Source organism: Aquila chrysaetos, chromosome 6 (genome assembly GCF_900496995.4).
Source record: "Aquila chrysaetos chrysaetos chromosome 6, bAquChr1.4, whole genome shotgun sequence".
NCBI classification, from domain to species: domain Eukaryota; kingdom Metazoa; phylum Chordata; class Aves; order Accipitriformes; family Accipitridae; genus Aquila; species Aquila chrysaetos.
The window spans coordinates 5,195,330-5,317,225 of record NC_044009.1 but is presented as its reverse complement, the minus strand read 5'-3'; the positions used below and the strand labels follow the sequence as shown (position 1 = coordinate 5,317,225).

The window sequence follows — 121,896 nt, the reverse complement described above, 5'->3', positions numbered from 1 at the left end:
CTTCCTCCCACCCTTGGGAAAAACACACACACACTGTGGAGCGGGGCAGGGGGAACACCAACAAAAACAAACTAAACTAAAAAAAAAAACAACCAAAAAAACCCCGAAAAACCCACAAAAAACCCAAACCCACTACATCTTCACATTTTAATTTAGAATTACTTGACTATCTCAAAGGTCAGCACTGGATTATATATAACCCAACCAAAAGTTCCCCTGGAGGCTGTCACCAACTGTCATGTAGCTATGAATAGGTATGAGAGTCACCCACTTGGGAACATTCCTTAGTTTGAAGTGTTACTGGTATCTGTGTGCACAGAAATTTTTCACATATTTTACTAAGTTATCTCCAGATCCTAAATCACTATTAGCAAACCTGAACAAAGCCACCCAATCATGTGTATTTTTTATACTTCTACTGACACACTTAAAAGGAAAGACAAAGGAAACATTTCGTGCGAGTGTGTATCATTTATTGTAGTTCAAGAGAGTCAGGAATTGAACAGAAGACACAGCGAAAAACAAATAAAAGAAAAACAACCTTTTTTCAGACTTAATTTTAAAACACTGTGGTTTCAAATCCTTTTTAAAAAGGAAATTCAAGTATCATATGCAGGGGGCAGTAATACAAAAATGTTTGTGAGTATTTTTTTTTTATTTTTTTTTTAAAAATGTAATTCTATATTTCCTGCACCCTTTCTGCTTTGGTAAGGCCAAGCCATGGATACAAATTGGTACGCAACATAAAAAAAATGACCCCTGCCCCAAACTGCAGCCTCCAAGAATAAAAGGATCTGCTCTCTGCAGACAAGCTCTACTGGCTCAGAACTGTCATTTAGCATATATCATATCTGCAGCATTAAAAGAACGGATTTTATTTTTTAAAAAGTCACTGAAATCCTGGTATTCCCAAGCATCTCATTCATGGCAGCTGTTTTAACATACTTCTATCTCAAGGCTTTTCAAAAATACCAGAGCATCTAAATCAACATAAAGAAAAGGGACATTTCAAAGAACAGAAATTAAAATCCATGTGTGAAATCTTTGCTTTTTTGAAATTATCCTTGTGTCTAACACCAATTAAAAACCAAATATGCAAATATGTGCAATATAAAAATACGATCCCAAGATTAACACTTTGTTGCAGGCACAGTTATCGCACAGAATATGTTCTTTTGAGGGCAGGGGAATGATTTTGATTTTCACAGGGATTTTTTTTTTTTTTGCATTACAAAAAAAAAAAAAAAAAAAAAAAAAGACAGCAGTGCAGGTTTGATGGGTGGAAGAGGAAAAAGGGAGGGAAAGAGGAAAAAGTTACTTTAGCAGCAAAATGTCCAAGGTTCTAACCACAATCAAATTAACGGATATCTGGCTGTAAAAAATAAGGTTGAAGGGATGCTGCCCTGATCCATTCATCTTTGCTAAAATAATTCAGCTGTAAAAACTCCAAAATGTGACATACTGAAGGACAGTTTTGTAACATAAGCAACTTCCTAGCTTGTCCTCCATGTTATTGACCATCGTTATCACTTAAATATATGTACAAGAATTAAGCCGCTTTTCTCCTCGTCGACATGCTTCTGGTCACTACTGCAAGTCAGTGCCAGTGGGCGTGCTAATCCCATCAATAGCTTTCAAAGTGTATCTGCTCCACTATTACCAGAACAGCCCACGCCCTGTTCTTCCCATTGGTGTTGGCGTGCACTGCAAGGGAATTTTTAATGGTCAGCGTTCTGCTTGTCTCTCATCCAGGCTTGGATTTGCTCTTTAAGTTCTGGCACTAACAGTGTAAAGAAGAGAAAAAAGAATGGTTAACTTGCAGTTAAATTACTTGGTAATACTACTATAAAAAAGCTCCTCATGACCAATAGTGTTTTCTTTTCTAGAAACTTGATCAGGAATACCTACTACTATTTTCTTCTCTATCAATGTATTTTCTTCACAGCTTTGAGTAAATGACTCATTTACCTACCATAATAATATCCTTTAGCCTGGTAGTTAATGAAGGCAAGGGTGTGGGGTTTATTTGCCAGAAAAAGGGAAAGCAGAAGGAATGAACTTTTCTATGCAAGTTGAGATGAAAGAACCGTTACATCTCAGTAACAGGCCACTACGCTACCTTCTGAAAGTACGCGGAACAAACTGCACACAAATTGCGTCCCCCAGTCAACAGTTCCATTACTAACTGCTAAAGAGATACCTGGTTCCAGCATATTTTCTGTCAGCGTCTGACGATTGAAAGGATCAGTGGAAGAGTTCAACAGATGCCTCAGGATGATTGACCTGTCCATAATAGTTCCGGATGGCAACCTCACAGGATCAGTCATCAGAGTATCCATAAGTGGATCTGCAGGCACAAGTGTCTCATCATTAAAATGGAAGACAATAGCCACAAATTTTATCTGTACACAAAACCACAGTGGAGAACTGATATTCAGGGTCCCCAGTCAGGTGTATTGCTGAAGTTACAGAAAATGGTTAAAATGAGTGGTGGACTTCAGCCTTTATAGTGCTTTTCCCTTTCTGAATTGGGTCTAAGGATTAGCTATTTTCACCCTATTTTCAGGTTTTGGGTTTTGGTTTTTTTGTTGGTTTGGGTTTTTTTTGGTTTGGTTTTTTTTTTTTTTTTTTTTTTTTTACTGTACATGTAAGCAAAACATGGATAGGACTGGACAGTACAATCCCAGGGAAAAAAACAAAGAAAGAAACTCTTACCTCTCTATTTACTCTTACCTCTCTATTTACTTAACTGTTTAACTGAAATAGAGCAGGATATAAGGCTTCATAAACAATACACAGTTTCTATTAATATATACTCGTATTTAGAATCAAAGTAACAAAACAAATCCCTCTTCTCCTAAAAAGTCAGTATTTAGAAAACTCGCCTCTGAATTCATCCGGAGCATCACTGTAATCGATTTCTGCACGGGCATTCTTGGCAACAATTTCCTCCACTTTCTCTGCCAGCAGTTTGAATTTCTCTATTGCTATGGTTGACTTGATTCCAGCCTTTTTCATCTTTGAGATAACCTCCTCAAAGAGCTCTTTACTGTAGGACCTCTATAAGCAAAGCATAAAGGATAACTTTGCTGAGTTGTAGTATCCCTAACATGCCATAAAAATTCTAAAGATCTTTTAATGCATTTTTAAAACTTCAGAAGGAAGGATCAATGAAACCTCAACATTATGCCAAACATAAAAGTAGTATGTAGATTACATTTCATCTAGCACCAAAAGGTCGACTTTGGGGTAGACTTATGCTTTTTTTAGCAGTCATCACTACTGTAGAACTGTTCAGAACAAAACAAAACAAAAGGCAACATCACCTAATCAAAATGAATAAGACACTCAGAGAGGCTGACTATAATTATTAGGATTGTTCCTTAGACAGAACATCTGTCTTGCTGCTCCTGTCTGTATTCTTGTTCTCACAAGTCTTGGCTGAAAAAACAGCACAAAATGAAGTTTTTTTGATTTCTTAACTTGTCTGATAATGTGCAAGGCAGTACTGGCAAAGAAGTGATTCCTTCTTCTAACCAAAACAAAAACAAACAAAAAACCCATCCCATGATGTTGCAAAAATAGTAAGGCAACTCAGAGGGAGCTAACACTTGCTGGAAACTTGCCAACCAGTGCAGTAAGAACTATACAGCTACAGAGTACAACATTCGGAGAGACCAAATGTATATCGTATAGTTTCAACTGAAACAAGCATTGCTTTCATGTAAAAAAAGAAAGTTAGGCAAAGACTTTTGAAAGCTGCTTATGTTCTGAAGACACCATTTTCTTTTAAGTTCACAAAGCCATGTTTTGATATAAGCCTTTTAATAAAAATTGTTATTTACACTGCAGCGCAAGGTTGAATTAAATGACAAAACAAAACACACTAAGTCTCACAGATTTCTGTTTTCCTCGGGGATTTTAAAATGTTCAACACAGCCCTACTTCTTTCATCTACACTACATCGCACCAAGAAATACCATTCACTACTCAGGACACACAGTGCCCACCCAAACTCCTTTCTAGTCCACAGAAGAGAACAGAACTATGGCAATACGCCCAGGGCTTTATAAACGTTTTCAGATTCCTTCAAATACGTGCCAGGATTAGCAAATGGGAGATGTATCAAAATGCTTTAGAGAGACCCTGCCATGATCAAGCAACTTTTTGTTTGTTTTGTTTTGTTTTTTTTTTTTCTTCTAATACCAGTAGCCATTAACCAACTGTGCATTTCCTTGGTGTTTCTTTCCTGTCATTGACAGTTTCCAAGATACTAGTCACCCCCCCCACACTTTTTTATGAAGGGCCACTTTGTTAATTAAGCTTCATTCCAGTTCCCACACCAGCAGGCTTCTTTCTTTTTAATCCCTATGTCATTGCTGTGCATTTTGCTGTGGCTAGCATCGATGAATGAATGATGCATAACATTCTCACTTTAATATATACTGAACTGCATAAAAAAACCCACTGCATGCTCGGTATACACATGCAAGTGCATAAGGTCTGTTTCAGAAGTGTTACTGATACTATCTGCAATTATCAGAACTTAAATAATTACAGAAAAAAGATCATGAGTTACTCTGATACCTCTGCTTCGCTAGACATGCAAATACAGCTTCATGCATTGTAAACCAGCTTCCACTAGAATTTCAAGCAGCCATTGAGAACATTTTTGAAAACATTTTGAAAACTGTATTACAAGAGACAGGCATGGAGAGATGTGATTCAATAGTCTGAGAACTTTACAGGAACACAGAGATGAGGGATAGCTTATCTGCCTTAAGAATTAACATTCTGCTCTGAAGACTACCATGAGGAATTCAAAGGTGTCTTTAATTGTCTCACATATGCTGTGTTTTGTCAGTTTATTACACAGCCATTTAATAAAGTGATACAAAAGGGAAAAAAATTTGGAAACTGTTAGTCTAGAGAATGAATTTTGGATTGTTAAATGAGGTTCTTATTCTCAGTCCCAGCTCTGCCTGTTTCATGTGTTCTTGATGAGGAAGGGGGGAGGGAGTCAAAACTCTTCAGCTTTCCCACTTAGAAAATTAGGACAAAGTACTTAACGCTAATTTACAGTGAGGCTGTAAGCTAATAAGCAACTAATGCTCAGGAAAATTTCTATGTGTGTGAAGTGCTATAGATACTTATGGGTGTCCACAGGTTTGCAAAACACTTTGAAAATATACCCATCTATAAAGGCCAGACAGAATATGAACAGAGATGATCTGCTGAAAGAAAACAAATCGCAAGCATATATGACGGAAACTGGGTGGCAGCATACAAGCAAGATGAAACTCTTCCAGAGTATTCTGCAAAGTCCTGTTTGTCCACAGTGCTTTTGTGCTTCCCTCTCTCATCTTTTTGGAGCTCACCTGATCATCAGCAATTGCTTTAGCAAAGCGAGCACAATCTAGCTGTAGATAGATGTCAGTCAGTTGGTCCAACAGCTTCTTTGGTTCAAACCCATATTTCTCAGGGTTTTCAACTTTCAGGTCACGGCACTTGGGGCCACACAGTTGCTGTAAGTTAAAGTTCAACATAGCAGCCAATCGTGGTCCAAGTTCCTAAAAGACGAAAGTAAAACACAGATTACAGCATGAAGGCAGTGATGAAGAATATTACCACTAGATTTGCATACAACAAGATCAGGAACTAATAAAATTATCATTTTGTAGGCTCGCAGGAAGTGTCTTTTCTTCATGCATGCTTTCCATTTAAAAAAAAAAATAATGCAAACAGCTTCTGTCTCGAAGGATCACACCATCTCAGTGACTCAGGTAATGCACTTAACATCAAATAACTTCAACAGCAATTAGATTTCAATGAGTTGGAGAAAGGGGAGGAGAATGGAGACAACGGGCTACCAAACATTTCCAGGTTATTATCCAACAGCAAAGATGTTGAAGAAGCTAGAAACCAAGTTAAATCTGAGCAGGACTTACAGGTCTGAGAAAAGGCTTTTGAACCTGCTTGGTAAGGATATGGAACATATCAACAGTTTCTGTTGCCAGGGCAAGATATGAACGAGACACACGCTCATCCTGAGCTAGCTGTGATTGCCGAGCCTGTTGTTGATCCTAGAAAATAAACATTCAGTGGTTAGAAGTCCAGAGAATTTCCTACATCATCACCCATCAAAACCTTAACAGCCATAATGCTAACATGATCTAGACAGACAACAGACTGCAGTTCAAATCCAGATGTGATACATTTTTTAATTTAAGGTACAGCTCACTTTTACTACCCAATACTAAAGTCTGCACCAATTTTCCAGAATTCTGCAACACTAAAAAAGGAATGCAAATGGGATCACAAGACTCCATGGTTATTGAGCCTGTTTACATCCTGTAACTGCTCCTCACAGCTGCAGAACTGGGTTATGCTTCCTTTCCATCCAAATGCCAATACTTCAAAACCAGCTTGGGATCCAAGAGTCAAGTGAGGTTCTCTCTAATTTATGTGTCAACATAAGTACTAAACACTCCACACTGGAACAATCTGTGGATGATGTACCAGCTCATTTTGTCACTACAGTAATGGGTTTACCTTGCTAGTAGGTACAAACAGGAAGAAAGGCTTCAGAAGAACAAACCAGAATAAGTTCAACAAACAAGATTTTTATAGCTTTCAAACTTTTTTTTTTTCTTTAAATCAATAACCTTAAAATAGAAATACCTGACATTGGTGGGTCAACACAGACAATTATTGTTTAATCAGGCTAACGTCTGAGATATAGGACTCTAATTGCCTGCATTGAATCTACCCAGGATCAATGCATTAACAAAATAAAAGCTTCTATCCCTTGAAGTAAATTCAACTGGCAAGCATCTTCCAAAACCTCCTTCAAGAAGGTTAAAGTTGCAGTTTCTCCACTTAGAATTAAGTGCACAGTAATTTAAAACTTCATACTATTTCCACTTCACACACCACTCCTTGCCAGCCACAACATAACTACACAGAATGATGGATTTTGCAGAACGTCATCCAGAGTGACCACGGCCATACTGGCAGCAAGAAAAAGCATTGAGACCTGCTTCTCACAAGCAGCTCTTTGGTGCTGCCCCTTATTAAAAAGTTTTTTTTTAATGGTCTTGTATTAAAAACTTAAAAATAAGTAAAGGGCACTTTGAAAAACAGCTCTGTTCACCCTGGGCAGCAGGTCCCACTGTTCTTTATTCTTCATCTCCTCTTGCACTTCATGGATACGTTTTAGGGACTCCAGACTCTCATCCAGCAAGAAAGTTGTGTCATTTATCAGCATGTTGATGTAGCGAACAAACTGCTTCCCAGAGCTGAAAACATTGAAACACAGTTATCACGGCAGAGTAGATGGGTGTGCAGACCAGACTGCAACCCCAGCAACACTCCTTCTGCACTGTATATTTCAAATAATGATCCCATTCCCCAAGCCAAGCTGATTGTGGTGTCCAGAGCTCAGTTTAGAAACACCCCAGTTCTACTGGAAGGGGTTGCCATTTAAAATACAATGGAAAGCAGCATCGCCCGTTCCCAATGGTAATGACTTCCTCAGGTCACTGCCTGAGCAGCTTGCATGACAGTAAGCAGCATTACACACAATTTCTTACTCACTTGAACTCTTCCATAAATGTACCATGGTGAGCTATATTCTGCCAGAGGCTTTTGAAAATGGTGCTGATGTGGTAGCGGATCGTAAACTTGTCATAGAATTCACTAGTGGCTCCAGTATGTTCAACATCTGAAAAAGAAAACAGATCCCAGAACTGAAATCAAAACTCCTTCCCCTCCAGAATTCACCTGCAACACACTACTCTCTCCCCTACTGTCCCCAATGTGATGAGCTTCAAGCACCAAGCTTTAAGAGATGAAATTCAATTCCCATTCAGAAGTCTCCATATTAATCCCCATTAAAAGACAAAGCACTGTCCATTTTCTAATCCAGAACCAACCTAATTTCTGAAGAAAAACCCGCAGAAAACAAAACTTTATTCTATTCAACTCCACTCTGCTTGGTCCCAGTCTAAAATTTCACTAAGAAAACTCTGGGAACCCTGCAAAAATAGTTGTTTCTATGGCTGCAAAACTCTTCTGAAGCATCCAGATCTACAGGACTAGCAAAACTACAGTCAGAACTTTTAAAACCCCAATACTCCCTTACAAAGCAAACAAAAAACTTCCAGTTTGTAATCTAAACACCACAAAAACAATTGTCACATCAATCTACAGTGGTAGAGTTGTCAGTGCACAGCAGCTTGTGGAAGGACTAGAACTCTCAAGGTTCCATCTAATGCTGTTTCCCATGATTCCTGAGCAACAAAGCCTCATCTTTACAACAGACCCAAGATCTACCTGTTTTTTTGGGTTTTGTTTTAAAAGGTTACAACTAACACAGCTTTTTGCCTTATAATACTCATTGCTTACTGTACACTCAGTGAACTATAGATGAAGCACTTACCTGTGTAAAACTTCATCAAGGAGGGCACTAACAATTTAGTGGAGAGAGGATGATTCTCAATCATTTCAAAGAACTTTTGTGTCCGGGGCTGAACAGCTGGATTTGTCATGAACATCACTTCCACCAGCTTGGCTACTAAATAAGGATTTCGGATGTAGTTCTGGTTGCACAGCATCACAACAAGGAACATCACTATGTCCTGAGTACAGGGCTCATAAAGCACCTGAGGAGCATATCTGAAAAGAGGGGGATAAGGAAAACAACATGAAAAACCCCAGCCCTGTATTGTCTACAGAAGATTTATCATATACATCAAGTAAGTTCAGATCACTCATTAGGAACTGCAAAAGTTTAGTCATTTTATCATAATTTCTCATCTTTCTCTACAGCAACTGATTCTTACTCTTCCAAAAGATCTTCCCAGCTGTTCACTGGAAGCTGAATTTTAGCCTGAAACACTATCATATTCTTTTGTTGTGCATAATAGCAAATTTGCTATGAAGTACAACAGCACCTCAGGAAGGCAAAAGCAAACATTGCCTCATCATACAACCAGCAAAGCCTGAATTGGAAGGCACATTTCAGGAAAAAAGTGACCAGCTTCAGAACTCCAGGATTACATCTAAGCTATTTATTCATGCCTGTCTAAACTGCTAAAACTACACAAATGCATTTTTGTCCCAGCAAATTTATAAATGGGGGAATTTTCTACTTATTAAGCTATGACTTTTTAAAAATATTATTATAGTAATGATTTAACATATCATGAGATCAAAAGGTCTCACTCCAAACCATAAAAAAAAATTACTGGGGGGAGAGAACCAAAAAACCTTCAGGTTTCTTACGAGAAAAAATTAGGTTAGAAGGGACTCTGGAGCTCATCTAGGCATTGTATCTGCAGCAATGCCTGCCAATGCCATAATCTTATGGATGTTGTTAAAAAAACAGAACTACAGAATAGCTAGGAAACTACTTTCACACCCTAAATGTATGTGCGCACCACCTGTTACAGGGGTAAATGGTAGTACAAATTTCCTTTAGATATAACTTTACTTACTGTACAATAAAAAATAAAAATTCAGCAACATCTTCCACGTAAAACTCTGGCAATGCTGCAAATACCTTCGGAACTTCAGGAGTTAAAGGCAATTTTATGCTGTAGAATAAGAGAGACAACAAGCGGGACAGTAAAATAGCAGGGTTAAGTAGAAAGTGTCACCAGCTCTCTTATGGAATTCCCCTATGGGAACACTTTACAAGAGTGCTGAAACGGACTTTTTAAAAATCCATGTCAATACTTCAAGTGTACTAAACACACCCAAGGGTTGCTTCCCCCCCAACTGAACCTTAAACTATAAACAAGGCATATATTCCAGGCAAGAATATATATCACTGACAAAGTAACAAGCACAAAAGAATGCAAACACTGTAAAAAAAAAAATTCTAGAACTGCTATATTCAGTAAACAATCTAACATGATCTGAAATATCTTTGATACAATTTACGCAGATAATCCTGACACTCACTTGGGATAGGCAGGGTCAAGAATGCGAAGCATCAGCTGAATCACCATGCCATAGAAATTCAGACACCTCCTGAGAAAGTTTTCGTCCAGCAAACCAGCATCTGCGCAAGCCTTGCACCTCACCAGTTTCTGCAGAATATGCATACAAAAACTAATCCAGGGCAAGACAACGTAAAAGGAAGGCCAAGCCTATCCAAGCTAATCAATATATCTGTGAATTATGACAATTATACAATGGTCTCTTCTTAAAATATGCTCTTATTTGAAGAAAACAGGGCACTTAAGCCCCAACGTATCAAGAAAAACACATATATAATTCAGAGTTGCAGGGACAGAGAAGCCTTTTACAAGCTTTACGGGAACAATGGAAGAAATAACAGAGGTATCAGAGTGGGAAAATGTGCAATTAAAGTCATTTTGGTGATACAGCTTAGAACATTTATGTCAATTTATACTAGGAAGACCTTACCAGGGCTGACCTTCCAAAGAGAGGACCCCAGCATACTCATCTTTGCAAGAACTCTACATGAGATTAGGGACCAGAGAGTTCCAATTCCATCTTGGGCACGGACTGTGCACGCACAACTACCCCTGAACAAATCACAATCCCCTTGCTTGTTCTCTCTCCAATAAAAATAGTATTTTCTTCTTTCTGCGGAATACTGCTTAAGTTACTCTTGGTGTTACTTTGGATTTTAAATTCACTGTTAATGGTATATTGTATCATGACGACCACCTAGTGCAATAGTCACATGGTTCATAGATTCAAAACCACGGTTTTCAAGAAGCATCAGTGGGAAGTTGCATTAAACATTAGGACACAAAGTAAACAGACATACAGGTTGACAAAGGCATTTAGTTGATAACTGAATCACTTACAAACCTTAAGCTGTGTCTTGCAACGTTTCAGCATTTCTCGATGCCTGGTAGCCAGAGGAGAATCCTTCCATTGACTTTCATTGTTTTTCAAATCTTCAACAGTCCTAAAAACCATATGCAATAATTGGTTAACATGGCAGAGGGGATAGGTACTGCCATCTATAAGGCATTTAACCTACTTATCTGCAAAATACTGAGGAAATAGAGAAAAAAAGTGGGGAAAAGTCTAATAATTTTCCGAGAAGTTACTCATCATCATAACAAGAAAAAAAAATTGCTTTTGTAAATGCAGACTGAACATCTATCTGCACAGTGTGCATTCAAACTACATACACTAGCTCCAACATACACGCCTGTCAGACAAATCTGAACAGTACCAAAAAAAAAAGGGGGGGGGGGGGGGGGGGGGGGGATGGATGAAACGCAGAAGGGATCTATCCTGCCTGACAAACTAATTTTATCCACTGTATTAAAAAAAAAAAAAGTATTTGCCTTTTTTCTTTTTCACACTGAAGTCTACAGTCACTCTAAAGAAAGCTTAAAAGGGTGTCATGAAAATTAGCCCCAAAATTAACCCCAACACAAAGGAGGGCTGGTCCTGGTCCACTTAACAACGAGATATTTAGACATCTCATCTGCTAATATGAGAAAGGAAAATGGAAAACAAAATCAGCTAAGGAAAAAAACCATGGCTAACAGCAGAATTTGTTATGAACAACTCCCCTTTCCCAAGAAAGGTACAAGTCTGCATCCTGTGTACCTTCCCACTTTCCACTATTGTAAATGATTTTTTGCAGTTTTGTTCTACCCTTCTCATGCTCCACTCCCCCTAAAATTCAGCTTTGCAGAGGAGTACAATACATGAATAGTCTATAGTCTCCCTGTCAGCATAAGGACCAGTAAATCAAGATGATTGACATTACCTCCCCTCCCTTAATCATCTTCTTACTCTACCCCACAGAAGAGAGAACTTAAGTGTACATTACACACACCATTTACGTTAAAAAAAATCCTACGCATTCCCATATCTTAATTTTTTTTAGGAAGGGCAGCTAATTAGAACAAAACTCAATACACTGAACTATATGAATACGGTCCCTTTTCATCCCTCCTCTAAACACAAATTCTTTTCCACATCAATCTCTGCCTACAGCTGAAAAATATCCAGTGTAATTTCTTTATTAACAACATCTAATTACGTTGCCCAGTGCTGCAAGCAACTAAGCAATTCATGGAAAATGCTGAACACTAAGCTGCTATTGATGTCAGTAGAAGCCAAGAGCTCTTCACTCTGCACCATTAGATGGAGATTGCTGCATAAGCAACTCCTTCACAGCAATTCTAAATAAGGGAAAAGCAGCAATTCCTTTTTCAAGCCAAATGTATGGCTTATTTACAAGTAATCCACAGGCTGTTTATATGAAAATACTTTTTTCTTTAAGATATACTGACTTCTCCTACTCCATGCTCTGCAGCTTCCCAGGTTCTTGGCCTGCACATCCTTTAAAAACTAAAAATGAAATCACTACAAATGCAGTCCAAAAATCCTGTAATGAACTCATGGTATTACTGCCAAGGAACATTTACCAAAACGCAATGAGTGCAATTATAAACAATGGAAAATACTGATGATACAAAAATCTGTTCTAATTTTAACAGAGTATTCTTAGAGGTTTAGCAACTATAAAAGTCTATTTGAATTTATGCCAAGAGAAATGGAAAACAGCAGTATCTTCAAGTCAACAACATAACTTTTATTTATAATTTTTAGAATAGTAAACCACATGCTGAATTACATGTACATCAACAATATTAAGAGTTTACTGCTGAAGGCTTTCGTCCCCCTGCCCCGAGAGTAAGACAAGTTATCCCACCTCAGAAGTCAAGGCAAAAAAGGTAAGTTTCTTCTGGGACATACAAAACAGCTCAGGCACAACTAACAAGATCCTGTTTCTGAAATCGCAAGTCATCTACAATGACTTGATTATCAGACACGTAACTTTATATGCACTCCTGCAGCTATGTCAAAGAGCCCGGGGCACTGATGCCCACACACCATCAACCACACCACAGATTAAGTTATAATTACAGTGTTAAGTAATGTCATGAATCTTAAAATGCTCTGAAGATAATTCAATCATCTTTTAAATAGAATGGTCTTCTCACCAATTTGAGCTGCCTTGTGTAACCAATATCCTCCATCCCACCATTATCTCAAATCCTCATTCAAGCCACAGTCCCTCACCATCAAAAATCCAGAAGGGCCAAAAGCAGCAGATTAACAAACAGTTAAGACAATCTTTACTCAGTAACAGTTTTACCCAAATTGTCACTCTAATCTCCATTAAGTTTATTGGACTTGCCATCATGGTGAGAAGAGGACATTGCTAGGATCCTAGGACTCTCAGATGCACTAGATAATTAGCAACTTCTAACCTGTTGAGTTCCCTGATGGCACGCAGTCTACGTATGTACCGACGGCAGCTTGGCAGGATTGAGAGATGATGGGCATGCAGGGTTAGGAAGAAACATTCTGTTGGGAATTTCGGCTCAGAAAATGGAGACGGATCCCTGTCTAGAAAACAAACAAACAAAAAAGCAGTATAGGTGATTAAATTAAAAAATGAACTGCCTTACCTAGGGGTGAGACCTTGAACTCAACTTTCTTTAAAAGAATAAGAGCAGACAGCAACAAAAGAAAGCATATAGGAATAGGGAAATTATTTGCTGGAATCAAGTACTTCCATGTACCTCCAGTATCAAAAGCACAAGGCATAGTAAATGCTTAACGTATCTCAGTAAGAATACTCACAAAGTTCAGCAATCCAGGCTGTAACATCCTCCATTGTTGCTTTCACTCTTGTCTCATCTGTTGGAAGGTCAATACGACACCTGGGATGAAATATGTACATGGGATCAACCGTTTCCAGCTTTATCTTCGTACTAAGTTGCTGTAGTACCCATAAGAAGTTGAGCATAAAGCCATCTGTAGATACCAAACGATCATCTGTCTGTGGGGTAAGAAAGTAAGTAGTTGAAGACATCAGCTTAGAATAACAAGAGTATTTTCTGCTGCTTTAACAGTATTCAAGATAAATGAATTACACAAGTTCAAAAAGAGGGAGAAATGATGAAGAACGCAGATCTGTAAGGAGACCTTTGTGATAACAGGAAGGTCACTAGCTTACATATTATCTTTCTTTATGGTTCAAGTAGCCATTCTCAAGAACGTTAAACAAACATATAAAAAGAAGTAGAAGACAACTTAAGAAATTAAAAGGGCTTAAAAGGACCTATTTCAAGAATGGCTTGCCACAGATATAGACAGCAACAGAAGAGTCTCAAATAGTCGCTGAGCTTCAATTCATAAGTTTTATCTTAAGCATAAAGTTTCTATTACTTCTTCACTGGAATTTCACAGAAATAGTCCTAGTAATGGTTCCAAATGTATGCTTTTGGAAAGGGGACTTGAAGACAACAATGATGCAAACTTCAGTTGTTCAGGATTCATGCACAGATTTTATCACAGGAAATGAGTGCAACGCATTAATTAAACAATAGCAAAATAACATCCCCGTTGTTTCACTGGAACCGTGCCAGTTCATATCTGCATTACTCCTTCTACAGAAACCACACAAACAAAGCCTAGCAACCTACCAGCTGGGAAATAAGTTTTTAAAATATAGCCAATTAGAATGAAGCCCCCATAGATAGGGCATGGGGCAGGGGGAGGGCAGTACAAAGCTTTAAACATCTAATATAGAATCCCTGTTAATGAAGTGACATGGGAGTCCTAAGAGAGGAAGTAACATAAACTGATTAAACAGGTAAAACAGAATAATTTCAGAAATGGGAAATGTATTGAAAGAGATAAAGACTTATGACAGGGCTTCTTGCCTGTTGTAGTAGGCATTCAAAATTCTTTTGTCCTCCATTCAAGACCCACCATTGCATGAGCCATCTAGTGCTATTTGTGCATTGACTAGGTCCACGAATCACAGGAAGAGCTTTCCCCTTTATTTACCTGCATTTGTGCCTTTTTCATGTTGGCATTGACAATAGCTGCCATGTAATTGAGAGCTGCTTCTCGAGTTTCACCATTCAGTAATATACTATGTAGAATCTTGAACAGCTCTTGCTGGAATTTCAAGTAAACATTCTGTCAGGTTACACATACTTCTCAACATCACATTCCTGCTTTCTGTTCGTCCATATTTTTGTTCTACAAATTCCACAAAGCTAACTACAACTTCTATTATGGTCTTATTGTCAACTTTATATGCATATATTAGTTATGACATTAGTTACAGAAAAGATGTATGTACAAGACTAGTTCAACACACACACTACTAATACACTATGTATTTTTTACTCATCCTTTAACATGAATTATAATCCATGACTAACTGTTCTGATACTTTCTGAACTGGCTTACAGCCTTAGAGAAATATTTGTAGCACTCGAATTTTTTTTTTCCTAATTCCCTTCACCCATATCCTAACAGATTTGTTGTTTAACACAGAAGCTAGATTTTTTTAGATTATATTCTTCAACTATGTCAAGACCAAAAAACCCACAATGTTTTGCTTTTTTTTTTTTTTTTTTTTTAAATATGAGAACACTTACCCTTGCTAATTCCAGGTAATGTTGCAAAGACTGGCTAACAACCCGGGTGTTTTCAAGAGTAATGGCAGGCCCTGAGAAGTACTTTTCAACTACTTTGCTCTGAAAGTAGAACGAATATTGGCAAATGCATCAAACATATTGGGGAGGGGAAAAAAACAACACAAAAACAAAACAAACAAAAACCGCCACTATGCTACTATCAACATCCTTCTGTAACACTTACATCATCTTCAGCAAAGACAGAGAGACTGAAGAAGGCTCCAAGATAGGAAAGTCTTTGCAGCTCTCTTCCTGCACCTGTGCTTAAAGATTTAGGCAACCACAAGGGCAAAGAGACAACCTAGAAAATAGGAGAAATTGCAAGTTAATCAAAGCTGCCATGTCAGCCATACTACTTTAGCTGCCCCATCACCTTTCAGTGTTTGCCACATGCCCTTGATTCTTCAACATTCAGTCATGCTGACAGCTAGATGGAAACATCTCAGTATTTCAGCAATCAAAGCAAGTCCTGTTTGTCCTTGTTCTTCTAAATTCTCAGGGAAAAAGCCTCGCTTTACCACTTTACTTTAAACTATCGTTTAGCATGAGATACTACAGTAGCCCCTGTTTAGAGTTCTGAAGAACATTACCAATGAGAATCATATGATACCACCAACAAAATAAGTTACATGGTTCTTCTAACTTGAAAAAAAAAAAAAATCAGACTGGATATACTTACCAAACTGCACATAGGGTGTGTTTTCCCAAACTTGATTTCACAAAGTTCACATAGTGCCTATAAAGAAATCCCAAGAAAAATTACTTCTGTGTGTAATTCTTAACCTAACTGCAAATAACAAGCTTAACATGGTAAACTGCTGAAAGAGCCAAACCTTCTTCCCTTCATCAGTGGAAAAACATCCATCTTCTACAATGGTGAAGAGGTCCAAAAAGAGCTAGATCACACCCTGCTTCCATTTTAGCTTTTACGTCAGTTCCAAGTTGTCTCAAAAAAGCTAACATGTCTCACAGGATAATAAATTATTGCACTTATTTAAAAAATTAGCTGTGCAAATTGTTTATTTGTTCAGAACATAACAATGCCTTTGCTGGACTCCTGAACTGCCACATAAAAGTCAGAAACAATAATAAATAGAGCAATTGTTCTATACATACACCAAGGCCTTTGTCTTTTGAATCAGAGTGGAAAAATGTCAGATGAACACAGAAGCCAGAAACAAAGAATCCTATCCAAGATCTCTAACTCACTGTCAACTGCAGCACAGAAAAAAGAAAGCAGTTATAACAGATGATTCTGAAAACACAAAAATACTGTAGGCTTTCACATATCCCGCTTCTCCTGTATTATACGTTCTCATTCTTCAATTACACTATAGCTAGTAACTACTATTCCATCCTTTTGCTGCACACTGTGCCAACTAGGGGCGGTCAAAGTGGAATATCATTTTCAAGTAGTCCTTACTTGTAGCCCACAGCCAAATTTGCAACAGTTTGTAATTTAAATTGGGGAGAATATCAGACGAGCAGGAAAACACAAAACCAGCAAAAATTGTTATTTTTGCAAAAGTACCAGAGTTGCTTAGTCAATTTGATTTGCAGCATCCCAGTCCAGCTAATTTCCTGAAGTACAAATTAAACCTGAGACATTACAGCCTTTTTTGGCATCATATGCAGAAGATCCTAAAATCTGAAGGTGTTGGCTGACAATGCTCAATGTAGCCAAGAATTTAGCTTGCTCTTTTGTGACCAAGAATGCTTTTCAAAAGACTTCTTTGGTTTTGTCAATAAAAGCAGTAGGAGGGAAGCAGATCTGGGAGTAAACTGTGCACTTAAGAAAACCTAAAAATAAACTCCCAAACTTCTCAGCCAGGGAATATTACAATGTTTTCCTACAGTAAAGAGTCACCATTTCAAATAATTTTGGGTTTAATGCAATAGATTTTAGTGTCCCACATATAAAAGTGAGCCCAACAAACATTGGTATGGATATTGGGCCTTATTTCCCAGACAAACTGGGAGGAGCTTAGCAGGATTTTCTAACTATCCACAGTATTATAACTAGTATGCATCATGAAATCCATATATTTGAGTAAGCTTATATAAAGCAATACATATAAACATTTGAATAGCCCACTATACAAACACTGTACATTAAGCTTAAGATATTACTGGTCTCAAACTCAACTAGATTTTTAATGGTCTTTTACACATCTCATACCACATTAGGCTTCCAACATAGAGTTAAATAGTAATCCACTAACCAAAGAAATCCCAAAAAAGTTGAAGTACATTATCTTGTATAGAATCTGCATAAGTTATCAGTAATCACAAAGAAACTGCTTCTAGAAATTAACAGTGCTTACCATAAGGGGGTATTTAAAATTGTCACTATCAAGGGAGCACTCTTTGGAAGCTACAGCCAGGCCTTGTAAGATGGGAATAAAGATCTGTAAAAACAGAAGTAGATCACTTTATTCAAGAATAGGAAGCAATCAAATGACACTATTGCTGTGCACAGCATGAAATGCCTGTTCATTCTTCAAATACTGCAACTTACACAAACAGAAAAACTAAGATTTTTTCTTTAAATTTGTATCAGTTAAGCCTGAATGCTTAAGAGATTATTCAAAGCTAAAAAACAACTTGCTTGATACAGTGTAACTGATGCATTGATTCGATGCCTGGGCATAACGACTTATCCATAAAAGCTTCTTTCCAAGCACTTGTATGTATTTTTCCTGGTCACATTCTAACTTGTTTCCAAACATTTACTTTGCAAACCAAAAAAACCCCAAAGACAGGTACACCTAGATTTGCACCCAAAGCTAACAGTTACAAGTTGAAGCTGACAAAGGGTAATGTCATCACACTGACAAAAATCAGGTGTCGTTCCATCAAGTTCCCTGCATGTGGAAACCACGTGGGGAAGCATACACGCATTTCATACAGGATCACTGTAAATACTGTATGCACGTGTGCAAGCACGTATATTATGTACACACACTAGACTACAAGGTCTCCAACAACTTGATTGCCCAAATGGGTAAAAATTTATTTGCCTACACACTTGGGGTAATAAGCTAGCTTTAATTTTGCATGTCATGTAAGCAAGTTGGTTTTGTGCTGCTAAGTTGTAACTGTGGTAGGAGTAAAGATAATAAGCAGCAGTCAAGGATTGTTATGAGAAAGGAAGTGACATGACAGGAACTTATTAATCAAAAGTAATTATACCCAATTAGTAAGTCCCAATCACACAGCTCTAACAACTATACCCTCACAAAATAAACTCTTATAGTAATTTTGCAACAATAACAAGAGGTCCCACTGAATTTTAAATTGAAGTACACTGTGTTGCTTCTATGAAGAAACAAAAAGTATTATTAAACCGTATTACAGAAAAGGACTATAAAGAGGTTGTTGTCCGCTTCAGCTAGAGGAATGGTTCTCCTGTCCAGGTTAGGTGAGCTTTAACACTTTCCCTAACCACTTTTTGACAGTCTTCAATGTACTTTCAGCTGCATGAACCTCTACTAAAAGGTGTCCAGACAGAGATATAAATTACTAAAAGGTACTTGCACTACACACAAAAAATAGCTAATGTAATTTTCTTCAAAATTGGAAGTATCAAATGCCATTCTGAAGGCCCCTTTACAGCTAAGTCACATAATACTAAAGGAGCGCTAATCAGAGACAATTACAACCTTACTGACCTGCTTTAACATTATACGGGCTAAAAGAAGTTTGCTAGTTTTGTGTCTTAATTATTAGGCCCACCAGTTCCAGTTTTTTTATCATCAGTGAACTACTCTGACACACAGAATAAACCATCTAATGTTTCTCAGTCATCTCCTCTGTGAAGTATGAAGACTTAACGGACTAGGATTTGTAAAATGCTCTTAGCACCTTAGATGCAAACTATTACAATTGCACAGCAGGGTAAAGATTGCAAGACAGAATGCGTACAATTACAGAAGACTGCTGTCTTACACATACATTTTTCAGATATTTGTACAGAAGCATAGAAGGATGAAAACCCAAGATCAATCCCGTAATATATGCCTTCATATTCTGTGTAGTTTACTTGAACATTACATAAATGGGAGCTGCTTATTAACAAATGCACTTTTAATAATTAGAACAAGCAAATAATGAAAGCCAGTATTTTTCACAAAATGCTTGATGAGTTAAAAACGAACAAAAACAAACTCCAATTGCTTAACAGGTTGCTAGGCCCTGAAGCAATACGTATAGAACCAAGATGAAGAATAAACCTCTGGAAATCCACTGTCTTGGATATTGAAAATAGTAAAATCATATGAAATAATTATTTAACTTTTACCTATGCCTTACCTGCTTGAACACCTCTTCATCCTGATAAGTTGTTCTCACCAATTCTTGGATGAAGCCAAATGGGAGATTCCTACACAGCATATATGGTACCAGCAGAGACTGCTGCTGCAATGACCTTTATTTGTATTAAAAAAAAAATATATATCCAAAACTACTGATTATTTGCAGTAGTATTTGCAGTAGAACTTGCAAAAAAGTCAGAGTAATCACATCTAAGGATGTGCCAGAAAGCAGCTTATCAACATGTAGACACACCTACTCCTTTCAGAAGTAACTAACCTTGTCTTCTCAAGTTACTAGTGGAAAGGCTATTCTGAAACAGATGCTGCTGCCAACATCACACTTTAGTTTAACAAGGCTGGAAGAAAATAACGGCTTCTGTGTAGTAATTGATTCTCCCTTCTACTCCTCTCTAATGAAAAAAAACTTTAAGCTCAACTAGTGAAGGAACAATACTTTTTGATGTTTGTTTTTCCATATTAAGAAAAGAACAGAACATTAGTCTTCACTGAATTAATATAGTCATTACTATTGCTCCTTAGGATTTTTGAAAAAGTATCTTTTTTTCCTTATTACATACATAAAACTTATTTTAATGTCAACATTGGTTCACGTAAAGACAAAACTATTCTCAAAGCACAGTGGATAACTGGTGCGCTTTTAAAGATTATTTAAAGTAGTATTGTTTGGAAACACAAATACAGAATTAGATTTTAGTAAAAGTCACACATCCTATTTTAAAAACCTTTTTACTGTCCCAGCTAAACACGCTGCTAGTTAAACAAATGCCGTTGAAACAACTGCACTTGCAATCTCAGAGTTGTGATTTAGTGTAGAATGTCTACACACAGATTTACATTACCAAATCTGTTGTGGTAAACTCTGAAATAAACAGGTGCTATGCCAGTTCAGCAGTTTTTGCTACACATTTTAATAAGACTGTTTCTTAGATGCAGCTCTACTGGTTACTGAATTTCACAGGACTAGTGCCCCAACAGTCTGCAAGTAAAACAGTTTATGCGTGAGGTAAGGGAAAAAACAGCTTGGTTAACTCAGATCCCCCATTTAAACTGTCTGAATCAACCTGGATGATTTTACCCATACACAATTAGAAAACACTTAAACTGCTCTCCACCAACATATCAGCAGGAACAATAGCCTCCAATGGTAAAACAATACACTATTCCTCTGGCACATAAATGTATCCTGCTCCAAAAACTGATCTTAGTTTTCTTACCTAACCCTCAGAAGAAAAAAACAAGAATCCCAGAACAGTCGAACTTCCATGATTAACATCAGCTGTATTTACCTTGGTTGTGTTAAGGATCCCTGTAGCACCAAAGCAGCATGTGAAATGCACTGTGATCGGATGTTGCTCAGTAACTGGCTAACTGTTGGCTGGCTACACATCTGATAAAAATAAAGTTATTTTAATACAAACTAGAAGTATTCAGAGACAGAAGAGACAAGAAATATGATAAATTTCTTTATTAATGCAGTTTGAACGTAATATGCAAACTAAGATTAGCACTACTGCAGCTAAAAACCTTTCAGATTATATATAAAAAGTGTTGTTTGGTTCTTCCCCAAAAGCAAAAGCTTAAAGCAGAATACAGAGCACTGATAGGGAACGGGTCTCACAAATGTATGTTTTGCATGGAACAAACATGGATAAAATGCAGTAGATCAAAAGGGGAAGGACAGTTTCTAACACAGTGCTTATTTTAGAGATGTAAAACATATACGTGATTCAAATATTATGAATTAGTAAGAGTCAGAGGGACCTTATAAATTCTATAAATTTATTTCTACAACAAAGCCATCAAGAAACAACTATCAATTTTCACCAACTTTCTGCACTAAACAATAAGACGAGCGTCTGACAGCACTGATAAAACTTCACTCATCTGAAACATACCTTTGGTGCTTTTCTCTCCTCTATTCCAACTCTGTCAAAACACTCAATGAGGTAGTTCAGCATCTCTGTCTCCTTACAATTTTCAATGGTGAAGTGGTCACTGCAGGAATCAGAAACACTTGAGCTGCCAGAGCCTCCCACACTTTAAAACACACAAAAAGAAGAAACAAAGCATTAGGTACAGATATTCACTTGTGCACAATCAAGTAATTCATGAACTCTTGACTTCCTCTGTCAATTTTCTGAAGACTCCATCCCATCACGCACATGGCTTAATAATTAAGATCATCTCCGTAATCTATGAAGAGCTCTCCATTTAACAGCTTGTCCAACTCGAAGTTCAGCTGTACTGTAACATGACTAAAGAATCAATTATCTTATTATATGAACAAGTATCTGAAAGACAGCAAGGAGGTGCATGACTAATGGGAATCAGTAAATCTTGTTCTCACATTGCAACACTGAAAACGAACAGCCTTTAAGCTGCACCCGACATCAAAACTGTTCAGACGCTCAGGACATCACAACACTTCCATGCCATGATGCAACCTCTGCACAGTTTCTGCAGTCTCTGTATCCAGCATTCAAAACAGTAGAAATTTCACCAACTCTGTTAACACTAGCCAACCCATGGAAGCTAAGATCCTCCTACTGCAGAGATGAGACCTTGGCTGATAGATAGGGCTACAGACAATCACTTTATATATTCTAAGGAAGGAGAACAAACAAAACAGGAGGCAATATATTAAATCAACTTTTCCTTTTAAAATTTCCACATTAAAGATCATTTAATTTCAACTCAGATCGTTTCAATTCCCTTACAGTAAATATGCCATTTCATTAAGTAGCACAGCCTCGGGGGGGGGGGATAAAATACTGATATTGTAAACATGAAAACTAAATCCACAAAAACAAAACCATGCTTGAGGCGAGAGAGAATTAAATACAAAAAGTGAGAACAGACCGCCTGACTCTCAATCTCAGACTTGTTATCTCAACAGAATTCTTCTCTACATAACAGCTTGGCAAAGCTAATTAAAAGCAAAATCCTCGTTTTACAGAAGGGAATTAAGACAAGATATATTCACTTTATGTAAATGAAATAAAAAAAAAAAACAGCAATTACGTGGATGGTCTACTGCTGCTATTCCTCAAAGAAAAGTCTGTGCACAGTCAGGGTGGATTTAAATGCAGACCAATTTATAGGCCCCAGATCTTAAACTGGAAAGTAAGAGTATTTGTTTCCTTAAATGCAGCTTTTTAAAAACATGTATAGAACTACAAACTGTGCCAAAACTGGAATTTCCTTTAAACTGTAAAATAATCTACGTTTTAATAATCAGGCTGTACAAACCTACTGTGCAAGCTTTACAGTCCATCCAATAAATCAGCAAAAGGTTATCACTGCTAAGCATCTGGTAGCTCAGCACGTTAAGAAACATAACTTCTAATAGCAGCAATCCCTTTAGTAGACAGAATTTGTTTTCAGTTATTCAGTTAAAACTAATCCATGTAAAACATAGCTCTATTAAAATAGTACTTGGTAACCATGAAATCATACACATTTTCTTTCCTATAGTCTCTCTTTTAAACCTCTTGACTTCTCATATTCAGCTTAAAAATTGCCCAATTTATATTAAAAAAAACCCTACTACCACTACAGTTAGTCATTCTGTTAATGATTTCACTGCAGCAATAACTGAAATTATTCTAATGCAGAGCTCATACATCCTTCATACACATATTGAATGCCTTGGTATTTTCAGAATGCAAGTTGTGGTGTAATTGTACAGTCACTGTGTTTATAATTTAACTAACATCTTACTGCTGTCTGCCGAATGCCAGGACATAATATACAAGCTAAGGCTCCAGAAGCGTAGCGGCCTGAGAAATCCTTACCAAAGGCTTTGCAACTCAATCCAACATTTGGATTAAATTGCCAACAGGATAAAAATTAAACAAAACAGTGGGGAAAAATAATCCTAAATTCCATGTACACAAAAAACCCTAAACCTGTGTTACCAAGTTCACTCTCCTGAAATTAGACTGGAATGGAAAAGAGGAGATCCTACTGGAAGGTCTTCCTTCTAGTTAACAACCTGATTTCAGCAGTAGTGTCCCAACATACCACAGAAACAATCACAGACAGAAAAGCGGGGCGGGGGGGGAATCACCTCGTAGCAAGTCTTTTTGGGTATTCCCTGACATCACAAGATACTTTTTAAAGTCTTGACCTTAAAGTCTTGAGCTTAGTTTCAGAAGGCTCAAGCAATTAGATTTCCCCCGACTTTTGCTGTAACTAAAATTCTTCAAAGTAGACTCAAAGTCTTGAAGGAACTCTTTTCTTCCCAGTTGTTCTATATGCATGTAGTCTTTAAAACTCTAATCTTGTTTCGCTTAGACATTTGTAAATTCTAACTGGCTCTATTAGGCTATATGGCCAGCCGTAGGCCACCTCAGAATTACTATCAGTCATAATCAGGGGTCTGAATACTCATAGAAAATGTTCAGGATACTAGCAAGACTAGAGTAGTATCATTTTTCAGAAAAGTCTTCCCAAAATACAGGCTTTTTAAGTAAGACATTTATTCCTTTCTCCAATTTGGGTCGATACAAAAGAATGGGGCATTTTGGGGGGAAAATGTTTTTGTATCGGCCAAGACATTGCAGCATTACCCTGCAATGGAATGTAAAACTAGAGAAGAACCTACCCCGCATTTACATTTCCAAAAGTTTTGTTTCCTTGGCATATCCAGTGTTCCGCAGGTTTTCTTTGCACAGCTATCTGGCTAGCTTCCAAACAGGAGTCACTAATACCAATGCTCATTTTGTTTTCCCATATCTTATATGATTTGTTAAGTCTCTGTTTTACAGTAAAATATTCTGCTCTTCCCCCTCCATTCTTGGCTGTTCCAACTGTATCAGCCTCTACTACTTACGATGTCAAAGGACCAATTTAAACTTTCAGGTGTATTTTCTTTACAGGCTAGAGGAGCAATCCTCAGCTGTCAAGCAGCAATGAATCTTCAACAAAGTCATACTGTTCGTATCAGCTGGCTATTTGCCACTCTTTCTCTACACGTTAACCTTTGTCCTCTTTTTCCAGTTTTTGATAGGAAAACATGCACATGATGTACCACTGGTTTTAAAATTACAACCATGGGTGAGTAATATTCCTTCTATGCATATAGTCAATGAGGAGTTCCACTGAAACATCATTTCAGAAACCATGCTCATTAAACCTAAAAGGCAGTATGATTAACATTTACTTTATCTTAGTCATCTCTTAAAAAGAGCTGACTAACTAGCATTCGTTATACATGTTTATATGCCATCTTAAAAACCCATCCAAGTCATCTCCTTGGCTTTAGTAATTTCCCAAGTTACTTTGAAGAATGCTTGGCACTACACAGACTGTTAGTTCCTAAGCAACCAAACATGCAGGTTACATTCTCTTTCTCCAATACCTGGACCCAAACTGGACACAAGAAAAATCATCATCTTCATTTTCTTCATCACTACTGTCCTCAGACACATCAGAAACGGCAAGAAGGAGGAGGGAGAAAGGGTTGTCGTATATACTACCACAACAAAAATGAAAAAGGCCATCAGATTTTTTAAGCCAAAAGAAAAAGTAAATGGTAGCTTTTCTTTATAAGTCTCTAAAAAATCATATTCTCTAAACATGCAAACAATGGATAACTCCATGTTAGTAAAACCAAGGCTATACTAACATGCTCTGTTACACTACTACAAGTTATTCACATATCAGAACACCACATGTTCACAAACCAAAAATTTAAAAAGAATTTTTGAGACCTAATAAAAATTATGGCTGAAGTAGGAATGTTTAGACATAACCTAATAGTAAGTATTAAAATTCTAAGCTACTGAAGTTTAAAGCAGTCATCTCAAAGCCTTGCATGCTCCTTTCTCCCTCCTGCAGGGACTGGGGATTCCAGGAGCAGCCAACAGAGAAAATGCAGTAGTACTTGGCCTGGCATACTGAAATAGGCTAATCTGTAATTTACATCTATGCACTAGGGAATCAAATCTAACACAGTCCAGCAAGTAACAGCTTTCAACAAATCAACTATAGCCCTAATGAGAAAATTGATTTCAAAGCAGGAGGTCTGTTTGGTTTACTATCCAGCAGTAGCAACCAAACAGAAAGCTAACAGTTTTAACTGGAATGGTTGTAAGAAGAGAAGGAAATTAAAACAATATTGCTACCTTTAAAGTAATTACATTACACTCCAAATGCTCGCAGAAGCAGGTTTAACAATTTGGCAAAGATGGCTTGTTAGGAAGTCAGCATATTAGAACAAACCAAAATGCAGAAATCAACTCAGGATAAGTAGGGTGAGCTCAGCACAAACATAAGTTCTTCCAAATTGCACGATTATGCCACACCCTGCACAGCACACATTAAACACACTCTTTTGTTCTCATGAAATACCTAGAAGGAATCCTGTTCAGTAAAGAAGAACGCCTGCGCAAGGTACTGGGTGAAGCAGTAAACAAAGGCGGACCCATTGTTGTGGGTCTCTGTCTGGATGTGATGACTGGCATGGCTGGAGGGCTAGCAGCCATGGCTGGAGGACTTGGTGAACTAGATGGGATGGAAACATTCAAGGAACGTGGGCTGGAAGAAGCTGAAAAGCCTCCAGAGTGGGCAACAGTGTATGGCCGGTACCTCGGAGAGGAAGGCTGCATCCCAGAAAGGCTTGTTGCTGTGAGGTGAGAGCTGACAGTAATGGAAGGCACAGATGTAATGGCAACTGAACTGGCTGGTGGGGTAAGAGATGAACCAGTCATTGGTACATAGCTTGTGAAATTGGTAGTAGGAGCTGGACTAGTCCCATAGAGACTAAACCAGTTACAGGGGAAAAAGAAAAAAAAAAAAGCAATGATTTAGGATATGCAGAAAAAGGGTAAAAAAGATAAAATGAGCAAGAGAAGCCCTTGCCCTTCTGATGACTCTGCAGCAATAATTCTGCAGCTCACACTCATTATTAATTTTTACTAATGTTGAACAAAACTATGTCACAATCTACACACTGTTAAGTTAAAGAGTCATAGCCTTCACTGATGCAAGTTAGGGATATTTCTCCGAAAGAATGAGCTACATGGCTTTAACTTATCAAATACACTTCTAGCCATGGCAATGTAATAAAAATGGTGAAATGGAGAGATATTCACATGAAAAAGAGTGAAGAATTTAAAAAATCTAGTCTACTTATTGGTCTTGGGACATTTCTATGCCACTCTCTCTTCCAGTCTATCAATCAATATTCAAGTGAAATCAGTATTCAGTTATAATCAGAAGTCACCTGGATAATGAACTGGAACCAAAGGAGCCCACATTACAGAACATTGGGCTGCTTCCTGGGTTAGAGCCCATGTTTAAAATCAGGCTTCTGTCAGGAGACCGGGCAGCTGCAGCAATTGGTTGTGATGTAGCTGTCAGGCTAGCAAATGGGTTTTCATCCCTTGACTGGGTGGACATCATCAGCACTTCCATCAAAATCTGCCCAATCAAGTCCTTAAAATCTGAAAACACTGTTAAGAATAAAAGAAGAGAGTTAGTACCCTCACCTACTGCCTTCATCTACACATTAGTCAAAGATGTAAACATTAGCAAAGCTTTCAACTAAGAAGGACAGTAGTTCAATTCTGTGAATTAAGTGCTGCTTTTGGCAAAAACAATAGACTGATACTCACATTTATAACTATCACTCTGTCTATATTAACTAGGTTCTGAAATTACAGCTACACAAAAATATAACTTTTATGGAAAGTACAAAATATCATAGATGACCTAATGTTGTTATTGTTGATTATTAAAGTTGTCTTGTCTGTTCCTCTCATTTTCCCACACTGCTGTTGAGTTGGGCAAGCTGTGTCATAAAGAAAGGAAAAACATGTGCGCACACCCCCCCCACTCCACATATGCCCACACAAAATAACAATTTTTATTTGGTCATATCTTACAGCTGATGTATAAAATATGATTTGTTATATAAAATAATCAGGAATTCTTAGCTTATCAAATTAACTGCTAAGTATCTATTATGATGCAAGACAACCCATTAAGCCAGTAAAAGGTTCCTAAAAAAACATAAAAATAACATCCAGCAACACTGCAATATCAGCATACTAGTTTGACAACAGAAAACATAACCAACAAGAGCACAGCAATTGACTAAAACAGGAGCTCGATCCCATGTTGCTTTTTGGGGATTCCATTTCCTGCTACATCTGCTGATATCAGATGTTGAAATCAAGCAAAGACCACAAGTAGGTAGCTCTGGCATTGTAGCAAAAAAGCTAAAATTAAGAGTAGGGAACACACCACTCAACTGAAACAATCTGTAACAACAGTAATGGTTCAGATACCTACCTTCCTTTGGGTTCTGCTTAAACTGGGCAGAGAGTGAATTCAGGAAGATAACATCTCTGTCTCGGTCCTTCCAAGAGACTCTGAAGATCTTACAGACCAGCTGTAAAGCTTGCTCCTCAGATACTTCAGACCCAGACAGAGGTTCCTTGGTTGGGAAGGGTTAAAAAAAAAAACAACAACAACAAAAAAAACAAAACAAAACAAAACAAACAAAAAAAAAAAACAAAAACCAAAAAAAAAAAACACACACACAAAAAAAACCCAAACAAAAATTCAACTTATTTGCAATTGTATTAGTCAAGTCACAATTCACAATCAGATGCAGGTCTTCTTTAAATGGCTTCAAACTAACTCTTAATGGTAGATTTTGTACACTTATGAAGGAATACAGATGTATTTGTCAAAATGTATTTGGAAAAAAACCCTAAAGAAACGCAAGAGATGCAGAATAGATTAGTAGTAGCAGAAATACATCCAGTAGGAAGCAAACTCCCAAAACACATTTGAAAACAGTACACTGAGAAGGGAAATTTAACCAACATACCTATGATGTCTGCTTTAAGGAATTAATTTGGGATTCCAAGGTATTTTAAAAGTTTCTTGTAAAAAAGCATGGGAAGGAGCGAGCTTCCCCAAGTCTTTCCTGCTTTCAAATCTTTGCCCAAGATAAAGACATCTTTCACTTGAACGAAGTCAGGACAGGACAAAAGACTCAAGAATTTGCTTCGTTCCCTTTTCTTCCAAAAAAGGAACATTATGTAAACTGTGCTCAAAATGAAAAACTAGTTTCTCTAAAAAGAATGTTACTGTATATAGTGGCTAGCAAAGGTTAAATGGGAGGGCTCTTACAATCCTAAGGCAGCTTTGAGCGTACACCTGAAAAAATGGTGGAATACAAACAAATAAAACTCAAGTAATTAGCCCTGCAATATGAGGAGAGGTAGCATTTAAAAACATTTCCAAAACATACATGACAAGCCAGCAACATAACTGTCCTCCCCTACACTCTTCTACCAACACTGTAAAAGCAACATAATACACAAACAATTCAGCTGCATAGAATTTCAAAGATGGGAAAGTTTTAGCTTCGAGGCTATTTTCCTGCAAGAGCTCTCCTGCAAGAGTTGTAGATATTTACTAGAGAAAAAAAAAAATTCTGATATTTGACTAATACAAGTGCACATTGTACTGCTATGTATCATACTTCTTGAGATAGTTAATACTTTTTTCTTTTAGAAAAATAAGTCAATGAGGAAGAACAAAATGCAGGTTGCCACTAAAAAGCTCCCTTTTTCCCTTCAAATTTGAGACCTCATAAAGGCCACCAGGTAACAACACTGTACCCTCTACAAAAGCTTTCCCTCAAACCTTTTAATAAACCATAAATTTTGGCACATTAATACATTTTCATTGCATTAATCACTCTAGTAGTATTCTACTGTTTTCAAGCACTTCTACTTCTCCTGCCTATTTCTGCAAAGAAGGCTTTATTACAGACACCCATTTCCAGTGCAGAAAACCAAGAAAGAAAATCTTTTGCTCATAAATGAGGACTATGCTGTCTCCTATCCACTTAACTTTCTGGTATCTCCAGACGAGTAAGAGGAATTGAACCAACTTTGCAAAGCTTTATTTTACTTTGCACTGCTCTCCCCCCACCCACTTCAAGATTGTCCTTGATTTCAAGCTATTTATTTCATAGTAGCACAATGCAAGCTGTCCGACTGACTGATTTCCAGCTACGAATTGACTGGAAAGGATTCTGCGGCAGGTTTATTGCTACATGGCTTTAAGCCAGGCTTTTACCAAGTGACCTTATTACTGACAGTGCAGGAATAAACAAAGACATCTAATGAGCACTGCAAGAACTGTTGTAGAAACTTCACTACACTGATGTCCCATTTCTTTATGGCTTTGTTTCACATGGGCCTTAAAATCAAATGACAAAGAGGACAATTTTAGGAGTGAATGAGAGCTTTGTTTCTTTCTTTTTCTACTTTAAAGGATTCTACCACCTGTCTAAACCTTGATGGCTAAATATTCTTATTTATTTTCTTGTAATATTAAGAAAACCTTACTCCATAGCATTACTTCAGCATACATAACATTTGAAGCAGTACTTTGTTAGCAGACCTCTAAATGCTATACAAATAAGCTGCAACAATCTTCAGAAGTGTCTTCAGAAATATTTCTTCAGGCCTACTCCATATTAAAAAAACAGATCTGGGCATTAATAGGTCACTTCATTGTAGGATATATAACAAAAACATTTTCTTCAGAGTTCACAAACCAATGCGAGACAACTGAATTGCAGCTTTGATGTTGGAAGTTTTGTCTTTTTTTCCTTCGCACAAATTTTAATGAGGAAATGCAGTGAAGAAATTGTTCACAAATGACATCTGAGGGCTAGTTCCATCCTCTCAAGAGCATGTATTCAAAATACGGAGATAACTGAACTCACTGCAAGCTGAAACTTTGCATCACTCCTCCATCCAGCCAACATAAAACAGACTAACCTTATCCGTCAGACTCCTTTTCTCTCTGCGATCATTCTCATCAACCTCCATGTTTTCAATTCCTGAATCCACATCTACTTGGGACATGCTGTAAGTGTAAATAAGAGAAGGCAGCCATTAACTTGTAGAAAGTCACAGACAGTGCTCTGTAAGATGCTGACTGAAGGAGCGTCACCTTAAGTAGAAGCAGCAGAGAAAAACCAATGCAACAGGAACAGCCATATGCACAAAGAGCAATTAAAACCACTAGTTGATAAATGCTTCTCATATCACATTTATTTTGAATTCAAGAAACGCAATTCTTAATTTTTTCAGCAGGCAATACAAACTACTCAGCTATCACATCCCATAACCTTTTCTTTTTTAAACAGAGTAGCTGAATTATCCCCACCAGACACGTTCATCACTTAATGTGTAAGATAATGCTTTGTCTTTTATCATTTTAGGTCATGAATTCCCATTAAAACCAGACTAGAAAAAGCATTACTGTGGTCTAAACAGTGTGTCATATTTAAGCATTAAACCCTATTGCATTAACACAGCTGTAAGTGAGAAATGGCAGAATATTTTCCCACGTAAGTGGTTTTGATGATTAGCATGGCACAGTATTTGCCAGCTCATACAAGCTGCATTTTTTACCTTTTCTCACAGGAGACACTATCAATATCCATGCTCTGAGACCGAGAGAGAGACTGAGATTGTGTTTCAAGGCTGTTGGATGGAGAACTGCTGAGTGAACTCACTCCTTCGCTGCTCTGGCTTCGGTGGGCTACTCCTAGAGAAAAGGCACCACCAAGATTACTACTACAGAGATGAGAAGGCACTACACAATTATTTGGATGGAAAAGGAAAGGTTTTTCAATACAGCTCTTAACCATTCTTAGTAATGCATTAGGAAATAAATGTTAATAATATTCACATTTGACTACAAATAATCACATTTTCTACCTCCCCTCGTAGCAGCAATATAGGAATGCTTACCTGCATTACAACACAGAGAACAAAACTAAATTTGCACCCATGAAGTGCTCAGAGATTCACTCCCAAAAAAAAAAAAAAAAAGGCACCAGCAAACTGATCTCTGGTAAGATTGCTCTGTATACTACCTTAAAACTTTGTCAAAGCCCCTCTAAAGTCTGTCCTACCAGAATAAGACTTCACACTGGGTCATTACAATGGAGTTAACCTGGGTTAGGATACAGGACAAATCTGAGTTCTGATAGTCTTCCCACAAAACCTCCCACAATTTACTAGGAAATGATCAGTACTTTTCCTCCTCCACAAGAATAAAATAAGCATCCAAGAAGTCCTAACAACATGCACTGAGTGCAACACCAGCAAATGGAGAGCAATATAATGGCTTTGGAGCACAGCTGATGAGCATCAGGATATGAACAGATGCAATGAAGACTTTCACTTTGCAGCAAAGACTTCTTCAGAGAAGTGTTAGATACTAGCATGGTAGGAGGAGAGTTATATGCATATAATTCCAAATAATCCAGAAGCAGCCTTGCATTCAATAACAACAGAAGCTGAACGAGTTCTACAAACATCTAAATGAAGACGGCTCTTAAGTGTAGTCTATTCTTAAAATCTGTGCCTAGTGACACTGTTTGAAGTCATGATTTATAATAAAGTAGCATTAATCGCAAGCTGCAACTGTAGTTTTAGCAATATCAGGTATTTGCATGCCAGTAAACAGACTCCTAGAAGAAGAAGGAAAAAAGGTATTATTCATCTGTTCAAAAAGAAAGCAGCAGTGAATTTTACTCCTTTGGGTTCTTTTGACTGCCATTTACAAGACATTGCCCAAACAGTATTAGGTTTCAGGTGAGAAGCGTAAAACCAGATCGACAACCTATTTTTAAATTCCAGCACTGGCTGTGTTTCAGTGTTACTACTGAAAAGTGCAAGGTTGTCCTGCATTTATGGCAGCAACACATTCTGAAGTTAGCAGTGGCAGCAGCAAAACAGAACAAATCAGGATTATGCTCTTTGACACAAGCTGTTTGTTTCCAAGCACCTTTCCCAAAGCTTTTCCAGGTCTTGAAACAATTCATTTCACAGGAACAAAACTACAGAACGCAGAAAAAATCACATTTAGAAGACAGTTTGCTGAAGAACAACTAGATATTCAGCACAGGAGGGAGGAAAAGTTGCTTCATTCTACTGCTTTGAAACTCCTGTTTTACTTCCCTGAGTATAAAAAGTTTATATTTAACTCCTTATATTAGGCTGGAAATTGGTCGTTATCCAGAAAACACTCAGATCTTCAAATAAAAAGTGGAAAAGATGTGTGAGGTAAAATTAATCTGCACTGATATTCAGAAAAAAATTTAACAAGCATATTGTCCAAACACCTATATTCTATAACTGAAGATATGTAAAAGCACTCTAAGATATAGGAGGAGAACATAGAATGCATATGTAACTTGCACATATCACAAAATACTTGCTAATGTAAATTTTACTCAGTTTTGTTCGAAGCTTCTACGCTTCAGTTAGTAACTTCAGGGCTATAGCTAGGTATTATCATTCATTCATAAACATCATTCAAACAACGTTCTTGAACCCATTAGGTTTTCAGTATGAAAAGACGAATAGAGATAGGAACCAAGATCGTCCAAGAAAAGCTAGATTTTACCTAACCACCTATGTGCCAACATTAATGTCTGCAAAAGATCTCACCCAGGAAGCAGGAAAATGTCAAGAAAAACTCCATTTCAGTTCTAAATGGCTATTTCCTCCAGTCCTGCAATTTTAGTGATGCATTTAGCTTTGACACTGAAAGTCCTTACGCAAGGCACAGGCCCAAAGCCTAGTACAGTTTCTCCACAAAACCAAGGATATAGAAATATCAAGTATAGTATCTGAACTGAGCAGAGTTGCTTAGGTCAATCAGGTTAAATAAAAGCAACTTTGAAAAGCCGAACTTCAATGATGTAGTTTCCCTAGAGATAACACCCAGCAGAAATATGCTGTCCATGGCAGGGGAAGGGTGACTTCAGCAGGGTATTCCACCATGTCACTGATTTAATATATCCCAGTTACAGCCTTGTTTTCCTTCAGTACATCACCAATTATAGAGAGGCAGTCCTCCTTGAGTCCTTCCTCTTTCCTCCTCCCTCTTCCTAAAGAAAAAGCTAGCTAAGTCAGCGGATAAAGAGACTAGAGCAAACATGGCTTACCACGGCGAACTGCTTTGTTCTACATTCCCTTGGGGTCTTACTCCCACTGCCAAGAAAACGTACTTTAACAGTTACGCTGCAGCACTCATTATCAGGCCTCTTCAAACAAAGCGGCCTACCTACCACCTTTTCACAACAAATCTTCCAGAATTTACTTCCATCATCTATACTTTGCTGGATCAGGTATACAATAAAATACCCAACACACTAAGTTCCAGTTTTCCTTTTAAAAAAAAAAAAAAAAAAAAAAAAAAGGAAACACAATAGCATACAGAGACATGCAAAAATTATGAAGACCGCACACTCAGTATGTGTGTCTGTCATTGATACACTGGTTTTAGGCTCTCCAAAATATTTTCAAAACACATACAAAATAATGATCATATTTTCCATGAAATCGATGTGTAAGTCTGATCTCACCATGATATGCAACTTCTTATAAAAATGGATGCTTTACAAGGACACTATTCTGCTGGGGCTCTCTGTTATGTCCAAATGAATTAAAATCCTCTGCAGTCATTTTAGCCTACTGCTCAAAAGAACTCCTTCCTGCAAACCACACCACATTAGCCGACTCTTCATTTATGCTAAATAAATACAGCAGATAATTAGTTGTGAACATTTTTTCCTGATCTATTCCCCAATTTAACCATATCTCTTACCCTGGTGAGAAAAAGACACACATTATTAAATTGCTGCAATCAGTCTAGTCTGTGTAATTAGGTACTGTCCAGTGCAGATAGATGAATTCTTAAAACAGAAGTTCTAAGGTCTTAGCTATCTGACCACTTCAAACCATGATAAACATGTCTGCCAATACATGAACATTTCTACCTTCAAGTACACATTTCCACACCTCCTCCTCTGTTGGCATTACCGTTTATACAGTTGTACAGTAAGATGGATCAGGACCTCATCTATTTGAAAACTAACCATTTACTTTTCCTGTGTTAGTTTTCACCTGGATTAAGTCCATGATCTACCTCACCATACAGTTGCTAAGGACAACAGAGGGAGAGACAGTGGGAAATACTCCTTTCAGCAAGGATCAGACCTAAGATGGGTTAAAAGCAGTCATGTAACCACAAGCCAAGTGAAAACACTAAGTGACCTCTGCACTGTTCTGAAAAAAGTCACCTTTGCTTCTGGGTTGGTGTCTATAATCATGAGGACAATACACAGTGTTAAATTCCATCTGCAATGAGCTTTTCTCAGGAAATGCTTTTGATAGCTTTTTCTCTGTCCTGCTTTGGATACAAGGCAACAAAATAAGCAGGAAGGAGTCACTTCTAGGTATTTCAGAACAGCACTGTCATTAAATTACAAGATTTAAGCCTGTAAATTATGGTACTTGCCAAAGGGAAAAACATAAAGTTTCAGAAAGCAAATGGGTAAACAGATAAAGTATTCTGCATGCTTATCAAGAGCATTGGAAAAAATATTATTTCTATCAAATTATTAGAAATCCCCTCGAGCACTGTGTGCTGTTTTGGGTGCCTCAATATAAGGACATCAAACAGTTGGACTCAATGATCTTAAGGGCCTTTTCCAACCTAAGTGATTCTATGATATTGAAAACCTGTTTAAAACAATATTGACATCTGTTTTGAGATGGGTTTTGTCAACCTCTTAACTTAGTAACACAACATGCAAAACAATTTAAGTTTTCAGATAAAGATCACAATACTGGAAAATATGCCAATTTGTTTTGATTTCCAAGATATCCAACTTGAAATCAAATTTATTAATTTTTCAGGTCAAAAGTGGTATTATATATAAGAATATTGTCTTCACCTCTCTACAAAGCAAGCAGATGAGGCATTGTTTGTATCTTCTGAAATAAATACCATCTGTAAATATTCTACTTGTATTCACTCCAGTAAATAGTGAAATTGGCAAAGTAATACAAAGGAGAAAGCAAATACTTTATTCTTATGTTGGCAACACACAGTCACAACCTACTATTTTTAGTTGTGCCAAATGCTAGTAATTAAAGATCAAAAATGAACTTGGGACTGATTGCTAAATTGTACCTAGAAATCAATCAATAAAAACTGTGTTGCAAGACTGAAAAGGCTTTTTTTCCTGTCTCCTTGACAGATCGGCTTTCTTTTCTGTAATATTTTGTAATATTAAACTGCATTACAAACTTCAAGCTTTGGTAACCCGTATTTTAAACGCCATTAGTTTACTGATACCTGGAAAACAACTGTATCTAACCATTTATTACTTGGAAAAACAAAACAAAAAGTACTTTCATTCATCATTTCAGGCTGTTTCTTTCTGAAAATTATTTTTAGTACCAGCAGAAATAACACCAGTAATAGTGTTTATGTTCTAAAGATAAGGAGTTGCATAATAACTTTCAGTAGACATACAATAATAATTTTTTTTCCTAACATGCCAGCCTACCTGATGCACCAATTGGAGAGGTAGCTGGGGTCATGCTATGGACATTTAGGCCTAGACTATGGGATGGCCCCGGGGCTGGTGCTACTACAGGTGGTCCAGGTGGGGTCTCTCTCTGCGGTGATGTAAGCGGTGTAGTAGGCTGGGAAGATGGTCCACCTGCCAACCGAGCAAGGCGCCTTCGACGAATCTGCACAAAGGAAATAAAATAATAGCAAATAAACAAGTTCGTTTGCACATACATATGCACACGCATCCCACTGTTGCCCTTTGGCACTCCTACACAGCAGGGGTATTCACTCCTGTGAAACCACAAATACAGAAACTTTGCTTGATAACCTGCTACATGGAGCTGTCTCACTGCCGTTTCTCTGTTCTGCATGACAATACTAAAACACCCTTGATGTTTAGATTTTAAGTATGTATTTGCTGCCTTGGAAAACCATTTGCGCTGGAGAACAACGTGTTTGTCCCTCAAACGGTTGCATAAGACAAGTTAAACTTCTACTGCTCAGCGATTTCAAACCCTATAACACTCCTCCCCATTTATTTTGGCATTTGATGAAACAAACGGCATTAATCTGATAAAAGGGACAATATGAACATGACCTTTGCCTTAATTTCACACCACATGATACTAAATAAAAACACCCGTGCTAAAGAAGATCCAGTTGAAAGTTATTAAAGACTGCTGTCCAAGTTAATCTGAAATAAACCTGCAACACTAAAAAGATGCAACTCAACTGCTGGACAGAAGCATCTTGAGAAGTAAAGACAGACAGTAAACAACATCCTCTCATCACCTAGAGACATTCCACCACACAGAATTTAAAAAACAGTTTTTGCACATTACTAGTAAGACAGAGAAGCACCTGCCTTCAAAATCCAACTTCAGAAAACTTATGAACCTAGTTATTAGAATTAGTATGTGACCGCATAACGCTAATATTATACTTGAGAATTAAATAGACAAAATAGAACTTAGAAAATTCATAATTTGTAATTGCTTCAAGTTTCACTTGAAGCATAAATGAAAAATAGAAAAGAAATTATTTATTATCACAAGCTGCCTCAGAGGATCTGTTCCTAAAGCTTACACCTTTAGCTCAAAATAGGCCTGGCACAAAATAAAAGTATGATATTTGATGGTGTCCACTCCCTGCAAAAATAAGCAATTGATGTTATTCTCTTTGTATTAAGATACTGAAGCATTGCATGGAATGTATCAGTTTTCATTTCTGCTCATAATCCTAAAGAACTGCCAAGCAAGTGAAAGAGCGAACAAAAGATTTGTGTCAAGTCAATGTCTATGCTACATTACTGTAGTCATTTAATGGCCTGTGAAACCTACTCCAACAGGAAGAACAGAGCAAATTAAATCAGACTTCAAAAACTGTGGGAAAACAGTGTCTGAAACTACATCTCTCTCCATGACATGTGTCACCACATGAACATGGAAGGCAGCTAGAAATTTTTTTTTTTTTTTTAAGACAAAAAAAAGGCTATGATTAGAACATCTTAATCCCTCCTCCTTGTCAAGCAAAATAGGGGAGCTTATTGCATAAATTAATTGTTTAGCTTTGCCATAAGTAGAAGCTGTACATATTAGGGTCTCCAAAAAGTTTTTATTTAAGTATCTTCAATTTTTCTCCACTTCTATCTTACATCTTAATTTTTCAGCTGCTTCCCTGAAAAAAACTACAGAACTACCTCACTCCTCAGAGGCATACCTGAGAAAGTGTCAGGTACACGTCCCCATACCCATTTACCCTGTTGCGGAAGTCAAATGAAGTGTTCGTAGCTCACAAAGCTGTACCAAAAATATGATCAGTAAAACAACCTAGCTGAATTGAAATCTCTTTGAATTAGGGGGTTGAATTAAAGTTTTAAAAGCTGTTTCCTTACCATTCAACTGATCTATAACCATGTTTTTCAGATAAAGGAATGGCAGGGAGGAATGGAGAAAAAAAAAAAATACAAACACACACACAAACAGCCCATATATGCAGAAGTGGCTGAGGGAGAAAGATGAAGATTAATTATGTAAAATGCAAGAAAAATAAATTGATATGAAACTTTTCCACAACTGTTCATATTAATTCTTGTTAGCTAGTTCCAAATCTGATGTTAGGAAGGAAATATGTGAGGAGAAAAAGGCAAAGGTAATAATAAATATATTTATCAATTTATTCTCAAATACAGTCAAACATTAGTTACTCAATCAAGGTCATATCCCTCACAAGGTATGATCTCCACAAAACTTCTCTTCATCATCTCCCAGTTTCAAGCAGATAATTGAGGCCACTTGTGCCACTCAGCATTCCTTCACCTACAGTGCTAGGCTAGATCAATGCCAAAGCTACATCAACACCAGCTGCAATCATCGCTGTTGAAATAGAAGGACACTAAGACAAACTTTCTGCCTTGTATTTGTCACTCTTAGTCCATCAACCACCCATGTTTCTTACGGACCAATCCCCCAGACTGTAACCTGCCCTGAAAAAAATTCTGGAAAGGGCATGGAACAACAAAATCTGCACAGACACCAAGCTGCTTTTACATAAGACATTGCAATTAAAACTAATACAAGATTTATCCCTACCCCTTTAAGGATGATAGGCAAATTATACTTATCTTCCTTACTGCTGAACAAATTAACATTAAAATATAAATAAACTCTGAATATTTTTTCCACTAAAAGAGACAGCTTTCACAACTGAGGATACATTTAGCAATTAACGGACCAGATTTTGTTCTTAGATACCCTGAGTTGCCATGTTCCTCTAAGTTAACTTAAATTATCACAGAAATCTCAGATTTGATCTGAAGATTAGAAAGTTTTAAATGAGAGAAAAAAGGGGAGAAACAAAGATATTATGCTAGAAAGGCAAAGCTGCAGGCTGAAAGAGAAGTTTGAGAATACAGCATAAAACTGGTGCACACACTCTATCCAGTTAAATCCCTTAAGACTAAAGGGAAGACTTAGACTAAGCGTGCCTTAAGACTAAACAGCATCAAGACAAGGGAAGATAGGCTTTATGCTCAGGGCACAACATGGGGACTCAGAAGACAGTAGCTTGTTTGCACAATACTAGGCACAAATGAGGCCCCAACCTGTTGCCTTCACATAGCACAAATAACATATGTTAGAATTGTGGGAGTTCAAAGTGACCTATTCTCATTTCAGACTGAATGACTCTCCAAATTACCGTGAAGAAACACATGGCTGAGTTTTTTAAAATACTTTCTTAGGAAAGTTTAGGGTACCTCAATAATACCCAATCCTTGATTTCAGCAATAAGTACTCGCAATCGTGACAAATGACAAAGCTGTTAGGTATCATTATATTACCTAACAGTGACAAGTTATTTGGTACTAATTACTACATAGGCTATGGAACAAACAATGCCCATCTTCCCTATAGAGCACAACTCCATAATATACAGTTTAAAATGTTAATAAAAAAAGAAAATCTAATCAGTTGAATGGAAAAAGCACATTGTTTTTTAATTAGAACAGTTTTTGCTGGACACATCTGGACTATGTCTTTGAATAGTAGTTTTCAGAAATACATTTTTGATCTTACTGGACTTAAAAGCTGTTAGCTGGAGACACTACAACAAACAATGTAAAAATAGCACCATGTTAAAGCCCGTTAACTGATTATTTAATTTTGCAGCAGACCAGTAAAGATATAACCAGGAAGACTGGTCCCTCAGGCTCATGCACTCTCAGTTAAAAAAAAAATTTTGTATCCACATCTGCTTTAGTGGCAACTGCTTAGTGAGGCTCTAAGGAAATTTTTTTATTCTACCATAACTGTAGAAGGGTTCCAAATCTGTACTATAAAGGGTAATTTGAATGGATAGCTTTATTTTTCTTGTATTCATTAGAATGTGTTAAATTGATTTAAGAAATGCTTCATTTTGTGGTGACACTGGTCATGTTCTATGCTCAGAAAACACTACTCTCAACTACTCAAAAATCATGTAGATGTTAAAAGATGCTAAGTTCACATCATTCTTTCTGACTTTATGCCACCTTTGGCTTGATTCTGTTTTTTTCTATGCAGTCCCTATTCCTATCTTGTGCTACCTATCACTTGTGCTAAAATTCACATGCTAAAAGGGAATTTTCTTTTCTCCCCTCCTGAAGATTTTAGTATGGTCTGGAGTGAATGACAACTTCTAGTGCTTCAACAAAGTAAACACTGAGAAAATTTCAGTGAGAGACATTGTTGATACCAGTGGAAAATATCTTCCTGAAACTAAAATATATCCTATACTCCCAAAGCCATTATCAATTGTATCTTCAAGTCACAATCTGTCAATGTTATACTTAATTATGGTTTGATACAAGAAGATAATCTAATCTACAAGAGGCTTGCAATTAATTTCAGCTTTATTTAAGTGGTTTTTTGCCTTCAGTCACTGCCAGAGAAAGTTTGAATCAGACAGAAGTCACATATAACATGTTTTAGAAGGCTATTTGACCATACAATCCACCTCTGATCTAGGGTCCACTGCGCCAAGTAACAGTAAAGTGGAGATGTGAAGGAATATTACAACAGACTTGGCTCCAACTTTACAACGAGGGATCCATTAACAATAAAAAGTGACAGCGTGACTCTCTTAAAATGATATAAGATTAAGTTTGTCTCAAGCAATCACCTAAAAGACCAGTCCACTTTAGTCCTGGCTGAACTGTACTGGAAAGACATCGAAAACCTTGAGTCACTTGAGACAAACATTTTGCCAGAAAAGGTAGATGAGTCCCTACTGGAGAACTCATTTTCTGCAGCCTCAGTTCCATGATGCAGTGGTTTTGATGATGTCAGTAATTTGCTGAAGCAGTGACACAAACAAGCTTACATAGGTTGAATAATTCTGAAATTAATCACAAAACACCTCATAATCGGATGCAGTTTAACAATCAGAAGAATTGCATGTAAACAAAGTACTCATGAAATACACCTATAAAATTTGAGATCCCTTTTCACAGTAGAAATTAACACTAGCATCCTATCCCACTCTCCCCAACATGGAAATTGTACTCTTTTTAATGCTTCCATAGAGTATGAGGACCTTCATCAAGTAAATAGCATGAAGTATTTCCTCCTAGTTCCTGCTGCAACACAGTAGGACTGCTCAATCATTATATACAACATAATCAAAAACATCTTAACTTTTTGGAATACAAATCTGAGTGACAACAGCAGCCACCTTGCTCTACAATCCTGCCGTAAGATATGGCACAGAACAAAAATAACTTCTTTTGATCCTCCCTGCAGTATAAATACAGCAATGAGCCTATGCTGCAGCTGGCCCAACACAATACACTTTGTATGTATACAATACACTTTAATGTGAAAATATTAAAGAGATGAGGGAAGATTTAAAGTTGTACATGATTTGAGCATTACATTGGGACAGTGGAAAACTCCCTATATCCTGATCAATACCGCGACAGGATTCATTTGAGAGTCCTCCAGTATATAAGCAAAACATAAGGCCTTACTGTATATTTAAAAAAAAAAATAAAAAGGAAAACACCACCCTTTAAAAGGAAGAAACAGTTCACATTATTCCACGTCAGATGCGTGTCAATCACAACATAACACGTATAACTCTTAAGTGAAAGAACAAGAGGTTGAATAAATTAAAAAAAAGTAAATCAAAGGAAGCATTGGAAAACTGGCAAGCCTGTTTCAAACTGTTTCAAGAAGAAATGATATTAAATACAAGATAACACACACACCTCCCTTGCTTCTCAGCAAAGAGTCTGTGAAAGCAAGATTTTAAGTGTTTTATGATGTTAAAAAGTAAGGGTTTTTTTAAAGTCACACACAGAGAACATAGAAAACGCCTAGTGTTGAACACAGAAAGGAGACATCCTCCAGACAAAGACTACCTGGCAGATGGGAGCAGAGAACAAACAATTAACCAGGAGAGAAGCAATTCAACCCCGTCGGCCAGCCAGGGGGTCGCAGGTCAGGGACAGCACGGAGAAACGGAGGAACACGAAAACCACTGAGCGCAGGCACCGGGCGAAGGCAGAGCGCCTCAGTAACGCTCCTTCCCACATCCAGGTTTCTCCTCGGGGTCAGGAAAAGGGCCCACGAACAGCCCCGGCGCCCTCTCCCCGCTGTGGGGCCCGCGCGCCCCCTCAGGCCCCGCGGCCCACAGACTCACCTCATCCGCGCTCAGCTCCTCCATCGCCTTCCTCTTAATGGTGAACGGAGGGAGGGCGCTTTCCTCCGCCCCGCCGAGGGGCAGTTCCGAGGAAGCGCTCTCCTGTCGCCTCTACCCCCCGGGGGCGCCTCACAAGGGCATCTCCGGGGCGGCCGCGCCGCGCCTCGCCCGCCGGCTGCCGGCCCCGCCGCCGCCGCCCCCGGCCCACCCGCTCCCTGCCGCCCGCCCGCCCGCGCCTCAGCTGCCGCCCCGCCCCGCCGCGGCCGAGGAGAAGCCGCCTCCCCCGGCTGCCCCAGCCCACCCGCGCCCCTCGGCCTCGGCCCCCGCCCGCGCCGCGGCCCCTGCCCCGCGCAGAGATTATTCATCAAAACAAGAGGGCGGCGGCGGCCATCTTGGGGCGGGATCACGTGAGACCGCCCGGCGCCGCGGAGGGAGCCGGGCATGCCGGGCCCCGCGTTGCGCAGACCAATGGCAGCGCCGGGAGGCGGGGCGCGGCGCGGCGGGGAGGGAGGGGGCGGGGCCGGGCACGGCGGCTCGTCGTGGCGGCGCGGGAGGGGCGGCCCGCGCGCGCCATGGCAACGGGGGCGAGGGCGGTGCTGAGGGGGGGGGCGGCCGTGAGGAGAGGGAGAGGGCCGGGGAAGGGGGCCCGGGACCGCGGGGAAGGCGGGCTGGGGAGCGGGTCGGTGAGGGCTGGGGAGCAGGGCGGGAAGGAGGCAGCTGCCCGCCGGCAGACGCGTCGCCGCTTGCCCGGAGGCGGGAGCAGCCCCGGAGGTATGGACGTCGGGGTGCAAGCTGGGGTTAGGCTACTGAAATCTTGCCGTTGTGGTGGGTCTGTACAGGCTCCGCTTCTTTAAGGTGTTAGCCCCCTTCTAAGTGACGAATACTACGGGCTTTTTGTCTAACTGTTACCGTCTGTGTAACGCATCGAGGGAAAACGAAGGCGCTAAGCCCTCAGTGAGTACTGGGCCTTAGCCTTTTCTAGGCGTGGTTTGAACCTGAGGTATTTTTTTCCATTCTAGTGTAAAAACACAAACTTTTCCACACCTAGTTCTTTCATTATACCGCAAAATGGTATTTTTGTGGAAGATACTCATCTTTTCCTGCTCTTTTTCCTCACCCCCGAAATTAAACTCAGCTAGAGAACAAAACAGCCAGGGTCTGTCTTGACTTCAAGTGAATTGGATGGTCATTTCCAGCTCTGCTTGTTTGATCAGTTATAATACATGTAGGTGAAAAAGAAAAGGGTTTTGAGAAGTTGCTGTTTTTGAAGAGAACAAAAAAAATGGGAGTTGCATCAGCAGATTTTTGCCCCAGGATGAACAGTCACTAATAATAATCTCTTAACTGACAGCTATGCGCAGTGCAGCGTAGTTTGACTCACCAAGTCAAAGAATCCCATAAAAGGGGGCAACAGGATGTTCTTAAGATGGAACCAAACTGGTCTGTATGAACAAAGGGATAGAATTAAGAGGTATTTCCATAAGCACTGCAAATAATTATAAAGCGAAAAAATAGATTAGATTTTTTTTTTTTTAATGCATGAGCCAGATACAGTATTTGGTCTTGTGTTTCAGTACACATCTTCCTTAACATACTATATTGATTTAAAGGTGTTTGACCAAAACCAATGTTTTTGATGACTTAACCAAGGTGCCCAGAATGGGAAACAAATTCTTTTGTAAATAATTGAATCATAATACATATTGCCGTTCTTTTTGTAGAACATATGTGTATTGTTACCTTTGATTTTTAGATTGTGTTTCATTTGGTGTTTCTTTTTGGTTTTGTTTTTTCCAGTGGAGTTGGGGCTATAATCCAAAGCACAGGCTTTTACATGATTTCACTTGCTGCTTTGTTCTTATGCTAAACTGTTGGTTTATTCCATATTATATAGTCATTGCACAGAAGAGTAGGCAAGAAAATTATTAGGAGACTACACACAAATTTATGTCTTAAAAGCTTTTGAGTAAAAATTAGTAACCTCAAAAGTACTTCTGATGATGTCAGGGAAGAGTTATGTGCTCTGTTTAAAAGTAGTCTGTATAAGTCTGTCACAAAGACCAACTTTTAGAAACAATAATAGCAAACTACATTCAGTGATACGACTCCTTACATTTTTATATATAACTTGTATAACTTTTTTTTTTAATATCATCATTAGAGAAAGTGGTTTAGAGACTGTGAATCCTGGCTGTTCTTTTGGTTTTCCATTGTCTGTTTTGATTGCAGAATCCAGAAGCCAACACATTTCTCTTCACCTATCTATGAAGTACTTCCACATACAGCTGGCATACCTTAAAATCATTATAATACACATGGCCAGCAGTTGCACTAAAAAAACCTCAGAGGCTGGTTGATGAAAAAGTTTCACCATCAAAGCAATAGTGTAAGATAATTGAAGTGGTCTGAAACACCTTTGAATAAAACCCTTCGAGTGCTTCTCTGGGGAGTTTTGTTCTTGTCCTTCAGTTCTATAGTTCAAGTGCGTATGTTCTTGGCAAAGGCTATCTTAATGTCGTCTTTTTTTTTTTTCTTCCCCCACTTCCAGAACATGTGACTGCTCCCTTCCTTTTTTCACCTTGCATTTCAAGATGTTTAATTTGTATTTTACGAAAGCATGTGAACTGGTTAGCATATAAATGAAATTAGAATAAGCAGTTTTGTCACTGTAGTAGCCTCTCTCATCCTCAAGATCTTCAAAGCATCCTCAAGTGAATTCTGTGTAGCATTACCTGGTTTCAAATCAGCAATTTGAAGTAGGAAGGTAGCAATAAGAAAAGCAATATCACTGCTAATAATAACTCTTCTATATTCCTAACAGTAAGGACTTCCTCATAGCAGCCTTACTAATGAATTATTATACTTATAGTCATGCAGGTTTCTAAGGTTGCATTCTTCCGATTTCTACTTGGAGTCTCTCTTTATACTAACAGAGTTCCTAAGGTCATCATTGCCTTTCTGTATTGCTTCTCGTGCATATCGTATTGGAGGGCACAGCTTAAAAGCTGTAGGGTTCGAGAGTATCTGCAATATTTAACACTTAAGATACTGCTTTGGAACCTCTTCAATTTAAAGATGCAATACGTTCCACAGGTGCCATCTAGTGGTGTAGCGAAGTCTGTGTGGCTGTTGCTGTATATTGCTGATCTATGTGACAGAATAGGTCTGCTGCATGAATTTGTTATTTGTATTAGAATAACATGGTAACAGGAATTTTATTTTCAAGTAAATGAAAACTACTCAGTTCCAGAAGGAAGGTACTGTCAGGCTCCACAGAATAAACACCTGGCATTTTACTGCTGGTCCCCCAAATTTCCCTAACTGTATAAAAAATACTAGTTCTTTTCTTCATATTTTGCAAACCAGCTTAAATTTACATAGGCCTCTAGTAATTATGGGTGGAGGGGTTCAATCTAACAAAAAGCCCTCCAGGCTTCAACAGATTTTGTCTGCCTGTGGTGGTAGCTTCAATAATCCTGAACTGACAAGAAGTATCAGAAAGGTGGTACTACTTATGTTTAAAAATGTCAGGAATTACTTTAGAATTCTTTTTTTTTTTTCATAGAAAGTAATTAAGTTACTAAGCTTAAGCTAGATTTAATCAAACTCCTCTCTTTCCACTAGTGAAAAGATCCCTGCAACGTTAGTGTTACCAACAATACGCAGCAACTCATTTCACATGTAGCTACCAAGTTGATCTGACCACTTAAATGTGTTTACATGAGGCAGAATAAAACCTACTTCTCTATGCAACATTACACAAGGTCAAAAAGAAAAACATTTAACCTAATGGAACAGGTGTATGCAAAAAAAATCTTAACTAAAGAAACATTGTTTTCACTCTGTATATGTGCTTATAGAGTTCAATTATTTTGCAGACTGGAATCTACATGGATTACTCAGACCTGTCTTCATTGTTCTGGGATTTGACCACAGGCTGGTTTCCTCTGGTAAGCTGAACTTAATTATTTTGAGAACAAAGCAGCTATGGCATAGTATAGGACCTTACACATTTAAGATACAAGCAAGTGGAGTTAACTACTAGTCTGCATCTTAAAGAGAAGCATTTTGAATAATAAATCTGTATCCTTTGTTGTCTGCTTCCTTTGTTGTTATCTTCACTTATCTTCTTCTTTTGATTTAGACTGTTAGCTAACTAGAGACCCAAGCCATAGCACTTATGTTTTGGGTTGTTTTTATTTCTTCCAAAAACACATTCAGAAGTCAGGTACTTAAGATTGGTTTGGTTTGGGGCATTTATTAGCAAAATTCAAATCTTTAACACTGGCAACAGCAGACTTATTTCCTGAGCCAGAAACATCAGACCATTTAAGTTAACAGGTACAAGAAATCAGTTCTTGTCCATACAGCCGTCACTGGACATGAGGATGCATAGTCTCCTGTATATAGCTGTCTCTCCATGTAGGAACCAGTACACATATTCAAGCTCTCTTGAAGACCTGTTTACATACTTGATTCTCACAACGAAGCTCCTACCAAAAAACAAACAAACAAGAGCATAGATGTATATAATAATCAAAGGAACTGCTTCTAAAAGTGACCACAGATCCTTTGCCATGACTGCTGACTGCCACTCTGCTGCCATGCTAATACGTTATGCTTAACATTCCGAATTTAACTATACAAGACAGTGAAACAATGAAGTTGTTCCAGCTAAACTAAAATCAAAGCAGCATGTGCTCCCTATGTACCATCCATTACAAATACTACAGAGCTAGAAGAAGACTTGTGCACACCATGACCACATTATAAAGCTTATTTTTGTCATATAGAGACAGAATTAGTAGAAATCTGAAGTAAATACCAGGTGGAGGTCATCTCCTTCAAGCCAGTGAGTCCAGCCTCTGTTCTTCTTCTCACCAGTCTGGACACAGACAAGTTTGTCATTTTCCCAGGTAACTAGGCTCTGTGGAAGAGGAAACAAAAAAGTGTTTCTGTATGTCTTTGTCTCAGTTCTGCAATATACTTGTAGACAATGTCCTTTTTTTCCTGGATAAAAGGGGACCTAAATATTACTCCTGAGGGAAAGTGAAACTCCTTGTCTGTAACTCAGGCTCCTACCTTTGCATTGCATTACAAATAGTATTCTTGAAACAGTTTCAGCTCAAGTAGCTGGATTGATCATGGCATCTTAATTTTGTCACGGCCTCTTGATTTCATGTATTCAGTCTTACCTTGCATTTTCTGTTATCCAGGCCTTTATTATCTTCTTCAAACTCTTCTCCAATTTTGAATTGAAGTGAATAATCTCTGAAGGTACTAGTGGTATGGATATAAAACGAATCGCCATCTTGTTTGATCACTTTCTGAGGCTTCAGCATTTTTGCTATCTTGCGTGTTGCAAAGTCAATACCTTGGACAGGAGGCAAAAAGGTCAGAGTTGTATTTATCACCAGCCATTCCGACAGCCAGGACTTACCTTTATTACTACCAGAAGCATTTCTTACATAGATTGACCTTACTGCCATGCAAGGTTTTGTTGTTTGGGTTTGGGGTTTTTTTGTTTAAAGCTGTATGTTACACAGATCAAGTCATGTTCTTGTACATTTTACTCTTTGGAAACCAGTTTACTCAATTGTTGCACAATTCCTGTGCAAGATTTCTAGGACTTTGAGTCAAAAGAGACCTTTTAGGAGTTGGGGAGAGTTGGTTTCCCCCACACAGACATGCCAAGCTTGGTCTCAGACTTACCCCCTGCTTAGCTAGAGGGAATAGTTAATGCCTATTCTCATCCTTTGTCAGAGGAAAGGCATTATGTGAACTAACAAGAAATCTTTGCACCCTGTACCTTAAATAGACTAAAATGAAGGGCAGTCCTAAAATGAATTACTCAGGCTTGTTTTCAGGACATGCCGCTTGCTATTAACACTTTTTAAATGCAACTAGAAAACATCGTACTTGTCAAAAGATTTCCTGGTTATCTCTAATGATCAGTCACCTTTAACAGAATCCTGATGTTCTTGGTAATATTGAGCTTAAAGCAGTGCTTCTAGAGCTTTTTCTATTTCTCTAGTGAATGTTTGTTTCTTTATAGGAACAGGCCGTCTATTTGGCAGGCAACTGAATTACACTGCATCCCAATAGCATGCTCAGAGTTACGTTTTCAGGAAGGTGGATGGGTAAAATGGGGGTCTGTGTATTAATTAATGTAGTTATTTTCATCACCTAGATTAAAACTGTCATTTTATAGGACCACTAGAAGTTTCTCACTTTATGCAGGCTGGGGTTGTGATCTTCTTGACAGGGTGTCTTCAGCTACCATGTGTTGAACCATATGGCTCATTATGCAGACTGTGTTTGAAGTGGGACTTCATTACTGTATGCATTACAGAAGTGCCAGAATCTGTCAGTCATGTTTTTACACAGTTACCAGTTTATTTTAGCATAGAGGGGTTTGAGTTCAGTACTGGTAACAGCTATACCCATTAAGCCTTAACATGATTATAAGAATGTAGAAATAGAAACTACTTACAAATCTATTCATTAGAGGTAGATAGTAAATTGAAGGAAGGGCTGGGCTTGCAATAGCTATGTCCTTATCCATAACCGTCTAGTTACTCAGCCGACTGGATATTAGCCTCCTTACTCTACTTAACCTGGCAGAAGAGTTTTTCATTCTAGCTCTACAATAGCTATTTCAGTCCTTGTTTTGTTCAGTATACTGGCAACCAAGCAGGAGTAATTAAAGATAGGTTGTAAATCATCAAAAGGATTCTTTGCCTTTACTTTTACTAACTTCGCCCAATTACATACAGAAAACAAATTGCATTTTTCACAAGGATTGTAGTTATATTTCATTAAAAAAAGCCCTTTACTTAGCTGGACAATGTTTATTATCAAGGAACTGACAGAATCTCTATTCCATTTGAAGACATTAACACATTAACTGTCTATTACTTAGTATTCAAACAAATTGTCATTATGGAAGCACCCTTTCTTTTTTTCCAATTGATAACACAGCAGGATTAGAAACAGAGAAGAGTTCTTGACCCATTTTAAAGATACCAACTAGACAATTTAAGTAGGTCACCCAGCTTAGACACAGCCAGAAATTGATTTTATTCTAGTTGTATATACAATAACCAACAAGGGACATTACTGGTCATCAGTTTACACAAGTCAAAAAAGCAGAACGGGTGGGGAAGGCAGGGAGAAGAGAAGGCTGTACACAAGGTTGCCTGCTGTCACAGTCTGTAATGAGCTTTGCACAAGAAAACTAATAAAGTACCAAGAACTTTCTTAGTTTCCCATTAAAGCACCATTAATCTCTCTCTATAAAAGATCTGAGCAAGGTAAGAGGTTAGCTTCAAGCACTCCAGAAAAGGGATGGTTAGAGAGGTTTATCAACAAGTCACAGTAATGAGAGAAGTATTTTGTAAGCTGTTTAAAGATAAATGACACTAAGCTAAACAACTGCCTGGAAGTGGCAAATACCCAAGTGCTTTTTTTTGTTACTTAACATTTAATTAACCCGAGACATAGGTTCTATAAGTTTGTGCTTAAAAGCAAGAGAAATTAAGTGGACAAGGCAAAGTCTTCCCTGTCTCTGATGAAAGCTATAAAAAAATTCTACTTTTAACAAGTATTAGGCTGAGAAATTCCTGAAGGCTGCAATGACACTTGGGTGACAGACTAAAGTATAGTTAATGCTGTCTGTTTATCAACAAACAAAGATCCTTCCATTGTTTTTCAGAGAAAAAAAAGCTTCAGCAATATCTAGGTTTTAAAGAGCTCAGAGTCTTAAAATTCAGGAGGACCCTTATGGGGGAAGGATAGAATCAACTATTTTCACCTACCTAAGGCCACCATATAACCTTCAAAGTTGTCATTGCTGATAAGGTTCCAGGTTCCACTGAAATCCACAGGCATTGCCAGACTGTGGAAGGAAGATGCAGTCAACCTCTGACCCAAAATAGTTTTCCAACCAGGCTTTATATAAGGAAGGCTGTGGGTGGGATTACATCGCAGAGCCTTTCCGATGGAGGGGAAGGGTACTATTGCTGAGCCAATAGGTGAGAGGGTATTTGTAGATCAGCTTCAGCTGCATTGGAGGGAAAAGTTCACAGTTTCTGAAATCTTTGTGTGGAGCAAATGTTAATAGTCCAAGAGTCACAATGCAAACCAAAAACTGGTTTAAACCCTTTGTGTCCATCTTGTATACTTTAAAGGGAATCATGGACAGATTTTGTCATTACTAAAATTCCCTGCATGTGTATTAGATCTGTGGCTTTATGATCTGAAATCTATGTACTTGCTGAAAAGGTGATCTACCCACTGTAAATACATGCTGTATTTGAACAGTAAGGGATTGACTGTTAAACTGTAGGTGTATCAGCAAATTTTTAAAGCCGTACCTATGACATAGTAATAGAGATAAGTATTATATCTTCTTGGTTTATGTCTGGAGTGAATAGTAGGCAGCATCGTTCTCTAGTGGTCATAATAGAAAAGTGAAAGACAAACCTTTTTTGTACATGTTATTCTCTGATGTGACTCTCGACACAGCTCTGCTGTGCCACAGTTCACGTGCTTGTGTTCTGGTTTCTTTAATGTTGTTAGTTATGTCCTACTTAAATGAACATACATATACCAAATTCTTTATTTTCTCAGATGCCTTACCAGCCAGAAAGTTTGTGTAGTAGTTAGGCATGAGACAGCAGATCCGGAGGCCTGAGCTCTGTTCAGTTCTGCAGCTCTGTGTTTATCAGTTTTCCTAGATGGGAAAGAGGACAAATACCTGTTCTTGCAATTCACTTTCAACTCCTAAAAATAGCCAACAAGAGTAACAAATTCAAAAAGTACTCTAGTGTATATAGAAGGTTTACCTCCCCCCTTTGCTTTTTATTCTTGACACATACAGTAGAGCAGAGATCATAACAGAAGTTATTCCCACTGATGCTTTATTAGATGCTCTATGTTGTGGCAGAGCATATAGAGAGTAGAGCACAGGATGCAGCAGGTAAGCTTCAGTGTTGGACTTTATCTTCAGCAAAGTGGTGAAAGAAATCTCTTAAGTGATGATCCTGCAATGTTTTTTGAAAAGTGAATAAAGTATGTCTGACTTTGAAGAGAAAGGATATATAAGGAATTTGGAAGTGAGATTTTATTTCCTTTAAAAGCTACATAATTCTCCAATGTCTTGCAGTTCCTCCATCAGTGGTTACTTTTTGCAAACTGTATGCCTTATTGTTACAATTTACCAAGTAAGAAATATGAATTTAATAACCCTGAACAACTAGGCACTCTAGAATCGCTAAGTACAGGAGAGCTAGATTAACTTCTTACCTCAGTTTCCTCATTGGTAAAATGGGGAAAACATTCATTCCCAAAGTCACACATATGTTTTGAGCATTAGCTTAATCCCACATTTTAAGTGGTCAGATGGGACAGCAACGAGCACCACAATGAAGGCTACATTAAAAGAAAAACCCAAAATTGATGGGCAAGGGAAATCTTAACTGTGTTGCTACCATAGTAAAAAGGGAATTTGGTATTCTGAATCTTGAATGAGGAATCTCACCTATAGCTACTACATCTGCCTATTTACTGACTCAGTTTAGGCTGAATAAAAAGATAATATTTTGCACAGAAAATTAAGCTTCCCTGAACTTTAGCTACATTTTTGGAGCTGACAGTTTGACCTATATGACTCACAGAATCATGCCAGTAGGAAATTAAGACGTCAAAGCTTGTTTCCTGTTTGCAGCTGGATATTGTTCTCTAACCTATACTAAACTAGGAACGGCACAGAGAAATGCAAATTAATGTTTCCCCTGGACTCAAATATTAACATTTCACCCATAATTTCTTAGTACGAGGCTATGGTAGTAAAGCACTGTTGCAATACTATCGACTCTTCCAAGTGAAGGGAAGTCAGTACTTGGATAAGTCCTGTGTAAGAGCCTGGATATAACATTTTAATTGAAAATTAAGATTATGCATATTGTCTGGGATGTGGTGCTTCTTTCTGTAAATCAGTACTTCATCTCAAACTAAGACTTATAAAGGGTACTAGGGGTACTATTTCAAGGCTCATCCAAAGAATTGCCTGTGGAACTTTTTGTAAGAACCGCCAAGTGCCCTGGCCACGTCCTATGATGGTTCATTTCTTTCTCCCTTACAAATTCCCGATTTTCTTTTTGTGGAAAGAATTTTTTTCCATTTCTGTCTTAATTGCTGTGCAGCATTGAGCGTCTAACACATTCCATTAAGGATGTGGCTCGTTACAGAAGTAGATAAAGTGGATCCTGCTGCTGTTGTAGTATTTATAAAATATTTTGAGTCTGAATTTTATGTGCAGTGTAAGGGCCCTATGTTCTTTTAATAGAGCAGAACCAAATGCAGTGATGTAAAAAAAAAAGCAAGCCTCATTTTTGTTTATAGAACATCTGTGAATGCATTATAACTTTCTTATAAAGTTCAGTGAACTGCATTATTCACAAACCTTACACTTTCAAGTATATAGATTCTCTTTTAGGTCTAGTCCACTCTTGAAAGTTATACCTGTCTAACATTTTTGAATATGCCACATCACTGCAAAGCTGATATTTATAACTGATTGTAACAGTAGATTGTCAGTGTGCAGTTACTTCTAGTGTTGTAACAGGCAGGTTTCTGGATCCCACTAGTAAAACAAAACATCCATATTCAGCAGTCAGTGTAATTTTTGAACAATGTTCTGTTTTGTATAGACAAAACTGTACGGACATCATTCTACCTACTTAACAATCGTGCCGCTATCAGACATCACATTTGGTTAATAACAGGATGACTAAAATTAACATATCACATGCAATTTATTTTATTGAAAGACCCATCACACATAACTACGTTAAAACCCAGTGAAATATAACTGTTTGAAGACCAAAGCTTTATAAAACATCCTATTGAATGCGCAGTTTCTCTAGAATTACACAAAGTACACCAACACACACCAGCATCATTATTTAGAATAAATCTAGACTTAAGTGCAATTTTACTCCAAAAAGTGACCACATAAACAGGGTGCTTTCCCATTAGAAAGATCTGCTCCGTTTATTCAGAAGCACACTAGTTGACTTGAGTGCTGAAAATAAATCTTGCCCTCTATTCTTGTCAGTCATAAAGACAGACAGCGAGCAAAAGAGAAAAGTAGATCTTGTCCTTTCCTATGCACCATCAATAATATAGTTATCTTCAATCAGTTATGGCAGTTTGATTGCTAAGGTGTCACGGGGGGCATAATTTATCCTTCGGTACCTTTATTACTATTGATGATAAACGAACCCAGCCTCATTATTGAAGGACAGGATAAGCTTGCCTGAGCTCTACGGGAAAAAAATGGCAGACTGAGGACATTTGATGCAGGAATCGCCAAGAAAAAAACCTAAGAATACTTGATGCTACTTTCTGTCACAGTGCAGTTACAGATGCACTTCTAAGTTGTGACTTGATTTTATTACTAAATCTCTTTAGTACTTTAAGAGATTTAGTACTAATCTCCGTGTAGATTCTCTGTAGCCACCTGTACAGACTGGAACTAGTAGAACACAGATGTTCTAGTGTATGGTAATTGCAGAATTTCATGTAGGGGTCCAAGTTTGCATGCCCAATGCTAGCTCCACTGCAGGTTACAGGTTTTCCCAATAGTATCTCGACTCACCTGCTGGGTTTTATATGAGCTTTGCAGGCCCTAGGGCCACCCGTGATGTTCTGTGTTTGGCTTCTGGCTTCCAGACTCCACCTAAGCTCCGAGGGAAGCCTAGACCTCTGCCTCAGCTCTTTGAGGATCCCCTGCCCAGGGAAGAAAGATGGCGGGTTGTCACAGTTGTGATCCTGGAACATGTCCCTGGTTCTAGACTTGCCCAACAGCATCTAGGTTTCCTCCCCTGAGAGTCTCACATTCTGCTGGATTTGTTGATCTGAAAAACGTGAACAGAGTAATCTTGTGGAGACTGTATGAAAAAGCTATTGACTCATTAGGTAGTGTCTTAGAAACCTTCACATTTTTAATAAGGCACATCCAAACAAAAATGGGATGATGGCAAATAAAGGGAGGTAGAATTCTATCACCATGACATTCACAGTGCCTTTCTAGTTTATATTCACATAATACAGACAATATACTATTAGATTCAAAACCAGATTTCTAGCAAAGAAAAACATTTCACTTCTTATATACAGTCTTAATATCCTACCATTTCTTCTCAACTCCAGTTACAGAAAACAATTCTGGCTATATACATTTGGCTCAAAAGTAAAAGCTCATTTATTATTTGAAATAAAGGGACAAATGTGTGAGAATCAGTGCAATGACACTATTATTAATTTCTATCCATTAAATCAATGGCTGTAAACCAGTTTCTGAAGTAGGTCTGTCCTTCCATGAGAAACAGTGCTGAGCTTAACATACAGCTCTGGAAACATGAATGAAAAAGTAAAGCACAAGGCATTTCTGGGAGCAAATTGCATGATAGCAGACAAACAGGCTGCATACGTGAAAGGCAGGCAGCTAAAAGCATGGTGTATCTAGCACAACTTCAGCCAGGAGTAAATTTTTCCCTTCCAGGATAGAGCTAAATAATTTCTTTGAGGTGCACCCCACGTTGGCAATTTTTTAAAAAATGAGTTACATAGATTTCCTATCAGTAAGTGGTACATTTTGAAATTAAGTTGCTTTGTCTGTTAAGACACCTTAAGTTACTAAAAATATTTGTGTTAGTATTTTATAAATAGCATTCAGCAGTCTGAGTTAAAACTAATTAGAACATTTTCATTTGTTTGTTAATTTGTAATTCTCATGTGCAAGTGTGAATTCTTACACTTAGTTCACTGCACTGTGACAAAACATTTAAACGTGAAAATCTTACTGTTTGACTTAAAAAAGATTGTGTAGGTCCAATTACTGAGTGCACCAAACTCAACAGCAACTGCAGATGTACTAAAGCGACAGATTTAGCCCACTAGTTACTTTACAAAAAAAACCAAACAAAAAACCAACCCCTAAAAATCACATTTTCCTGTACTGAACTGTAGCTTTATTAACAGCAGAAAGTAAGTTAGTTGTATAGTGCCTGTTAGTTCTTGGAATCACTTGCATGTTTCTGTAAGGGAGCCAAGACAACCCCAGCATTCCTGTCTTCACTCTCTGGACTATACAGATTATTTTTTTCTATGTATGCTTGAACTACATCAGGCACTAGGTAACGAATGCTCTGGCCCCTCCGCAGTGCTCTCCTAATCTTGGTGGAGGAAATGTCATTTGTGATCCATTCTTCCACAAGGTGAATGTTATTCTTATGTCTCCACAAAATATCAGATTCATAGATGAATTTCTGAACGCTGTTTCCAGCCCTACTGATGCATACAAGGCCATGATTTTCCACAATTTCAGTGATGTCCTCCAACTTCCACAGATTGGGGATCCCAAAAGATTCCAGCATGTCACTTCCACAAAGCAGTTTAACCTGTGGGACACCTTAAAAAGAAAAATAAGTGAGAAACAGGGCTTGGTTTAGGCCACCAGATTTTATCTAACTTGATGGGGCCATTTAATTTCTAGACTACCTCTTTTTATCTTTGGTTAAGATCAGACAATGGAATGACATAAAAAAAGATTCAGAGTATATACTTTATAATTAGTAGCTTCAATAAAGGATTTTTCTGAAAAAAGGTTATGGATGTCCCTTCATTCAAAAGGACTGGAAAATAAACTCTAATATGCTCATTTAGCCTTGGGATGAATCAACCACTGTGAGGATCAAAGTAAAAGAAAATATAGAGAAAATTCCAGAATAGCTAAGTACGAAAGGATACTGTAATGCTGTTAAAACTTTATCTGACATTCCATAGAGTTACAGAAGAGAAGCTAGCTTTTACGGGACAGGGGGCAGAAGGGACTATGTAAAAGGAAAGAAAATACGACCAAAGAAAACCCCGTGGACTGTGTGACTTGTCTTCAGGGGACTCTCTTCCACACTATATTTTACAGGGAATCTCAAGAAGCATGCAGATAGAAACCACCTTAAAGAAATGGAAGCAAAATTGAGAGTGCTACAGATTTGCAGCTTCCAGAAATGTCACAAGGTGGTAGGAATGTACTAAAACATATGTCAACACAATATGAAAAAAGCCTGCCTGATGCTGTTGGTCTTTTCTTTGAATACAGTTACTTTAAACAGTAGAATTCGGAAAGGTTCAAGGGAAGAAGTCAGGCAAAAGTCAAGATTTGCTAATATAAAGGATTAAGATGGTCATTATACAAGGCTGTTCAAATTCTATATGAATACATATAATTGTACATGTTAAGCTAAATAACTAAAATTTAGATCTAAAAGCAATAGCAAAATAAATGCTATCTAAAATTACAAAGCCAAGCTATGTCTGTTGTATGAAGTTTTAAATTACAATTTAAAATGATCCTGTACTCAGATATATTTTGAATTTCAGGACTTAATCCTGTCCTTTCTTTCTTTCTTCAGCAACTTACAATATGATCCAAAATTCTCAGTTGTAACTACAGTTTAACAAAGTTCTGTAGGTAAAATGGATAGCTCAGACCTTTTTCAGTTCAGATTTCTATTATCTTGAGTATTTTTCATGTCCTATATATTTTACCCTTACAGTCCTCTTGTTACGAAGCCTACTGCTTTACGCTGTGGGATCTAAGGGAATAAACTTATTCAGTGAAATCAGAACCAAGAACTAGCATAGAAAAATGTTACTTATCAACAGAATTCCTTTGAAATAGCAAGTATTGTTAAGCATTTAATTGGCAAACAGACTTAACTTTTTATATCTGGACTCTGATTTTTCTTTTTAACGGGGTCATGCCTATTTGGTTCCTGTTTCCTCTTCCGTCCTGGCTTTGTTAAAGGTATAGCATTCTGCAGACTATTAGTGGGATCAGGAGATAAGAGCTTTTGATGATGGTACCTGCAAAACAGATGTATTTTAGGTATTTTAAAGATGTAGGAGAATATAGGGAAGAGTATGGCCTACTGAATAATCTATCACCACTTCCTCCTGCAGTACTTTCACAGACAATCCATCCAAGAACCGATCTGCTGGAACAGGAACTTGTGAGAGCTGGGTCATAAGACATCATGAGACAGTCAAAGTGCAAAGATTTCAAAGCAACAACTACAAGGTTGGTTTGTCTTTTTTTTATAAAAATTTGTTTTAAAAAGAAGAACCTCAGTGAGGCTGCAGTGACTAAAAGAATAAAAACCATAAAACTTAAAAGAAGATACTCCTTCAGGCAATTCTCATGCCAGCCTTTAAATACACAAATGGGCAGCATAGCACAATCAGAATCTAATGAGGGAAGCTTGTGTAGCATGTGTCTACCCTACTCTAGTCTCTTGTCCTTCCTCATGAATACCTTTTCAGCACAAAAACTGAATAAAACCTAAGAAACAATATATCTTAAAAATTGTTCGCAGGCTCATTTTTTGTACATTTAGGACTAATGGTGCAATCTTTCATTTACAGTGCTCGTATAAATAGTACTTCTGAATTTACTGAGTCTATTCGTATGATTTGGGGTTAGCCTGCTCTAATTCTAACTTGTTAGAGCTAACACCATTCCTTATCCTTCTATAGGTTCTTGAGACTTTTTAGGATTTGGCTGAAGAATACCTTAAAACTTTTAGTGTTTCCAACCACTCGCTCTGGCTGCTTTCCCAATCATCAACTTCCACCCAATCTGAGTTTTTTGTAGCTAGTTTTGCCATAGTTACTCGGTGGTTCGCACTGATCAGACCTTTCTTCTTATATGCATCGCCTACTGGTGAAATTATTCCTTTGATTACTTTGTATTTTCCTGTGGAAAAAAACACATCACACAATAACATGAAAAGTGGTTGAGCAGATGTTACTTCCACTGTATTGTATTTAAACTATTACATAACCATTATTCACTGCAATCTCTAAGAATACCAATGCCAGCTCTGATGGCCAGCTGAGTGGAAAAGTACTGTACAATTCTGCCATGTGCAAGGCAGCACAATTAAAGATTTAGCAAGATGTATTAGAAAGATACATTTCTATAAACTATTAAAATCAAGCTTTAGCTCATTAAAATTAGTAATAAGCAACACATATATAAGACTGTTATCTCATGTATTTGGCCTACATGATTTTATATGATACATGCACGCATACTAGCGTCAATATAGAATTAGTATTATTATTTCCAAAAATATCTGTCACTGTCAAACAGGCATTCATATACACAAAATATTCACCTTAACATTTAAGGTTCTAGTTATCAGAGCTGTTCTGAATGATACAGATTACTGTCCTACCTGTTTCATGAAGGTAGTCTTTAGCCAGCTCAAATAGCCTTAGATGCATGTTGGTAATGGGATTGAAGGACCCACAGGCCAGCAGTACTACTTCAGTCTTCTTGTCAGGATCTTCCATAGCCATTCCTCACAGCTACAGAGCCAAGTGGAGAGTGTTGGTGCTAGTTACCAGGCACTACAAGAAGATACCAGATTAAAAGATAGTTATTCCTACTTACTTGTGCTGCCAATAAGCAGAACATTTCAAGATCAAATTGAACACTGTATTTTCCTTCCATCAACATTTGGCCTGTGATTGTTCATGTGATACTGCATTACCCAGTTTTTAAGAGATTAAAACCACTGCCTCTAGTTCTTTCTAGAGGATAGAGGTACAGTGCAAGGAGCTGAGACAACAGTGGCATTATGTTGCAGAAAGGAGGATAATTCTTCCATGGGCCTTCAGAAATCAAGGATGTAGAGAAAAGTGAGTGTGCTAGGAAGAAGATATATGTAATAGATAAGTGAACTCAAATTTGCCTTGCCTATGTATTATCAATGCAGCTGCGATTCCCTCCTATATGCAAGAGGAAACATCTTTAAAAATTAAATCACTGAGAACAGGCTGCTTGCCTAAAGAGAGGACAGGGTACTGCCCACTCTGAAGAAAAGCAGCTCATGCAGAAAAACTTCATAAAGAAAGATTGTTTGTCCTGATGGCAGGCCAAACTTTATTAGAACCTTGCAAGTTTTTTAAGATGCCAATGCCAATCAACTGCCAAGAGATGCATCTTCAGGGAACTTACTTATAAGTAACTTCCTTACTTCTAGTCCTTACGGGGGGAATAGAACATCCTATGACAGTTCCCAGTGCTGCTACGCTAAGTTGCAGTGAGTCTTTTCAGCAAAATCTGTAGAACTAACATTATATTGTATTAAATTCTGGAGGAGGGGGAGGGTTAACATTTCTTCGTTCAGGATTTATTTACATTTTACTTTCTCTTGGTATGTGGGAAGAAAGTGCTATGGACTGAACATGAAAACAACCAATCTACTTTGTGTTGCAGAAAGCAAGTGGTAGATGTACCAGTGGAACAGATGATAAAAGAAGAGTGAATTTAAAAAAGTTTAGTAAAAGCTGCAATTAAATGCCAGATTTTTCTTCCTTTTTAAAATACAACAGCACTGTTCCAATTTTGAACTTCAGTTTCAGAAAGCTGCTTAAGAATTGGTGAAAATAAGGAAATTCCACTACTTATCTTTTTCCTTTCTCCTCACACTACATGGATTTTTGCTTCTCAGTGTTCTTTTCTTTCATGAGAATATTCTGGCTTGCCAAGATGGTTTCCCCTAGCCTGGCCCTGAACAAATGAAAACCGGAATATGTTATGGGCCATTCTCATGCTGTTGCTGTTTGTGGGATGTCAGAGACATCTGTGTTGAGCACTGAATAGTCTGCCATTGTTTCTACAGCAACATCGCTGGCTGAAGAATCCCACAAGGTCACCCTCACATTCTGTCTCCTTTACAAAGAAGCTGAGTGATGTTCCCAGTCACCACAGTGGTGAGATATCATCACAGCTAAATCTTGTAACAGCTACTATGTACCGACATCAAATAGCCCTTGAATAAAAGGAAGCCTTGCAAGGCTTCACATTTTGCAAGTGGTAGTACTTTTCTGTGCTTTCAAGAGTTTCACAAACTTTTAAAATATTCTTTATTACTGCAGAGTAGTTCAGCATTTGAAGGGTTTGGTGTTACTTGGAATGCAGTCTTCACAGGGGCATCAGCTGGAAGAGTTACTATGGGAACAGGCAAGGAAAGGAGTTAGGCTTGCCTTTGTAATGCATAAAGCCCTACTTTCTAAAGAAAGAGACTCATGCTGCAAATTTGAAAAGGCTTGATTTTCTCCTTTAAAAAGAAAAAAAAGCAAGGGCAAAAATAATAGAAAATTTTAAGATGAAAATATATAGTGCCTTTTCTGGAGTTGGTCAAATGTCCTTTTTCATGCTGCTAGCTCATTTTACAATCTTCAGAAACAGGCAATTATTGCGTCATAAACTCACCTTGTAGCGCTTCATATCTGCATAGAAATTGAGACTATAAATATAATTTAATAGTTTGAACATACCCTCAGTCTCCTAATTTGCATTGACATCCTCTGCTTAGCACTTTTCACAGAAAACAGCTGCATGGTTGGTGTGGAGAGCAAAGGACATGACAAAGAGGTATCATCCCATGATTACCTCGATCCTTATAACCAACACAGCACCGTCAGAGCTGGGATCTGCTTTGTATGAAATGACCTCCATATAGCACTAACTTTTGGGGGAAAGCTATGCAATTTGCGCATCCCAGAAGAGAAAAAGACTAGGTTCCAGAGATGATTAAAGCCCAGCCACTGCCTGAGCTGTATATGGAACTACGCCTGTTCTTATTGTATAATAACATAGGTAGTTTTGATGAATTACGTATAATTTGGCACTGCTTGACACAGTTCTAATTATTGCAGCTTGACCACAAGATCCAAACTAGCAGCCCGGCTCCTGCTATACAGAGATGGGAGAGAGAGACCTCTATGCAGGTAAGCCTTTAGTTTCACAAAACTGAGAAGAGGCTTAAAATAATTAACGCTACCTTATGCCAAATACTAAATGAACTACTAGTAAAACCTCTCTACAGAGACTTAAGGGGAAAGTAAAATGGCCTTCAGTCAGATTTTCCGTCAGTGTAGGACATGCTGGATCACTTTCCCTTCTCCTTCAGAAGGAAAATTGAGGTGCCCTGTGACGTAGTCCTTTACACATATGCTTATACATAATCTCATCATGCTTATACATAATCTTACCGATATTCAGTGTGTCCTAATTGCAGTCCTGCTAGTGCTTAGCTGGATTGGACACCTATTTGCACTAAAAAAACATCAACGTGTGCCTGCGGTAGGTTTTGGGATGGTTCTGAAAACCAACCTGTTCGCTGCTGTGGATAAGCAGGTAATTGTGAGTAGGCTTTGGTCAGTCTCATTTGCATTCCAGAGGTAAATATTTATTAAACCTGCTAATATATCTGTCGGATATCAACGCCATCAAATACGAAATTTACGGTGAGCAGGCTGTTGCTGGAAGCTCTCGCATGCTAAGCGCTCCGGTTTTCCCTCCGTTTCAGCAACCGCCTCCCCACAGCTCCACGCCGCCAGAGGCCCGCACACGGCTACGGCCCCCGAACGTACGGGGCGCAGGATCAGGCCCCAGCCCAGCCGGTCGCCAGTCTCCCCCGCCGCCCCCACCAGCGGTCCCCGCCGCCGCCCCGAGCCGGCCGGCCGGCCGCGCCGCCCCGCCGCCGCCCGCGCTTACCGCCCGGGGCCGCGCCGCCAGCTCCGCGCCGAGGGGCCGCACTGGGCGGCGCGGCGGCGGCGCGCTCTCATTGGCCCGGACGCGCCGGAAGCGGCGCCGGTCGGAGGCGGCCCGCTCCTCCGTCGCTTGGCGTGGCGCCCGCCGCGGCCTGCCTCAGGTGAGATGGCGGCGGCGGGCCCGGGCGGCGGTTAGGGCGGCGTGCGGGGCCGAGGTGGGCGGGGAGGGCGGTCGCGGCCTCCTTGCGGCTCTGCCTTGCAGGAGCGGGCCTGGCGCGGGGTCGCCTCCGCGAACTGCGGGCGCGAAGGAGGAAGAGCCGGGCTGCAGCCTGGCCTCGGGGACAGGCGGGCGGGCAGGACTCGGATGGCGCCCAAGTGCCGCCTTCTCGGTTCTCCTTGCCCCCAGGCCTCCTGTTCGCTCCCCTCTCTCGCACCTTTCCGGCGGGGAGGATCGCGTTTGCTTGCCTGGCTGCCGGAGCCCTTGGCGTTACTGCAGACCCGCGAACTTGCTGGTCCGGGGCTGGTGAGCCGGTCACCCGGGGAGATCCCACTGATCGCTGCCGTCAGCTACCTGTCTGCTCCTGTTTGATGCCCGAAGAAGCACGGGTTTCCTCTAGAGTCCACTAGTTTTCCGCAGCGAACGATCCTATCTAAGGTGTTTGCGTGCTTCAGACACCTGCATCCGGGTTGTTGTCTCTTAGTTTCCCAAGGGGCCGTTGAAGAGTAGAATCTGTTGTTAGATGTAGCGGGGCCTCAGTATTTCAGTAATTGCTCCTTGGTTTGAAACGTGTTTCTTTTTCTGTGCCGTGGCTGTTTGAGTTATTACCTTGGTGAGCTGCCTTTTGCTACAAAGAGAACAATCCCGTAGACCCAGACTAACATTTCTGTATTTCCACGGCAAGCATCTCCCAAGTGTTTTGATTAGACACTTCCTCAAGATACTGCATAATTTTCTTGATATTTGGAGCATTTTAAAACAAGTTTTAAGTTGCTGATACACAACAATAAAATGTTCTTTCTCCTAGGAGTGTCATGTAGCAGCTTAAAATTTTCATGTGAAAACAGAAAATGGCTTCAAGAGGAACAATAGAGACCAGTAAACTAAAACAAAACTTGGAAGAGCAGCTGGATAGATTAATGCAGCAGCTTCAAGATCTGGAGGAATGCAGGTAATAAAAATAGATGCTTTCCTCTTATATGGTCATATTTTTCTGAAGTGGTTGGCAGAAGAAATTGGTACCTTTCAAAAACCTTGTGGGTTGTTTTGTTTTATTTTGTGTTTTGCTGTGGCTTTATATTCTTTAAATTAAGTAGGATGGTTGTGTTAGTAAAAATTATTTTAAAAAAACAACTTTATTAACATCGTTCTATTTCTTGAGGAAAATGCAGGCAAAAATACTCATTACTGTTTTCTTTGAAATTTTGCATTTCAGCGTGACTTTTTAACTTCTAATAGCTGTTCACAGAATTCACAGTTTTCATATGGGCTTTTTTAATGGCAGTTAGCAAATAGCTTTTTTTGTCTGTTTTGTTTTGTCTTATAATTATGGATGTTGGGGTTTGGTTTGTTGTTTTTGTTTTTTTTTTTAGTTCATCTAACATTTTCATGTGATCTGTTTTATGTGATTTTGTGTTAGTTTTTTGTGGGCTAATAAAATTTGAGATAGATTGAATTACCAAGGAAAAGGTTTGTGGTTTTTTTCTGTGTCAGTACTTGCACTTAAACATGCTGTGTGGTTTTAGATGCTTTCTCTGACTATAATTCTAATTTGTCCAAGCAGTACATATTTTTTTCAAGAGCATTTGTAACTGGTGGGGGTTGGTAGTGCCGTTCTTTGAACTGGGCGAGGTTTAGACAGCAGGATCAGTTATTCCTGAATGACTTGTTTGGGTTTGGGTGAGGAGATAGGCTTCTCAGATCATTTCATTCGCCCTAGCTTTAGGCAAGACAATTTCACTGCATATTTTTGTTGAGATCCAAAGTACACTTTTAAATACTGCACCAAGTGCTGAGTATCTTGTAGTTGTCAGGTCCTTTTTAATACAAGTGACTTCACACAAACATTGCAACTGCATAGGTGGCTAGGAGGTGGTGCAAAACCAAGGCGACTACATATGTATTAACTAAATAACAGCTAAGAGGGCTAGAGCAGAATAATCTGAAGTGATGTGAATGTTTTCATTGCTGTCTGAGGAAACATATTTCATGATATTCCCTGATGTCCTTTTTTTGCATGTTACATCTCAGGTTTAATCCTATGAATTAATGATGTGTCTTGTTGGATCTTCTTTAGAGAGGAGCTGGACGCAGATGAGTATGAAGAGACCAAAAAAGAAACTCTAGAACAGCTGAGTGAGATCAATGACTCCCTCAAGAAGATTATGTCTGGAGATATGACTCTGGTGGACGAGCTCAGCGGGATGCAACTGGTAAGGATGATGTGTTACTAAAAATAGTTCACGTTCTGCCTGGACTCAGTGAAACAGAAAATAGATACAAGTGGTTCATTACAGTTTTCAGACAGGCATATGTGAAAGCTAGATCTAGGTATCTAATGTTTTTACTATTTAATACATGTGTACATATAAAAACTTGGTTAGGTCTTGTCATTTTAAAAGGAAAAAAAAATGTTGAAGAATTATAACCATAACACTGTAGGAAAAAAACTGTGGGAAACTGCAGGGACGAAATATATCAGATCCTTAATATTAGAAAATAACATAAAATAATACAAATTAATATTAAAGAGACAATCCAGGACAATAAATATCAAGAGAAATAAAGTTCATGCCTGTTTGTTAGAAAGCATAAAGATAGCATTTCCTGTGCTCTTATTGCTGATTTGTTTCAAATTCAGACCTGTCAAAATGAAAAGGCTGTAGGAGTAACTGTGTAACTTAAAGTTCTTTTAGTGAATGGATCTTATTTTATGCTGACTTCCAAACTTCTGATCTGTTTTCGGTCTTTTGAAATGTTTAATTAGAGCATGATTTGTTCTTTCTGAGCCATATGGTTTAGGGTTTTGTTTCCAGAGAGATCATGATTTGTCCAAACATAACTGTGGTGAGATGTAATCATAATAGTTTTGATACTCCGTAGAGGATTTTGAATAACAGTAGGAGATTTACCTCATCGTTTACATTCTTACCCTTAGAAGAGCTGTAATCATCAGTGTGGGCATTAAAACTGATAAAGGTAGCATAGCACATCCACTTGTGATGTGCTAATATTAGGAAGATGTTGGAAATTATTAGAAATGAAGACCTGGACTGTAATGAAAAGTTTCAGAGCTCTTTCTCAGTGTAGTTGCACTAATGAGTGGATTTTTCAAGCCCTGCATAAAGGTCATATATTTTTTTCATCTCAATTCCATGGTTATGCAAAAAAAAGAAAAGCTCTCTGTATCAAATGATGCAGAGGATACTAATGATGCTTTCCAGCCTTCCTTAATCTTGTCATACAGCTATAGCTTGTGACTGCTATTAGTTCTGGTCATTCTTGCTCTTTCCTTGTAGGCAATACAAGCAGCCATCAGCCAAGCATTTAAAACTCCGGAAGTAATTAGAATGTTTGCAAAGAAACAACCAAGGCAATTGAGGACAAGGTTGGCAGAGGTGAAGGTTTCTGTTTTACTGTAAAAACTGTTTATTTGTGCTAGACTGATTTAAATATGTAATGATTGCAAGGAGAGCACCAAGTGTGTTAGAAAACTTGGTGGCAGCCTCGTAAAGAGATAGAGAAGTTCTCTCTTAGAATTTGTTCAGATTTAAGTATTTATTGAGGTAATGGGAATAATGTGTATTTCTTGAATTATCTTCTATCTTGCTCTTCAAGACAAAAATGTGATTAACAAATAGTGAACTGAGTATAACTGCAAATAGAAAATCTGAAGAGTATGAATCTGTAATTGTACTGAGGGGCTGGAGAGTGCACTAGATGTTTCGGAGATCGGGACTGAACTTGAGATCCAGATGAAGTGAAATTAAATGTGATTCCTGTGTGTATCGGTGGTATAGGAATCCATAATTTCGAATGAATAGCAGTCTTTGATTAAAAGAGATTCAAGTTTGGAGAAATCAAGAACGCTAAGGTTAGGCGCAAAGGGTATTTGCAGAACGTTCAGAAAAATTTCACAGCCATCTTTTAAATAATGGGTAGCTCTGTCCCTTACTTCTGTGGGTACCATGCTTTCTGATGATATTTTTAGGCTGTTGCATTTCTCATGCTGTTGTGTTGAGTGAAACTAATGGGAAGCTTATATGTTTTGACTTCTTTTCCCCCCGGCATACAGATGGACCGAGACTTAATGGTTGGGAAGTTGGGACGAGACCTATACACACAGCAGAAAGTGGAAATCCTGACTGCACTCAGAAAGCTTGGTGAGAAGGTAAGGTGTTGGTTTGATAGTTAGGTCAATAGAGATTTCTATCTGTGTATTGAAGAGGAATTTGAAATCATTAAAATAAGAAATTACAGCTTTTGTTTATGAGCAAATGATAAAATGCAGCTTGCTTTTGTAGTACATAAGTGTCCTTCCATTTTAATGCTAAGCTTTCTGAAGCACTCACTACTGAACATATATCGAGTAGTATTGTACATTTATATAAAGCTGTTTCTACTTTAAAATGCTTTCTTTGGTGGGTCATATGAATGAATTTGCATATAAGCTGGTACAAATTGATGATATTTATAAAAGCTACAAAACAAGTCTTTTACTGGCTAACTACCTCCTATCCACCTGGCAGGAACTATCCAAGACTTTTGAAATACATTGAGCTTCACTTACTTTTGTATTGGTGGATAATACCTACCTCTTGGTGTAAGATAAATAAATTGGAGAGATAGTGAGAAACTGATTGTTTCCCCAATGAGCCCATCAGTAGCAGAACAATCCCTGGGTTTTACCACTAGAGGGAGAAAGAGAAGTTGTTACTTCTTTTTGTTGATGGTACATGCAGAAAATGAGTTGCTGTGTATCTCTGTACTTAAACTTCCTTAAGAAATGAGGGAATATAATGGAAAACATCAAGTGCAGTACTTAAAGGAGCTGCGTTCCAAGTAGATGATAGTAGCAAATGCTTTCCCTCAGAATATTTTTATTGCTTGACTGTCAGAGAAGAAAATGTTTTGGAAATAGGTTAAAAGGCTAGTTAAGATTGTGAACTGAATGCATGAAGATATCTAATCCTCCCGGCATGAGTTCCTTGGATCACTTCAGACAAGCCACTTCACCACACTTTGACGTAACCTCTTTATCTTTTAAAATGATCAGTAACCTACTTCACAGAGGACTTGCTAGGCTAGGGGTTTCACATCCATTCTGAATGTGAAAAATGATGGTAAATATTACATGTTTGTCTGCACAATACTGCAAAATGCTAAGTAGTTAGATGCTTGCTTACAAAGCACCGCAAAGGCACATAACATCCTTTTTCCTGCATTCCAACATCATTCTGAATGCCTGTACCTGATTGTTATATTTTTAATAAACAAACTGATGCAAACACTGTGGACAGTTTGACACACTTATGCTTTGTTTTAATAAGGATATATATCTGCAGCTACTTAAATGAGTGAGTTTTAACTTAGAATATCTGAACCTTCCAAATGTAGGTTACTACTTCATTATTGTAAATATTTTATGGGCATCTGTCACGAGGCATCAGAGCACATACATAAAAGCAAAATATACATGTGCAAATGTCGCTTGAAAGGAGGAGAACCATTTCTAGGTCATTGACTCTTAACATGGTCAAAGCTGGTAGTGACTTCATATTCTCAGTTTTCTCAGTAGATGATATGAAGTGAGCTTAGATCTTGGCTCATTACTCTGTTGACCCCATAACAAAAACATAATTGACATCCTTTGCGTAGTTTTGGTACAGAGGTACAGTGTGACCTTTTAATGAAAAATTACCACTGGAGGTCAGCTTGAAGCTTAGTGGTGCATGCAGAGGCATGTATGGTGTTCCATATGCTGTCCTTCATGGGCTGACAGGCGCCATTGAGAAAAAATTCAGTGGTAAGGGGAGTAGCTTGCATTTTTACTTTGGCTTTTAGTATGTTAGATAACACTGCCATTTAAAAACTGCAAACTGACAATTGCTGTAACCTGTCATAGTTCATGTATAAGCCCATGTAGATGGTGGGAATTACAGTGGTGGGAATATGCACAGTTAAGCTACCAAATTCACAGTTGTGGCCTTTTTGAATTTAGCTCACTCCAGATGATGAGATGTTCTTGTCAGCAAATGCTGGTGCAGCCCTGAGCCAGTTTGAGAGAGTCTCCACTGACCTTGGTAAGTTTTCGTTCTCATGACTTTCAATTTCTTTGCCTCATTGAACATGGATTAATAGAAACACCTGTGATTCCCCTATGAAAGAGAAAATACAAACAAAAGATTCGTGCCATTACATTTTGATGTACATTTTTCTGTTTTATTAACAATGAAACTCTGATATGCTATCCATGAGGAAAAAGTAACGCAGCAAATAAATCCAGTGCCAAATGTCCATAAAATGCCAAGTGTTGCCTGTAATGCTGAAGGCTTGAACGGTCTGTCTCCAGCAGAGATACCACCCTTATAGTTAAATACAGATCTTTCTTGCATTAATGGCTCTCTTCAGGAGAGCTTTTTCTTCTGCTTGATGCAGAGAATTTGGCAATTATTGGCACATTGTCAACATACAGCTTTAAAGAACTCTTCTTGCCATGATTGTCATAACTCTAATCATATTGACAAGACCAAAAGTTCAGTTATAATATGCATTAAATAAGCACAACAGTTCATTCTAGCATTACAGTTAGAATTGTGATGAAAGAACTATGAATGGCAGGAACGTGCAGACTAGGTCAGGGTACAAATAAACTGTCTCTGTGACCTACCTTTCAGTATTCCTCTTCCTGGGAGTGTAAGCAAGGTGAGAACCCTTTTGTTCAAAAGGGTACTTTGTTAGAAGCAATCTGTGTTTGTGGTGGCTTGACCTTGGCTGGCCGCCAGGTGCCCACCAAGCCGCTCTCTCATTCCCCCTCCTCGGCAGGACAGGGGGAGAAAATAAATTTAAAAACTCATGGGTTGAGATAAAGGCAGTTTAATAAAGAAAAGCAAAGGCTGTGCACAGAAGCAAAGGAAAACAAAAAGATTAATCCTCTACTTCCCATCAGCAGGCAATGTCCAGCCACTTTCTGGGAAGCAGGGCCACAGTACGTGTAGCAGTTCCTTCAGAAGACAAATGCCTTAATAACAAATCCCCCCACCTCCTCCTTTCTCCTAGCTTTTATTGCTGAGCGTGGTGTCATATGGCATGGACTATCCATCTGCTCAGTTTGGGTCAGCTCTCCTGGCTATGTCCCATCCCAATCTTTTTGCTCAGCATTAGCCATAACATCGGTGTGTTACCAACACCATGCTAGCTACAGATACAAAGCACAGCACTGCGAGAGCTGCTATGGGGAAAGGTAACTCCATCCCAGCCAGACCCAATACAACATGGCTGGTTTCAGACCTGTCAAGCCAGTAAGTCTCCTTTTTTTTTTTTTTCTTATTTTATTTATTCTTAAATTAGCTCAAGTGTTCTAGTTTTCAAAATGTAGGTTTGATTTCTTTTGATCTCAAATGTTTTGCTTGATTTAAATTGTATATAAGGAAATTCACAATTTCTACTAATACTGAAAATGTTTTTTCCTCTCATAGGATCAGGAGACAAAGTTTTTGCTCTAGCAAGTTTTGAAGTAGAAAAGGCAAAACAATGAAGAGGTGCGTGAGGCTTGTGTCTCTCCAGTTATCAGCAGCATTGGACTTCTGTCACATTGCATTTGTTTTTTCTATTTTTAACACATTGAAAAAAAGAAAAGCAAAACAAAAACAAAAAAACTCAAACCCTAAACCTCTTGGGTTCTTAACCAGAAGATACGAAGTAAACAGCCTTAAGTGCACTTTGGAACCTTGGTGTCTGTACCCCTTAGTAATATAAGCTCTGAGGCTGAAAACTAAGTGGTACTCTAAAAACAAAAGCATGGTATGACTGTCTTTGGAAAGAATCAGCTATTCTGAACTTCTCTGAATGTGTCTTTCTCTAACTATTAAAATGTAATCTTTTTGCATGTGGTTGTAGCAAGCAGATCTTATTCAGGAGCAGTCCTACTGAGAGAGTGGGTTTTTGGGTGATTCTTCATGTAGCTCTCAAGTTGTCTTAATTTTTGTGTGGACTCCCTACTAAGGGGCTTGTACTAGGAATGCACTGAAGCTTTGAAAAATTGACATAGTTTATTTGAAATGCCATCTTTCTACAAACTGTTTGCAGAAGAACCAAAATGAGACTGTATAGTGATCATTGGCCCTTAGCTGCTTGTTTGCTGTGCACATGAATGAGCACCATTGTGTCCTAGCCTTGACTGACAAACAATGGAAGCCCTGTAGGGAGGCTTCTGGAGTAGTTTAACCTTGTGTATTGAAAGACCTGGAATTGCTAGGAAATGGCAATGAGAAGCCTTTTCTGTGACCTTGTACTTTAGCTCTGGGTGTAGAACTACATGCTACCGTTATTTCCCAGTATTTCTGAGATAGCGTGAAATAGCTTGCAAGTAGAAACAAGTTTAGAAAGGGGGGAAAAGCTCTCATTACGTGATCGGTACAAGTGTTGCTCAGTCTATTTATCAGATGGTGGTGCTGTGGAGAGGGGAGGGTCTGTCCCTCTGCAGAGGAGTTAGAATCCTCAATAATCTCAGAGTGTAGGAGGATTTAAAATCTCCTATTGTTGAATTTCTAGCTCTGAGTGTGGAGAAACTACTTGGGACTCCAGATGTGTGTTTAATTTCCTGATAAGCTATTTTTTTGTAAAATCAATATTAGGGATCTTGTTCTTGAAGTACTAGCTGCTTCACACTTTAATTCAGTACTTGTTAGCATTTTGTCTGAGCTGATTGGAAGCCTGTATTTCACTGAGAATTTTTTCAGCTTGAGAAATGTGCATTTCAGGTCTGCTCTACCCTGGTTATATATATTCAGGCACTGATCTAATGATATTGGCAACCAAAAAAAAAGGCATTTCTTAATTGAATTTCATACTTGTTCCCTTTCTTATTTTACCACTAGCTAAAGTATACAGCTTCTAGCTGTAACAAAAAATGGAAAAAAAAAAAAAACCCACCATGCAAAAAAAGTGATTTCATGCAAAAAAAAGTAATTTACCCTCTATTTCTGTGCAAAAAGAGTTCAAACATTAGACAGTTTTGGATCCTTTGGACTATATGTTTTACAGGGAGTTAGCACTTCCTTTCTTTGGAGAGCTTCAGAAGTGGAGGAAGCGTTACGAAATCTCATTGGCAAAAGGAGAATTTGGCTGTGAGTGTGTTGACATGCTATTATTATCTGGCACCCCTCAGAGAAAGTGTGACTTGCCAGTCACAGATACAGTCAGTTCTCCTTCCCGTAAGGTGGGGCAGAAGTGTATCAAGAGAAGAAAGCTACCATTTTGCTGCTTAAACTCCACAAATTTTCTATTTTTTCTAAGTGATAAATTTATGTTTCCTTAAATGAGAGCAAAGTACAATAACCAAATGCCATAGTGGTTTATGCTAACTCTCCAGCAAATGACATTAAAAAGAGGTTAAACAGAGATGTCTACCTATATTGCGAAGGTGATAGGTGTATTTTCAGGACAAACAGATTTTGCTTTGGTTTTAGTGGTTGGGATTTTTTTCTTTGGCTACATGTATTATTTCAGTTTTAGGCATGTTTCTGAACTGACCTGTAAAATGCGGTAACTGCCATCTCAGAAGAATTCCTAGGAAAAAAGTGATCTTGTTTCCATCTTGTTAGTGCTTTGAATTATAAAAATTAAGAAATACATGTACTAAAAGGATGATATTGAATTCTTTTAGACTTAGTAATGGTTTATAAACCAAGTTTTAAACCCAAATGTTGGGTAGATTCAGTTCCAGTTTATGGTGGCACAGCTATTTTTGGCAACAGTAGAGTTGGACCTGCGTTTGTCAGCAGTGAAGGTGACCAGCTGTCTTGAGGAATCCTGTGTTTAACGGATTAGAGCATCTGTGTTTTACCTATCAGATATATATCGTAGGCTTTTATAGCTAGAATTGAGCTTCAGTAAGAACTGCCATTAAATTGAGTGAGTGGAGTGGAAATAGTCTTAAATTTGGATAGCCTATTGCAATGTTAATCTCAGTGTCACATAGTAGTCACTTAAAGACTAAGTGTGTCGCATAGACAATAAACAGAAAATTAACATGATCGGTCATAATTTAGATTGCACTTACAGGGCATAAATATCCTATAAATAAGCAAGTTTGTCTAATTGTAAACTAGGACTGGAGTAGAGTAAACCAGAAAATGTGTTTTTTTACAATGTATTTTACTTTAATAGATATCCTTTTGAAATCTAGTATTTTAGAAATGAAAGGATACACAGTATAGACAGCATAATTTGTGTCTTTCACTGATGGAACTTTTTTCTCCTTTCTTTTTTTTTTAAGAAGCTTTTATTTAGATGGGGTCTTTTGTCCATTATATGAGAACTATTTTCCTGTCTGGGGCAGTATTATGTTCTCTGACAAAGGCTGATTGCAGCTTTATAGCTGGGAGCAGCTTATTAAAAGGCGTTATTAGACAGTCTAAAATTATTGAAAACAAAACAGTCTATGGGGACTGTAGCTGCCTTCTTTTCCTTTCTGCTCATTACTGGTGCTAAGTAACTCTTCTCCCTCCACATCCCCCAACCTGCTTGCAGCATTAGTATGTAAATTAAATCTCTCAGCACCCCCACAGATCACAGTAAGTTTACAGTACGATAGGGAAATCTTTTTCCTTGTAGTTTGAGAGGTGTATGTTTCCAGGAGAAACTCTTTTTTTAATGGATTTGCAAATATTTCAAGATTTTTTCGAAGTTTCTGTACTGCAGGCAGTTGTAAAATTCCTGTTAAATTTATCCTTGACTGACTATCTTTTTTAACATTGCACTCCTTTTGCTCTTGAAAAGATCTCTCGTGATTTAGATGGATAAAGATGAGACTGAGATCAGTGACCAATATTATTGCAAGATTCAGTATGCCAGGCCAGACTTGCCTTCTCAAAAGTTGTGAAGGGTCACAAAGCAGAGCTGTAACCCAGAGGCTGAATATGTCCTGCAGAATGCCCTGACTATAAATGTAATTTAACAAGGAAGGTGTTGCCAGTATGAAGCTATTCATATGTTGACCCTAGCAAATAGTTATGAAGTAAGCTACTTGAAGTGGTTAGATTAATTTCAGAGGCATAGTAAGTTAATTGGTGTGCTGTGCTAAATATTTTTCCAAATAATCCTGGGATGTACCTCCACTAGTACCTCAAATGTTTCTGCAGGGGCTAGAAAAAAGTCCATAATCTATTTATCATAATAATCATTTGCTCAAATAAAAACTGGTAACAAAAGAACAACTCCTAAATGAAAGTATGGCTTTATTGTTTAATGTACAAGCTTGTGATGTTTGAGTTCCATCCCCGCCTCAGCATTAGACCCAAGCAGATCACTTATTCTCTACACATCTTTCTCTCCTGGAGTAAAATACAGATTAGGATACTTGAATATCGAGTGCTATGAAGTTATTGATCATACATTGCTTTGAAGTTTAAAAGTGCTTTGTTTTTTGTTTATCATTTTACTTCTGAAATAAGAATTACAAAGTACAGTAGCTTTAAACACATCAGCAAAGTTGCCCAGAGTTCTTTTTGGCCATATATAACTTCCCTTTTTAAATCTTCTTTCTCTAGAAGATCAATCTAGTGATTGTACTGATCTAAAACAAAAAGTGTTAGAAAATTGAAGCTTCAAATGCTCTGTCTCTCTTCTGTCTTTGTCTCCTTGTATTATTTCCCTTCTTTGATCTCGAATGGAAAAGTAGCAAATTACCTTTGTCTTAAAGGAAAAATACAAGATATCTTAAGAAATCCCTTAGTTCATCATGTAACCTTGCCTGTTAAAATTGAATTAATTTTGATAGAGAATTCTGTATTAATGATACCCTACTGACCAGGCATTTAAGGCTGTATCATTAGTGGCTGAAATGGTAGGCAAATTAAAAATAACCATTTGGTTTTGTTTCCAGTATGGCCATTCCCTTCTTATATAAGGACAAATGCAATTTTTACATCGTAAACAAATAAAAGTCAGCCTGCAGGCATTGTCCAGTTTCCCCCCTTCCATCATTTTAAAATTATCCTCACAGAGTTCTGGGGAAGTCTTTTCTATTAGGGAAGTAAACTCTTATTTCAATTCTGTCTGCTTAGCTACCAGAGAGAGGAATAGGAGTGCTCATATTGGAGTTTTTCTTTAGAAGTCATGGAAAACATGACACCTTGTCTTGCTATGAGGTTGTAGGGGTTTTTTAACTTTCCTTTAATAGGGTTTTACACCTGTGACGGAGAGGGGAGAATTACTGGAGTTTATGTTGCCCAAGGTTTCTCTCCCATAACTTTTAAATACCCAAGCTTCCCACCTCAGTCAAGCGGGAGCTGCTGATGTTCAGAGCATCTGAAAAGATGGCCTAAAGTATCTGACACTATCTGACAGGATATATAAAAATGTTTCAGAATAAGTAGTCTCTAAAATAAGGTCTTAAAAGAGGAAATGCAGACATAAGGTTAGTGGATATAACTATATGTAAGGCGTTGCTGTATCATGCACTGAAATATCTACTGTAATTTAACTCAGTAATGTGTTCATGATATATTTAATAGCAGATTTCTTTTTAAAACAAGCTCTAATCATGGACATCTCTTTTGATCTTGCTATCATAATAGTTTGCTGCTTGATAATATTTAGGATCGTGTTTTGGACATGCCTCCAAAAATGGGTGGGTAATAATCGCAGATGTACTGAAAACCATCAGGCAGAACCACCTGCAAATCCTGTGGACAGAAGTGTTAATGTCTGGGTAAATAGTTCTTCTTTTGATTGTTCAGTTAATATCTTTGTAAGGTGGGGGTTGAAACTAAGTCCTGTAATGTTGTCTTAAAAGAGTGTGCTTTGCAACTTTGTAAATACCAGATTTCATCTGGGAACACTTCTGGTTTTGAATAAAATATGCAGCTGAGAAGGTTTCTTACCATACAAACAACGTCTGGATTAAAAAACCCAAAAGATTGTCATAGCCTTTTTTACACTAAAGGCCTTTTTTGTCCATCCCTCTAAAATACCTCTGCATACCTCCTCACTGCACAGTCTGTAGAAACATTAAATATTGTAACTAAGGCAGCCGAACTATTTCTTTAATTTTCTAGTACACTCTCTCTAGTCTACGCATGTTGTGCTTGCCACTAGTCATGGAAATTTCAACTGACCGTTGTGACCCTACATCATTTATTATAATGTCCCAAATATGCAAAGAGTTGATTGGTTGAACTGCATTTAATTTTCAGGAAACGCTGTACTGTTTCTGCATCAGAGCATGATTTTGATGTATATAAAAGGTTACCAAAAGAAAAAAGATTCCAGACTAAAACAATTCCCTTATTGGGTACCATACACATCTTCGAGAGAAACAGTTCTCATTATTGTTGCATGTGTTTAAATCAGATGGATAATGAAAGCAGGGCTTGTGTGTACAGATGCTGCTGGAAGCTCTTAATGAGAGGGAGATGCCAACAAATACAGAAGGACTTGGAGGGTGGAAACAGCTGTACTGTGAAGGAATCCTAAATTAATTTCAGAGCTGATTAAGAAAGAATTGGAGATCAGAGAAGGACAGAGTGAATTGAGAGAATTTTTGTAAGTCAAGCAGGGATTCAGAGGAGAAGGTTTCATGAAGTTTTGGCTAACTAGAACAAACAGCAGCCTCATTAAACAAAAGAGATTAGAAGCTATTGAAAAGAAAAATCCATTTAATCTGTTGGATATTATTTTACAAAAATCTAATCTTTACACAATACTTGTAAAAAATGTTAGAAAGACTTAACCTTTAGATAATTAAACTTCCTAACATTCCCCTGCTGACGATAAGCTGTATTCTTCCCATTTTGTGGTTGGGGCAAGTAGCGTGATGATTGGTAAGATAATAGATTTGATCAAGTGCAGTGCACTGGTATCTTCTGTTTACTTTGTGAAGGTCTGTGCATTCCCATGAGACATGGACAATATTCTGCTAAATCTGTTGCGGAACTAGGAGTTAAGAGGTCTCTTGAGCATCCATCATGTCTTACGATGATACGAGTGACTACTATAATGGTAAGATGTCACCTTGCTTGATAGCTAAACATCTCAGTAAGCTTGATGGTAACAAACTAAGATGGGGCAGAAGCTGATTCAGACTCAGTGTTTTAAGAAAATAAATCTTAAAATTCCCCAACGGTAGAGGAAGCCTTATAGTATCTCTCTCTGCTAAAACCCTTTCTAAATAAATGCAGGATGTTAAATTGATACTATGTAAGATTGCATTACGCTGTTGTACAGTCAGCCAGCTAAATTAGGAGAGCTAGACAATACTTAGTCATAAAATGGTGTTTTGCCCATGATGTTATCAGTAAGAAAATTCATACTATTGCAAAGATGCAAATGATGGCTTAATTATACGCTCCTACTAGCATAAGATGCTTTTAGATCTTTCCCTCAGACTCATGTACTGTGCTAATTAACAGTAATCCAACTGGAGGATCCCAGAGCAATGCTTCTGCATATTTTTTTCAGCTTATGCTGGAGCTCTTATGTTCTTGTCTTAAATAATTAATAATCATTACTGCCTGCTGTGCTGTGGGTATGTGCTAGTGATCTCGGATCCCAGCATATTTGCACCATTCCTGTTCCTGTCAGCAGCTTGGTTTTGCTCTTTGCATAGGCTTTCATGTTAAGACCTTCATTAACTGGCAGTGGGGTATGGATTTCAGTGGCATTGGGCTTTGATGTCGTTAAGTGGCAAGCTGTTAAAGGAAGTGCCACCTATTTCATTACTGTGACTGTTTTTATGCAATTAAGTTAAATACCAAGTGTAAACCAGATGCATTTTATTAGATAACACTTAGTACACAAAGCATTTTTATCTTCAGGAATTTTATACTTACCTTGCTGACCCCACCAATGCGTATTATAGGTAAGCAGCATCATTGTTAAGCCTAGTGGGAAACCAGAACACGTATTGGTGATGGCAGGGCTGATGAACCTTTGATGGCTTCTGTCTTTTTTTTTTTTTTTTTCTTTTTAATTAATTTCTCTTTGTGTTCACTGTGGTTTTACTCTGCTTGAGTCTATCTAGGGGAAGGATTACTTTATTTTTGAGCGCTTGTATGCCCAAATGGATGTTCATTCTCATTGGAGGTTCTCGGAAGATGGCAACTTCTGTATTTGCTGAATTAGCTTGAATTAAGCTGTACTGATTTTTGCAGCGTCTTTAACTTTCTTAGCATAGTATTACGGGAAAGTGGTCACGTAACCTGTTTTAACGTTAATGTGATCTGTCTAATACGGCACTACCGCAGAAGTTGTGCTCCTCAGCCTTGCCCCGCTGAACAGGACAGCTAGAGGCGAATTTCGCATGAGGTCACGGAGACGCTCGGCACCACGTAATTTCAGAGTCTGACTCAAAGGATGTTTCTCAAGGTAAGCACATGGCTAATACCAGGAACTCGCCTGCCCGCCCCCTCTGCCGCCAGCCTCCCGTACGTCACCTATCCCGATGGAGAAGCTCTGTCGCCGCAGCCCGTGGCGATAGGGAGGGGGGGCGGTAGCCCACGACCGCCGCCGGTTTGCCGCTCGGCCGGACCTGGCTGCCCTCCCGCGGCCCCCGGGGAGCTGTGCCGAGGGCTGCCGCAAAAGCGGGCCCCGCAGCGGCGCGGCCTTCGCCCCCCGCTCCCGCCCCGTCTCCGCGGCGGGGCTCCCGCCTGGGCGCGGCGCCCCTCGGCCCGGCCCTACCCCGCCTGCTCCTGCCCGCCCCTGCCTGCGGGCGGCGCGCCGGCCCCGCCCCTTCCCCGCCGCGCCCCGCCCCTCGGCGGCTCCGCCCCGCCCCTTCCTCCCGGCCGGCCGTCGGGTGGTGCCTGCGGCGCCGCCGCTGCCCTGGGCGCCGGGACGCGGCGGGTCCCTCCCCCGGAGCCGCCCAGGCACCTCCCTCCCTCCCGCCCGCCCTGCCTCCCGCCCGCCCGCCTTGGGCCGCCGCGGTGAGTCACGACGGAGGAGGCGGCCGCTCGGCTTCGCTCGGCTCGGCTCCGCTCGGCTCGCCCGCCCGCCCGCGCTCAGCGCGCCCGCCCGCCGCCGCCCGTGCCGCAGGACCGCCGGGGCCGGCCCGGCCCCGCACTCAGGTGAGCGCGGCTGCCCCTTTGTGCGCGGCGCCCGGCCGTGAACAAAGGCGCTCGCCCGGGCCGGGGCGCCGCTCCGCCGGCCCCGGGCCTCCGCGCCTCCCCTCTGCCGCCCCGCCGGGGCCGGCTCCCGCGCTCCCTCCCCGGCCCGGCGCGGAGCCCGGCTCGGTGCCGCGGCCCCTGACCTCCCCGGGGCCCGGCGGCGGCCGAGCGGTCGCGGTCGCGGGCGCTGGCAGGCCGTGGCCCCGCGGCACAGGTACGGGAGGTGCCTTTTTAATTTTCTGGCATCATCTCTTACGTCATGTGGCACCCTGTTTCACGGCGGCGGTGTCCCACCCCAGCAATGGCTGCATTTTTGTGTCAGGTGAAGTCATTCCCACGTAAAGCTGCTTAAGGTGCGCTGGAGCCGCCGGGAGGGCAGGTGTCACGTCCACGGGCAATAAAACACAGAATACTGGGACGCCCCTGCTCGGGGCAGCCCCCCCCCCCACGTCTGTCGTACAAAAAATGTGGGATGCTGCACGGCGTCCTGGCCCCCGGCACGAAAACTCGCGTGGGAAAAATGCCTCGGCCGGTATTTAATAGAGGGCTTCACTTGGAGGTAATTTCTACCTTGGCTAAAAATTGTGTTTCCAGAGCATCTGAAGCAGCACTCCGTAACTTTCCATTTAGCATAAAGGTGGACAGTATTTGCTGGCACACGGTAGTTCCGTATCTCTTGGAAAGATACGCGAGAGAGGAACAGCATCGTTTTCTGAATCGGAATACATTAGCACTCTTGAAAGCAGATGAGAGATGATACTAGTTTCTGCTTAACATCCAGATGTGCTTCACAGGGTACATTTGACTCTCAGACTTGCATTTGCTTTCTCCTCAAGAAGAGAATATTTTGCTCTGTTGTATATCATCTTTTATTTGACTGTTCCTCATCTTGGCACGTTGAACAAAATAAGCTTTGATGCTCTGCGAGATGAGAGCAAGACGTTCTGCAGATGTGGTGGTTTAAAGAAAACAAAATACCAAACTCCCAAAAACAACAGACATTGGAGGCAAGTTAGGTATGCTGTTCAGTTTTCTGACTTGAGTTAGCTCCAGTGGGGCAATAGGCACGTCTACTGAGTATTTTAAGAACATAATCTTTAAATATATTTACAAAATCAAAATTTTAGATTAGTTTTTGTTGGCCACTGAACTTGCAAACTCTCGACTTCTCTTGCCCTTGGTATTTTTGGAGCTCACGTATGATGTGAAATAGCCTGCTGAAGGAGAAACACTATGTAAATGGTGAAAAGTGAGCTTGTGGGACAACAAGGCTACACCATGTACTTCAGGGGGCTTGTTTTAAAAGTATGGGTATTCAAGGTGAGGGGGCATACAGAAAGCTACATATTACTACTTTTTAAAATGTGGGCTTATTTGCTTACCAATCTAAAACATACTGTTTGCTTTGACAGACTGATTCAGCTGGAAAATGGTGGCAGGTGTACTTCAGATACATTGGAGTTGCTTCACTTTGCCATTAGCTGAAAAAGCATCACCCCTTTCATTGTTATCTGTGGCATCTTGGTAGAAATTGGCAGCTTCGGTATAATTTAGAATTGCTGGTGAATGGATTTGCATGCTCTCTTAGCTGATGTGATGCATCGTAACGGTGTAAATCTACAAGGAAGCATGTAGAATGGAACAAATGCAAGAGCAAAGGCCATTTTGAACAAGTTAACTGATAATCGATTGGCTGAAGTTTTATGGCTTACCCAAAATTGCTTCAAAGCAGTAGTTCTCTTTTAGTTCATTTTAAGCGTTGCAACAGAAGTTATGAAAAGTTATATAGGACACAGAAGTGCTTTCAGGATTCTTTTTGACATCCATGTGGGAAGATACTGAGATCTTCATCAGGAAAATCATCCCATAGCCTGATAGGAGTAATTGTAATAAATACATATCAGATATACCATGGCTGTCGCTTGCCTGAATGCCTATTTGCAGTTGTGTATGCGAGCTCTGTGCACTGCACAGGCAACGTAGGTGTGTGGGGAAGAGGGCTGTTTGCTCACAATATGAATTGAAGCTTCTGTTGTCCTAACAAGAATTGGTTAATACTCATACATTTCCCTAGATACACAATGTAATAATGTTAAGTACTAGGGCTGCACAGAAAGCAGGTTCTGAATCATGATTTTATGGGAAGTGTGTACTTGTATCAATTTCTGTTCTCTTCCATCCTTTGCCGTTTCCCTCCTTCTCCCATCCAGGGTTTTAGAGTACTTAACTTTGCAAGAGGAGAGAGGTTTCCGAAACAACTTGTATTATTTTCTAAACAAAACCAAAAGTGAACTGAAACAAAACCTAAATTTTGTAATGGCAAACATTGACTGTGATATACATCTATTGCTGAAAATTAAAAATCATCCTGCGGTTGCATACAGGCAGATAAAGTGAACATCTGAATGTGTTTGATACGGTGAAACTAATGTTAAAGGTTAATGCTTTGCCTAGGAAACAACTTGAGTGAAATCGATCCATTTATATTAGTTTAATATGAGTTTTTTTCTCTTCAGAATGTTTGTCATCTGTAACCAACATAAACATTTATGATTTTTAGTAAGTATTTCAATTAGTAAGTTGTTGTTGACTACGAAGCATCCCTCCTGAGCATCTGACCTAGTTTTAAGCGTCAAAAACGCGCCCAAGTGCTGTGCATACAGAAAGGCAATAGGCTTTTGGAGGCTGCTGTTGAATGTGCTTGGAGAAACTTAGAGCAGAGTTTTTTCCAAAACAGAAGGATTAGGTGTCTTGAGAAATATTTCTATACATGTGGATGCAAAACTGTATTTCTTATTATCGCAAGCTGTCATCAGATTGGATTTCCTGCTGAAATGCAATACGGACAGTAGCAGCTGTTACAGCTATACCACACCATTGTGTACCTAATGCGGAATTGATTGAACCCGATGTTAATGTTTTTAATTGGAAAAACTGTAATCCTAATAAAAATGCCAAATATTTGTTTTCTGGGAGTTGGCATAAGTGTTGTAGCTAGAAGGTAGTTATAATTCAATTTTTAGATAGTGAAAGTAAATTACCTTTTCTGCTGTGTTTCCAAATATGTTAATAGTCATGATGGTAAAGCTGGTCAATCATGTTCTTTATTTAAACTCTCAATGTGGTACTTCTGGAACGGTATGGTGGGATATTCAGCCAAAAATAAACCTTAATTTATAATAAGAAAGATGTAAAAACAACATAGTGTTTAATAGTTTTAATTGAGTCCTCTTTAAAAAAGCACGTAGTCCTTTATGTTTTTCCAATAGACTAACTGTGAAATCCATTGTATCTTGTAAGATTCTCTCTTGAAAATATACATGTATAAGTTTTGGGGGTTTTCTGTCTTCAGTGTTAAACCATATAACCAGAAACCATACATAATTCATATTCATAATGCTTTCTAAAAAAAATTCTTTTAAAATAACTCTCTGCTTCACAGATATTGGAGATAAATTTTTTTTGTTCCGTTTGAGAGCTTTGATTTGCTGGAAAAGTAATAGTATCCAGTAATTTAATTCCAGTAAAGCTATTGCATGTATACAAGTATGTGAATAGTCTCAGAAGATGTTTATGTTTTGATGCTGATGTACACCAAAGATGTAACTTATTGGAATGAAAACATTTTGTCACATACTCCACATCCTAAGAAATGTTGGTAGTCTAATGGTCTCACTTCTGAGTACGTGGGAGAAATGCTACGTAAATAGGTTTTAAATGTACTAAAAACTTTTTACCAACAAAGTTTATTTCACTTGGAAAAAACCAACAAACCACCGTGTTTGCTGTTGTTGATGCTGTTGTATCTCTGAGAATGGATGAGACTTACAGTTCTTTTTCCCTTTAAAGAGCCGTGACCTGTCTGTGAACTTCGATTGGCATAAGAAAGCAGATAGACCAGAATGAGCAAAACTACGGCGTGTTAATAGGTGAGAAGAAACCAAAGATCAGAAAAATAACCGGAGAATGTTAGTTGGTAATTGAATAAGGACAACACTCTTCTGACCCTGGGATTTATTTTCAGACTCAGTGTTGGGGAAACATTATGTAACAAATGCTCAAAAAAATGAGGAAGGTTAATTTGTTGTTTCTGCTCGCTACTGGTGATTTGACAAAACATTACAATGCTTGTGTATGGTTTAAATCTCAGCTTGAATTTAGGAAGTGTAATCATATTTCTTGCTTTTCAGTAAGTATTTTCAAGGTTTTACAGAATATCAAATCTGTCGAGCCTGTTTTTCTTTTTTAAAAAATAATATCGCTATATCATAATTATTAATGCTATTTTAGAAACAAACAAACAAAAAAACCCCACAACCTAAAAATCTCATCTGGAGATAAACTGCCATGAAAAAAAACCCCAAAAATTTCAAATTCTTGCATTATTAGAATTCCTGTGACTGACTAAATTAGCTACTGATTGGGGAACAGAAATGGAGCCAATAGATTTGTACGACCATCACACGTGTCTCGGGATGTTCTGTTTTATTTCCTGCAATTACGTAGACCGAGAATTTATTTGATTTTTCAGAAAGTCCATTTTCTTTATGTGACGAGGGTAACTAACAAATACGGAAGCAACTTAAGTAATCAACTCTGTTTATGACCATGACGAAGCTCTGAAACTTTCTGACTCAATTTATCCTTCTATAAAATTAGTTGACTGCTTCACAGGAACGTTAAGATGTTTAATCAAAGTGTAATTGTTTTGCCTCTGAACTCATCCAGGTCCTGATTCAATGCACGTTGAAGTCGGTGAGGAGCTTTTAATTAATTTCATTGAGCTTTAATTAAGTATATATGTACGCACACCCATGTACACTTAAAGGAAATGTGACCTAAATTTTTGCAGCAGAGTTTCTGTAAAGGAGCAGTGTAGATACTGAAACAGTTTAAGGTAAACTAGTGATGGAAGGCTTTTTGTAGAAATGAGAAGGGGAGAGTGCAACCGTGGTGACCTCTGGTGCCTGTTGCCATACTAATGTAATTTTAATAGAGTTTCCTAACTTTGAGCGAGCGCATCTTATATGGAAAACTGAAAACGTCATTGTGTCCTGGTAGCTTGCTCAGTTGGTCGGGGGAGGCAATATCAGACTTTAAGATAAACACAGTTAACGGAATGTTTATGCAAAAATGATCAGCAATAACACACTTAAAATATAATTAACTTTAAGGGTTGATGCCAAATTGAGAAAAATGGGAGCATTCACATCTGCTTAGCTGCTTTTTTTCAGGAATGTCTGTAGATGCCAAATAATACTCATTGGTTTATGTGGAATTCATGAAAGGTTTTGCTTAACTTGAGGGGTCGGAAACATCAGATTTTTTAAACAGAACTTTTATCACTGAAAATTTGGTCAGCAGTTACAGGCGACTCAGCAAAATAAACCTTTCACAATTCACGTAAAACTGTTTGCAACGGTTTTCTTAATGTTTCACTGTTGTGATTCTTAGTTCACTAGCTCTTACAAAATATGTTTTAAACCTTAAATAAAATCTGTATGCATAATAGCAGCGGTGAGGAAATACAGTTTTGGCACTTTGTTTTTAATATATCCATTTCATTGTACTTTTCTTGGTAGCTGCAATTTTTTACAGAACTGCTATAAGCTCCTTCCTTTTGTTGAGAAATTAAATATAATAAAGATGTACTGTAATTGTACGAATGGTTTGGCAAGTGCAGAAATCGGTCTGCAACTTCAGTTAATTCCTTTTCACCATTCTACCTTAAATTGGTGGTTGTTTCATGCAGTCCTGCTCATGGAAACTTTCTGAAGTGGTCTGGAATCTTACAGTAGTTTTAACTTGTAGAAGGATCAGCCTTGTATTGAGCATTGTTGTTAGTGGTCTCTGAGCTAACACCTTTTGTTATTATTGGTATATATTGGAGTTTGATTAATCAAAATACATATTGTTGCATCTGTATGATGCCGCCATTCTTAGGGGAGTGATTGCCATTTATCCTGTAAAAGCATCGAATTTTACGTATATAGGAGTTCTCAAAACAATCCGTTTTAAGTATTTAACTTCATTAGTGTTGATCTCTGAATGAATCAAACTTGCCACACAATTCCACGTACAGTTTTCCATGCAGCTCAGCTTGGTTGCCTTTAACATACGTGCATTCTCAGTCTTGCCTGTGATTCTTCCAGTTTCCATTGTACCCTGAAATCAGTCAGTCCCAGCACTGATTGGGACTTGATACAACCCTTAAAAAAACCCCGTAGTCAGTAGTTTATTTCTCTCCAGCCTATGTGTGTTTGTTTGTACAGTAGTGCTAAAGGGAGATTTCTGCTGTCAAACTAATGACCTCATACAGGTTTATTTCACAGTTCAGGGCTAATATAATTAAGGTAACATTTAAAATTGCGGCTAGGGAGGAAGGAAATTGCATTCCTTTTCCTGAGACATAGGAAGTCTCTTGAAGGCAAGATTTCCTTCCTTGTAATCCCACTTTACCAAAAATTATAGAAAGCAAAATGTCTGTGGTAAAATTGGTGTGTAATTAGGAATTTGTTTTAAACTTGTGAATGTTAAAAGTCCTCTCTTAAAATTGACAAGGATTTTTTTTCCTTCCTCCTTTCTCCGTCAGATATCTTTGCAGCATGGTCTTGTTTGGTGACCTAAAGAAGGTAACAAAAATCCTTTTCTTGTGCTTTTTGTTTTTAGTAAGTCCTTCAGAGAAGGAGGAACTGGCATACTTTTGCACATATGATTAAAACAGCTATTTAGACCAGTTTATGAAACGCTTTTGAGGTAAGTTCTCAAGGAGTATTATTTTATGAAGGCCCTAGGAGCGGGGGTCACTTGCCCATATTATCCAATAATATTAACAGTGCTAACAGATCACTGAGGAGGCAAAGGTTTTGTGTTGTCGTTAGTGCAAAAAAGATGATCAAGGAATATATTCATATTAGACAAATAGCCATTAAATCTTAGTTCAACTTTCAGCAAGAGCTATTAATAAAATACCTCTTTAAATGGTTTAAAAAATTAAACCATACATTGATTCAAAGCTGAAACCATTTCTTTGCTTTTTTGGTTGTGGAAAGCATCCATGGGGAAAGTGGCACAGTTTTTTGGTTTGTTTTTTTTTTCCTTCTCTAAAGAGGCGCAATAAGTAGGTGTCATAAGGGCTGTATTTATCACATTTTACAGCAAATTTTATTGATGTATGAGGCCAGAACAATATTTCATGTTGTTGTCCAATGGTTAGGCAAGTTTAGTAGTCAAGAACTATTAATCTAAGTGTCTCTGGTCCGAACACTGTACTTTGATACAGTATTGCAAAACATTAAAATGCTAAGTAGTCACCAACATAATAACAGCTCATGTTTTAATTGCTTTAAAAAAAAAAAATCTAGCCATAATCTCTCTATTGTAAAAGATCTGTAGGCATTTTTAGTGTAAAATTTATATGATCTGGCATTAATGATGTTCAGATGTCAGTATAAATTACAGGGCAGCATAGGTCACGTTTTAATTTGAAAGCTATCTGTAATATGCTAGGCATCTGTAGAAAGATACTATGTTGATGAGTACCAAAGAAATGCCTATAAATGGTGCTTCAGTGAGTGGCATAGTGGGGAGAAATCCTTTCAGTAGGCATTACTCATGGTGTCTGCCGTTTCTGGTTAAATGTAACAATGCAGTGTGCTTAAGCTGCTGAGAAGTTGTTCACTAGACCACAGGCAGTTTGACTCCAAATATGGTACTTCTGTTTTTTGGGGGCTTTTACTGCATGCTTGTAAATTGAAATTAGATGTTATTGTTATTTTAACTGCTTACAGATACTTACTGGAATTTTGCCTAGTCTGATTTTAGACTGTGATGGTTTATGATTGGTTAATAATGTCTCTTGCCTTTTTGTTTAAGTTGACTGAAACATCAAATTTTGTACTAGATGTAGTTTAATTTCCAAAATCTGAATACAAATACAGTATTAATGAAACTGTTTGGTTGAAAACATACCAAATACTGACGTGCTTCTCCATTAGCACTGCTGGTAATTCTGCATGTGTGCTAGTTCATGCATATTTCTGATTCCTCTTCCGTTTCTAGCCACTTGAGAATTACTGAAGGAGGCAGAAAAAACATCCTGCACCTTGTGGGCATATATACATTCTTGCTTCAATTTTGACATTGTACTCTGTTGTGTAGGCAGGGGAGGCTTATTTTAGGTTCATTATGAAGACTGAACGGATTTCTTGCTTCTACAGTCAACTAATTCTGTATTGGTGTTTATGCTTCATGAGCATAGGGTGTTTATGTCCCATTTATTAAGTTATTTTTTAGCCTGTTGAGTTTAATTTCTGTAATATAAATGGCAGTCTTCAGTAAAACCCAGTTTCAATGCTAATGATCTGTAAGTGTTCAGAGGATTGCGAATCCAGCGTTACCACTTCTTGCAAAGCTGCTTTGAAAACATGACTTTGGTCATAAAGCTGATTGACATTACAAGAAAATGAAGTGACCACAATTAATAGTCTTGATCTTCCTTGTGTATTGGCCTTGGTTCAGTTTCTGCAGTGATCATAGAACAGATGTGCTGCAGGAGGCTCTGTCATTGGTGTCAATAATTAATAGTCCAAAAATATGGTACTTCATAGGTGGAGGTGTTATATGCGTACATATTTGTACAATGTGTGCAGCATGCATACCATATAAAATGGGATAGATATCTTGAAAATAAGTCTTGATTCTTGTAAGCTGTTGATGAAATTTTTACCTATTATTGGTGCTCCATTTTTTTCACTGGTTTATGATTCAAGTTAAAATCAAACTATGAAAATAAAGCTAATTTCTTAAGAACAAGAAAAGGCATCTCAAGTTTGTTATGTCTGTGTCCTGGAAACTTCATTTTCTGTTTCTGAAAAGATAGAATATCTACAAAGAGATCCATAGAAAGCACTGCCTTACAGTTTTGTTTTGATGACGCATGCGTAACACTCTTTTTATAGCAGTAATTCTTTTGTGTGGGATGCCTGGTGGTTAAAATCATTGGCTATCTATCATTAGTGCCTTGTTTCCTGTCTAGAAGATTTGTAGCTTTGTTATAAATAGGGGAAGAGGTGCATGAGCCTCTGTGAAAGATGCTAATGATTAGGACAAGAGCAGCACTCGTCAGTCCAGCTGTTGAAGACCATCTTGAGTAAAGTATTGTAACATTCTTGTAGAATTGTTTGTTTGACTGGGATAGAATTTGTGTATAAACTGCTGTAGCTAAGTGTTGTCACTTTTTAAAGAATTTTTGACAAATTCATCTTTGAAGTGTGAATACCTTTGCGAAATGAAAGTCTTTTTTTAAGATTTGGTTGCTGTTACTACGTTTAATTTCAGAGGCTTAAAGTTGACTGACATGAACTACCTAAAAAACCTGTGCTGCCTCTTTTAACTGTATGAGACATGATAGATGTCTTCTCTTTGAGAGATTGCTGCTGTAGTACAGCAAAAAAAATAATCTGGTTTGTGTGTGTCTGAAGGTCAGGAGGCAAGCATTAATTTCATAAACATGATGATTGTAATGGTAGGATTTTTTTTCTACAGTTAGCTTGAGCATTGATGTAAGAACTGTTTTAGTATATTGGGAAGCTTTTTTGCATGTACCTCATTACTACTTTTGAAGTCCTTTTTGAAGCTCTTGAAAGGTGATCCAGCACTGGAAAAAAAAACCCTGCTTGTTTTTACAGATTTTTCATGTCTAAATGGCAGTGGTTTGGGCTGTTTCCTGTCCCTCTTCAAGAGGGAGGACTGTACTGTTTTATTAAAAATGTAAATCTAACATTTAAGAGATGTAAACCTACCACTGGTGTTCCAGTTGTAAATTGACCAAAATCTGACAGTGGGTTCAGATTCTAGTGAGTTAAAAGATAATAACTGAACATAGGAATGAAGACCAAAAGAAAAACCAAAACCCCATATTTCAATTCTTACCATTCACCTATAAATAGGTAGCTGTTATGAATTCTTCATTGCTGTATCCTTCTAGAGATGGGAATTAATCCGGTCTCCAGCTGCCTGTGACTGAAGGTCATGAGTCAGACTGAATTAGAGGAAAATTTGTAGCAGGATTTTGCAGACTCTGGTTCCTGACTTCAGGTTTCAGGCTCCAGGCTTCCAGCCTGGAAGGTTTTTAGGGCTCTAGCTGTTCTCTGTAAAATGTCATTTGAAAATTAACAAGGCTTAAAGGTGCAGCATCCCCTTGCACTTAAAAGCTTCCCAGTATGACCATTTTTTAACCACTGAAGTACTCAATAGTAGAACTGTGGAGGCTAATAGCTTAACCTTGGATAATGATATCATAGAGTTAAAGGGACCTCTTCACGCTGGCTGTTAACTCAATTTGTGTAGTGCAAAGGAAACCTGCAGCGGTTGGTTTTATTCACCATAACTCCTTATCTGAGCTTTTCTAATCCTATCCCATTAATTGAGGTTTTCAGCTGCCTTGAATAGAACCAGCCAAATTCAAGGAAAAAAAAAAATTGTAGTTGAACTAACTCCTGTTGGATTTCTTTTGGCTATAACTGGAAATGCTGCAAGATATTAAAGAGGTAGTCAGCTGTGACTTACATTTTAAAGAGCTTGCCAGATGGCTGCTGTAAGTAGCCTAAATTATTAAAACTGAATACGTAAAATACTACATTTACTCACAGCTCACTGCTTCCCCCCCACTAATCTAGGCTGTGCAAATTCCTCAGTTTCACTTTGTTTTTTCCCATACCAGTAAAATGTGGATGTTAGGAATTTCAGCATTATAGAGGACTACAGTGTTGGGAGGAATATGTAATTTGAAGGAACAAAAGCTGGTGTTGCTTTCTCATTGCATTAAATAAGCATGTCTTTAAAATTAAATGGGATGCTTAAGTAGTTTGCCTTATGCAAAATTTACAAACATCCCATTTTTTAGTGTCTTTTTTTCTTTTTCTGTTGGGATGTGAAATTTTTTTGGTGGTTTGGTTTTTTTTGGGGGGGGGGGGGTAAAGGGATGATGGGAGGGGAGTCAGAGTAATTTAGAAGTTCTTTATTATGAACCCATCTTTGGCATTGTCCAAGCAGAGAAGACCTTCCAGGTTTTGAATTAATAAGAGTATAGGAGGAAGTGAGGGAAATACAGTTATGAATCTGTAATTTTCGGTTGCTGTGTGTTAGAATCCTCCTCTACTGAAAGCATTCGGTTAAAACAGTTCTTGCGGGTGAGCTTGAGTTTCCTTAGGAGCAGTTTCCATGTGTTCATAAAACAGACTAGTTAAACTGAGTTTGAGTAGAGATTTCTCCTGTCTACGTTTTTTTTTAAAGTGAAAACATGGTGGCTGATTTTCTAAATCTAGTTAGGAAAAAAAAAAAAAGCGGGGCTAACTGCAAAGGCAATATTTTTTCATTACATACTGTTGTGTCCAGGGTCAGTAATTGAAGAGAAAGCTGGTATGATTCTTTAGTTCGGTGTTTGGGGGAAGGATTATATTGTATTTTCATTATAAACTTTACAGGACAAGTAATAATGTGGAGAGGTAGGGAAGCACCTCTTAATGCTAGTGGAAAAGTTTAAAAATACTTAATCCCCTTCTACTTTGGTAACATACTTGTAAAGTAGCCCAACTGTTTTTCAGTGTAGATGTACCTACGTCTTCTGGTTCCAAACCCACGTCCAGTTTACTCTCATCTCTAGCTTACTGCCTTGCTAGAAAGTGTAACTTCAGTCTACAGTGTTTTGCATGAAGGTGATAGTCACACTTTCTTTTGCCAAGGGGACAGGATTGCACATACCCTTTCTGCAGCCAAAGCTCGGTTTGGTAGGCAGACAAACAGGGATCGGAACGGGGATGTCAGGCGTGCTTGACTCTGCCCAGTCCACATGTTGGGCCTTGCAGAGCAGAAGGCATTCCTGTGATCCTCACCCAGCCCTTCTGCAGGCTGCATGGGGAATGAAGTGCTGTAGAACAGGACAGTTTTTCCATTTGTTTACTGACCAACCTCGTTTACTGCTTGGGAAAGGGCGGGAATGTTTTTAAACTCATATTTATTGCTTTGGCGAAGCTGGGCTGGCAATTTTGGCTGAAATATGTAGATCTTTCTCATTTATTATTCTGTCTTGTGAATCATTAAAAATAAATGAGAAATATATTTCATTCCCTATGCCTACCAAACAAGGGGAAATTAGGTGACCCAATTATGTCCATTTGCACTGTGTTGGATACAGCAGGACAAGCTTGTAGGATTTAGTCTTTTAACACAGTCTAGTGAAGAATGTAATCATTTCAGACTAAAACTATAGCTTTTGAAATGCACAGGTTAGTCTTTTTTTGCGAGAAAGGAGTTGAAAAATGGCATCGGAGAGTAGAACTGTGCTTAGCTGCAAAATAGATAAGGTATTGGCAGCCCAAACTTTCCTGTTGGCATTGCACGTCTGCCTCACCCTTACCTGGAGAGACCAGTTCCAGACTTGATAGTGCATTCTGTATGGCTTCATCATCAGCCTTTGGCATCTCTTCCTTTAGTGCTAGTAATTCAGGATATGATTACCAGAAATTCAGCTGAGACCCCAGTATTTCTTTGCTTAGGCCATTAAGTATCAATGAACGTGTAACTGGGCTTCTGAATAGCTTTGGCTATTCATTCTTTTCAGCGAACAGCTTTCCAGTTGAGTTCTGTTTAATGCTGTGGTGATTCCTTCAGTCCAGTACATGGCGGTTCTTGTTTTTCCATCTCCTTGTCTGGCTTTGTGTGCTGAAAATACAGATTGAAGTGTTATCATTCAGGGAATGTTTCTCATATGTAATATAACATAACTGGTAAGAATAGGTAAATAAATTAATTCTGTGTTTTAACTATAAACAGTAGGATTCATTAGTGCTATTGATAAAAGGTTGTTTATGATGTATGGGATGTGCAAAATTTGGTTTTATCTCTGCTGATCAGCAGACATTCAGCTGCCAGCATCCTGCATTTGGCGTGTTGCATCCTGATGCTGGTTCAATTTCCTTATGCTGTTGTAATTCAGTGACATGTACTTCAAAAACATGTTTCTTTTCAATTAGTGTGCCTTACATTTTACCGTAAAAATCTCATTTAACATAGCAGTGTTTGGGGAAGCAGCATGATCCCGTACGTGACAGAACCTAAAGCTAAGACTTTGACCTTTTTCCATCTACCATATGGACATCTCTGAACTTGTAAACATTGCTTCAATGCTTTTATGTTTTTCTGTATGTTAAAAATACTCGTCGTAGCAATCTCTGACCCAAGTGTAAACCATTGTAAGGAAGTAGAATCATTAGGATAGAAGGATAAGGATGGATTGAAACTGGAGTCTTTGTGCTTAGAATAGTTTCCATTTCATTTCCACGGTAAAGGACCTTGCATGGTTTCATCTGTTCTTAAATCCTGGCTGGGAATGTAAGCTTATTTGGGGAAGAGGAATTTTGCTTGTAAGTTTGAGAAATGGTTTTATGTTCTTGTATTCTGGTGACACCTAAGTTGGAAAGTGTTGAGTTACTACTTTTTTTTTTCTCACGCTCAAGGGAGTACATGGTATGAGTTAAGCTTTGACAGAACCTCATGACCAGGAGAAAATCTGCATCTTGCTTTCTGTGGTAGAAGTGCTGATTGGTATGACGAGCCCAAGCAGCTGTTTGTAGTACCTGGGTAAGTGTAGAGAGGCTTGTGTGAGGGTCAAGTGATAACAGACATACCCGAGTCCTGCAGCATTAATAGACTAAATGAAGCAGTCGCCACTTCTTTAGACAGAGACAAAAAATTGGAACCGAGCATAGGCAAAATAAACAATGTTCTGACCTTGCAGGAGTAAAAAGTGGATATAGGTGAGCAAAGAAGCAGAATTCAGAGCTGGTAATTGCAACTGAGGCAAAGAATTACCTGATCTTAAAAATGCTTCAGGGATGGATGATTGTGTAGCACACAGGTCTATTGGGGCTCAAGATTGTGGGCAGAACTCGTGCTAGTAGTGATTCAGCTGTTCCTCAGCTGTCTTGCTAAACGCTTTCTCATATTTTGCACTTCTTCCCTCCCACCCTCAAAATACACAGTTGCAAAATATTTTTAGATCTTATTTCTTAGGGTTTGTTAGAGATGAATGAGGAAGTGTTGATGTGTAGTTGAAAATGTTGGAAGTATGAGCTGCTGTTTAGATTAGGTAGGAACAAGTTGGTAGGAGAACCTCTGTGTGGCTTTGGACTGGTCACCAGGCCTTTTAGTCTTACTTTGTTCTCATACTTTTAGGAAAAAGTAATGAAACTTTTTTTTTTTTTTTTTTTTTTTTCATTTACTCCAGTCATTTTTGGAGCCTTTACCAGTAAAGGTGCTTGTTATTCAGAGTATGTGTCCTATGGTTTAGCAGAGAAGTTCTCAAGTTCTGGTGCACAAGCTTTATGTTCCACCCATGTATTTGTTGTGACAGTGGTGAGGTGAGTTCAGCTGGGGGCAGCCACGTGGATCAGACAAAGACAGTGTGTTTTGGGTGCTGCTGCTGACTTGTAGAGGGACTAGACTTTTGCTTGAAAGTAAAACTGTCTATGATACAAGCCTTCTGGCTGGTCATGAAAATGGCCTGTGGAGGCTGTTTTGGTTCTCAGCTGAATTCCTCTGAATTTATAGGGGTAGGAAAACATTTGATCTCTCTGTTTTCATTTGTATTTGGTGTTAAATATAACAAATGCATAGATTGCTATTATTTGCTATTTGGGGTGTGCGTGGGGAATTTTAATGGTAACTGTAAATACGCTGTTACTGTCAGTAGGACAGAAGTGCATCTCAGAAGTGGTTACTTCCCATGCTCTAATCCTTTTCTTTAGGAAGGAGTTCACACAGTTGTGTGGTGACTATTTGTACAGTGGTGGTGGGGGGCTGTCTTTGAAGTCCATAGAAATGAGAACAGCAATTGGTTACTGCAAACGGTCCTGTTGTCAATGCTGTACGTAATCTTTCTTGGGACCACGTTGCATATTTAGAGGGCAAGAACAGTGAGAACTAATTAGTGAGGTAGGGCTTAAATAATCCTTTCAGAGCAGGCAATTTCTCTTCTCTGGAGAGGTGAAATGATTCTTTTAAGCCATTGATAAAGCTTGGCTGCTTCCAACACTTATTAGTAAGAGACACTAGAGAACCTATGGGCAAAGCTAGCAGGTATTTTGGATTCAGCGTTTCTCTGATGAACCTGGTTTACAGAACAATTGAGTAGCTCTAGCTACTCCAGTTGTGTTTCCTTGCTAGTAATGACATCTGCATTGGGCGGTGAACAGCCATGAAAGAAATTGAATTAGTCTAGATCTGCATTCACTTGTTGACCACAAAAAAAAAAAACCCCGAACCCCAAAAAACCAAACTATGTTTGGTAAATTTAAGCTGGACCATTAACAAATGGTGCAGATATGCATATATTCCCTAATCAGAAGCTCGTTAATTAAGTACAGCAACTTATGCTATTAATTCCATGATTCTAGCTGGGATGCTGTCCTGAGTAGCAGGCACTTGCTATTTCATTGCACATTACAGAGGGCTTGAACTGTCACTTCGTTTGTGAGATTGAGCTGCTTGCCTTAGAGGCTTATGTGATGGATAGGATGAGTTATAAATTCTTACCGTGCCCTGATACCCAGTGTCAGTTGTAAAATATGTTCAGAAATATGTCACAAGCCTTAAAAAAAAAAAAAAAAGTAGTCTGTAACTGTTAGCTGTTGGTGACTGAACAGTGAGGTTGGTCTGAAAAATTCTGTGCAAAGAGATTTCCAGCCCAGCTTTCAAGTGCCAGTCTTGGTAATTGCTATATTCAGATAACATATGCATAGCTGAAAACAACAATTTTGGTCAAAATCAGCATGCTTGACATTTCTCCCTAGTTTTCCTCAAATCTTTGGTAAGCTATGCCTATTTTTTTTTTTTTTTTTTTTACTAGAAGAAATTACATGTCACAACGTTTATTGTTTTTTCCAGGGAGTTGGGTTTTATGCTGAAAGCTTCTTAAAGAATGCAAAGCTTGAATGCATTCCATTCTCAAGTGATTGGGAATGTCATTGGTATGGTTAGGGTGTAAATCTTGCAGATGAAGAATAGCTTGACCTTTAAAAACCTTACACTTTAAAAAGGGTCTACAAACTCCAGACAAGCCTACAGTTTTATGAATTTTGGCTAGACCGTGTTCTGAAGAAGACTGTGATTCAAAGCATATTGAATTAAGGGTCTTTCTGGTTTTCAACTTTGTATATTTCTGTAATGCTTTGCTCATTTGTTTTCACAGGGCAGTTTCCTCATACATTTTTTCCAGCTACGATCATTAATCGGGACTGAACACGTGGGTTATCTGATCTTCTGTGGTTTTTAGAAGCAGGTATGTTGGCAGGGAAATCTCTGGTGTTTTATTGGTTGGGGACAGGGGGACCACAGCTTCATCTATGTGCCAGAAAGAATTGTAGGGTTAGGGAAATTCTGCTTAAGTAAGGTTTCGTTATGTATAGCATATTAATGTAGCTTTCTTGAGAAAGCAAAATTGGTAAGTACTTTGATAAGATTTTTTCAGTCCTTAATTTGTAAAGATGGCTTGTGCTGTCTTCTGGGCATATTCTAGCTTTGTAAGTGGTTTTGGAAATTTACTGATGTAATATGTGCTGGGTAGTATTGTTATCCTAAACCGTGTCTTATAAAAGATTTATGTAACAGGAACAGAGATATGTTAAGGTTTTTCATGCTGGAGTCTCGGTACTGTCTTAAGACTTTTGTCTTTCTACTTTGATGTCATAAAGTAGGAAAAGCTATGGTGGCTGAGGCTATCACACAAAATAATTGTGCCGTGTATGAAGAACAAAGCACTGTTGCTGTGTAATCTTCATTTAACCTCTTCATACATATATTTTGATAGCTTTTGAGCCATATTGAGTGCTTTTTCCCCTGTGTTGCTTACTAACTTTGTGAAGCATTCGCTGAATGGGCAGGCTTTAGTATTTTTTATCCTTCCTGTTAAACAGGTAGCTTCATGATAAATCCATCTTGGCTGAAGTTTACTTTAGAAGCACCAGGTTTAGATAGGAATTTCCATCACCCCTTGTTAAAGTTTGAAAAATTTATAAACAACTGGAAGACTATTACGATGGAAAACAATGAATAATGACATGTATAGACTACAAATCTCTTGTAATGTCTGATGTGTAGAGGAATGCTGAAATGTGGTCTTCCTAGCTGGCATGGGGGCAGCCATGGCATTTTCTTGGTGCTTGTGTGTGGTGCCACCTATTGATAGGTATCCCATATAATTTGTTCCATTTTTAAACAATAGGTGTGTTACCACATTACAGGTTTTTGCTGTTGTGCTTTTTCTTTTCCAAATTGATTTCCTTGGCTACTGGTACAGCACCTTCCCTCTTCAAGTAACAGTATTTTAAAAAAAAAAAAAAAAAAGTATGTATTAGTATAATATTAAGAAACAGTCACAACCTTTCAGACTTACCTTGGTATCTTGATAAATGTTTATTGTTTTATCAGTCTCTGGGTATGTGTAACTTAATATCTCTTGCTCACTGTCTTATTTTGTTCATTGTCTTACTATTGACATAACTTGTTAGCACTCTGTAAATTGCACTGTGGAGTATATGCTTAGTAACATAATCCAATCTACTTATTTGAATTGACGCTACATAAAATATGGGATCGTTTTATTCCCCCTTCAGAAAGCACTTTGCTGATTATAGAAAAAAAAAAAAAGATCACCTTGCACATTTACAGGCTGCAAGCTTCCAAGCAGAATCATCTATGGCAAATCAGCATAATGCAAATGTTCCCACTGGAAACTTAGTCAAGTAGGACTGGTGATATAGCTTTCTGCACCTTTTACTACTGTTATCTTCATGCTAAGTAATGTGGGTGGTAAAGCCTATCCCAGCAGCTGCTACTTCAGTTTGCATTATTTCTGACTCACTCAGGAGGGTCTATGTGTAATTTTAAACTGTTTCCACACCCAGATTACTTTCCCTTAAAAGTAATAATGAAAATAAAGTGAGGGGAGAGGTTGGTAATGACTCCAGGAAAACATTACATGGAAAACAGTGTATTTGAACCTGCTGTGATACAGTCTTCACTAAGCATGCTTCCTATGTAGTGTATTCCCTTGGTTACTAAGTTTCGGGCAAGCAGATTTAAAGTTTAGTATAGGACCAGACCCAGTTCTGTGAATGAAAAATAATTGGAGAACTGTTTTGGAGCTACTTCTTTGAGCTGTGCATGGTGGAAGAGTGTCTGGCTTACATCTCCATCCACAGATTCTTTAGTGGGGATTATGTTTCTCCTACACAGTACTTCTAAGGGGTTAGTTTGGTTTGTTACGCTGCTGTCCTGGTGTATTATTTGAAGCACCATTATTTTTGAAATTTGAAGTTAAGGTTTTTACTATTGTTGACTTAAACATCTTCCAAGATAATTTTTAATAGCAGGTGGAGAGTATGCCTGAACATTTTTTTTGTCTTGGTAAACACCCTATTGTACTTAAATAATTACCAGATACTCAGACAACAAAGTATAATCATGCTCTGTGCTATAGAATTTAGATAGCATAGTCTGTTTATTCCATAACATAATTATTTTTTAATAAAATAGAAAAGCAAAACTTCGGCTTTTAAATGATACAAGAAAGGATGATAAACTCTACTCCTTCCCTGCTCCTCTTAGCTCTTCGTTCTCGCCAAAACCATTTAATAAATTTTATTAGTTTTTACAGAAGTGCAGTAGCCTTTTTTATATGATGTAAAATGGAAAAAAGAAAGAAGAGAGGAGAAGGACTTAAGAGTTTAGATTTCATCCAGCTTTTGTTTAGCCATTGCAGGCTTGATGGCAGTGCATTCTGCATCCTGTTTTCATACTGGTTGTGCTTATTTATGGGAAAACAACCCAAAACCACAGACTCTTCTGTCAGGGTGATTCTTTCATCTAGTTATTAGAATTCTCTTTTTCTACTCACGCAGTAATGTAACAACAGATAATGAGCTGGTAGGGATGTGAACATCAGCCTCTTTGAATGTTTGAGTTGCCTGTGTAAGGCCCAGTTTAGCTGTTCAAATTTTTAAGGATTTCCCTGATCAAGTTATGTGATTCCTTACTCTCCCAGGCTATTAAGTGGTCTACCCACTGACAAAAACCAGGTATTTTGGAAATTAAACTTTTCCGATTATTACTATTATACCCTATTACCTATTTTACTTTGTCTTTTTCTGATCTTCAGGAAATCCAGGAGCTGGCAGGAGGGGAATGAACCGTGAGGGTGTCCCCGGAAAGAGTCCGGAGGAGATGTATATTCAGCAGAAAGTGAGAGTCCTCCTCATGCTGAGGAAGATGGGATCAAATGTAAGATGCACTGTCACAGCCCATATTTTGTGGCTTGCCAGTCAATTTTGTAGTACTGGGATAGTGCTTACTGAGGCGGGCAGGTGATGGTCCAGTTTTATCACTGAATTGTTTTAGCCGTCATTGATTTTACCATTATCTGCACAGTGGATTTTTGCTTAAATATTATGAGGGTTGTGATGTCTGAAACTGAATCTGAGCATCTGATCATTTCTCTATCTACAGTAAAGTTTTTCATTATTGGAAAACCAGCAAAATAAAGCAACTGTTTTAAGGCAACTTTGAATCTCTCCATGAATGCATGACGTACCAGTTCGCTGCTGTGTCCTTGTTGATGGTATAGTTTGCACAAATAACAGTTGATTCAACTGTTGAAGAGTAGAATAGAGGCCACTGTCATGTTTCTTATTGGGAAGTGGGCGATAATATCTTCAGTCTTTCTTCATTTTCCTTTTTGCTGACTGACTCTTTGTACATTTCCAGCTGACTGCTAGTGAAGAGGAGTTCTTGCGCACGTATGCAGGTGTAGTGAATAGCCAACTTAGCCAGCTTCCTCAACACTCAATTGATCAGGGTGAGTACTGGATTTGTTTGCCTTGTGTTTATTTAATCTGAGAACATTCTCAGAAAATACCAAATGTAGGTTCCTGTATTTCTGTAATAATAGGCCACCTACTTAAACCCATCCTGCAATCTGGGATATGCAAGTCATTGCCTGCTATAATCTTTGGAAGAGAACTAGAGTGTACTGTTCAACAGGTGGTTTTATTTTAACAGGTAAAGTCAGTCTTGGCTATACGTAAGATTCGTTAGGATGAAGAGCATTGTTAAACATTTTATTCTCCATGATGATAACTCAAAACATTGATGGCCTAAGTCTTGTGAGCTAAATGCATGTATATAGCTTCCTACTCTATGTAATACATAAAATAGAAATAAATTTTAACCTGATTGACTTTTTGCTACAGGTGAAGTTGAATTCAGATATACATAGGGGTCTCTCTAGTTCTGAGTGTGTCTTAACTGTATTCAGTATGGATCCTCTGCGTAAGATGACTTTCATCTAAATTTTTATATTTATTCTTAAACTGGACATCTGTGCTTAAAAAGGAACAAGGCTGGGGATGGCAAGCACTTTCTTTGTACGCTTCAAACTGGGAGATTTATAACAAAATAAAATGTAAAGTAGATACAGATTTCTAAGGTACAAAAGCAATTTGTTATGCATCTGATAATTTAGTTACTATGACTCTAGTTGCTTGATAACGCTTTTCTCACAAAATAAAATGGAATCATCTAACAACATCTTTTGTTTTTCACATTTCCATGAATATGGAAGTGCAATGTTACTATTTCAGCAGAGTAAGAGGGAAAGTTTACCAATAGGAGGAATTTGCTTCCCATTGCATTTCTTTAATTTGCACAACGTAATTAATTCCCAGACAGGGGTAGTAGACATGAAATAAGTTTACAAATCTGCTTTGGTTTGTTTAGATTCCCATTAAGGGGATGAAGTACATGCTGCTTTTGTGAATTCTTTGCAGAAGTCTTGGTAAACAATTGTGTGGCGCTACTCTGAATCTACTGATCTCTTCTGAACCTGAATGTTTCTTTCTGATTATTTTTTTATCCTCCCCTTCATAGGCCTCGTGCCAGATCACATTCATAACATAGAATTTGGTACTGAAGGAAAATTTTAAGACTCGTATGCCAGAAAGAACTGAGTTGAGTAGAAATTTAATATAGATCTAAGACATTTAGAAAACCATTAGAAACACAACCTGCACAAACTTGCTCTTCATTTTTAAGCCTGTGTGTTCATTCCTCACATAGCTGGGGGATTGATGGAGATAGATATACTCGTATATTTTGGCTGAGAATTCTTAAACTTTTCTGCCAGTCTAAAGCAAAAATTTACCAGCTTCTCATCAAAAACTGAGGTAGACATATTCAGTTCAGAAAGACTGTCTTAGTTGAAGTTGGCATTTTTCAGCATTATCCCTAAAGTAGTTACATTTCTCACAGTGAAAATAAATGCTGAATTACCTGCGCTTTGGCAAGGAAGAGAGAATAATAACAGAAGTCCAGCTGGGCGACACAGCTACTTCGTACAGCTGTGCTCCTGCACAGCTTGATCTAACTTTCTTGTCTAAACTGTTTGGCTTTATTATCTGTAAAATTATATTTTCTCACTTTGCAGAGGGCTTTGGAGACTCAAAAAGTTCAATTTTGACTTAACTTAAATGTACTCAGAAGAGAGACCAACAGTTACTTAGTCTGCTTCTAGACTCAGTAATCATGCAATACAGGAAATGCAAGAGCTTCATACATTGTTCAAAATGTTGTCTTTGTCCCATGTTTGAACAGTTGCTAAGTGATTTCTCTGTCATCATTTTCTTAAAGTCCTTGAAGATTCTTAAAACTTTGTCCATAGGGAAGTGAAGTCCTTCCTGTTGATGCTTGCTTTGATCTAGTCTGAGACACTGCTGTCTTTCCTGGGAGATTTGACCCCACAATCTATCTTCGATCCTCCCAAGTTATAATTAAGCTGGTGGTCTGACCATTAAGATTTTTCTTGGTAGGGGAAAAAAGAACAAAGAAAGAAAATAGTTAAATATTTAGAGAAGTGGGAAAGGATGTTGGTTGTTTTCATATGCAGATATGCCATCTCTCCAAATTAAGTAGTGAGTAGCATGAAGAACAAATGAAAACGAGGAAACCTAGCCAAGTACTTTTTCCTTTGGAGAAAGATGAAGCTGTAGTGTGCTGTATAGACATAAGCAACTATAATTTATTGCTCGGGACTTTGATTTCTTAGAAATCTCTCCAGATTTCTAACAGTCAGTTAGGATAATGTTGCTCTTTGCTGTTAGGCGTGGTGGCTTATGCAGCAGGAATCAGTGCGGTCTGTCAGTACTTTTTGCTGTATTCTGACGTTAGTGAAACAGGAAGGGTCGAATATGAAAGTATTGGAAATAGAGAATACAAATTGCATATAGGTGTCCAATTTGCCATCTTAATGGAAGATTCCATCTCCACTAGATGGCATTATCTTGTGCTGAAAAACCCTGTCCCAAGTCCGCATGCTGAGGTACTTAAACGTTTCGTGTTCTTCAAGATGCCTTAAAGGGATTTTCTTCCCTGCTGTTCTGCTGTTTTCATTGAATCTCCTCTAGAGGATTTTTTTTTCCTTTATGCAACTTGCCTTACACAACAATTAAAAGGTATGTTTTTTAAGGAGTAACTTACAAAGAGTGTATTAGTGGATTTCACAATCTTTTCTTCCAATAGTAGGACAGACTGCTCTCGGCCTAACTTGTCCCAGACCTATCTTTAGAGTCATTTTCCTCCAGCAGGCACACAAAAGACAGAAAGCTGATTTCATACTCCCATTTCGTTCCAAAAAAGGGAATGACATTCATGGCCTTAGCACTGTAAAAGCTTTGTTATAGACCTGCACATTTTTGTGTCACTTAAAAATGCTGTAGTCTGGCTCCAGAATTACAGGAAGGTCTTTTTTTGAGAAGACTATAGAGGATGGATGGTCTAGAATTTTATAAGTGTATCACAGTCTCTATTACATTTTTTATGCTTTTCTTTGTTGTGCATCCATGAAATATTGCCTTAGAATAGCTGGCTGGTGGCGTCAGAGTAATTACCTGAGGTAAGACTGCTGAGCTTATCACTGTGTGGTGCTCAGTACTATGGTTTCTGATAAAGATTTGTCAACTTCTTTGTTGAGTCTATTTGTTTGACCACAGGGAGTCACTGCAACCTATGTGACCAATATATATTTGCAGCAATGTGACAGTGCATTGAAAAAAAGAAGTTTACATTTGTCGGTGTTGAATTCAGGTGCTTGTGCCATAAACCTTCAGTGAGCCACTATTTATAACGATATCTCTGACATTTAAAGTTCCTCCATGATACTCTGCTTACTGGCTTAGGATTCAGCAATAGAAGTTAATTGCTAATTTTGATCAAGAAGCATCTTAGAATACCCCTGTAACTTTTAAGCAAGGCTGCAGTCTAAGACTCCCCTTCAGTTTGTGCTTATTTTTATAGGAAGAGGAGAAATTCAACTCTTTCATCTTTTTATTTGCCATCTTGGTTTCAAAACAAATTCACCAGTTCAGACATACAAAATCACTGTGTTGTAGGATTGTTTACAGATCTCCTTTTACATTTGAAAGGTACATTTGGAACACCTTCACTCATGAACCATCTGCATTGTATACTGTTGAAGGGTATCTTGTTTTCCTGACAGGGAGCTCATAGTTATTCTGATTGCATTACTGAATATCTTTGTGTAAATCAGGTAATGATGAAATATGTCCAGGGCGCTCTAATGTGCTGTAGCAGATATCAAATTGAAATTATTGCAAATCTTTCTAATATGTGTTATAAACATTTTACGTTCGTAGCCGCAACATATATTAGAGCAATAGATCTGTGAAGGGATCTTGAATGACCAGAACATGTACTCCAGTCTTAAAATATTATATTTTTTATATATTTTTTTTTATTTTTTTTTTAGTTCCAGCTCTATTTGGCCTTTCTGTTCGGTGTATTCCAGAATCTCAGGAAGTGCTTAGTCCCTCAGTGTGTTGACTTTGATACACTTCTCTAGAGGTGCAGTTTTCCTAACACGGACAACAGTCCACGAAGAGCAAGTAACATGTAGGCAATTCAGATGTCTGGATTCTGCTCATAGCTTGATATTTTACCTATTTTTATTAACACTTTGGCCTGTTCACCCATTCTTTTCTTCAGCTGATCCAGACAGTTGTGTTGCATCTGTGACAGTTATGAGGCTTATCTGATGTATTAGAAATACTTTATTATCCATTGAAAGATGAACTGCTAGCAGAGGGGATGAGATCTCAGTAACCCAGGAAAGTCTGAGTTACAGTTATAAAACTGCAAGCTGAAGTACTTAAACTTAGTATTAATTAAGGAACTAAACGTTAATGTCATGCTCACATTTTTTATAACCATTTTATTTTTTGATCATTGTTGTAATGTTGTTAACACCTATATGGAAGTGCAAAATCCAGGGCATTTTTCTTTACTCAAGGAGCTTTTTAGCTAACATCTGTGGGTTGTTTGTTGATTTGTTTTTATGGCTGCAAGAATAACTGAGGAACCCAAAGGCATCTGTGTTCAACTGGTGTATATGCTAGAGAGTAGATGTAATCATGAGCTGTTTTGAGATATAAACACATTAGTCGTCTTCCCTGCATTGCAGCAAGAACTAATGCAGCTCAGACTCATTAGGTTTCTTGAGCTCAAAATGATGAAGTTAAGGCTTTCTCAAGTATTTTTAATACAAGCAAAATGCCTCTCAGGAGGTTATATGCACAGAAGCACCTCCTGCATAAAAAACATTTCCTGTTTCTGAGTTACTTAAATTTCTAAATAGTAGGCTAGCACTTGGCTTTCTTAAGTCACTGTTCTGGTAAATCTGTAAATGGAAGCTGCACAGCTAGTAAGCATGATATGTGAATTATACTAAGACCTTGGTGATTACAGCTCTGTTGTTCCTATAGCAACAGGAGTGTCATGCTGGTTTTTGAAGAAAGCTGGTCCCTTGGGGAGGGCAAAGCTGAGATGCAAACACATGCCTAGGCTAGGTTAGACGCATTTTCTGGATGGTAGGGCGTTAAAAATGAACCCAGGCTGCTTGTGGAGTTAGGAGGGGGACCATGCTCACGAAATATCAGGCAGTGGTGGAGAAATGGAGATAGCACTCTTCTCAGTGTAGTTTTATTCTTTTGAACACAATGCTTGGTTTAATGTGCTCCTCCTCTCAGCAGTGCATGTTGTATTTTTAGAATGCCAGACTAGGATACTAATACTGGGAATTTCAGAGAAAAGTTAGTGTTTAGAAGATAGTTGCTGGAATGTGATTGAAGAAATGTGTGTATACAAAGATCTTGAGGGAAGTAAAGAATTTTTTTTTTTTATTTTTTTTTTTTTTTGGCAGCCTTCAGAAATTCATGACAGGCTTAACCTTCTGATCTCTAAAGGCTTTGGGGGTTTCATTAATTTTGCAGGTGACTACAAACAAATCAGGTGTATGTATCTACTCATCATTCAAAGAACACTTGGAAACAGCAGCTGTTAGATGTGCCAGTTAGCATCTTCCTTTGTGTTAAGGTAGTGTGGTTTTAATCGAGCTTGTACTTGTACCCTACTGGCTGGATATCACTGTAGCTGACTACTTGCTGTGGAAAGCATTAACTTCAGTCATCTTGTGAAATTTTCTGAAAGTTAGGTGAACTGATTAGCAGTTGCATGTGCTGAGCTCAGTGGACATCTACAGTCTTTACTGCTGTGCAGTAAAGTCATTTGACCTTCAGATCATCTTGGCTTGCTAAGACTCAAGTCCAAGTGGTGTAAAAGAACTACTAAATTCAGCAGTCCAAACAACTGCAATTGCAGCAGCATTTTTTTGAAAGTTACTGGGGTAAGACTGTCACTATTGCTTTTTAAGATAGGACATAGGCCTACCAGTTAATTATTGTTAATTTCTAGGAAGGATGAGGGCGAGAAAGTGTAAGGCAGGAGCGGGAGAAGTATTTGCATGTCTGAAAGCCTGGCAATTAATGCTTTGCTCATAAAAGAAGATGGGGAATATTTTGTTGGGTGTATGTAAGTCTCTATTTCAGTGTAGAAATGTGTATCCCGAAAAGGGACAGCTGTGGAGAGAGAAGTTGTACGTATAGAGTGTAGAAGGTCAGGTATAAATGTGTCTTTCTCATTGTTCTATACATTAATTACTGGAAGTGCAAAGCTCAGTGAAGGATGTGCTAAAAGTAAACGTGGTTCACCGTCCTATTGTCTTAGTTGCAGGCTTTTGGCAAGGTGCAGCTTAACTTTATAACCTGTGCTCTGCTTTTTAAATTTTTTTTTTTTTTTTACTTGATTAGAAAGAAAACATCCGTTGTGGGAGCCAAGTGGGACTGCAGCAGAAGCTCTATTCACCAGTACTCTAATCCCTGCTTTCCTTTCACCACATAGAAACCCCTGCTCTATTCTCTGGGAATGTTTGTATTTGTACATGAACACTGGCGGCTGTAGAATTGCTTAATGAGCAGACTTGTTAGATTGGTTTCATTTAGCTCTGGATAGTTGGGGTTGTAGGACTGGACTTGAACAAAACCTGCTTTTGTGCTGAGAAATGTGGATGTGGGTGACCTTTTTCTGGACAAATGTCACCCAGGTTTTTTTGCTACAGGACATCTTCAGAAGTAATCATGCTCTGTAAGTGGCTTCTGGAAAGTTGAAAGCACTGATGAGAGTATCCCTTCCATTTGCATACTGTGCTTTTACCCTTACTGGAGTGCAGCAGAGAAGTTTTCCATTCTGTTTTCAGATCGTCAAAATGCTCAGCTAAAACCCGTAGGGCTTACTGCCCTTCGAGAGGTTGTGGCATTGTTATAACTAACTCCTCGGCTTACAGACATGAAGGTATCTTCCCTCTTTGCAAGTCCCCTGAACAAACTGGTTCTGAATCTGGGAAATACTATTGCCTTTCATATCCCAGCCAGGAGTGATGGTGCTCGTGAAGAATGGAGAAGTGCTGAATAAAAAACTATCTCTTTTGTTATTGAATATAAAACAAGGCGATGAGGTGCAATACCCAAAGGGCAGCGATACTTGTGTTGAAAGTGACTGGGCTGACATTGTCTGGCAACCATAGGTTTTGGTGCGAAGTAGAAGGTCCTATTCGTGCTAGCATCAGATTTGGTAGCCTGCAAGAACTTGCTATGTGGCTGCTGTTGCTTGGACAAAGGATGTTTTCCTTTTTGTAATAATGCATCACCTCAGTAAGGATAAAATTGGATCTTTAATGTGGGAATAAAAGAAATCAGCATAGTCTTGAGTCTTTACTGCAAGATGTTGTTCTGTTGGGTGTTGTGCCCTCGGGTTACCCACCCACCTACCTGTCTACCTGGAAGGTGGTATTATCCTTTATTTGATAGGTCAAATTGCCTTTTTAAAGGTAATTGCCTGAGGCTCTTGCAAATGCTGGGTTACATGCAATTCCTGCAAATGAAAACATTGGCAGCTCTATCAAATAACAAAAGGAACTGAGGAGGGAGCAGGAAATAAAACTGTTCAGAATTGTGTATAAAATCCATTCGTTACTAATCTTGTTTAACACACGAGATGTAGAAATATATCACTTCTAATCTTTATCTTCCTTTCCAAAATAAATAGCTTTTGCCACCTCCTGTTCATTCCTGTATATTGTTTTGCTGCTCCCTGGTGTTTTGGTGGAACTTTCTAACTTTGTATTGCCATCAGATTTCATTAGTGTATGACTACTTTTCTGTTCCAGGATCATTTATGAAGGTATTAAGTAAAATTGGTGCAAAGGCCAACTGTTGAGAAAGTGCAGTTGTAATCTCCTTTCCAGCCCAATGATTATCCTTTCAAACATAATTCATAATCTTCCCTTAATGAATTGTTTACCTACCTTGGGTTTTGTACTGATTGCCCATCTTAATTTAAAAAGTACCATATGGGAAGCTATGTATTATAAAGTGCTAAACAACATCAGAGAGGGAGCATGCTTTTTGATGATGTTATGATAAAAAACACCATATGCACTTTGTTCATGATTTCAGGTAACTTTAAAATTGTAGTTATCATAATTACATTGGTGGTAAAACGTGGGTACTACACACTGACTGTGCAATTAGCTTTGGCTGTGAAAGACCAAAACCTTGAATTCTAGACCCATTGTCCATCTACTGTTCTACTTCTTTCTTTAGGATGCATGTACTAATAATTCAGTAATGCTGTAGGTATTCAAGTATTTTCCACACTTTCACACCGTATTCTTAGTCGTATTCATGCTTTTTTCTTCCAAACAGAACACTCATTTAAAATTTGGCTTTTTCTGTTTTCCTGGTTTATTGACAAGCTGTATTTTGTGTACTCCCTTCTTTTTTTCCTATTCAAAGTCCAGGCAAACGGTAAGTTATCAGAAGTTCATACTGACAGTGACACTGGTATTGAAGCTGTGCCAGGTGGGCCTAGAAAATTGGAACAGGAGCTAGCTGAGTGTGAACCTGCTCTTCAGCGATAGCTATTTTGATTGTGAAAGCCAAAATGAACTGCAGAATTCCCAGCATCCTTTGTGCCAAAAGCTATTTCTGCTCATCATGTGTTTTTAAACGGCTGTGTGCTCGGCACAGTAGGCTGTGTATAGGAACAGTGCCGAAAGCTGGAATTGTTCGGGACAGACAGAAATATTGACCTGTGTATTTATGGGGTTGCATGATTATCTGGAATGAAATTTCCTTTCCTGCATGAAACTTGTAAGGATGCTTGTAAGAATTTTTTTCATGTTTAGACTGTAGAAAGGGGACACCCCAGGAAAACAATCAACATCTGTTAAGTAATCCAGCTCATCTCTTGTGCTAATGTGACATCATCTGTGATTTTGCGGTTGCTAGGCTACTCCAGCTGCTCTGGACTTGCATAGCAAAGCCTCCTCGACTTTAAAGGAGGATGCACGTAAAATACAGTGGCATAGGTTGTGCTTTATGTGCACTTGCTTTCTTGGTGCTTCAAAGTGTCATTACTCCCTCCTCTTTTTAGCATAGAAGTGTTTTTCAGAATCCTTGCAAATAAAATCCTTCTTTTTGTAGAGGCTAGTAGTTCTTATGCATTTAAAAAAAAAAATCAACACGGCAACTTATTAATTCAAGATCCTAGTGCTATGTATCATTTATGTTTTGATGAAGGAAAAAACAGTTTGTGGAGGAGATTAAAAGGGAGATGACTGCAGGGCTTCTGAGTGTTGGCAAGAGGCTGCATCAGAGCAGTTTTTGATGTAGTTCTGTAAGATAGGGGTCCTACATATGAAAAACCAACTACTGCTTGGTCCTTAATATTTCCTCCTTTGAGTACATATAACAAATAAATTGTGAAGTGTATAAAAATAAATGTAGTTGCATTTCATAAGCATTGATTTAGTTTTTAAGGTATTAGCAAGGGGAATTTACAACCTTCTCTTCTCCCTCTTTTTTTTGGCCACTTTTCCTTCTATATTGCAGCTAAAGAGCAAATTAGATAACTGAGAAATGGAATTCATATAACTATAACAGATGAGGAATTTTTATTAGTCCTCTTGCTTTTACCTTGTATGCAGGTGTATAGGCAGAAGTTGCTTGGGGCACAAAGCTGAAAACTTTCTTGATACGCTTCAAGTAAAAGGCTGGGTAATCTTTACATGCTGATGCTCCATCCAAGTTGAATTTGAACTTTCCAAACCCCAGTAAGAGAATTCAGTAGCTGATCAGTTACCTGAATGGGGACAGGCAGTCAGTGTTGCTTTTGGCATTTGCTAGTTTGTTGTTTAATCCTTTAATAGAAGCTTTGAAGAAAAACTTATTAAGCAAAATTATCGCAAGCAGACCAAATTAATTAATGAAGGCCAAAATGGTCATTGTGAGTCATCTGTTGCACTTAAACACTTAAGATCATTTGAATGGAGGAAATAATTTTTAGAAATTATATAGGCAGTGACTTGAGGATTCATATTTTCTAAGCAGTTAGATAAATGCTGTTAGAGGATCTACAGATGAAAGAAAGCATTTACTTTTATCTGACTTTCCTTGGGATCAGATTTTTACCAGAAATGAAAAATATTGCACTCAGCCCTTCAGGGTTGTTTTCCAGTTCTTGTCGAGACTAGAGATATTGATTTAAACCACTGCTTTGACACTACTGTGTGATGTATTTTTATTTCCATATTGTCCTGAAGACATTTCTCTTTGAGTGCCTGTTAGGCCATGCTCTATAGTTAGGAAGTTCAGAGAGCAGATATTTTCTGAAAAGCTCAAGGTATCTTGAAGAATGAGAGCTTAGCATGGAGCGTTCTTTGCAAGCCTTTATCAGACGTGTTTCTCAAGCCATTCAGGTCTTTCTACTATAAATGCCCACTTGAAAGACCACACAAGTTGGCAAAGACTTGGAGATGGTTATAGGAAGGTAATGAACATCTTTCTGTGCTTAGGGGACATGAGTTTTGATGGCAATTATACGCAGTTGACAGCCTCAATTGAAAAAAATAAAATAAAAAAAAAAAAATCCGGTAACTGAGAAAGTCCACACACTGAATTCTTCTGGAAAAGATTTCTTCAGGCTAGGGATAAAAGCATTATTTAGCAAAGCTGTATCTGTTCCCTGGGCAAATGGAAGCCTTCAGTTTGAAAGAAAATACTGCACTTCCATTAGAGAATGAACATTTTCAAGACATGTTATTTTATAAAAGGTGTTAAGTGATTTTCGGGGGTGGGGGGGAGCAAAAACCTTTCAGCTGGCCTATTAGAACAATTTTTATTCTTAAAAGCAGAGAGTAATGAATATCTAGATGTGAAGATAAAGTAAAGAATATCTAAATGTCACTCAAAAATGACAGTGTAATGCATAGGGCAGTATGAGTTTTATTGAACAGTTCCTCATACTTCAGAGAAGCTCAGTAAGTCTCTTATGCAGTGCCAGAGTTTACACAGGGGAAAAAAAGATTATCTCTACATGCCTGTGGTGGCAATCCTATGAATTTATTTTTTTTTTAAGTCTTGCTTCTTAGAAATATGTAGAAGCAAGGAATTCTTGGTTTTCTTTAAAAACAAACTGATTTCCGTAGGCTTGCAAAGGAATGTTTTAAATCTGCTGTTGAAATGTTTAGACCACTTCAGGTTCCAGTCCCAGAAAAATAAGAAAACACAGCTTTCTCTTCTTTCTGTCCTCTTTTTCCTTTCCTATTGATTTTATGGATGTGTTGAATGACAGTTTGGATATGGCATCTATCCGCCGTTCTTTAAAGGAAGTAATTATGGCACACATTTTCCTGTATCTATTATTATTACAGGTGCTGAGGATGTTGTGATGGCATTTTCCAGATCGGAGACAGAAGACAGAAGACAGTAACTACAGGATACCTGAACAACACAGAACTGGAGAGGACAGTGAGATTTCTGAAGATAGAGGAGGATGGCTGAGCATTAATAAGTTCCTTTGCCCACCCTAATTGTTCCTTGGTATTCCTTCTCCTTTGTAATTTTGTTTCCCTTTGCCCAACCCTCAGAATGCATCTCACAGCCATCTATTCCTGTAAGTTTTTGCTACTCAGCTGGGCTGTGTTAATTAAGGACGAACCTAAAGGTGTATTTTTGATTGGCTCAAAGGGACAGGCTGTGATTGGCTAAAGGAAGACAATTTTTCAAACTTGACCAATGAAAACCTTTTATCTCGCTTTTTATTTTATACTTTAAAGAAAGTCTCTTGACATCCTACTTCTAAAGAAGCTTTTCATGCTGTGGTGCTTATTTAGGTCAAACTTGTGAATTTGAAGAGGGTTTGATTTGGCTGCATAGAACTGGAAGCAACTTGTGATTGGTTGACAATGCAAATGCTTTCTCTTCAGTTGGCTTGCAGGTATTTTGCTGACTTCGACATTTTCATTGCAGAAAGCTGATGTTTTGGTGCATTGGTTATTTCTTTATACTTACTGACTTGGGGGAAAAAGACAAATGTGCTTTGCGATATTTATTACATCTGCACACATATAAATGCTTGCTTTTGGGGGTTTGTTTTGTTCTGTTGATTGGCTTTGAAATCATGTTTTTGATTTCCTATTGGCTGCAGTGTTTCTGATGCAATCAGTTTTTCCATACTCATCTGCTCTGTGGCCTCAAGCTCTTTTGGGAGCATGTGTCGAAAGCATATTTTGTTCAATAAGTCTACCTGTTTAAGCTGGAACATGGAGATCACCAGCCATTCTGTGCTACTGTGTGGGCTGTACTATGAACTCCTGAAAGACCTGGCTGTTCAGGTGGCTTCTCTCTTTGCTTCTGACAGAGGAGCTGTAGATATTTTGCAGGAATTGCAAGAATGCGATCTATGGCTGTGACATGAATTTGCCAAATTTGTATAGAGAATATGTGAACTTGTTTAAAATACTACATATAGTTCCACTTTAACCCTTTAATTGCTGCACAAGACGAGCTCTCACGTAAGGAAAAATTAATGATCATTAACTTAAATCCAACTTGCACTGGGCTTTAATAAACTAAGTTTCTAGTCACTTGAAAAATTGTATGTGGTTTGGCTCCTTGCAACTGTTTGGTGATACGGAAATTATCTGGATCCTAAGATAATACCATTTTCTTTAGGCACTGTTCCAAGAGACAGTAGCACTGCATTAAGCTGTCCAATAGCGAGTGTACAGGTGACACTCTCAGGTTTACTCTCTTGGTAGTTGCAGGGCCTTAAAATGCGTGCGCGCGCAGACACACACACGTGCATTTACAAACTGAAAAAGCTGCAGTGAAATTCCCGAAGTGCACTGACTGTTCAGGAATCTGCACATAAAATTTCTAGCACTGCTGCCTAAAACCTAGCATTTCATTTTCCCTTGTATGTGCAGGTTGTTTTGACAATGCTTCTAGATTTTCCTGTGGTTTGCACTGACTTTAAGATGTTTCAAAATCTATTAAAGCAGAACTCCATTCACCTGTTCCTGGTTCCTTTCATATGGTTGTTAATTATTTGAAGTAACAATTCCAGAATGTGACTGTGACAACGTGACCATTTTCATGGCAAGGAATTATGATGACAGGATGCTCTTTATGGTCTCAAAATGGGGAAAAAGCTTGAGAGAAGCCATGGAATGTATGCAAAAGGAAGAACGGACTTGTGAGCACAAGGAGGGAAATTATCTTGAGCAAATAAATACTGTGTAATGAGAACAACTGTACATCTATTTATGAAAAAAATCCTTTTGATTCAGTTGCAGCTTTGTCAAGTTCAATGTGAAAGTAAATCTTCTACCCCTGTTTGTTGGGGCCAGATAAGAAATTTCTTTATTAAAAGAAACCAGGAAGGAGCCCAAAAGATTCTTTAAATTTAGACCTGGTTGCCTAAGAGGCACTTTAACTTTGGTGCAAGGGGGGGCAGCCCTTAAAGGGTTAATTTAAGGGGGTATGTGTGTTTCTGGCTGCTGGCTGGAATGAATGGGCTGGATTGTGGTGGCCTGTCATTGTCAAGCTAACATGCATCCTCCATGTGTATCTATGGTATTTCTGAGCTGTTAAATCTTTTCAAGGAGAAAAGTGAAAGTGTTTATGTGGTTTAATCTTTTCACTAAAAATGTAATTGTTGGGGGGTAAAAATACAGTTTTTAATAGCTACTCTTGTTTCTTATTGATTTATTATACTGTTAAACCACCAAATGGAAAATACTTGCTTCACCTTTGTGGAAGACTTCCATGTAGACTCCGAACGTGGAGTCTTGAGTAATATGTTGAGAAGGATATGTTGAGAAAGGGCAATGTGTTGTATAACAACATGATTTGGGATTCAGAAACTGGAGGAGATGTAGTCTCTCGAGAATATTTGTGCTTGCTTTGCTACCTGTGTGCTCTCCCCTGCCCCACTGGTGATTTCTTAACTTTAAACCAGGGCTGGCAGATTTACAACAAAGAATTCATCTATAAATCAGGGAACAAGTAGTGGAAAAGAGGGCTTTCCAATATTCCCCTTGAATTATATTTCTAAGTATTTATCTTCTTGCTATGAAAACTAAATCCCCATTACCACTGTGGAGCCTGGATTAATTAGGAGCTAGAGAAACTTGCACAGAATACATCATGGTTGACTTGTTTATTTTATGTACAAATTTTCTAGCTTTGCCTTTGTGCTTTTGTCTTCTCAAGCAAACCATTACTAATCAAAATCAGAAATCCAGTGTTTTAGGGGTCAGAGGTGAGTATAGATCTGAAAAGAAATACATTTGTAAATAGAAAAGCCTGTATAGTTTAACTACCAACCAAAGAGTGCTTACGGCATTCAGTAAGGGTGTGTAAAAGCTTTAGAGGCATCTTCCAAAAAAACGTGCATCCTTTGTGTGGTCTTTTTGGGAGACGTGTTCCTTTAGATACTCAAAATGTGCTGTTGTACTTCTTCTCTTACCCAGCTTATCATCTACCTCTCCTAACACACTGTGTTTTCCAGAGCTTGAGGAAAAGATTTAGAGCTGAATCAGATACTCCTCTCGTCTCTCTCCAGATGGGTAGCAATTGCTGTAACTGTGGGTAGGTCATTGTGTCTGTGAGCATTGCCCATTGTAAATGAAAATGAGACTTCCACCATTCACATAGGCCTTTAGATTGATTCTCCCAGGTCCTAAAATAAACCCTGGAGTAACAGAACATGTGATCTGGTGGCACAGCAACACTTTGGAAGGAGCTGTTGCCTGAAAGAAGCTGGACCACTAATAAAATAAAATAAGCTCTTCAGATTTTTTGTTCCTATTCCTATCTGAGGTAAGTAGTTACTATAAGTTGTATCTTTCTCTTGGCTGTTCAGTGGCCTGTGTGAAAGTTTCTAATGCTTTACCATTAAGTCTGTTTCAGTTCCATAAGGTCTATATTTCTAATTCACCAGCAGCCTAAATAGTTCTGGTAAAGGCTAAAGATTAAATGGCCCGTGAAATTCAAAGACCCCTGTCACCTATAGAAGAGATCATCCTAAATAAGACTTCAGGGTCGTATGTGGGATAAATTTCTATAGCTATTGAGAATCTGTTACAAAAATAGAGCAATGCCATGTCTAGTTAGCAGTGGTTTATAATGCAAGAGGAAAAAAAAAATAAAGGCTGAAAGTTGAAAGCTTTGAATCAAATATATTTAATGTGTGTTAGAAATTATTTTATGAAAGACATACTGAGTGCCTGGGCAATGAGGGGAATGTATGATTTGGATTACTTTAAGATCAGTCCTTCAGCTTTCTTTTTGGTCTCTTGCCCCCTAAAGGACTGTGTGGCAGAGCTGACAGCAAAAAAGACTGCCCGGCACTGGGACCGGCAGAAACCAACAGTGCAGGAAGAACAATTTCTGGAGGTTTAAGAAATCTTCAGTTGTATTCCGTCTCTACAAAAGAGAGAGTCCTTAGTGAGTAAGCATCTCTTCTTCACTGTTACTCATCAGTAACGAAGTGTTCCAAAGCTTAGTTGTTAATAAAGAGCTTTTAAGAAGCTTTGTTAAAACTGAAAAATAGTTGTTTTAGGTGTAAGAGTAACAGGAGCACTAAAGTGTTGCACAGTTGCTGCCTTGGTGGGATATTTGCTGAAAGCAGTTGATTTTTAAAGCAACTGACAGCAATATGGTATATACATCTAGCCTCAGCATCAATCTGTTCAACACTCGAATGAAACTGGACCTCTTTATTACTCAGTGCTGCAGTCAAAGGTGTGTGTTGTACGCAGGGCAAATCCTTCCCTGTTCACAGCATCAACAGGAAATAAAATTTATTTTTTAATTTCTTTTAGGTGAAATGTTTTTATTTGTTATATTTCACCTTCTGCTGCAGAGTAGCGTTAAGGATCCTGTCAGTTAGGCCTGGATGAATTATTTCAATAAACTTGGGCAATATGAATGGGGTTTTTAAGAGTGTTAAAATGTGTCAAATGTTGGTAATCAGGGGCCAGTGATGGGTGTTTGCTGAACAGACTTTTTTCTTGCAGCCTCAGGTGTAGCATGATCAGTTTGCTGTAGTGCTTACATCCTGCAATTTTTTATCCTGTGTATCTGTGACTTCTTCAGAGCTGCAGTAAATAGGTCACTGGATTGCTGTGGTTCTTCCAGATCTGCCTTAGACTCGCTGTGTAAATACAGCAAGTCTATACAGACACTTTGCACTACAGTTTCCCTTAAACCTCCTCGTAACTGATGCTTTTCATAGTTTTACAAATATAAGTGTTGTATAAGAGGGAGGAGCATTGTTATTACTTACCAAGGTAAGAGAGGAGCTTGGACCTATTCCCTGTCAGACTGTCGTAGGTTCCTGTACAAAGACAGAAAAGATATCACCTACTCTCTTCTAAGCTCTGCTTTCATTTTCTTTGCAGCTGATTTGCCCTAAGCAGAATTCCTGCAGTATGTTATAAACAACCTGGCTAGTTTTCTTTGTAGCCTGGAGCACTTCAATTTTGGGGATTGTTTATTTTGGAAAAGAGAGAAAAATTTTTTTGAAGCTTTATAACCTGGCCTGCTTACAAGCTGCCTCATGTATCAGCATGAAATAGTTAAATGCACAGAGCTTTTTGCTGTGTGGACATTTTCCAGGTTAACTTTCCTTGCTACTAAATGCTAATCTGTGACCAGAGGCCTGTGAAACTCAGAAAATAAACTATTAGCCTTTGTTTAACAGTTACAATACTAACTCCAACCCAGATGTGCACTGATGCATCTATACTTTTCTGTAGTTTTTCACCTTAGATGATTATTGCTGCCCTTTTCTGATGCAGTTAGAAATACAGCAGTCCCTATAGGGTCAGAAGATGATCCTGTGTGTACCCTCCATGGGAGCAGCTGGAGACACTTACTCAATGCATAGCAAGCGTGCTCTCCCCATGCGTTGTGCCTGTCATTGCTCCACAGCACTTGAGCTCTTTGGACTCCCCCAGAGAAAAAGGCCCTTTACCCACTCTGTGAGTAACATGGGTGGTTAATAACTTTTTTGTTTTCCCCCAAGGCTCTAAAACACTTCTGATGAACCTCGTTGCTTTAAGTTGGTTGAGCTGAATCCTAAGGTTACATCTGTGTTCTGAGTTGAGACTCTTACAATATTAGGGACCCGTTTAGCTAGGTTTATGTTTGAATAGGTATTTAATAATGTTCGTGGCTTAACTGTTAGGGTTTTAGCCCCAAGTGAAGAGTTAGTTCCCTGTGTTTTACTTGCACTGCACACCAATTTTATATAGCTAATTTCAAATTTCGGAAGACACAAATCATAATTAAGTTACTCAAGCGTGCAGAGTTTGTTGTTTACACCATAGTCCACATGTTGTCACATAAAACACATTCCCATTTTGCAGTGAGGTGAAAGTAATTTTACTACTCTTCTCAGATATGACCGTAACTCAGTGCTCTCCTGATGCTTGCAATGTTCCAGCTGATGGAAGAAACAAGGATGATTGTTCTGAAAATATCTTTCCTCAAATGAGGGGAATTTTCTGAGATGAGCATGGGTAATGTAAGTTCATGTCAACGCTTGATGTAGAGATACACCAGAATAAGAACGTGGCTCCAAAACTTTGCTCTCTAGGGGTTTTGTTTTAAGCTGCCACAAGAGCTCAAAAGTTGCTTTTGTTTCCTGCTCTTAGTCTGTTCCTCAGTGAAGCTAAATGCATAATTGTGGTCCAAGACTGCAGAGCAACTTGTGACTGGAACTGAAACATTGCTTGATCATGTCTCGTTTGGAAACAGGAGCCCTGTGTTCAACTACAGTAGCAAGGAAACATGGCACTGAAACTAGTCCTCGTCTTTATAGTGTAGGGTAAGACCGTAATGGTCTCGCTGCTTTGTCACTGATGGTTTGGGGGTTTGGTTTTGGTGGGGTTTTTAACTGTGGGATGGGAAGTTTCCGTGATTCCAGAGGAAGGGTGCTGCTTCAGAAGAGAGCAGCTTTGGATGTTATTATGTACATACATTTGTCCCGTGAAGCAGGAGAACGCATGAAGTTATTTGATCAGGGAATGACATAGAAGCTTGTGTTGCTGCGGCCTATGCACTGTAATCCATTTTCAGCCTTACCTGTGACCTCCTAATCGGAGGGTGCAGTGTAAATGGCATTGAACGTGATTGGAATGGACAGTGGTAGCCAAGCATTTTCCTTCAGTCTTTTGTCATGTACCTCAAGTGCCTGGAGCAGACACACATTAACTATGTGTCACCTCATCGATGTCTGCAGTTAATGCCTCAAGTGTGTGCCTGATGCCTGGTCACAGCTAGGCATGGAGTTTTCTCGTGCAAGTAGAACAGTTCACAACGTAGTCTGTACTCTTATTTTATGGTTTATTTTTAATGGCTAGATTCTGCTATATCTCTGGGGTGTGTGAGGAGGAAGATAGGGGCAGGTCAGGAATGGATGAATTTCTGTAGGTGGAAGCATGAGAGGAGGATTCTGCCTCACTGTTGTATTCTCATAAGCTTCTTTGAGCCTGGAGAAAGACAGTAATTGAACTAGACAGAATCTTAAGCTTTTGACTTGCCTCGCCAGCAGCACCAGACTTCACAGTCTCCCTCTAAAAGGAACTGTGCTGCATGCTGGTTCTGTAGCATGCTTAGCTGCTTGTACCATATGGGCGTACAGTAGAGCCTTTTGTTTTAGTCTGGCCTTGACCTTGAGGTCGCAGTCTTCTGAATCTAAATGGGACATTTGGACTTATCCTGTCTAGTGTAGCTACATGATCATTTTTACTTGAATTTTTTTTTTTTTTCCTCCTCTCTGAATGTAGCAAAGTCTAGGTGTCAGAGGATTGGAGCAGTGCAGGGAACGAAATTAAATCTTTTCACTTTCAGTGCCATTGTCAAAAGGAGGAGGCAAGACCTAGATAACTGAGAAGTGTCTAGATTAACTACATACCAGTAACAAACAGGAAGGGCTTTCTAAGGGTTTTGCAGACACCAAAACCAGCAGAGCTCTGTTACGTACCTGCTCTAGTAGATAGTAGACTAGCATGGTAACACTGCGATGTACGCAAAGATTCACAGCTCATATCCTTCTACAGAAAACATCCTTTCCTCTGTCCTTAGAAGTTTGAATAGATAATTTGTCAGAAAAAGCACCGTGGCTTTAAGAACTGGTGAGATGGATCATAGAGAATGAGGTCTTTGACATAGTGAGGTCCCAGACCTGGTAGCGCTTACAGCTTAAAGTCAACAGCTTGAATTTGGCTCAGACAGAAGGAACATTGAAGTCAACTATGTCAGGTTGCTGTAGAGCAAAGCCACAAAAATAACTGTGAAACACAAGTACTATTAGATATCACTTAGGGATCATAAGCAACATTGAATCTGCAGGATTGGGGTAGTGACTTAGTTGAGCTTCAGCCACAATTAAATTAATTCTGTAATTCTAAGATGACACATACTGACATGTTTGCAGGAGAGGCCATGCTGCTTTTGTGATCTGATGGATAGTGTGTTCTGCCACCTGCATAGAAAGAAAGAGGTCAGGTATGTTGTTTCTTCAGTTTCCTATCTTGACAGAGTGCAGAGAGTTGGTTCCTGTCCGGACATGAATAAATCTTTATGAAGGTTGTTACCACCGTTCTTGCTTACAGCTACTGAAAAGAGAGGGGGAGCCGTAAGGGGGGAAAGAGAGAGATTAAAGGGGAAAACCCAGTAGGTTATAAATGCATTTTTCTCTGTGCTGGAGGTTAAATAATATTTTATGCATGTGACAGAGATACTGTGATTAAGGAGCTGTCAGGCAGAATGAGAGCTGGGCAGCAAAGGGAGCAGAGATGCTTGAGGGAAAAGGGTATAAGATGTTCTAATGCTAAACTCTCTTGTGCATATCTAGTGTATGATGTGTGCCTTTGTGTGCCTTTCACTATAAAAATGGCTATTCTACAGTTATTTAGGGTTTTTTTCCCCTTCATTGCTCAAGTATCTTTTCTGTCAGAGATCTCTCACTGGTTACTAGTGACATTACTTTAGAAAATGGTCCAAAACTCTAATTTACACTGCTACTTCAGGGTCTAGGATTAGGACTATAGAATGGCATATGATAATACTGTACAGAAATCATGGCTTTAACAAATGGAAAAGATGTCACGTTGTTCCATTTATCCTGTTTGCCCTGTTGGAGAAGAACTAGCTACCGTGCATCTTGCTCGGTTTGAGGACTCCTCGGTCATTGCAGAGCCTCTGGAATTTTAGCTGTCATCATACACCTCCTGAACAGGAATTGGCGAAAACTGGGCACTCAGACTCATTTTTTAGATCAGGTCAATAAATACTTGACCTCTCCTGAGTTGTATTTTAATGTGATGTTACACAGACACCAGTCATTCCCAGAGGCTCTTCCTCACGCTGCACGAAGCTGCCTGTGTAAGCTGAGCTTCAGACAGGATGATATGCCTGTCTCATCTCATAAGCTTTTTACTTACACTCAGTGGGCAATGTATCACTGAAGCAGCAGTAAACATGGAGAAACGTGTGCTGTTAGAATGCAGCGCGAAGCGCTGTACTTCAGTCATTTAACACAGCATGGGATTTACAGCCCTCCCCCTCCCCGCCCCGTTTTCTTTGCAGAAGGCAGTGGATCATTCCACTTACGCTCAGCTGGTCCAGTTTTGTCAGACACAGAAAAATAGTGGACAGGCCAGAAGGAGAAAAGGTAAGAAGTCTTACATCAGAGGCTCATTGTCCGTACTGAAAACAAGAGAAGACCTGAAATGTTAAAAGGTGCAGCTGGAATGGAAATTCACGGCTGCTGAATGTTTGTCTAGGTAGTAGGATGGTCCTTGAGATTCTGTTGGGTCCAGCAGAAGTTGATCCCACACAATAAGTGGGCAAATAAAACATTTCTAGTGAGTTATTTTTTAAAGGTTATGTTCCTTCACTGGGTAGAAAAAAACATGGAGTTGACAATCTAATGGATTCATTAAAGCAGCACATGTTGGGATGGGGTAATTATTCTAAATCACTCAGATTCACTTACATATATTGGGTAGGTTGGGGGGACACGCACATCCTTACCTTCGTGCTGGGTACAAACCATGGTGATGTTGGTTCTGCTGGGTACATGAGCCTTAGCTCTGAGTGTATATTTGTTTCCTGCTTTAAGACAATACAGCTCTTTGCTGCCTCCCTTTTAAGGTTAATATGTTCATAACACCTACTCAGCCTGTACAAAAGCCACTGACTAGAATTCTGCTGTTTTCCTACCAGTGGTAGGTCAGTGGCTGTCAGTGATAGAAACAAATCTCTGTTTATCTTCAGTACGTTCCCAGAACAGCATTCCACTTCTTTAACACAACCTTCCCACTCCAGGACGGTTTGCTGTCAGCATTTAACCTTCTTCCTACTGCAGAGCAGCAGTGGAAAGCGGCATCTAGCTTTGAAAACAGAAGACAGACGTGTCCTTGTAGAGAGACTGTCTGCCTTGGAGCTCCCCACGGGGAGGCAATCGGCCCCTGATGTTGGCAAGGAGCTCTCACTCGCTCGGCAGCATTAATCAGGGCTGACTGTTCCTCTTAATCCTCTGATCCCTTCCATACGGACGAGAACACAAGCGTTGCGTTTGCCTGTTATGCCCTTCTTCACTGAAAATAGGGCTGGCTCCCTGGCTTGCAGCAGGCAGTGATTAGATGGGTGGGTGATCAAAACATGATTAGCAAATCTGCAATTAGAGTGAAGGCCAGGAGGGCAGTGGCTTACTGCAAGGAAGGGTCATGACTGGTATCTGTCAGAATAGAAATAAATATGTGAAATGACAAAGGAGTTAGCTGCACTCTTGTCTGATGAGACTGTAACTTACATAGCCAAGGCACTGCTAAGAAGCTAGGAGCACTGGAATTTTAGAGAAAGAAAGAAAAAAGAAAGGGGGGGGCTTTCCTCCTGGACCAGATAATTTTGAAAGGGACTTTTTAAAGCACCAGAGATAGTTTATGTAGCTAAAACACGGCCTCAGAAATTGGGACGTCTGCATCAATTCTAAATTTTGTCCCAGATGCTTTTTGTGACTGATATACAGGAACTTCATCATTTTGTTCAGCAGCTAGACAGTTAAGGTATTGATCATGCCTTGCAGAGGTTTGTGAAGCTTTTAACAGATCAGTGTGTGAAATACTTTGAGACTGTGGAAAATGTCTAGCCAAGCTGCAGACTGTTATTGCCAGATGTGATGAATTTGAGCAGGCCAGGAGTGGAGAGGAGTTCATACTACAAATAGAGGAGGAACAACAGTTTGCTTGAAGCCAATTGCAAGACAAACAATGGCATGTTTTTAGCTTATTTTTGTGGTCTTTAATAAACCTATGTGATGTGAAAAATACGGCAACTAGAACTCTGTCTCCGAAGAACTGTTCAGTAAAATTGATCCCATTTTTCCATATCTACATAACAGTGTTCACATCAGCTACAGAGACAGCAAGATTGGGCCCATTTACAGCACCGTGCAGTTCACTGTTTTCTCAGGAGTAGGAGGCACTTGCATGTAATGACCTGAAATCTAATATTGCGTGATGAAAATTCAAATTACAGCTTCAAGATGCAGGGAGATCTGGGAAACTTATAATCCATGGTCCAGATCCTGGAAATCAATTCACTGATACCAACTAATTTAACCGGGGTCTGTGCAAACAGAGAGACTTGTTCTTAGGACTCTGGCTGCAGCATCGGCACCAATTATACAGTCCCACTGAGTGTCCGTTCAGCACACTGCACAATTAAGGAGAAGAAGTGGGTAGTTTGACTAGGGAGCTTTATGCACACTTGTGAAGAAAATTAGGGACAGCTGTTTTTAAAGTCCAATCACAACCAATATGACTTCAGTAGTTAAAGCATATATGAGCTGGGTGACTTATGAATTAACCTTAGTAGTCTGATATTTGTGTGTTACAGAAGGATAAACAACTGAGTTAAGCTTGTGAGAATTCAAAACTGTTTCCAGTGGGTTGGGAATTTGAACCTAGGTTCTTAATGCCATTAAATCAGACCCTCTGCCTGAAACTCTGACCTAGCAAGCCAGCCTCAGATAGACTAATGTGTTTCTTTTTACAGGCCTATTGCATGACAGGCATTGCACAGCAGGATCTTAGTATAAATCTGGTAAATAGAATTGCATGGGCAATAAAAAGTCTTTACTCTAAATGCTTTCTGTGTAGACAGTTAATGAACATAGTGACCTTTTTTTATTTGTTTTTTAAAGACCACTATTAAAAGATAGAAGTGGGCAAATGTTTAAAAATGCCCTGTTTTTAAAAGGCTGAGCTCTGGAGAAAATCTGCGCAATGTGGAGTGAAGAAGAAAAATGAGTTCTGACCCTCTATCTTTTGAGCCATCTGGTTTTTGAGTCTCAGTTGCTGCAGGATAGTTTTATTTCATTTACCTATGAACAGCCTACAATTAACCCTAACAGGGTCCTTTCCGATGTTTTTCATAAACTAGTTTCTATGCTGACCTTTCCTTCAGTGTCCCTACATGAGAATGTCAATAGAATGAGTTTTGACAATGGGAAGACCAGTGCTGATTGTTTGTCCTGTAGTGGTGGTGTGCCTGCTTGTCTTTGTTGTTATTAGATTTGGTCTGCTAATAGCATTCAAAGGAAAAGAGGAGATAGAG

At 38.7% G+C, this 121,896-nt stretch overlaps 5 protein-coding genes and 1 long non-coding RNA gene across 20 annotated transcripts; 3 read left to right on the top strand and 3 right to left on the bottom strand.

Annotated features, from left to right (window-relative positions):
* Nucleotides 1-456: 456 nt before the first annotated feature.
* UBE4B (ubiquitination factor E4B) lies at nt 457-42,655 on the bottom strand. 5 transcript variants are annotated; one of them, XM_030017738.1, is made up of 29 exons: nt 42,446-42,655; nt 36,258-36,444; nt 31,297-31,432; nt 30,658-30,745; nt 28,142-28,286; nt 27,072-27,300; nt 26,198-26,608; nt 25,206-25,319; nt 21,739-21,880; nt 21,130-21,230; nt 19,821-19,935; nt 17,834-17,917; nt 16,189-16,245; nt 15,694-15,810; nt 15,471-15,569; nt 14,869-14,982; nt 13,657-13,855; nt 13,281-13,419; nt 10,849-10,948; nt 9,967-10,094; nt 9,498-9,596; nt 8,441-8,676; nt 7,597-7,723; nt 7,154-7,298; nt 5,949-6,083; nt 5,379-5,570; nt 2,886-3,060; nt 2,201-2,347; nt 457-1,780 (listed from the first exon to the last, which is right to left on the bottom strand). In XM_030017738.1, the coding sequence occupies exons 1-29, from the start codon at nt 42,467-42,469 to the stop codon at nt 1,719-1,721; spliced, it is 4,047 nt and encodes a 1,348-aa protein (XP_029873598.1). In that variant the 5' UTR covers nt 42,470-42,655; the 3' UTR covers nt 457-1,718. The 5 variants fall into 5 exon arrangements, with proteins under 5 accessions (XP_029873598.1, XP_029873600.1, XP_029873599.1 ...); XM_030017740.1 differs by lacking the exon at nt 42,446-42,655 and adding an exon at nt 34,983-35,154 and having other exon boundaries at nt 36,258-36,446; XM_030017739.1 differs by lacking the exon at nt 25,206-25,319.
* A 481-nt stretch (nt 42,656-43,136) lies between these two features.
* LOC115343404 lies at nt 43,137-58,075 on the top strand. Its single transcript, XR_003924112.2, has 3 exons — nt 43,137-43,216; nt 46,324-46,395; nt 57,476-58,075. It is a non-coding gene; the product is annotated as an uncharacterized LOC115343404 (long non-coding RNA).
* RBP7 (retinol binding protein 7) lies at nt 46,684-51,104 on the bottom strand. Its single transcript, XM_030019288.2, has 5 exons — nt 51,086-51,104; nt 50,263-50,342; nt 47,641-47,819; nt 47,271-47,372; nt 46,684-46,938 (listed from the first exon to the last, which is right to left on the bottom strand). The coding sequence occupies exons 2-5, from the start codon at nt 50,333-50,335 to the stop codon at nt 46,888-46,890; spliced, it is 405 nt and encodes a 134-aa protein (XP_029875148.1). The 5' UTR covers nt 50,336-50,342; nt 51,086-51,104; the 3' UTR covers nt 46,684-46,887.
* NMNAT1 (nicotinamide nucleotide adenylyltransferase 1) lies at nt 53,244-62,190 on the bottom strand. Of its 2 annotated transcripts, none has more exons than XM_030019278.1 (5): nt 62,085-62,190; nt 58,753-58,927; nt 58,085-58,268; nt 57,234-57,379; nt 53,244-55,922 (listed from the first exon to the last, which is right to left on the bottom strand). In XM_030019278.1, the coding sequence occupies exons 2-5, from the start codon at nt 58,874-58,876 to the stop codon at nt 55,522-55,524; spliced, it is 855 nt and encodes a 284-aa protein (XP_029875138.1). In that variant the 5' UTR covers nt 58,877-58,927; nt 62,085-62,190; the 3' UTR covers nt 53,244-55,521. The 2 variants fall into 2 exon arrangements, with proteins under 2 accessions (XP_029875138.1, XP_029875140.1); XM_030019280.2 differs by lacking the exon at nt 62,085-62,190 and adding an exon at nt 61,701-61,823.
* Nucleotides 62,131-75,174, top strand: LZIC (leucine zipper and CTNNBIP1 domain containing). Of its 7 annotated transcripts, none has more exons than XM_030019284.2 (8): nt 62,150-62,241; nt 62,487-62,592; nt 63,106-63,249; nt 64,375-64,510; nt 65,597-65,695; nt 66,373-66,468; nt 68,299-68,380; nt 69,776-75,174. In XM_030019284.2, exons 3-8 carry the CDS (start codon nt 63,149-63,151, stop codon nt 69,832-69,834), a joined length of 573 nt encoding a protein of 190 aa, XP_029875144.1. In that variant the 5' UTR covers nt 62,150-62,241; nt 62,487-62,592; nt 63,106-63,148; the 3' UTR covers nt 69,835-75,174. The 7 variants fall into 7 exon arrangements, with proteins under 7 accessions (XP_029875145.1, XP_029875144.1, XP_029875141.1 ...); XM_030019281.2 differs by having other exon boundaries at nt 62,487-62,611; XM_030019287.2 differs by having other exon boundaries at nt 62,156-62,241; nt 62,487-62,611; nt 63,146-63,249.
* A 2,925-nt stretch (nt 75,175-78,099) lies between these two features.
* Nucleotides 78,100-111,951, top strand: CTNNBIP1 (catenin beta interacting protein 1). Of its 4 annotated transcripts, XM_030019290.2 has the most exons (7): nt 78,103-78,361; nt 82,250-82,329; nt 85,070-85,156; nt 94,650-94,739; nt 97,617-97,738; nt 98,222-98,312; nt 109,632-111,951. In XM_030019290.2, exons 5-7 carry the CDS (start codon nt 97,643-97,645, stop codon nt 109,688-109,690), a joined length of 246 nt encoding a protein of 81 aa, XP_029875150.1. In that variant the 5' UTR covers nt 78,103-78,361; nt 82,250-82,329; nt 85,070-85,156; nt 94,650-94,739; nt 97,617-97,642; the 3' UTR covers nt 109,691-111,951. The 4 variants fall into 4 exon arrangements, with proteins under 4 accessions (XP_029875153.1, XP_029875150.1, XP_029875152.1 ...); XM_030019293.2 differs by lacking the exon at nt 94,650-94,739 and having other exon boundaries at nt 78,100-78,361; XM_030019292.2 differs by lacking the exons at nt 82,250-82,329; nt 85,070-85,156.
* Nucleotides 111,952-121,896: the final 9,945 nt, after the last annotated feature.

What these genes read in the sequence shown, in the direction of transcription:
- NMNAT1 (XM_030019278.1), bottom strand. Translation starts at nt 58,876, where the DNA reads ATGGCTATGGAAGATCCTGACAAGAAGACTGAAGTAGTACTGCTGGCC. An exon ending in AGACTACCTTCATGAAACAG is followed by an intron (nt 58,269 to 58,752) that starts GTAGGACAGTAA and finishes TTTTTTCCACAG; the next exon opens with GAAAATACAAAGTAATCAAA. An exon ending in GAAACACTAAAAGTTTTAAG is followed by an intron (nt 57,380 to 58,084) that starts GTATTCTTCAGC and finishes TCTGTTTTGCAG; the next exon opens with GTACCATCATCAAAAGCTCT.
- CTNNBIP1 (XM_030019293.2), top strand. Translation starts at nt 97,643, where the DNA reads ATGAACCGTGAGGGTGTCCCCGGAAAGAGTCCGGAGGAGATGTATATT. An exon ending in TGAGGAAGATGGGATCAAAT is followed by an intron (nt 97,739 to 98,221) that starts GTAAGATGCACT and finishes GTACATTTCCAG; the next exon opens with CTGACTGCTAGTGAAGAGGA. An exon ending in TCAACACTCAATTGATCAGG is followed by an intron (nt 98,313 to 109,631) that starts GTGAGTACTGGA and finishes TTATTATTACAG; the next exon opens with GTGCTGAGGATGTTGTGATG.
- LZIC (XM_030019285.2), top strand. Translation starts at nt 63,149, where the DNA reads ATGGCTTCAAGAGGAACAATAGAGACCAGTAAACTAAAACAAAACTTG. An exon ending in CAAGATCTGGAGGAATGCAG is followed by an intron (nt 63,250 to 64,374) that starts GTAATAAAAATA and finishes GATCTTCTTTAG; the next exon opens with AGAGGAGCTGGACGCAGATG. An exon ending in AGCTCAGCGGGATGCAACTG is followed by an intron (nt 64,511 to 65,596) that starts GTAAGGATGATG and finishes CTTTCCTTGTAG; the next exon opens with GCAATACAAGCAGCCATCAG.
- UBE4B (XM_030017738.1), bottom strand. Translation starts at nt 42,469, where the DNA reads ATGGAGGAGCTGAGCGCGGATGAG. An exon ending in AGGAGCTGAGCGCGGATGAG is followed by an intron (nt 36,445 to 42,445) that starts GTGAGTCTGTGG and finishes TCCTTTGTGCAG; the next exon opens with ATTCGTCGAAGGCGCCTTGC. An exon ending in ATTTTAAATACCCCCTTATG is followed by an intron (nt 16,246 to 17,833) that starts GTAAGCACTGTT and finishes ATTTCTTTATAG; the next exon opens with GCACTATGTGAACTTTGTGA.
- RBP7 (XM_030019288.2), bottom strand. Translation starts at nt 50,335, where the DNA reads ATGCCTGTGGATTTCAGTGGAACCTGGAACCTTATCAGCAATGACAAC. An exon ending in TGGATAACAGAAAATGCAAG is followed by an intron (nt 47,373 to 47,640) that starts GTAAGACTGAAT and finishes CCTCTTCCACAG; the next exon opens with AGCCTAGTTACCTGGGAAAA. An exon ending in AAGGAGATGACCTCCACCTG is followed by an intron (nt 46,939 to 47,270) that starts GTATTTACTTCA and finishes GTTTTTTGGTAG; the next exon opens with GAGCTTCGTTGTGAGAATCA.